Source organism: Xiphophorus couchianus, chromosome 4, assembly GCF_001444195.1.
Source record: "Xiphophorus couchianus chromosome 4, X_couchianus-1.0, whole genome shotgun sequence".
In the NCBI taxonomy this organism is placed as follows: domain Eukaryota; kingdom Metazoa; phylum Chordata; class Actinopteri; order Cyprinodontiformes; family Poeciliidae; genus Xiphophorus; species Xiphophorus couchianus.
Window position 1 is genome coordinate 15972440 of NC_040231.1, and position 118057 is coordinate 16090496.

Sequence of the window (118057 nt, forward strand, 5' to 3'; positions counted from 1 at the left end):
ATAACTTAATATGAATGATTAAGATTCATGTTGGAGATGAACAGTAAACATGAATTAAATCATTTTAAAAGATTTCTCATCCCATTGGTTACCTTCATTTTTGATTTTTTGTGTTATTTATTCTATTGAATCACAATAAATTTAAAAACCTTACAAATATAAAAGTATCTTCTGTTTCTTGTTTTGTTATATAATGGAGATTTGTATTAAGGATTTATCGTCCAGGTAGATTTTTATGAAACAAAGAAAAATCTAATTTAGCTTGATATTCATCCATCCATTTTCTAACACCCTTGTCCCTAATGAAGTCAGGAGGTGCTGGTGTCCATCTCCAGCTACGTTCCGGGCGAGAGGCGGGGTCAACCTGGCAGGTCGCCAGTCTGTCGCAGGGCAACACAGAGACAGACAGGACACACAACCATGTGCACACACACTCACACCTAGGGAGAATTTAGAGAAACCAATTAACCTAACAGTCATTAATGTTAGATTAATGACTGTTTTTGGACTGTGGGAGGAAGCTGCAGAACCCGGAGAGAACCCAGCATGCAAACATGCAAACTCCCTGCAGAAAGACTCTGGGCCGGGAATCGAACCCAGGACCTGTGCCAGCAACAGTGCTACCAACTGCGCCACTGTGCACCCCTAGCTTAATATCACTAAATTTATATCATTGAATCATTTACACACAAACACTGCATCTAGAGTTTTACTCTAAATTAACATTTTAATAGGCTTCAAATGTTAGGGGATAAAGTTCTGTTTGTTCATGTAATTTATTTCTGACGAATGAGGAACAAAATCACAATATTCCTGTATGTCAATGGTGACTTATTATAAGACTGTAGATCATTTCTCAATATGTCCAGAATAGATTAAAAATATCCTTATTCTCCCTCAGAGGGGAAATTCAAGTCTTACACAGAATTTTAAAAAGCTCTGAAAGTCCAGAAAAATGAAGTCTGACAGGTTTCACACATCCTGATTTTCAATAACAAGTATTTTTGTAAGGGAACGTAAACGAGGGTACTCAAATGACTTTGACTGAGAACCTGATGTACTGCTAATCATCTTCCACTGCTAATCATCTTCCACCCGAGGAGATGAAGAAAAATTTAAAGGTTTCAAGGTACGATCTGCTTCATCGTGCATCAGAGGAGAAAGACGAGATTAATCTGCTCATGAATCTGCGGTTATGAAACGGCTTAAGAGTATTAAGTTTAACCTCCTTGTTTCACCTACGCATATTGATACAAGTGAGGCTGAATTCACTCTTAAAAGAACTGCTTTATTTCTGTTCACACTGCTTTAAATCAGCAATTTGTTTGAAAATCAGTTTTACACAAACAGGCAAACTAACCATGACAAGAACGCAGACGTGGAAGGAGCTCCAGCAGTTTCATTTACAGGTATAAAAGGTTTTTTTTTTCTTTAAGAGGAACCTCTTTCTTTTAGTTTTCTTTTAAAATCAGAACCTTTTAATAAAATAGGTTCTGGGAAAAAAGTTCAACTGAATGATAACTCTTAAAGCAGAGGATGAAACGTCAGTACACATCCAAATTTAGAAACAAGAAGGGTTTAACTTTCTGATTATTAAAACTTGCTACACAGCAAAACATTTTGCACAAAGCTGCCGCTGTATAAACATGAAATGATTACATGTACATAAGGATTTAAAGCATTGTTTAAAAATCTAATTTTCTTCTTCAGAAGTGGAATAAAGAAAACAGTTTCTATCAAATATTCCTGCTGGATTTAGGTTTTATTTCAGAACTGTTGTCGTTGTTATTGTTTAAACAATTACTTAATAAAAAAATCAGTGAAAGGAGCGGGAAAGGTTGGCAGAAAGAAAGCTCTAGCACATAGTAATAAACTTTTAATATTCATCTAATAGCTAAATGGGTAGAGTGCTTTGCAAAAGAATCTCATACTTTCTTTAAATTTGCCTAAAATGATCCAATCTTGTAATGATCTTGATCAGAATAACTTCACTTTCAAGTTTTTTCCACTCTGGTTCCATTTTTACTTGCATTTATGTTATTTCAGGACAGATGATCAGAATAAGTTAGAAAACCCGACACAGTACTTGAGAAATGCATCATTATCCAGTTTGTAGTCAAATCTGTCAACAAGCCTCGTCTATAAACGCTTAATGCTCTTTTAGGTTGCCCTTTGACCCCACGCAGGTGGTGGGAGACAGAAGGATTTTAACTAAGACAAAATCATTAACCCCTTAACTGGCAGTATCCCATCCATGGGACAAATCTAGTTTGTTTGAATACTCTGCCTTTTTTGCCGCCCGTTAAGGGATAAACAGACGATGTCTTCCACTCTGTGCACGATGCTGGGAAGCTCCTTCAGTGACAGACTGCTGCAACCTAGATCAACAGACTCAATAAGTGTTTTCATCCCTGCTGTTGTTTGCACTGATTGTTTTCACTTCTGGTAAATGCTTGTTGTTGCTTTTTATTCACACATATACAATTTTTTTAAATCATCCTATTTGCACGTTTATGGTTTTTATTAACTCTACAGTCTTTTCTTATGTTGTAAATTAGCCTTTGCTGTACAGTATGTTATTGCTAGTTCTACTTTTATATTTTTATTTTTGTGTAATTCTGCATTATTCGACCTGCCTGTCACATTGCTGCTGGTACACCTGAATTTCCCCCCTGGAGGAACAATAAAGGACATTTATATTATTTTATTTTCTATTCTAAGGAGATGTTAAAATGTAATTCTCTGTGTCATGGGGTATTTTTTTCATAAGAGGCTTAAAACAAAACACAAAATACTTGGAAAACAATTCCCTAGGCATCTTTAAAAAGATTGCAAAAATGACTAAGTCAATTTCTGAGAAATATAAAGAAACTAAGAGACCCAAGACTTCTGCCCAGTATCAAAAATGCCCCCATCTTAAATGAACCAGAACAAATCCAGTAAATTAAATTAAACTTTTTCAGAATTGAATGTTCTGAAATCTTCTCCACTGTGAACTGCACAGTAGGTGGAGCAGCTACCATCAGTCAGATAAAAACTTTTATATCTATAAACATTTAACCAGAAGCTTTGCTGCAGGCTCTGTGTCACTCATTCACTCCGGACAACAATCACCCAGCCTCTCACGGTGGCATCTCCAGTTTAAAAGCCTGCAGCTTGCTGAGTCTTTGCTGTGTGAGTGTCTCTGTTTGGGGTGACTAACTCTTGAGGGACAGCAGCAGCAGCATGCTGCACACAGGCAGCAGCACTGAGATGCTGGCGGAGCCGTGTTTGTGTGCATGGCCCTTCAGAGTCTCCTTGTTCGTCTGGTCCGAGATGGCAGAGCTGTCGGGTGCAGGCAGAGTGCTGGGGGGGAGAGTGGTCCGGCTGGCACACATGTCATAGAGGTTTCCGGAAAACTGGGCCTTCCTGGACTCTTGTCTCAGAGACTCCCAGATAGCTGCTGCTTCTCCTGGACAGCCGGCCAGGGCGGAGCCGGCACAGACATGGAAAGTATTCCAGGACCTTCGAGAGGAGAGGATAGGGAGAGTAAATCTGAATGAAAAACGAAAGCGCTTGGATCTCGGTAGGAGAGTATGTCGTCACCACAGATGTGAACGGATTCCAGTAAAATGGACCAACATTTTACAAGTAAAATTCTTAAACGGGCAGTGTTATGTGTTTTCCATTTCATAGCACAATCAAGTAACTATAGGTGTGTTAAAAAAATGCTGTATTTATCAAATATGACTTTAAAAACTTTGGGCCTCTGTCGCTTTAAAAACTCCTGATCTTTCTGAAACTCCGCCTTCAAGAAGTCATCACAACATCGCTCATCAATTAACCCTCTAACAACATTTTCAGTAGGCTTGCACTGAAAGTAGCTCAAATACTGAGCTCAGCAGATTCACCAGGTGTTTGCTAATTGCTGCTGGCTAGTCTGAAGGACCTGAGTGGGGGAGCTGGTGCTCTGTGAGGCAGAAACTGGGAAACGTTTTGCCCAGCTGAATGGTTGCTACAGGAGATTAAAGGATTTCTCTAAGATGCGTGAGAGAATCAAGGCAACACTCCAGGTGTGTTATTGATGAAGGAATAACATCATAACATAATGTAAAATTCAAAATAGTTAATTTTATATAATATTGCCCGTTTACGTGTGTTGGACATTTGTATCATGTTTCCTGTCTTGCATCAGATTCTGAATTGGATTCATATCTGGACTCACGCTGGGTCTAACAAATGAATATGATTTGATATAAACCAGATATCCAAACTTTTGCTCAAAAGTAAAGCAGTATAAACAGGGCAAATAAATATCAAAATGTAGCTTTTTTTTTTTTTTTTATCTATTCAACAATAGACTAAGCATGAAATATTTTTAATTAAGCAAACAAATTAATCAGTTTTTTGTAGAACAAGAGATCCAACATTTGAAATATTCTTTAATGTTTCCTTGCTAAATTAAAGGCGTCCAGTTTGCTTTTATTTATTTAGTCAATTGAAGAAAAGTGGAAAAATATTTAATCTATTTACAGAAATAAAATCAGAATCTAGGTCAGTCTTCATTTGAAAAACCAAATGTACTTTAGACTTTAAGTCAACGAGTAGATGAGGTCCTAGTTGCCATGACAACAGAAGAAGAGAAGATGGTCGCTTTGTGTTGCTTCTAATATTTTATAAGTAGATGTTAATTTAAAAGCAACAGTTTTCTACTAATTTATCCCTGAATTGTGGCCAGGGGGCCGCACATAATCACTCCATGGACCACAAAAGGCCCCTGAGCCCCACTTTGAACACCCTTTGATCTAAATGCTTCTATTGTTGCTCTGGCTGCCTGGTTTGGTTTGTTGTCAAGCTGGAAGCTAAAATCTCTGCTTCTGTGCCAAGTCTTTTGCAGTTTTCAGAGTAATTATGAGACGATCTGAAAAATGCACGTTTTTAAACAATGGCTCTCTTCTTGCCACGTTAAAAAACCTTTGAATTGTTCCCCATCATCTTTTACAAACGTTGGTATCACAATTTTGAAGAGACATTTTTTGAATATTTCTTCAGACTTCCTGAAAGTCATTTGAAGCTTTATTTCTACTTATGCAGTGCATAAACTCGATTTTACAGTTAAACATAGCTGCTTTCTTAGGTAATGTTTTATTTTGTTTGTTTTTGTTTTGCTAAGCCTCTTAACTTGGACGTATGAATCAACTGGGCATAAAAAGGGGATGAACAAGTGTCGTGTCTACACAGCAGACAGCTGAGCAAAGATCCAATTCTACATCGGATATTTATATTTAGGTTCTTTCTTACCAGCAGCCTGTCATAAAAACAATTTAGTTTTGTTTCTGTGTAGTTTTATAAACTTTATTACACATATAAGTGGCAGAATAACAAAAATGAAACATCCAGAGACAATAGATGTTAATTGAAAAATTCATATTAAAGAAAATTTCAAAGAATATGACAAAGCTTAACCCAACTTAAGGCATAAAAAAGCACAAGATTTTCTAATATGTATGTATATTAAACACAAAATTTGCACAAGCGCACTTTAACAATACAAACTTGTACATATATATGTATGGGAGTACATTTTCTGTTTATTTTCAATTGAAAATGTTATTTTTTGCTATTATCTTAATTAGGCTGAATGTGTTTCTATGCAAATCATTGAATTTTCCCACTGGAAAACAATTTTTCTGGTAATTTATTCTCATTCACAACAACTCCAGTCGACACAAAAGGTGTAACTGAGTTAATAATAAAGAAAAGTGACATCACACACACACACACCTGCAGATTGAGTCGATGTCCTGTGTGTTCTGGTCTTTTTGTGTTTCCGCCAAACTGTCCCCGAGTGAGATGAGACACTGAGCGAAGCCCTTGTAGATGGTTCCACACGCAGCGGGGATGGCAGCGCCCAAACACACCGGAGCCAAACCTGGAGGAGGGAAAAGGCAGAGATATTTAATGATAAACATGAAGGAACATGGAAAATACAGCAAGAGATATCATTTGTTGGTAACAAAAAAAATCCATCTGATGCTTAGATGGATCAACCGAATACAGAGATGTTGCAGTCCATTCATCTGGACAGATTACACTCCATCAAAGCCAAACTGTTTACAAGCTGTCTGAGTACATTGATCAGCTCATAGATTACACATTTCCCTAAGTCAGCACTTTAACTCAACTATCTAAATACAGCAGTGGAATAAAATACTTTGGGTTTAAGATCTCTTCCTGGTTTTGCTGATTTCGCAGCAGGATTTTGTGAGCTCTTCCAGGGTCAGGAGTGCAGCACTCAGCTTGGGGACGTTTCATCACTTCCTGCATCCAGAACATCATTTCTTTTTTATTTATTTATATCATTTTAATGCATTGATTGCTCTCTGGGCGCTAATATCATCCATGTGTCAAACTCTGGATCTCCCCTGCGATTCTGATCATTTCTGTCTTCATTACAGTCAGAGTTATGAATAAATGTTTAAAATACCATAAAAACAACATAAAGGATAGCTGGATTTTAAACACAGACCTTTTTATTTATTATCTATTTATTTTTACCCCAAAATGTTTCACTCTCTTATAATTAATCATTGTAAATTTAATAATTTTTTTACCTTTTCTAGTTTTTCAATAATCAGTCTCAACAGACATTTTCTATTGTAGGAAAAAAATTATATATTTGAACAAATTAGCCGGTTTGACTTTGATAACATGTCTATAAGGGTTTCATGTAGATTTTGTGTCGCCGGGATAGATTTGAAGTAGGACTGGACTCACATTTCACTTCTGGAATGAGATTAAATATGATTTATTTCAGCAAAACCAGTCGGGCACCATAATTATATCTTAAACAAGATGAACAACTCTTCTAGAGCCCATATGGGTCACCTTGTTTAACGTACAGTTGTCTTGTATCAAACCAAAATAAACAATTAAAATAAAATGTACACCATGCTGTAATTGCTATTATTTTAAAAAGTAGGAACCGCTGCAAGCATGTTATAACTGTAACAGTTATAACCATGTTTTTTCCTTTAGCTATTGATGTACGACTAAATCAAAAACAAAGAATAAAGACCAGATAATATTAGCAGTAATTCAATAGTTTTCAAGTAGATATGCTTATAACTGGACTGGATATCATTTCTTTTTAATGTTTTGTCCCTTATGGTGTAAAAAAAAATAATAATAAAACAGACTGATCTCAGTTGGTTATATTTCCAACTGTAGCTTCAAATCATCATTACCTTAACCCAGCGGTTCCCAAAGAGTGGGGCGCGCCCCCTAGGGGTGGCGCAGTGTCATTGCAGGTGGGGCGCGGGGAAGCAGTATGGATGAATGAACAAAAAAAAAAAACAGTTACACAAAAGTGTTTCACTGTAAAGATGGCTTGTAGTGTGTTTTCTTGCAACCTGAAGTGTGAAATAAACTTCAGTGGAGTTTGAAAACAAAATATGTGTATAGGTTTATGTGTGGTTGAGCGATGTGTGTGCCCAGTTGATTTTTTCTTTTTTTTCTTTTTTGGGGATTATTTTATTATAATCCATAGAGGGGCCCAGAAAATCTTTGGGAACCTCTTAATAAATAACAAGTAGCTCTAAAGCACTGTGCAGCGACAGGTGGGGGAGGGGCAGAACTGCAGGACTCCTTCATAGAAAAATACAGCTTTCTTTCTTTGGCATTTCATTACAATCCCAGCAATTATTAAGATTCAAACAAAACATTGGCCACAAAATCCTTAAAACAGCTAAACCATTAAATCACTAAATCTGCTCGCTCTGCTTTTTATTCACTCTTCTTAAACTTTCAGCAGTATAGATAACAAAATACTTTATTACCAAAGACTCCTCTAATTATTGAAGTGCATAATTTTACCTGGAGATTTAATCTGTTGCCTACATTTGGGCCCAGAACTTTAATAAGAACTCAGATTGGCTTCACAATTACACATTTCTCTCAAACCACCTGTAACAAAAATAGCCTACAGCTGTAGTTGTAATGATGTCAGAAAATAAATCAAAATATTTTAGTTTCAGTCAGCTAGTAAACTTGAGGTGTGCAGTATTGCATGTTTTGATATCGATCAGATACCAAATAAATACAGAGCCAGCATCACCAATATCGATACTGATGTCAATACTTTTTATTTGAGTTTGATGTGTCATCTCTTTTAGGTGTTTTTTTTATTATTATTTCGTTCAAATTTGGCACAGAATTTGAACAAAGTTACAGGTATCTACAAAATACGTTAAAACCGTATTAAAACCGTATTGTGTGCATTTATTCCTAAATAAATAAAGTGCAAAAAAATATTTCAATTAAGGTATGTTTAGAGGTAGATTTGAACAACTACAATGCAAAAGTAAAATATCAAGAGGGAATCTAAAACTGAAGTATCGATCTTATTCTGGTACCTATTTTTTATCGATACTATTTTGGATCGATCCAAACTGATATCGATCTACACATAAATAACTTTCTTTAGTTGTAAGTTTACCTTTTTTTCTCTGCTTCTTGGCTGTAAATTTGGCAAACATGAATTGACGTTCAACTAGATTTACAGGCAGTTTTAGCTCTTCCTTTTATTTCTCCATGTGTAATTCTTCTCCATACCATTAAACTGTCAGCAAAATATTTATACAATTCTCAATTAAATGTAACTTACTGTGCAAACTTTTATCTTCAGATTATTTCAAGCTATCAAAAGGACTTTAACATGAACATCTCAGTAAGATAAAAGCATAAATTAGAAAAAAATAAAACTTTTCAAGCAATAAGAAAGGTAAACGAAACCAGCTTAAAGCAGCGTAATATCCTTACTGAGGCAGAGAGCGATGGGCAGCAGCACGGCCGCAGCTCCTGGACGGGACTTCATGGCTGAGTTCAGGGGCTGAGAACCACCTCTGACCCGGAGTGAAGCCCCCACTAGCTGGAGGTCCAAAAACAGAGGAAAGCGTTGGTGCTTTAAAATGTTCTGTGGTGGTCCATCCGTTGGGAAATTGGCAGATTGCAGAAAGAACGACAATGCTCAGAGGCACAACCGAGCTGGATTAACAGTGACAGAGACCAATGCATCATGCAGCGCAAAGAGGATGTTGTGGCAGTCAGTGTGTGCGTGTGTGCGTGTGTGGGGGTGGGCGTATGTGTGTGTGTGTGTGTGTGTGTGTGTGTGTGTGTGTGTGTGTGTGTGTGTGTGTGTGCGTGTGTGTGTGTGTGTGTACAGCGGGACCAATGACGGCATCCCAACACGGCTCAGTGGATTAAAGCATTCTCATTTCCGGTATTTCAGTATCTGGAGCATTTATTTGAAACACAAATGAATTATGTGGGGTTTAATGGTGATTGTGTTCTCAGCCACACATGGCTGCTGACATCCCTGCATGCTGCTTTTATTCTGAAACAAGGAGCTATTTTTGACAGTGCTGGACTGAAACATTTCACACAAAAGTGTGAAACGGATTTGTGGTGTTCAGAGACTTTATTTGAGCAGATGGATGACGTCCCAGCGAGGATAAGTTCATCCAGCTCACCTGGGAATGTGACGCAGATGCAGGCTGGCCTTGGAGAATAGCATCCGCTCGTGGGACAATCCCTCCGTACACCCATATGGGTCACCAAGGAGCAGTGGTAAACAGTCCCAACTAGAGACTAAACTGTTTCAAAACTAACTAAAACTGCTTTGAGATGTTTTCTGTAAATCATCTTCTTCTCTCTATGCCCTCCAGATGGCACAGATGTATTGTATTAAACAAAAGTTCAAATTTCAGATTTCTATCGACCGATTCAGAATACGAAGCTTTAGAAGCTCATCACCAAGTTGACACAGAAAGAGATGCTTTAATAACTAGAAGCCAGGGCTGCAACTAACAATTATTTTAGTAAATGATTGTTTTATCAATTATTCTGACGATTAATCGGATAAAAAAAATATCACATTCTACAAGATTTGTCATTTAACAGCTAAAAGCTGCACCATTTAACATCTATAAAAAATATTTTTTAAATATTTGATGAAACTGTCACTATATTGTGATAGTATGAAATAAGACAGATAATCTCTGGAAAAATTCTGTGTGTTCTCCCAGTACTCCCATTGTTAACTAGAAACAACCAATCAGAGCCAGAAGGAGGGTCTTAGCGCTGTCAATCACCCCTCCGTTGCTGCTCTCTCCTTTGGTCTCTCAGCTACCACAGCCTCTCATGAATGCTCAGTTGTTTCTCTGCCACATTTGGCACATTTAGCAGGGAGTACATGAGCTGATTGACAGCGCTAAGAACCTCCTCCTGGCTCTGATTGGTTGTTTTTGATCGGGAGCTCTGAGGCAGAGGCGGAGCTAGAGGGGGGGCCGGGGGGGCCAGTGCCCCCCCAGCCATCTGATTGGCCCCCCCAGCGGCCCCCCCAAATGATCGACATGTCACGACACCCAGTCATTCCTTCACAGTAGGTAGCACTATGTACCACAATGGGTTGTGACACTTGTGACTGTTGTGACTGCTCAAAAGCAGCAGGGGGCGATATGCACCATTTACGTTTATTGTGATACACCATTTGGACACAACAGAGTTGACCCAACAGAAGAAGAGAAGGAGAACCGCGAAGAGACGATAGAGAAATATTGTACAGCTAAGAGGAATACAGTCGATTTGACTCCAAGACGGATAATCTGACTTCAAAGGTAAGTTTTACAATGGTTTACTACTACCAATAAAAAAACCCCGTTAAAAACATTTTGTGCTCAGCCAGGAAATAGTTTCTGGTAGTTGAGTTACTACTATAAGTTGCGAGCATCAAGCTAACAATGCTACAGCTATAGACATACGTAGACGCCGACTTAGTGAGCGAGTCGGCCAGTTCCTATGATACGTCACGTCTGCCAGTCAGACTCGTAATGCACGCAGAAGCAAAAAGTATTGTAAAGACGCTGACGTGTTTCAGTGTGTTTACCACTCACGTCTGCCTGAACAATGTCGGGAGGATAAATACGGGAAGTAAAAAAAAAAGTATCCAACGTGGTGCATGTGTTATCAGACAGAATGGATCACGACATTCCTGATTATATGACCTGCCAAAATCCTCTGGTCTGTAATGCTCTTTCTTTCTAACAGCGATTTCTTATTAGCTCTCGCATTAAATAAAACTATACAGAATGAAAAATGTTAGCTATACTAAGAAAATAAAAATCAGAGTAGTTACTTCTGGCCAATATAATTACATGGGAAATATTTATTGGCTCAGAAGCTGTCGTTTGGCCACAAAGTCAAGAAATTCTGTTCATAAAATTGTGTTCTTTCTTTCTTACCTGTGAAAGGTAATGCTAATGGAGCCAGCTTGTACTATAAAATGAGTGAAAAAACTCCACACAAGTTCCCCACTGACATTTGCTATTTTTACTAATTCTTTTCTAAACATTTTCTATGAAACGGCAACACTTTGTTAGAGGTTCCGTTTCCCCTAGGAAAGGGCATGAACTTGTGACAATTTAATCTGTTACTCTTTTTGCTTTATTATGTTTTCCATGAAATGTTTAATTTATTTAAATTCTTATGTGTTTAGCTTTGTCATTTTCTTTTATGTTTTCTTTTATCTTATCGCTGATGTTTAGCACTTTATTTCAGCTCTGGCTGCTGTTAAAGTGCTTTATAAATAAAGTCGATAATGATCATGAACAAAAACAGGTTAGTCGGTCCAGTAGCTGAGAAGTTTGAATGCTGAACATACAGCCACAGTCTGTTTCCCCTGACCTACACACTGGAAGTGGGGATCTATTAACACTAAGTAATAGGAAGTGATACTTGGCATAACATGACTGGCTTGTTTTTTTTCCTAGGGTCAGTTGAGAATGAAAAGACAGGGAGGCAGGATAGACAGCTTCTTTATAAAAAGAAGCAAATCAGGCACAGATCAAACAGGGTTCAGCTCTGACATCAGCAGTCCTGGTAGCTTATGTCCTGAGAACAGTCACGAGAAAGAAAGTCTGGCAAACACCAATCCACCATCACCAGGTCAGAGTATCTACAGAAACAGTCAAATTCCTGCCCCGTTTTAGGTTATTTTTACTTGCTGGCTTCTGCTAATGTGTTTCTTTAATTGTTGGTTCAATTATGTTAATGTACTGTTTTTACAACGTAGTTCCATCAAAGGAGGAGTCTGAAAACACAGAAAGCTCTGCGCCTGACCAGGATGATGATGAGCCAGAAGGGGCAATTGCAGGAGATACCACTGATCTCTTCTCAGCACTGTCCAGCACTCCTTTTGCTTTTCCAAAAGGACCCAGTGGTAATTTTACTTACACTAAGACCTGCTTAGTAGCTGCACAATTTACATGACATAATGATCATGTAAATTATGTGTACATAACCATTGTGTTTGTATTCCAGATATTTCAAAGTCAAAAGAACAGGGCCCTGTTCAGCCAAGTTTGACAAACTTCCCCAGAACTCAGCATGGAACAAGAAAGAGAACTTTTCACAGCTCCTGGTACAAAGACTATTCTTGGTTAGAATATTCTGTTATTAAAGACTCCTCCTACTGCTTTGCCTGTAGGCATTTTTCTTTGCCTAATGCACCAGATAGTGTCTTTGCTTCGCATTCCGGCTTCAGTAATTGGAAAAAGGCATTGTCCAAGGAGTCTGGATTTAAGCTTCACTCAAAGTTAGAGCACCATGTAAATGCAATGTATGCATGGAGTCAATATAAAAGGGCTAATGAGGGAAATACAACCATGCTAAATTCTATAAACACAAACCGGAAAAAAGTGGTGGAAGAAAACCGTTATTATATTAAAACAATAGCCGATGTTCTTCTTTTGACTGCAACACAAAATATTGCTCAAAGGGGTCATCGAGAGTCTGGGGACTCTAGAAATAAGGGAAACTTTTTGGCTATATTGGATGAAATAGCAAAGCATGATCAGTTAATTGAAAAAAAGCTTAGAGGATGTGCCAATGCAAAATACACAAGTCATCAAATCCAAAATGAAATTCTTCAGGGCTTAGCAGAGATGGTACAGACTGAAATCATAAAAGAAGTGAAGGAATGTGAAGTGTTCAGTGTTATTGCAGATGAAACAAAAGACTTGCAAAAAAAGGAACAAATGTCTTTGGTTGTACGATATTATTACAATGGTGTCATCCACGAAAGCTTCCTATGTTTCCAGGCAGCTGAAAGCCTTAATGCAGCAGGTCTTAGTGCAATGATCATTAGCTGTCTTGAGAAACATGGTCTGGACTACAGGAATAACCTAGTGGGACAGGGTTATGACGGTGCATCCGTCATGAGTGGGAAGCATTCTGGTGTATCTGCCAGAATTCAGAGCAATGCCAGATTTGCATTTTATGTTCATTGTAACGCACATTGCTTGAATTTAGTCCTTGTTGATGCTACCAAAGCAGTCCCTGAGGTCGTTGACTTTTTTGCACTTCTACAGCAGCTTCATAACTTTGTGTCTGGCTCTTATGTTCATCTGAGGTGGCTTGACGTGCAGAAAGAGTTGTATCCAGCAGAACAACCCAGGGAGCTCCAGGCACTTTCAGATACGAGGTGGGCCTGCAGGTATACGGCATGCCGTACCATGAGAGACAGACTTCCAGCAGTTCTGAGATTGTTGCAGGATATTGCACTTGAAAGAAATGGCGAAAGAACAGTGGAGGCAAGGGGCCTGCTTCTTCAAATAGATATCCAATTTTTAGGTCTTTTGGTTACCTTTTGTAAAGTGCTTGGTGATGCCAAATGTCTTTCCGACATGCTTCAGTCCAGCACTCTTGACCTAGCAAGAGCTGTAGATCTAGTAGGTGCTCTTATAGACACTTTCCAGGACTACAGAAATGAAAAGTACTTTGATGAACTATGGAAAGAGGTTGAGGAACTTGCTGAGAAGAGCAAAATCAGTGTAAAAATTGACAGAAGAAATCCAAGATTAAGTTCAAAATTTCTTGACTCACTTGTAATGAGCACTATAGGACAGAGAAAATGTGATGACGAGGGCTTCCCCAGACCACTCTTTAATCAGGTGCTTGACTGTCTCATAGCGGAGTTAAAGAGGCGTTTTTCAAAGAAAAATTGTGAGATCATGCAAGGAGTGCAGTCCCTAAACCCCAAAAGTGCAACTTTCTTGAATGAGGAGCCTCTGATTGCTTTTGGACATATCTTTGAGTCAGATTTAGATGACCTGAAACATGAAGTGCACCAAATAAGGCGTTTGCTTGATCAGAGAATAAAGAGTGATTTAGGCACACCTTCTACTTTGCTTGATTTTATTCTGTTTCTTGAACCTTATAAAGAGGTTTTACATGAATTATTCAGACTTTGCAAGATTGCAGTAGTTAGTCCAGTTAGTACTGCTTCTTGTGAGAGAAGCTTTTCTGCTTTAAAATTAATTAAAAGTTACCTAAGGACAACAATGGCTGATGCCAGGCTAAGTCACATTGGAACACTTAGCATAGAGTCAAGGAGGGCACGGGGCCTCAACATGGATGACTTTGTAACATATTTTGCTTCATCTCACAACAACCGAAGGATTTTACTTTTATGAGTGCATGAAGAAGTCTTGTGTTTCTCGTCATGATTTGGGTCTTCACCGACTGGTACTTGTACCAATGATAGTTTAGGAGTCAGTACATTTGGTCATAGCTGCATTAAGTTCGAAAATAAAATGCACATGTAGCATCTATTAAATAACAGTTTCCATAACATACAACCTTCTTTTTTGAGATATTGTAATTGTGAACTGTGTGACACTGCATTCTCATTGTAAGTCTTGTCTTGTTACAATGGTGTCATTTAGAGGTTAATGTCCACTTATGCTTTGTGTGGCATGCATTGATAATAAACTGCAAATTACATGAGCAAATCTCATTTCATGAGTCTTTATTTATATATAGTATGTGAATGAAAGTACTTTTACTGTATTGTCATTGTCATAGTCAGTGGACCCCTTACAGATAGCCCTGGCCCCCCATTCGCCCCCCCAGAAATAAAAGTCTAGCTCCGCCACTGCTCTGAGGCAATAGTAGCTCAGGGATGAAGTGAAGAAGAGTGATCTTTTCACTGATTATATGTCTCTTATTGTAGTACCACGACAATGTGACAGTTTTAACAAATATAAAAACATATTTTATGTAAAAGTTACATACTGTGCCTTTAATTAACTCCTAGTCTTAATTCAATTCATATTCAAAAATACTTTATTGATCCCAGAAGGAAATTAAATCAATACATCTCAGTAGCTGATTCTGTACGACAGTGTCCCTCCATACATGTTGGTCCGGGTTTCTCCAAAATCTTTCCCCTGAGAGCCACTGGGATGAGCTCAGATGTCGCCTCCGTCAGCTGGACCTCAGCGGTCGGTAACAACAGCTGTGAGCTGATTTACCATCGGAGAGAAAACAGCTGCTTTATGACGCCAGTGGACACCAAATCGCTGTTCATCTCTGGGCCCAAGAGGCGGCACAGCGGACCGACGTGGGACCATCAGATTGTAATAATTGCAATGCGGTCACATGACCTTCTAATAGGTGCAGTATAGTTTCCATTAGTTTTTATCCTCCTCTAGTCTGGATGCTAAAAATAATGAAGAACTGAATTCCTTTAAATAAAGGCTAAAACCACATTTGTTTAGAGTTTACGTTCATTAATAATAACTGGATGGTTGATTCATTGTGTAATCTATTTTTAGACTTTTGTCACTTTCCTTTATTTTGCCACTGCAATGTGACGTTTCTTGCTTGCTCCTTGTTTTATTTTTTTCATTGTGGACAGCACTTTGAATTGTTGCTGAAATGTGGCACACAAATAAATATTCTTTGAGCTCTTTGCTCCATGTCTTACCTCCTTCGCTCTCTCCGCGTTTCCTGTCTGATTATTGAGAATAAAGGCCACACGTCCCACCAAAGCTTAAAATCGTCAATCATTTAACAAAACTGAGCTAAAGTATTTGTACAGGTTGCGATTGCAATTATCATTTTGATGAAAAATGCTCATACATAAAGACATTTTGCTTCTGCCTAAGCAATGTAGTCATGGCAACATTTATAGACTAATGATTGGTGACTGATCGATTGAAAAGTAGAGGGTAGATAAATTGTCTGAGTGATTATCAGTCTAATGGCTGAGGGAAAAACCTGTTTGGGAAGTTACATTAATAATTGAATAAAGGAATTAAAGTTATATGTAGCAAGAAATATCTTTGTAAAAAAAAACAAAACACACAATAGGATCAAAAAGCACCACAAAGTTTCACCAGACACTACGGGACACACAATCATCACCTGGTAGAGTCTTCATGAACAAATCCTTCAAACTCATTTCTCTACGTCACATGGACTTCTGATCCTGATCTCAGTTTATAATCTGTCCAAAACTACGAATGTTAGGAGACGGAACTGTTTTTCAAATCTTGACACCTTCTAATTACCACAAATTTTGAGTAAATGTTGTAATCATTTCTAACATTTGCTGTTTTATATTCTCCTCATGTGTCAAACCCTGTTTATTGTCACATTTGCATTCACTCTCACCACATCATCTCCCTGAATGACTGGATGAACCGGACAGGAAAAGCTGCTGTCGGTCCAAACAGGAAGACATCAGTTGTAAACGACACAAAATAAATATAGAGTTGTGTAAGTTTGATCGACAGCGCTGGATTAAGGAATTATGCAACACTGTTGGGGGTAAAAAAATAAATCCAGATGAGATTAGGGATCTGGATCCTGGCTCCGTCTATTCATTCATCATCTCTGCTGCTTTCTCTGTTTCATGCACACTGGCACGACAGGTTTCATGCGTTTAGGTTTGCATGGAGGAGCTGCACTAAGTATTTCAACATGCAAAGAAATAATTAGAGAGCTACTGTTAAACCTGAAATCAGAAACAGTCATGAATTGAATTAAGGTATAATTATTGGAGCTGAAGGGAGACTAAGCTTTTATTCATCTCATCACCATCTAGAGGTAAAAAATCATGCTGCAACAGTTAGCTGTTTGCTAGTAATTTCTGATCTTTAATTATTATCACATACAAAATTGGGACAAATCTTGAAGGAAAAAGTCCAGTAAATGTTATATTTTAGTACTTTAGTGAGTTATAAGCCATAAATATAAAATCAATTGTGTGTTAAAATGATTTTTCAGCGCTGGAACATTAGGTTTTCATACAATTTCTTTTTGGGAGCCATTAAATTCTCTTTCTGACGCCTAAATTGTTTCACTGTCAGGCAGCATTTTGGGTTAAACCTGCATTATTTTCAGACTTAGAGATAAAACGCTGTAAGTTTGCTTTAGTTTAGCAAAACTAAAGCAAAACATTCCCAGAAGTGTCAGATTCTTTGGTTTTCTTGCACACATCCCACATACTGGTTGATGTTTATTACATTTATGATTTGGTAAATGTATGTGATGCAGGATGTTTTAAAGAAGCCAAACACATCTAATCTTTGTATCATCGTTTCAGATAGAACATTGACTTCCAGAATCAACAGCTAACATTTTAATCTGATTCTTCTTACTTGATATTTATGATTTTTATTTGAGAAAAATATTTTTTTTAAGCCAGAAAATGTCATTTTTTTAAAATGATTGCTTAAATGATGATAATCAAGTTTTGTGTTCAATAAGAATTATATCAATTATAGAGTAAAAAAGTTTGAAACCTTTGTCAATATGACCAACAAAACCCATAACTTATAGAAATTCCTGTTTTTTATATTTGTTTCACAGCTGCTTTTTGTACATTTTTAATCAACAAGTGACATTACAAACTGTGAAGTGCTACCTGTGTCTCTGTTTGTTTGTCTTTGTTCCAAAATGATTAATTTCTTTAGAAAACCATGAGGTTTGTGCTCCAAATGTAAGAATACATGTTAAATATCAGAACTTTTAAATCCAGAGAGACTTATCACCATAGAAATAAAGTTAAAACTGTAATTAAGTTATTCCCTTTAGCATTTTGTCCACATCTACACTCATTCACAAACTTCTGTATGGTAAAAATGCATACCTTATTCTTCTGACTTGACATTTATATAATTGTTGCTGACGTGTAAAACAGTTAACTAGTGTGCCACTTGTCCACTTGTGCTTTTTGACAAACTATTTGTTTATTTTCCAAACATCTGTTGAAATGGTCATGTACCTGAGGGACTGAATAATTAAAATCAAATATCTTATTTTCTAAACAGCTTTGGTACTTAATTGGATCTACACTCAAATCTCTTGGAGTATTTAATATGTACAAAACTTGCCTTTTTATGTCTTTTCGAGTTTTTAAAAAGGTAAGTAGAGCATTTTTCTATTTACACCTGAAATGAATGTTTAAACACCATGGGAATACCCAGCCATCAGAAAGGAGATGAGGGAGTGGTGGTGGCAGCATCATGACTTCTAGGTGTTTTGCTGCAGGAGAAACTGGTGCACTTTCTAAAACAACTGCAATCATGAGAAAAGAACAATGTGTGGAAAATTTGAAGCAAAAACAGAAGTTAGAGAACTGGTACATGGACCAATTCATCACTTTAGGACTATGTTCAATCTCTAGCACAAATCTTTGTGACTGATCTTTTGTAATATATAGATATATATTGTTCAGCTTTTTCACAAATCAACCCCCCCAAAAAATTCTGCTTCTAAATAGTTTACAGGAACCACTGCAAATTTTTATTTTAATTTTTCTAAAGCAAACGTCACGCTGTCATTGTCTGGATCTGAAGAACTGCAGAAGCTCGTTACAGCCTCAGGTAGTGACAACAACCGGACAAAATATCTTTCTTTTCATCAGCTTATTCTGTTATCATTTTTGTACAGCACTTTGGTGCAGATTTAAACCTGTTTTTAAAGTGCTATATGAATAAATTTGACATTGACATTGAGAAGTCTTTTATGTGAGTCAGCATAAAACGTTCACAATGACATTGACTTCAAACGGAGATTGGAGCACATCTGTCAGCCTGAGTTCAAACTTATAAATTTGTAAAATGTATTGTGCATAAAGCCCTAAAGACAACACAATAAAAAAGCGCTCAGTCCAACATGATAAAATGAACTGGCATAACAAAATGAAAACAAAACTAGCTTGAGACAGATTACATGTAGAAGCTGCAAACCATATCTTCAGTAAATGTTTTCCTCCAAGAAAAGGCAAAAAAAAAAAAAGAAAACACATTTAAACATGTTAAAACGTCCTTTATTAACATTTCCGATGTTGTGGGACACTCGCTATTCTAAGGAGTTTCCTAAACCTATTCTTCCCTTGCACAAATATTTTCAAAAGCAACAAAGGTAAATTAACTTAAAGTACATTGAAAGGCATCTGTGATGAGGGCTGGGTTCATTTAAATGATGAAAATGCTTGTCAGTAGTGTTTTGTTCATCTTGGTGCCCTTCATGCTAAAGCACAAGCTGCTGATTGGGTCAGCCTCCTACTATAAGCTGAAAGGCCTGGACACAAAGTCAAAACAGTCAGTACAAAAACCCCTGTGCGACCAGAAAGTTCAGAGTTCAACTTCTGCTGCTTTCGCTTAGAAATATGCTTGACTTGGGAATCTTGGGGGCGTAAAATGTGTCCAGTTCCTATGTGATTAGCAGTAAGATGAATCAATCTGCTACCTAAACCAGGCAGTCTGTTTTAGTTTAATACAAAACTGGGCAGGATTACTCCTCACACTCCTCCTGATGAATCTGGGTCCATGTAAAGGGTCGGTTCGGGTAACTTCAGTCGCCTCCTCATCAGTTTTTCTTCCGGGCGTTCCCAGACATCGGGCTGCTGCTCAGCAGCCGGTCTCGCTCCCGCACCTCCTCCTGCAGCTTGGCCTCAGCCACCCGCAGCTGGCGGATGGTCGCCTTCATCTCCTTCATCTTCACCTCCATCAGCGCGATGATGTCCCGCTGCTCGTTCAGCTTCCGCAGCAGCTCCGCAGACGTGGTGCCGGTGGTCAGGGAGTACGAGTGGTCCAGCGGGCTGCTGGTCACACTCAGGTACTGGACAGACAGCTGCTGCTGGTTGGCCCCGGAGTCCGCGGTTAGGTCTTCAACTTTAAGCTCCACCAGACTCTGCGGGGTGTAGTTACAGGGTCCCTCTGCCTGCGCGGGAAGCCGCGCCGTGCCCAAGTACTCCCCGTTGTTGCCTATCTGAACCACGGTGATGCTGTCGTCGCCGACCTCTCCTCCGATGGTGCCCTCGACGACGCCCGCCGTGTTCCCCAGCACGCTGGTGGCGACGATCCCGGGGGCAGGGGCCGAGTTGGTCAACTTCCTCGCTCTGCCCCGCCGACTCCTGCGCTCATTGACGCCCCGCAGGGGGAAGAGAGACGGCACCCGGACGATGTAAGTCTTCCTTCCGCCGGCGAAGTGCACGCTGCAGACGCGGTGGCCGGTGGTGGGCTGGAAGGTGCTGAAGCAGCCGCTGACCCCGGCCCGGGAGATGTTCCGCAGCCACTGCTCCCTCAGAGCGGGGTCCTTGGGGAACGTATAAAAGCGCAGGTCCTTGTCCCGGTGCGAGTTGTTGTAGCAGCCGGGGACACAGCAGGTGAACCCGGGCATGTTCTCTCAAAAGGTTAGGAAGCACAACCTTTGTTTTTGGTTATTTTGTAGCTATTTCTTTTTTTTTTGTATGCGTTGTTATTAAGCTTGGCGGCCTACAAACGGAACTACACGTCCCACAAAGCTAACAACTTCCTGTTTATTTTGACCCAAAGTAAGCTGCTCTTCGGTACAAATCCACCAAAAGCTGTTCAAATGCAAAGCTTGTGGATCTTGTACTCACGCTAAATTTAACGCAGACGAACTATTCATGGGTCTTTTCTTTTGCTCTTCGGAGTGTTATCTGGCCAGCCGTTGCTCACTGAGAACTAAAAGTCCCAGAATCCTTTGCCCGTCCTTTTTGACAGTGCCACTTATGCAGCGCCCCTTGTGGTCAAAAATAAATTCAGTTGCATCCACCTTAAGATCTTTTTGTTACTATTATAAATATTATTATAAGTAATAGTTGTATTACTGTTTATGTCAATGGTGAAATTAGTTTTATTAAGAAAATACAATACGGAAAACCTGTCCAAATATTGTTTAACTGGATGAAGGTTAAAAATAAAAAATAAATAAAATGATCTATTTCAATATCAGTCTACACAGGGGAAGACGTTGCAATCTATGTCAAATCTTTTCTGTAAAATATTATTTTGCTTGGATAAATTTTGTTTCAAAACTTAAAGAAAACTTATTATTTTAGAGAAGTAATAATTTTTTTTAGGTATATGCCTAAAGTGAATGATTTATTTTTAATAGAAATAGGAAACATTGAAATGTTGGCATCTGAATATTCTTTGTGAATTTGTAAGCTATTTATCAACAAAATTACACTCAATAATGACAAAAGAGCTGGCTATTCATTGTGAGCTTTATATGAGCAGAAAATTTAATAAAAGGAAAAAGTAAGCTGCAGACAACCTCAGCTCTGAGGGTTTGTGTTTTAGGCACTCCTGAACCAGAAAACCATTCTAAATCAACTTACTTGATCAGTACAGCCATCAGTACATTTTAGAGCAATTTGTGCTGATTTCATTTTCTAGCAGAAAGTGATCCAACAAACTCTTGACATATGACATGACATATTTTCACTATAGGTAAAGGAACTATTACTGATAATAACTTCAAAGAATCTCCCTTCAAAAAAAAATGTAATTAACGTTTTTCACATCTTTGCAGTTCCACATCCTGATGGCTTCCAAATTACATTGAGGCAGTTACTCAATAATGAGAAGAAGTCCTGATCAAGTACTAGTGCATATACATACCATACATCTCCAAGTTGTATTTATATTAAATGTTGCTTTTTTTTTCTTTTTAATTGTGTGATCTGCTACATTTTCGTTGATATTTTTCACAAGTTCTCTAAATTGACACTGCCCAAATGATGTTTGTATTGTTAAAATGTTTAATGTTAAAAAAATAATCTTGGTCTCTCTTTTTAATTCGACTATATGTAGGATCTTGGTTTCTATTTGATGTAAAGATTGATAAACGAAAACCATATATGAACGTTCCCGTAAAAAAAGAACCGGTTGATTGAGCAGGTTCGGTCGCAAACGGCATTTAGTAATGGGACTCTTTGCCACTTTTTACGACATTTAGAACGACATTTGCGAAATTCTGTAAGATAAAGAGCTGTGTTCGTTTAATCACACAAAATATGCTTTCAAAACGCTTTCATTTGGTGTGAATCTCGCATTTAAATCCGTATTCAGTGTTTTTCCACAATAAAAGTTTCCGTTGACAGTATTTCCGGTTCCGCCCAACCGTTGCTACTGAAGTTACCGTCATTAGCAAATGGGCAGCGCCCGGGCTCAACCTATCGCCTGTTGTGAACGATGACCCACCGGTAGGTACTCTGTGACATCTGTTCGCGTTCTTGTTCCATATTAAGTGTGTGACTTTCAAGAACCATTGATACATTAAAATTATGCTGTTAGATGTGTAGAGTTATCTAGTTTATCGCGAGTTTTGGGAGTTCTCTCTGCATCTTTGTGCGGCTAGCTGGATGCGCTAGCGGACATGGTTATCAATTGCCTCTCTGTGGTTAGCTCTTCGCCTTTATGAAACACTCCCTATAAGGGTAATACTTGTATGCCGCATCTGTTTTAATATCATGTGTACGCGCCAGTAATTTCTGCTTCTGATAAATAAACTTTCCCCTGACCTGGTTTTATCATCAGTCCACCTGACTGGACGCAGCTTCAGTAGATTCTCATGGTGACAGTAAGTGAAAAAGCCTTGACCTGCTGATAAGCAGTGTGATAAGTGACGGTTTCCATTGTTCCTGGTTCATGAGTGGGGAGAGTTTACTTCTGGTTTCACTGGTTAATGCAGGTGCACAGGTGCTCACCCACACAGCCTTTGTTCGCCTGGGATCATGGTGTGAGCTCATCTGTTTGCACACATGCAGTAAATAGCCACTCATACTCTACTAGCATAAACCTGCAGCACACTGCATGAGAAAAGGTTCCTTCCTCAACTGAAGGCGCATTAAAATGACTTTTAAATGATTCCAATTATCTGTGTTTTGATACTTATGATTAGACTTGCCCAAAAACTAATAAATCAGTTAGTCGCATAATAAATTAAAACAAGCTCAATAATTTCCATTTGTATGATTTATTGTTTTTCTCTTTTCTGTCTTTCTACCAAAAACTGGATGAGAAAAGTCTTCAGTCTGGTACTTTACTCTCAACTAATCCCCCTTTTTTGAAGGACAGTTTTGTTTACACATTAGTTTCATTTGTTATTTTGCTTATTTATTTTAGGCATTTAAAATGTTTCAGTGTTAAATGTTCATTATAATTAAAAGTTTGATATTTGAGAATGTGTTCTTGCATTATTTTGCTATTAACATTATATTACTTGAAAATGGTCTCAAACCAACAGTAACATTTGGGACAATTTATTGTCCAGCAAAAGTTATCGTGACAGGCCTCCTTGTGATACTATATATACCTGATAGGTGTAGAGGATTTTGAAGAACGTGTCAGGATATTTTAAGGGCTTTCTGATAGGAGACCCTAAGCAAGGCTGCTGTTTAGTTACAGAAATGTTTATTGTTGATCCTTAAAGATCTATTTATTCATTTTCACAGGTAACTTTCTCTACCTTTACCAAAAGAAATCAGATCTACTGGTGAGAAACTGGAATGGATGGCTGTGGTCCACATGTAGAATAACGGCAAGCGGCAGGGCCATGTTGCCAGGAGTTGGTGTTTTTGGCACCGGGAGCACAGCCCGAGTGCTGGTCCCGCTGCTGCAAGCCGAGGGCTTTGAAGTCCATGCGCTTTGGGGACGAAGCGAAGAGGAAGCTTGCTGCTTGGCAAAGGAACTCGGCATCCCGTTTCACACCAGCCGATCCGACGACGTCCTCCTGCACCAAGACGTCGACCTGGTGTGCATCTATATTCCCCCCTCAATGACAAGACAAATTGCAGTCAAAGCACTGGGTAAGCTTTTTAAAATACTTTCACTACTATTTAGATTTTAATTACGATTAAATTAACTTTCTTTTCTGAAAGCATAATCTTGAGGTGTTTCCATTGACTGTGATCTCACTGGGTGTGGCAGAGGAGACTTCCCTCAGAAATATTTGCACCAACCGTAACGTTTCCCCTGAGGGTTGTTGGAGGAACTGATCTGATATTTTTTGTAACTCTTAGAAGTAATCCTAACATTACTGTACCGGAGGGGCGTCGGTGTAAAGCATCTGTTGGAATTCTTCAGGGTTGAGCTCAGTTTCCTGTTTTGGTTGCAACTTCCTGAATGTTTCCCTGCTGAAGGACTTGTCTACAGCAGGGAAGCCTTCAAGAGGAGATCTAACACGCTGCTTATCGAACATTTCTGCATGCAGAACACACCCGGTGTGTGACATGTGAAAGGACAGGCTGGACCAGCTGAAGCAGTCAGTCCCTCGGTCTGTTAAAATACCTCCACCTTGTTCAGTTTACAGTTACTGTAGACTTTGCTACTCCCAGCAGTTTTCACAATGGGTTGAAGATGTTTGCAAAACCTACAAGTGTTACATTTATTTTGTGTTTTCGGGCTGGCTGATAAATTGATTTTATCGTTTAATTGAATTTTTTTATTATTATTTATCATTGCACAACCAAAGCCACCATTTTGTTTGACAAACGTGCTTTAGAGCTTCTATTTATTTGGACTTTGAATTCAGGCCAACTCAATACATGGGTCAAGCTAAGTTTTGTTTTTTAAAACCACAAGAATAGAGTCATATTACAAGAATACAGTCGTATGACAATAAAGTGGAAATAATAGGAAAATATACCAATGTTACCAGAAAAACGTCGTAATATTAGGAGAATGAAGTAGTGATTTTGTGAGAATTCTGACTAAGTAAATAACAAAAAATTAAAATGAGAAATGTTGAGCATCTTTTGAAGTTATAATTTGATATTGGTTTTACAAATAACAAAACTCTAAATGTTCAAACACATCAGCATCAAATTATTACCTGTAGCAGGACTTTGAAATGATTGTGGACACAACTGAGTCTGTTTTGAGGAAAGAACCACACGGATTGAGCTGGTTTTGTTGGATCTCTAGAAACTTTTTTTTTTTCATTAAAACAACATGATTAGAAAATGTATTCAAGAATACGTTAAATTAAAATAAAAATTAAACGTTGAAATTAAACAAAAACATTTTTGCAGCCTTGCCCTAATACTTTCGTAACAACTCACAGAAGGGATGATGATAATCAGTTTTGGAAAATACTTTCTGTCATTTGTAATTTCGTTTTTAGAAAAGAAAGTGAGAAAAATAATAGATTAAAATCGGATCTGATGTGAAAATAATCAGTTTTTATCTCTAAGTCATGAGATAAAAACTCATGACTTAGAGATACATCTCTAAGTCATGAGTGCTGTTTGAGTTTAATAGTTGAGTTTTAGCTGAGTCTTTCCGTCTGTTCCGGCTGTCTTACAGGTATTGGTAAGAATGTCGTGTGTGAGAAAGCTGCAACCGCTGTTGACTCTTTCAAGATGGTGACTGCAGCCAGATACTACCCCCAGCTGCTGAGCATGATGGGTAACACTCTGCGCTTCCTGCCGGCCTTTGTGGCGATGCGACAGCTGCTGGTGGAGGGCTACGTCAGGGACATCCAGGTGTGTGACGTGCGGGTCTACGGTCCGAGCCTCCTGGACCAGTCGTACGGCTGGACCTGCGAGGAGCTGATGGGCGGCGGCGGGTTGCACATCGTGGGCTCCGCCATCATCGACCTGCTGAGTTACCTCACGGGAACCAGAGCTCACCGCGTGCACGGCTTACTGCGGACCTTTGTACAACAGAACAACCTGATCCGAGGCATCCGCCGCGTCACCAGCGACGACTTTTGTTTCTTCCAAATGTTGATGGGTGGAACCGGATCCTCGGGCGTGTGCTGCACCGTGACCTTGAACTTCAACATGCCGGGGTCGTTCGTGCACGAGGTTATGATTGTCGGATCTGCCGGCAGGTTGGTTGCCAGGGGAACCGAGCTGTACGGCCAACGCAACGGGAGCAAATGCGAAGAGCTGCTGCTGGCTGACGCCGGTGGCGTCGGACCGGAGGCGAAAGAGATGCCCCGCCCTCACCTGCAGGGGCTGAGCTCCATGGTGAAGGCGCTGAGACAGTCCTTCCAGGCTCACGAAGAGCGGCGGTCATGGTCACGAGGTCCGGTTGCCTCGGCGCCAACCTTCGAAGACGGCCTGTACGTGCAGACGGTGGTGGAGGCAGTGAAACAGTCCAGCAGCAGCGGGGAGTGGGTCTGCGTGGAGATCATGAGTCAGGAGCCGGACCCCAACCACAACCTGTGCGAGGCGCTGCAGAGAAACAAAAACTGAACCGAAACATTCACTGAGTGCAAAAACTACATGCGTGACAGAACAGGACTCTGAACGTCTCTTTGTGATGCAGCTGCTTTGGCCGTTTAGATCACACACACACAACTACTTTCTTCTATTTGTTCACTTCCTCTCAGGTTTTGCAGATTAATATTTAGCCGCCACAGACACAGCTGCATTGTGCGCCTGGAGGAAGGAGAGTACTCCATTAGTAAACCACAGCTTTATTATTTGGGTTCGGACCAGTAGAAATACAGACAGCCTTGTGACAAACGTGCCAATAATCCTGTAGATGTTGTCTTCATCTGGCTCATTTTGAAGTTAAGAAGTAGGGAATGTATTTTTCTCGGTTTGTAAATTGTTTTGTATCAATAAGGCACAACAACTACATTTAATACTTGGTTTTTGCACGTTACAGAATAATCTATGTGCTTAATTTGTGCAACAAAGTCTGTAGCGAAATATTTTCACTCATGTTTTGTATTTAAATTAAGACAAGTTGAACCGTTTTGTACTTAAAATCAAAATTATTGACTAAATATTGGTTACATCACTACTTTTAGGTCACTATTGTATTCATCAGAGTTTACTTTAGGTTTAAATATGAAGCAAGAGGATAATTTGACTAACAAGGTGCTTTTCATAATTTACCTCTGATAGTTAAATAAGATCAGAACAGAAATAATAATGCTGTGGGATGTTTACATTTAGTTTTGTTTAATTTTAGCTCTAGTAATTTTGGTTAAAGTGACTAATGTAGCAACAAATACTGATAAAATAGCAAATAACTTCACAATTTTGAACATTTTAAATGTAACAAAGCTATAAACATAATAATTTACAAACATTGTAAGGACGTATTTGAACAGGTAACCTTTAGCCAATATTGTGAAAATAAATATTCCTCCAAACATTAAATCAAAAATTCAAATATCTAAGAAAATGAAATGGAGATTATATAAGAAAGTTTTAAAATAATCTCTCATTACATAAAAAGTGCAAATATAAAAGTCTACTAATACTTGATGAGCAGAACACCAAAGTTTCAAATAATCTGATTTATAGTTGTGTTGTTAAATTACATCAGCTGCAAATATTATTATGTTTCAGTGTAATAATATATTATATTAAATGTTTGTTATTGACAAAAACGTTAGGATATTATTGACTTATTGCTGTTGGCTTTCTTACATTCAAAATGGTCAAAATAATTTACATTATTGATTGCTACAAGTAACCTAACCAGATTAAGAAATAATAGTAGGTTGTTTTTTTTTTTCCTGTTACAACACGCCATAGTAAATATACCAGGGACTGAGTAAAATAAGCTAAGTAGAGAACATAAATATGTCGTTTGTAGCATCGGCCCCCTGAAAGCGACCAGGTAAGTTTGAATGTTTGTTTTTGAGCGGCTCGCTGTAAATAAGCCAGAAGTTTGGTTTTATGTGCTGCATTTCCATTATTTTAAAAGAAATGTCCTACATTTAGATGAAAATTATGGTTATTGTTGTAACACCGATGAAATGCGTTTTAATAATTTGCATTTTCTTAAATAACTCTCGACAACATTGTGAAAACTCTGCCTACAATCTTTTTATCTATGAAAACTGAAGCCACAACATTTACCTGTTAGGTTTACCTGGAGATTTAAACATTTACAACTTATTTTAAAGATACAAACTTAAGTTTACACTTGTTTTTAACAAAAAAAACAAAGATTACGATTCTAAATTAAAACGTAGTCCAGTGCGAGTGGGTCCAATCTGCCACATAGCAGCTGCCTTTTTGTTACAGTCAAAGCTCCAGTAAAATGGGAATCAGGGGAAGTTAAAGAATATTTTATGTTATTTAATCTGTCCAATTTTATTGATCTGCTAGTGTAGATCTTAATATATTTGTTACATCTCATTTTTTCAGCAGGGCTGCAGTTTACATTGATTTCTTTAGAAAATGATTCTGCTGAATCCATCACTTCTAAAATGCATTCCAGCTCATTTGTTTTTTTTATTATCACTTTATCAGCAACTTTTTTTTGTCTTCACACTGATAAAATGCCACCTGTCTACTAAACGATCTAGTGCTTGCACCAGTCAGCTTGCTGCAAATGTGACTTCAACATTTATAAGAAACTTTTGTATTTATTTATTATTCCCTGTAGAAAGTTTGACATGTTTGTCCATTGTCTTTCAGCCTGTGAATTTCTGTTTTGATGCTGTAATATTTATATATCTTTTTTTTAGATTTAGTCTTGTTTTAACTAATATGACATTTTGGGCACTAATTTGCTGCTTCAGAGTTGATAAACTGTACTGTTAATCTGTGTGACAGATATTTTTCTTTTAATAAATATAATTGTTTTAATTTAAAGGCCATTTTCCGACCTGAGTGTATAATTTCTCTTGTTTATAACAAAACAAATTAAAACAAGTTGCAGTATCTTGAGTTTTCGCTTGGTGCTAATAAATCATCCATTTAATGTATTTTCTTGTTTGCATTTTTTCTGTTTTTGGTTTGTTCAATAGGAGTGTTGCTCATTCTGCCTTTTTCTATCAGGACTTCATAAGATGACATGTCGACTTGTAATAGTCTTTGTATAGAAGACAAAATGGTAAATGAGGCTTTCTGAAATGTAACATAAAAGAAAATGTAAAGTATAGTAATTTCTGTCATAAAGCTTTTTGGACAAAATGGACAACTGGCAAGTTTGAACCTTTTTTTTACTTTTTTAAAATGATTGTTTATGTTGCCTACTTCGATATTAAGACACTTCAGTACTCCTGATGGGGAATTCACGTGTAGCCTTCCATTACAAACATTCACCAGTACAATTTGTACATAAAATCATCAAAAATAACTTAAAAACTGAAACTGCATGTTTCCTAAAAAGACATTATCCATAGCACTGTGTAAAAGCTGCTCTTAAATCATCATATTTTTTGTTTTACCTTTCTCTTAAATCACTTAGACAATATATTCATTTTCAAGACTTTAGTCCTTTACATGTCAACTCAATTATTTGAAATAATAGTTGACCGTTTAGTACACAAAACGCTAAATATTTGTCCATAGAATACACGATACTGGGCTTTGGAGGTTAAATATATCAAAAAAATTCACCATTCTGCCCAGCTGGTGGCGCCAGCGCCACCCTGAATAGTAGTGGTAGAAGAAGAACTGGAAAAAAAGAACGCAGTCTGAGTCAGTTCGGCTAACTTAGCATGACAGCTAACGAAGATCAGCCAACGGTCAAATATTGGTTTTAGACCACACTGGGTCATCGGTACCGCGTGGTATGGGACCCCGAAAGGTAAAGCTGGACACATACCGTAAGAGAAGCGTGGTGTGGAGCTTTTTTACAGATATAGACGAAGGGTCGGTGCAGTGTGTGCTGTGTAATCGTTACCTTCATAAAAAGGAGCACGGCTCCACCACTCCGATGCTAAGACATCTGCGCCTCAAACACCCCACACAGGTCTACAGAGGGATGGAAAGAGACCACGGAGCTGCCGCCAGCCACGACCACCAGCATATGGAAATAGATGATGAACAGATCATCTCTGGTATGCCTTCCTGATTATTTCCTGTTATTTGTTTGTTTCACCCCTGACTGCTTGTAATCTGTTTTGTTGTTTGGAAACTGTGCAGCTACCTTTCAAATACAACATGCTGTTTGTGTGGCGCAGTTGGTAGCACTGTTGCCTTGCAGCAAGAAGGTCCTGGGTTCGATTCCCGGCCGGGGTCTTTCTGCATGGAGTTTGCATGTTCTCCCTGTGCATGCGTGGGTTCTCTCCGGGTACTCCGGCTTCCTCCCACAGTCCAAAAACATGACTGTCAGGTCAATTGGTTTCTCTAAATTCTCCCTAGGTGTGAGTGTGTGTGTGCATGGTTGTTTGTCCTGTATGTCTCTGTGTTGCCCTGCGACAGACTGGTGACCTGTCCAGGGTGAACCCCGCCTCTCGCCCGGAACGTAGCTGGAGATAGGCACCAGCAACCCTCCCGACCCCATTAGGGACAAGGGTGCACAGAAAATGGATGGATGGATGGATGTTTGTGTGGATGGATACACGCCCAGTTTTTAAATGGAGATTTTACATGGAGCCCCCCACGGCTCAGTTTTAGGCCACATTTGGCTTTTCGTTGTCATTCAGCTGAAGTTCACTTTTCTGCAAATGAAACTTGCTTTATTCGTAGCTGCTGCAGGTTAGCTAAAAGCTGCTTCTGAATGTAAACAATGCTAAACTTTAGTCTTATGTGGAGCATTTAAGTGAAGATGTATTTTAGGGCTGAAATAGTGTCTTTAATTATGGGGATAAAACTAGTTTACATTCTGTATTTGAAGATTTCTGGATGTATGGATATTATTTATATTCCTGGTGCTTCCTCCAGTCTTTGTTTATGTTTTTGGGATGGAACAAAATACATCCCGGTACTGGCAGCAGGAAAATTGACACTGCCACCTCTGCTTTTTGATTCTTTACCTATAAATAGACAGAAGTAGCCTTACAAATGATGCTTAAGAAATAACACAGTAAGGAAGCCAGACATGATGCCTTCTGCTTTTAAAGACAAAATTGAAGTTGTTTTTTTAAAGAAAACACCTGTTTGTTTTTCAGTTGTAGTGTCAGTGGATGACGACGAATCCAACACCAGGACCACCCCGAATGATTCTGACCCCAGCACTGCTGTCAGTGGCCTCTGTGAGACTTCACCACGAGGCTCGCTAGCTCATCTAATACATGAAGATGATCTTGGCCACATTCCCAACAAGCAGTCACGCAGGCGCAGCTTGATTTGGAGACTGTTTGAACATTTGGACAACTTGAACGCCGCTCGCTGCCGCATTTGCATGAAAAAGTTGCACAAAAGTGGCGGCATTAGCAACCTTCGTCGACACTTGGTAAAGAGGCACCCAAAGGTGCTTTCAGAGCTGCTGTCCACCAACCACCGCCCTGCTGTGCCCTCACAGGATGTAAATGTAGCCGGTGTCTCTCGTGAATCCTACTTAGGAACAGAGCCCCATCCAGGTACGTTTGGTCAATGGAACCAGTTCTCTTCATGTGTAGTTTTATCAGTGAGGGGACAGCATTTCCTCTTGTCATCATCAGAGCTTCTTTAGAATGTTTATTTTTCTCTTCTTGTGTAGTAAAATTGGTTTTGGATGATGGGGAATCTCACATTATGACCACACTGAATGAAACTGATATTCCAGCGATAAACAAGCTTCCAGGCATACCACAAGGAGAATCAGCTGAGAAAATAATAGAAGCAGAGGTAAGCTATTTGTCCACCTAAACAATGACAGTTAAAAGAAGATATTTTTTTCTCACGGTCTGACTTTAAATTAGCTGAAGCTTCTCCTGTTTGAGATCAGATTAAAAAAAAACATTTCTACTTAAATATATTTAACTTAGACGCTTACAAATCCATCATCATCTGGGCTTTCCTATATTGTTAAAAAAAAGGAATCTAAGTTTATGTAAGCCTCTGATTGTGGTGTAAAAGAACATTTCTCCCTTTATTATTCTGGCATTTAGCAAATATAAATATTATAACAGTGCGATAAGGCAGAAAAATCTTCATATACGTGTAAATATATGACTTTAACTTGCATAAAGAAGCATTCTAAACATAACTTAAACCACAGGAGATGAAATATTCTTAATTGCTGCAACTGCATGTAGAAATCTCAGAGTTTAAAAGGTTGTATCTCTTCCAGCTTGAACAAAAGACATGAAGTGTTACTTTAAAGTTTATGTCCACTAAGCTAAGCTTTCTTCTTCTGCAGGATTCAAATGGTGATGGAACGGGGGGAACCATGTGGGACAGTGGACAGAAATGGTTTCCGGGTGAGCATCTATTGCTCTAACTTGTCTTATTATTATTTTTGATAAAACTTTCTTCCAAAGACGAGTCTAAATTTCTCTCAGTAATCTGAATTTTTAGGCTTGACCACTTCCTGAAAGGGAAATTTATACCCTGAACATGGATTATCCCTCTCTAATCTAGACCTCAGAACCCTAAAGGGTTCATTTGTTTGCATAAAATGAAAATCTGATGTCTCTTTTGGAAATAAATCCTGCATATTTTTGATGTGTACCTGTTTGAGCATGGAGGATTTTTATTAAGAGGCAAAGACAAGCAGGATTCTGGTCCCAATGATCATTTTGACCTTTATGTAGAAAATCATAATAGCTGCAGTAATAAATGGTGCTTTTGCAATTCTTAGTTTGTTGGTTTAAACCAGCTGCACTCATATTCAGATAACTTACTGCTACTGACTGTAGGAAAGTTATTTTAGACACTGAGACTTTAGAACCGCATTGAAAGCCTCGATAATAATTGGTATTTTAAATTTCTTTTTCATCAGTGGAAGTTAGAGTGGAGGACGACAGCTCTGACGTCATGACCCCTTCTATCGAACCTGATGCCAGTCATATCATAAATGACAATCCCGACTCTTTGCAAGAAGGTTTGACACAAGAAGCGTTTCATTCAGAGGCAGGTGAAAACTCCTCTGAGAGACCGCAGACCAAAGACCGCAGAAGGAGCGTGATCTGGAGGCACTTTGAGAGATTAGAGAGTTCAGAAGCAGCTCAGTGTCGCATTTGTATGCGGAAGCTGCAGTGCTACGACAGCGGCTGCACCGGTAATCTGCATCGGCATCTGTCAAAAAGACACCCGAAGGTGTTTTCTGAGCTGGGATCCAACTCACTCAAACAGTTGTCACCAGACTCAAATGGCCTTTGTGGAGCAACCGAAAGTCCGTTAATGAAACATGAACTGTCAGGTAAGTCTCTGTTGCTGCTTTTTAAAGTGTTTATGGTTTTTAATAAAACCAGGTTCATTTATTCAGAATTAATATTTTGCACGTTTTGCACTTCCATTTGGCTCTCAACTGCTTCCAAACATTCCAAGCACTTAATAATTTTTGGCAGTAAGGTTTTTTTTTTTCTAGTGTCTGGAAAATGAGCTGTTTCATAAAGCTCTCAAATGTTAAGTCACAATCACAGGGCATCCCACCGTTAACCTAGCAACCCCAGCAAAGCCCAGCTCGTCATCTAGAGTTCCAGCACGTTTTGTTAGCTGGCTTCATACCACTGTATGCGCTGTACAATGGCTTCTGGAATGGACAGTTGTTTTGTTGTAACACCCAGAAACCACTTGCTGCTTTGTTGTTGGTTGTGTACTAAGTTCCACTTCTGCTTTTCAAAGATGTATGGTTGTATAATTGCGCAACTATTTGCAGTCTTTTTGACTAGCAACTGTATACATTGAGTTGTGGGCGTGGCCAGCAGCAGCTTATTTGGATTTACAGTGACAAGATGCCCTAAAACAGCTCAAAATAGACAGAACTGACCTGACTAAAATCTCATCATTTAAGAAAGATTTTGTGTAAAAAACACCATGAACATGTTTAGCATAGCTTATAGATATATTTAAGCTCTTAAAGGAAGCATAGTAGGTCACCTTTAAAGCTTTTGGTTTTATATTCCTTCACTATCGAGCCTAAATATTTGTTTGCATCTGCTTAAACCGTCTGTTACAGTGAGACCGTCTTTCCCTTCAGCTGGACTGAAGATCTCCAGGCACCCAGAGGTGGAGGTCAGGGTTTTTGAACGGGAGCTGGAGCTGATTGAAGCTCTGAGAAGAACGCAGAGGGAGGAGGCTCAGGCTCTGCAGCAGCAGCGGGAGCTGCTGGAAAGGCTGCAGACAGTCGGCGCCAGAGAAGCCGCTGCAGAGAGGGAGACAATCGAGTCGCTGAGGAAAGCCCAGCAGGAGGAAGCCGACGAGTTGATCCGACAGAGAGAGGAGATGGAGAAGGAAAAGGCAGAGCTGCGGAAGAAGTGGGAAGAGCTCTACCAGGAAAAGGAAGAATTCTCTTTTCTCTCCAAAAGCAAATTGACCCACTGATTCTTAGCCTTTCTGAAAGAGTTAGACTAATTCTAACACAGGGTGATGTAATAAATATATAGTTAACTTCCCTTCCAAGTAAAACATGTTTTTTCTAGAAAATTGAAGCACGGTGGCTCAGTTCCTGTTCCAGCTGATGTTTTCTTTAAATATGGAGGAATCTGACCCGGGGCAATGTTTCTACCTTCAAACTACTCTGTATTCAGATACACTCACAAGTGGCTTTGTAATGTGTAGCATGTGGATTATATAAGCTTTTTTTAAAATAGAGTTTGAAAAATGAACTTCTGTACTGTAAGATGTAAAACTGTCTATAGAGCATTTTAAACTTGTAAACATTTAAACTCATGGTTCAGACTGTTTTAAATGGAAAAAAGCGTTGGAGAAATGATTTCTGTTGGCTTAAGTTCTCATATAAATATGTTTCATTGACCTTGTTTGCTTTGTCTTTATTAATGTTTACCTTTTCTTTAAAGGTAAATTTGACTAGGTGTTAAACAAGTTTTGCACCAAACATTTTTATATTTTAAGGTTATGTTTACAGTAGGCTTGTGTTGGAAATTCTGGTGCTATGAATACTTAAACTCAGGTAAATGTACATGCAGGATAAATAAAATGTGGAGAAAAGATGTTTATACCAATTTTTAAAATTGAAATGGACCATATTTCAATTTTTTTTTATTACCGTATATGGACCATATAATTGGAATTGAAGTTTATAATTAAAATTTTGACCATATTATTTTTTTTACATTTCTGTATAATCACAGAAACAGTTTTTTTGTTGTTTTTTTTATCTTGAATCCTGTTTATACAGGTAACTATATTAGTGACATCCTTTCAAAGTGATTACAAATTGTATGGAAGACTTAATCTGCTTTTAGACGAGAGTAAAAACAGCATAAGATTTCTAGTCAGATTGAAATAAACAGTTGACGTTTAAGTCAAATACCTTCAGATATAGGAGAAATTGTTTCTAAAGCTAAAATTATTGTAAAATTTTTTAATTACTTCAAAGGCAGTACAAATAATTATCACAGTGAAAATATGGTCCAGAATCCATAAAAACTAAATTAAAAAAAACTCATGAAAGCCAGTATGGATTCATGCTTGGTGTGGCGCGCATGCGCAGATATGCGAGGTAATTCACCCCAAAAGTTGTCTACTCAGGTTGTGTGTTTAATTCCGACAGTAAGAAGTGGGAAACTTTGTTTCATGTAATAATGTGCATAACAAAACGCTTCTTGGTGAACACCAATATGTAACAGGAGGACAATGTTGTAGACGTAAAGCCGAAGTTGTTGCTGGAGCGCTACCTGCCAGACTAAACCGAGGGATTAATAGCACACTGATGACGTTGACGCCGCAGTAGCTTTCGTGTGTGGCGGAAGATGGCTGACAGCGTAGCTTTGGTAGCCAAAAGATGCGACTCTGGCTCTTTGTCGTCTGTGAGCATGGAGACCATCTCCGGGCTGACGGAGCTGGACGACCTGGAGCGGGTTTACCAGCAGCTCTGTACCGAGGAGGTTCGTATCGGAGGCAGAGCTCAGTCTGTTACCTACGTCACCATGTAAACTTCCGCGACGCCGCTGCCTTCAGGCACAGAGCTAACAAAATCCGCTGTTGGTTAATTAGCAGAGGATCTGGACCAAAGCTACCACTCTGTGGTTTAGAAACTACTGCATTGTTCTGTGTTAAAACCCGTATTAGAGTTAATTACAGCGGAGTTTAGCAAAACAATAAAACAGTCAAAACCTGTGTGTTAAAATCTGGATGGCAATCCAGACTTTTCAAGTCAAATCAACTTTAGACATTGTTTTTCACCTTTAATTGTTCTGTTTGTTGTGCTATTTTATTGGAAATTATAATTTAATCACTGTTACAACTCCTGAGTACCTACCTATGCGGTAGGTACTCAGGAGTTGTAAGTGATGTAAGTGATTGGCTGTTGTGCGTGGAATTGAGGAAAACAATAAAACACATTACAGACGACCAGGACAAACAACCTACTGCACATGTTTTCTTATTTATGTGTTATAGTTCGTAGCATAAAACATATAACGTGTGATAACTGGAGTCAGATAGTTAAATCTGCCAGAAAATCCCTGATGGATTCATCTCTATGTTTGAGTCTCACTAAAGATTTCTGCACCCAATGGTGAAATTCACTTTCTGCTTGTAGAGGCCTTATAGACGTTTATACAATAAAGCCGAGGAAAACGCTTAGTTAGAATATTGGGAAATACGTTTTCATTGTTTATTGAGAGGTAAATGATTGGCCCATAGTAGAAATCTTTCTCAGATTTTACTCCCCATATAAACATAGAGAGTTTGTGCTTTACAACCTGCTATAGATTTATTATTATTATTTTTTTGCAGGACATCTTAGCTCCTAATTTGTATAGTAAGAGTTTTAGAAAGATTTCAGTATAGCGTAGGTTGTGCACAAGCTGTTAGACAATTTAGAGTAGCTCCTAAATCAAATGAAAGCAACTAACAGTCGCTGTTTCTGGGGAGAATATAACATGGCCGCAACAGAACATTTATTTGTTTAGAAAATCTTTTTGTGTGTTTACATTCTCAAAACTAAAAAAACTCTATTTTTAGTTTTTGGTTGTTGTTTTTTTTTTGTTTTTTGTTTTTTGCTCCAAGACATCATCAAATGAGCAAAAGCAAACTCTTGAAATATACATTTGAGTATATGAATTTATCCTATGTGACTAAGTTGATGTTTTGTTGAGTTAGACCTTTATGCACACGTCTTGTGATTGTACTGCATGCATGCTGCTTAATTTAAAAATATTTGTGTTTGTTCTGTTTCTTACAGACAGAAGTGGATGCTGAGCTCGACAGGCTGGTGGGACAGGAGGGGAGCATTCACACAAAGATGCTGGCACTGCAGAGGATGGGGTAAAGACTTAATAAATCTGTTTGAGCTTCACTGAGCTCTTCTGAGATCTTTATTAATATATATTTAGTTGATGCGCTTAATTGTTTCCTTGCAGTCCGAATCTACAGCTGATTGGAGGAGATGCCAGCCAGCTGTCAGGCATGATCACTTTCACCTGCAGTCTGGCTGAAAATGTCAGCCGAAAAGTCAGACAGCTAGACCTGGCAAAAGTAAGTGCACCACTTTTATTTTTTTTGAAAGTGGAGACTTTGATAATTAATGCATATGTCTAAAGGTCTTATTTTCTTTTTTTGTTTTGTTTGTAGACCCGGCTTTATAACGTCATCCAGCGCGCTGACGACATCCTGGACCTGAAGTTCTGCACTGACGGCGTTCAGACGGCGCTGCGTAACGAAGACTATGAACAGGCGGCTGCTCACATCCACCGCTACCTTTCTCTGGACCAATCAGTAATCGAGTTGAGCCGTCAGGGAGAAGAAAGTACGAGGCTTCTTATTTATTGTTTTGTGTTGCCATGGAAACACGCTCAGTGTTAATTTTGTACTTTTTGGTTGTTTTCCTGTCTTCATGTTTAGCATCTAATTTTTGCTACCATGTCAGCCTGCCCCGGATTGTGCATCTCAGTTCTAACGCTTAAAATATGACCATTATATCTAACCGTTGCATTTTACCAGCTGGAAATATTTCTCTCAAATTTTTGTTTTCAGTAGATAAACTCTGACAGTCATAATGTATCATTTCTGAACAGGCAGCGCTGTGGACGCCAGTCTGGTGATGCTGCAGGAGGCGGAGCAGAAGCTGAAGGTGATCGTGGCAGAGAAGCTCGATGAGGCTGTAGCAGCCGTCGACCTGGCTCAAGTGGAGAGGTTCTTCAAGATCTTCCCTCTGCTGGGCCTCCACCAGCAGGGTCTGGCCCGGTTCGGCCAGTACCTGTGCAGTCAGGTGGGTTCCGGCAGAGCTGCTAAGGCGCTGGATGGGAAAGAGGTTATTTGTTGTAGTTTTGTACGGTCATTTAAATCAATCAGTCAGTCACATTTTATTTGTATAGTACATTTCAGCAACAAGGCATTTCGAGATGCTTTTTGTCAAGTCCCATCTTTACAGATCAGAATGTTGGTGAATGTTTCATTAATAATGTTTCAGAAGCAGCTCTAAACAGGTGGCTTTTTAGTCAAGATTTTAAGGAACTCAGTATTTTGGCTGTTTTGCAGTTTTCTGGAAGTTTGTTCCAGAGTTGTGGAGCATAGAAGCTGAATGCTGCTTCTCCGTGTTTGGTTCCGATCCTGGGATGCAAAGGAGACCAGAACCAGAAGACCTGAGAGGGCTGGAAGGTTGCTATGACAACAGCAGATCTTTAATGTGTTGTTGTGCTAAACCATTTAGTGATTTATAAACTATGAGCAGTATTTTAAAGTCTTTTCTCTGTGCTACAGGGAGCCAGTGTAGGGACTTTAGAACTGGAATAATGTGCTCCATCTTTCTGGTTTTAGTGAGAACGCGATCTTTCTAGATCAGCTGCAGCTGTCTGTCTGATTTTTTTTTAGGCAGACTTGTTGTTTCTGATTGCTCCGCCTCTTTTATTCTACAGTCTTCCCTGAAAAGTGTCTCCGTCTTGTTGCGAGATTCTCGTAGTTCCAGTTCATCGCGGGATGATTTGAGAAACTTTTTGTGTATTTTTTCCACACAGCTCGCCTCCAAAGCTGAGGAGAACCTGCTGTTGGCGACAGGAGGCGATCTGGGAGAGAAGAGAGCTCTGCTGATATTTGCAGACACTTTGACGCTGCTGCTGGAAGGTGAGAATCCACCCTCTGCATGCCCGCCTGGGTTCTCGCTCATTACGCGACGACTCCAATAACGTGATGGTTTCTGCTCACAGGCATCGCTCGTGTCGTTGAGACTCATCAGCCCATAGTGGAGACGTATTACGGTCCGGGCCATCTGTACACCCTCATCACTCACCTGCAGCAGGAATGCGACCGTCAGGCCCAGAAAATTGTTGATAAGTTCATCCAGCAGAGAGGATACCACAACAAGGTGTGTGTTGCACCTGAGCTGCATGGTTTCTGCTCTTGATGTCGGCTCCTTCTCACCCTTTTTCCTCCAGTTCCAGATTGTCCAGACCAGCATGATGAAGAGCGTTCCAGGGGAGAGGATCGAGCCGAGGTCTGCTTTATGTTCAGCCCGTGTGTCTCTGTAGTGGTTTAATTAAGAGAAATACTGCAGAAAATAACAAATTACAGTATTTTTCGGAATATAAGCCGCTACTTTTTTCCCACGCTTTGAACCATGCGGCTTATAGCCCGCTGCTGCTTTTCTGTGGATTTTTCTTCAACCACCAGGGGGCAGGAGGGTAGCAGGAAATGAATCATTGGAAGTCAAAATTGGAAATCAAAGAAGAAAGTGTGGAATCGAACCTACAACCTTCCGATCGCAAGACGACTACTCTACCAAAGAGCCACAGTTGAAGGCTGTCGATCTGGCAGTACAGATCGATAGTTGCTGCCTGTAAGCTCGGCGTGAACGAATCCATGGTTCGGCGTTGGAGACGCAGGGCTGCGTCCTTAATAGCAGATTTATTAAGAGCGGCGGAGATATCAGCGGCTTATAGTCCGGTGCGGCTTATATATGTACATTTCCAGTTTTTGTTTTGTTTTTTAAATTGTTGGTGCGGCTTATAATAAGGTGCCTCTATAGTTCGGAAAATACGGTAATTAGAAAATCACATCAAGTCAGGCAGCCCCGGATTGGTTTGATTTTCTTTTGTCACATATAAAATGTGCTGGGACACAGGGAGGCCTGTCATGATAACAATGAATTGTTTCAGAACTTATTGCGATAAACGATAATATTGTTGTTTTGAGACCGTGTTCAAGTAACATAGTGGCAAGTTCACCCTTTCGAATATCAGTAAATCTAATTTCAAACAAACATTTAACACTGAAGCTGAAGGACATTTTACATATCTAAGATAAATTAACAAAACAACAAATTAAAGGGATACTGAAGTCTGTAAACAAAATTTTCCTCCACAAAAGTGGCTAATTGAGACCAACACATCAAACTGAAGCCTTGTGTTGTCCAGTCTTTGGTAGAAAGAGAGAAAACAAAAAAACCAAACATCCAAATGAGAATTATAGAGCTTGTTTTAATTCATCATGAAATTGATTTATTGCTTATTGTGACAGGCTTACTCACATGCCGCTCCGACTGCAACCAAACACGTCGGCTCTTTAGACAAAAGTCATGGATAAAGTCAATCCACTGTCATCGCTGTATCATGATTTAGAAAAATAATCTAATGAGCTTTGACAGCTTCGTTAGTTTTTGCTCTCATAAATGCATCAATTATATTTGTTGAAACCGCAGTCGAGTCATCAGAATCACCATCAATCAGACAGCTTTTATTTTAAGCTGTAAACTCTGGAACTCATTACCATCTGATTTTAAGACCAAGACTGACATTAAAACATTCACTTCAAGGCTTAAGAATTGACAAAAGATGAACCGGAACTGTATTCATTTTTAAATATTACAATTGTTTTGATTCAGTACTTTAAATCCATTGTTTACTATTTATTTTGGATTGTTTTATTCTGTTTACTTTTCATTTAAACAGTGAAAGGTCCTTCTGGGGTCGGGTGTCGCAAATTAGCTATGGATATAAACTCTGTGATGTTTCTTGTAAAATAAATAAACGGTAAAATAAAAAAATCTCCTGTCGAACAGGGAGCTGGACCCCGTGCTGACAGAAGTGACGCTGATGAACGCCAGGGCGGAGCTGTACCTGCGCTTCCTGCGTCGCCGCATAATGGCCGACTTTGAAGTTGGAGATGGTCAGAGCATCACACCAGGTAGTTTTATCACGAGACAGGATTTTTGTTCCAAATATTCCTTTTTTTTTGGTTGTTGTTTTTAGCTGCTCCATTATTTTCTCCAAAAACTGTTAGAGCACCAGCAGAATGTGGAGAAGCTAATCAAGCACTGTTTGCTGAGCACCAGGATGCAGGAGCTGATTGGATATTACATCCCAATGGAGGAGTACTACATGAGAGAGTCGGTCAACAAGGTCAGGCTCACGAAGCATCACATCTGTTGTCAGAATAATCTCCAAAACCTTTCAACTCTCACAAAAACTCTGGAATTAGTCAAACTGGAGAATTTGCTTCATAAACTACAATTCAAATTCACACAAAATGACATGGAAATAGTTTTCAAATTCAAAGTTATGGCAGTAAGATATTTCTAAAAAGATTTTTAAAAAATCACATCTTTTGCTTTCAATGCTTATTTTGAAGTAGAATGAAATAGAATAATTCACTGATGTTCAGCAGAGTAGAAAACTGCCTTTGGCTGAGCAGCATGCAAGATAAATGTAGAAAAAGTTCAAAAACGACACCACTGTTTTCAGACAGAACTGAAGTTGATGGGATGGATTATCATCCATCTTAATCTTAATACTATCTTCTATTCTAAGATAATTTGCAAAATATATACGTATATGTACAACACTTTTAAAGAGTTGCAACTGTAATTTCAGCAAAAGGTGGTTCTATGTTTAGATCTAGGGGAGCTGAACACAAATGCATGCCACACTTTTCAGATAAAAAATTTTTTGAAACCCACTAACTCTTCCTTCCTCTTCCTCATTATATGTGACTTTTTGTTGGTTTGTCACATAACATCCCAGTAAAATGCATCAAAGTCTGTGATTGTGATTAGGCCTGTCGCGATAAACAATCAATTAGTCGCTCAGCAAAATTTGTTATTGTGACAGGCCTAATTGTGATGTGACAAAATGTAAAAAAAAAAAAAAAGTTTCCAGGGTGTGAATACTTTTTAAAGAACTGTGCGTCCTAAGTTACCGACCGGCTGCCAAGGAACCAAATTAGTTCCAGTTCATTGCAGTTTTTCCAGAACCTGTACTGTGATTTTTATTTTTGCTTCCTACAGAGCGCTCTTTGAAACTCGTAACCAAATATTTTGTTTTCATTTCTATTAATACATAGTTCAGTTGATGATTGGATTATTTGATTCAGGAGTCTTAACGCCGACACACTTACAGATACCGACCTTCGGGCTTTACGCTCGACTCTTCTGTTCCAAACATTTCCATGTTGATTCATTCTTCAAACCCATTTCTCTTTTTTGCTGAATATAAATGTTAAACTCCTATTTTTTTTGTTTTGAACGACTCGGTTTCTCAGGGATGCTCTGCTTTATGTCCCAAGTTACCGACCTGATTCCAGTTAAATGAATTACTTCCAGTTTGTTAGACTTGTTTCGACGCCTCATTATGAGATTCGCCCCCTGGGGCATTCGTAGAGGTTTCTAATCCTGCTGCGCCTTGCCTCTTGTTGTTAGTAGACAGGATGTCCAGGGAAGAGCCACACATTTAACAGCAATATGATTCTTCTATTACTGTTTTTTTTTCTAAATTATGCTGCTGACGTTAAACAAAAAATAACATAGATTGCATCGTGACGCTATAAAGCAGGAATTGTTTCTGTGACGCCATGGATCTTAAAGTTTTGTGGGCACAACATGACTGTGTTGTGAGTGATACATTTTTGTCTGAATTGTAAAAACAATCAGATGTGAATGAAAGTAAAACAGTGTTCAATTATTCAGCTCTTTACCAAAACGTTTCAGTCTGTGGAGTTCAGAAGAAGTCAAATATTTGATGTATTTTCTTTGTCTCTGCTTGAGTCCAAGAGCTGCAGGCTGCATCAAATTTTAATTCATGTATTTTATTCGAATCTTTCTTCTTTAAGGATTCGACTTTATTGTCATACCAGCTCACATTTGCATGTTTATGGTACAAAATCTGGACTCAGGTCCCAGTTTAACATAAATAAATAGATTTTAGAAAATGATGCTGAAATTAGCTTTGCTAAATGCTAAATACACGTGAAAGCAAGAGATGGTGCACAATAGTGCATGATATTGACTTATTAATGTGAAATTATGCTGCCTAATTTTTACATAACTTATTAATTACTCTGACCTTCTTCAGGCTGTTACCATGGATACTTACGAGAAGGGTCAGCTGACCAGCAGCATGGTGGACGACTGTTTCTACATCGTTAAAAAGTGCATCAGCAGAGCGTTGTCCAGCTCCAACATCGACTGCCTCTGCGCCATGATCAACCACGCCAACTCTCTGCTGGAGTCAGACTTCAGGTGACTCCTCAGCCTCTCCACCAGACACCATTAAAAGACTTTTTACAAACCGCTGCCACTTGTCTCACCTCTGTCCTCCTTCCCTGCTGCCAGAGAGGTGTTGTACAACAAGCTGCGGCAGGGCTTCCCGGCCACAACGCTTCAGGACATCCAGCGGGGCGTCAGCAGCGCCGTCAGCCTGATGCAGAGCAGCTTGCAGCAGGGCAAGTTTAACACGCTGGGCATTGAGAGCACCGAAAACGCCAAGGCTGCCTTCCTGGTAAGATGATCGGAGACACCGCCGTGTGCGGCTCTCACTTCCAATTGCTAGTAAAATCCCCTCCATATGGAGGTTTACAATTAAAAGCCGAGGCAAAAGGTGATTAAAATCTTTGGCTTCAGGATATAGACAAAAGTAAAAACAATTATTTCTACCGCTCTGGAAAAAAGAAAGAGACCATTTAAAATAATCAGTTTCTCTTATTTCACTCTCTATAGATACTGATATTGAGTAAAATCAACATTGTTCTTTTATTCTGTCAACTACTGAGAATGTGTCTCTGGAATTCCAAGCAAAAATGTTGTATTTATTTGCAGAAAGTAACAAAAAAATAACGAGAAAGATGCAGAACTTTCAGACCTCAAATAATGCAAAGAAAACAAGTTCATATTCATTCACTAACAACAATACTAATGTTTTAACTCAGGAAGAGTTCAGAAATCAATATCTGGTAGAATAACCAGGAGGTTTTCAATACGGTTCAGAGCAGTGGACTCTTTATTTTTTCCAGAGTTGTATATTAGCATAAAAATCTGGTCCAATAGAGTCAGATGAAGTCCAACTGATGCCGAATATTTTTTGTAGAGATTATAACGCATATCAGATAGTAAAAAAGAGAGGAAACTCAAAAAAAACTTGTTGTTGGTTGATAATTGACTGAAAGTAGCAGGAGTTTTTAGTTTTTTATTCCTTTAAGGGCACTTCAAGATTCACATTTTGCGTGTTTTTCTATTTACATTTGGGTTTCTACTGATCCTAAAAATATTCCAAGTGCTTAAAAAAATTTTTTTTTTAAAAACAGCCATCCGATTTTTAGCAACAAGTTAACTTTCTGGTGTCTGGAAAATGGGTCTTTTAAAAAACTTCCAGAATGCAACGTCACAAATCAGCACCAACCCAGTGAAGCCCAGTTCATTACCTAGCAACCCCGGACGAGTTCCGCCCGTTACCTAGCAACCCAAGCTGCGCTCCAGCACATTTTGGTCAACTGGTTTAATCCTTCTAGGCCAAACGGGAGACGGTGCGCTTTTCAGCCAGTATCGGGTTATTACGGTAATTTCACCCTGGCGGAAGCAGGGAGTGGAATTAATCTCATAAGACGCTCTTTTAATAGACGGTAAATTACAGAAATAACTTGCTAGATATTGAAGGTTCCAGTTGTTATGGATAATAAATGGGCAATTATTTTTACTCAAAGGACATTTAAAGAACTATGTACAATTAAAATAAGCAACAATATCCAGGCGGAGATTTGAAACTTATGACTCAAAGGCTTAACTGCAGACTGGTTTTGTATCGCCGATAGAGCTACCAACCCGGTTCAAGGAAGCAGAATGGGTCACCTGTAATGAATTGGTCAAAAATGTCTTCTTCAGCATTTCATCTGGCAATCAGAGCTTAGCTAGAGAATATTGTGCGGTTCTGATCTCTGTCTGGTGCAGTTCTGTTCAATCCTTAACTTGCTTTTCAAACGCAGGCCACTCTGAATAACGTGGAGGTTTGCAGTGAGAATATCACAACGCTAAAGAGAAACCTAGAGGTAAAAGGCTCATTTCTCCCGTTTCTTTAGGAAAATTTCTCCGCAGGTTGAAAAAGCAGATATTTTCTTTCTCCTTTTCCTGGCAGAACGACTGCTCCAAGCTGTTCAGCCAGGGAGTCGGATCTGGTGAAAAAGCAAAGATTGAAAGCTGCTTGTCCGACCTCATCGGCACTTCTGCAAAGTTCAAGGATCTATTACAGGTTTGACACGTGCACAAAACGATGAATAAATGTCAATAATTCTCCGCAGACTAAGCCAGATTTATTCTGACTTTGACTTTAATGCTCTTAGCTCAATATTTAACCCGACTTTTATTTATATTTAGGAGGGTCTAACAGAGTTGAACACGACAGCTGTAAAGCCTCAAGTCAAGCCCTGGATCAGCAGCTTTCTATCCATCTCCCACAACATAGAGGAGGTTCTGCTCACCTCACATTTCCGCACAGAAAACAACCGGAAGTCGGGTTTGTTTTTGTTTTTAATTGTGGCCGGTCTTCACAGGAAGAGTTTAATGACTATGAAGCTAACGACCCCTGGGTGCAGCAGCTCATCGTTAACCTGGAGCAGCTCATGGCAGAGTTCAAGGTAAGGAACATCAAAGTAGCTGATTTCTGACCGGATTAATTCTGTTTTTGTAATCGTTATGGTTCTTCTCCCCAGACCGCCCTCAGTCCTGTCATCTACGACACTCTGACCAGCCTGATGACCAGCCTGATCTCTGTAGAGCTGGAGAAAACCGTGCTCAAATGCTCCTTCAGCAGAGTAAGCAGCTGCTTTTGGCCACAGGGTGGCGCCAAACTTTCCCTGCACATTTGAAAAGTTGCAGTGATTTGCTAATGAATCCTGCTGGCTTGTGGTTATTGCATTTGCTGTTGCAGCTGGGAGGGCTGCAGTTTGATAAAGAGCTGCGGTCTCTGGTGGCGTACCTCACCACGGTCACCACCTGGACCATCAGAGACAAGTTCGCTCGCCTCACGCAGATGGCCACCATCCTCAACCTGGAGCGGGTAACTCAGATTCACACCAACACACTTAAAATCTGTTGTGGTGCTGCACTTCTTCTGGTTTCACTGGTTTTAAGTGTTAATTGTTACAATTACTTTTCGTGAACAGAAACTATATTTCTGAACTTTCTAGATAAGAAGAATCTTAACCTTAATTGCAACAATTGAGGTCAGACAAAATATTACTTTTACTAGTTGTAGCTGTGAAGAATATCAATAAATGAATTAACTTTGCCTAAATAAATAAAGCATATGATGGGTTACAAATACATACTTAAGATTTCTTATTAGAAATGCAAGCATGTTTTCTCTAGAGCCTCTGACCTTTAAAGTCTTTGCTAAGGAGATAAAAATAGTTAAAGGATGCAGTAAGCCCAAATACATAATGACTATAAAATGGCCTTTAAGCATGAGCCTGTATGAAATATTCACTGTGTGATAATCTTATTTAAAAACACTGCTGTCTCATGGTATTCACTCAAAAATGTAAAATGACTCAAATGATTTCATTTAAAACAGGTAACTATTAATATCGCACCTTTAGTTTTGTTATATTGCGATGTTGAATTTTATTTTGATACATGAGTTTAAACACCAGGTAAATTTAGCCGTTTTGAAGAACTTATTGCACAGTGTGTCTAATCTGTTTTGCATTTCTCGTCTTAATAAAGTAACAGTTGGAGGAAAAACACGCTAGCTGCTTCAGACTTCCAGTTAGTTACTCACCAAATGCAAATAAGAGGGGAGGGTGATGCTTCCTTAGCTTCCATGTTGTTTATAACTGGAAATCAGTACTCTCAGCAACAGGTGGGAGAGGGGCAACTGTGTAACTCAGTGACTCAGGCTGGAAATGCTCTGGCACTTTCTCTCCGCTGGCTCGTTCAAGGGGATAAAAAAATGTCTGTGCATCCTTAAAAAGTCTTAAATTTATGTATCTAAAATTAAAATGTCTTACTTTTTTTTGTGAATGAATTTAAGTTGGTCTTAAATATGTTGATCAGTTAGGAGTATTTAATCATGTTGTATGTCTTTTTCTCTCTTCTTATGGGACAATGAGTGTGACTGGATAGTTGAGCCTACCGCTAGCTAGCTGATAATTAGCTAGTTAGCAGCTAGTTAACTAGCTAATTAGCAGCTAGAGGCTATCAGCTAGTTTTTTTTGCATCCATCATCGATAAGTGCAAACCTAATGTCAGTTGACTGGATGAAGTTCGTACATTTCTGTGGAGATAAAGGTCTTAAATGTACCTCATGCTGGTCTTTAAAAGACTTAAATTTGAGTTGGTAAAACCTGCAGAAACACTGCTAACATAATCATTAAAATTGTGTCCAAATCAAAACTGTTTCCTCTCTGTGCATCGTTTTATTTTTCTTAAAGGTAAGTTCAAATTTAATCAGTTTTATGTTTTTTAGTTTTCATGTGTTTAAAAAAATTTTCAAACTAAGGAATTTAAAGGTGGAGTGAGATCAACATTGCTTAGCTTTTGGTCTCTTTGGTAGCATTTTGAGGTCTTTGCTTATCTGTCCTGCAGGTGACTGAGATCTTGGACTACTGGGGTCCTAACTCAGGCCCACTGACATGGCGGCTGACCCCCGCCGAGGTGCGTCAGGTTCTGGCTTTGCGGATCGACTTCAGAAGCGAAGATATCAAGAGGCTGCGACTCTAGATAACGAGCTAGTGGCCGTCTGCAATGGTGAAGCACATGGGAGGAAAAAGAAAAAAAAAGAAAAACTCTAAACAGATGTGTGCGCGACACAAAACAAACACCCTGTTTGTTCCTCAGTGGTGTTTTTTTTTTTTTTTTGTTGCAGTTTGCCCAGCTGATCCCAGTCTGCATCAGTTCCAGCTGAGCTTCCAGAGACGCGGTTTCACAGCAGCGGCGGCGAGCGGCCTGATCTTTAGTTAACTGTAAAATGTGTAATTAAAATCATAAATGTGTGACTGTATTACAGTGGAGTATTTTTAACTTGTAGCGGGCCGAGAGAGAAACGGGGACACACTGGGAGCGTGGAGTGGAGCTGTAGGGCCGCTGGTGCAGCAGAGCAGTAATGAACGTCCCGGCCATTAAACTGACAGAAGCAGGTCAGACAGCTGATCCAGCCCAGTCATTCAATATATGAATAGCTCCTTGCCGGTGATGATGGAACACTTTTAACCTAATAAATTGAGGGCTTGCTGCACTGCTCCTGATCCCTGCCATCCAGCACATTTCACTGCCATGCCAGAGCTGCTCCCAATCTTTTTTTATGCGTCTTTCTGACTCCAAACGGGCAGCTTTGTTCACGAGGCAGTGAAGCATCAAAAGTGGTTCACTCTCTCATAATATGCAGCCTAATTTCCTGGTCCAGCCTTAATTCTCTGTACAGATTAAAGCAGAGGGAACAGCTTGTTACGTCGCGGCGCAATCAAAACTCAAGACCGCCAAAGCAGAGATAGTTAGGAAAAGTGTGGCTTTAATGTAAACACAACATTCGATTGGCTCAGCACAAACATTCCACATGAGAGCAACCAATAAACTACTGAATAGGATGGGGATGCAGCACAGAAACATTCACAGTAAAAAAAAAAAAAAATCTGGTATAATCATAATATATATATACAGTATGGTGCTTTTTAGGGTGAAAATGGAGATAGGATGTGAGGACTGACTGATATGTGATGGGTTAAAGAGAGTACAGGGGATGGGAGGGGCAGTCTGGGTGAAAATGAGGGGCTGTACTTTAGATTTCCCTGCAAACAGAGAAACATGACGGACGGTGGAGAGAGAGAGAGAGAGGGTGGGGGGGTTAAATCAGAAAACCTCCCCAAACAAAGACTGCCTGAGGTGAGGGTGCATTTTTCTACGCAATTTCACATCCAGGGACCTTGCAGCAGCGCCAAAGCCTGGATGTTGATGCAGAGTTGCTCGGGACCCTCTGCACCTCGGTGTGTCATGAAAGGAAATGAATACAGTGCTGTGAAGAAGTTTTCACCCCCTTACAGATTATTTCTTCCGTTTAGTTTGTTTTGTTTTGTTTTGTTTTTTTAATTACGTCTGTCAACGAACCAAAGAGAAACAAAGTCATTCATATGCATGAGTCTGGACGGAGTTACAAAGCCTTTTTCAAGGCTTCTTAGCTACAAACCTTTAACCACAAACGGAGAAAACATGGAACAGTGCTGAGTCTTCCCAGCCTACCTAAAATATCCATTAAGAGTTCGTCGACGCCGCCTCATTCAGGAACATCTAAAGCACTGCAGGCCTCGTTTCCCTCCGTTAAGGTTCATGATTCAACAAACAGAAAGCGACCGGGCCGAAACCGGATCCCTAGAGTTCCAAGCCAAAACCCACATTCCTCCTTTAATGTCCAAATGATCCCCACAACTTCTAGGAAAATATTCAGAAATTATTTTAGATGATGTGTCCTGTTACATCTGGCATGAAGCTAACAGCATTTCAGGAGAACATAACAGTCAAACACGGTGGTGGCGGTGTGATGGTCAGGGTAATGAGCTGAAGCACAACAGTCTGAATAGTGCAGGGAAAAAAGCTAGATGGAGGTTTTGAAGTGGTCTAGTCAAAGTCCAGGCTTAAATTCAATCAATAATGACGTGGCATGATCTAAAACGGGCTCAAAAACTACACAGTCTGTAAGGGGGCGAGTTTTCACAGCACCGCATGCGGCACGGGACTTTTCTCCTAGTTAAGAGGGAGACGGGGGCATAAATAAGTCTTTCATTACAATAAAATCTGATATTTAAATAACATAAATCAACAGTATGAGCTCTAATTTCTGACCCTACTGCCCTATCTGTTACTCTCAGATGGTTGGCACCAATGTTTCTCTTTGCTTTTCTTGAAGAAATGACTGGCTGATGGGCGGCAGCCAGCAGCTGCTCTGGACAGAAGAATCCTCTCTTTCATGAGAGCCAAACCGAGTGGGACAGACCTGCAGGCCGGCAGTTTGAAGGAACGTTAACACAGCCTTCTTTTCTTTGCGTTCACGCCCCTCAGCCACAAGACACCGTCATCATCATCATCATCTCCACCTTCACACTCAGCAGCTCGTCGCGTGGAGCACCAGAGGCTGTATTCAGAGCGTAACGGGACGGCGTCCTCCTCTGCGTTTCTGGGCAAGGCTTCAGCTGAATAAACCTCTGGTGCTTCCCGCCTTGCAGAACATTCAACTTAAAAACAAATTTTTTTTAAAAGACAAAAGAACGAAGAAAAAAAAAAATGTGGGGGGTGGGAGGGTTTAGATTTAAAACAAAAATGACGGGGATACAAATCATGGCAATGATCCAGTGTGGTGTTTGACGGCAGCTCTTTGGGTCCCGTTTGGACGTGTAGAATTACATATTTATGTATTTTAAGAATCATCAAAATTATCATTATTAACACCTCACGCACTCCATGACGACCTCTGTGCTTCTGGCTCTGGGCCTCAGTACAAGCCGCAGCCTCTAAGGTTGTTTGCGATAATGATGTCGGTGACGGCATCAAACACTACCTGGATGTTCCCTGTGTCTGTGGCACAGGTCAGGTGACAGTAGATCTCCTTGTTGGGAGAGCGGTTCTTGCTCTCAAACTGAACCTGAATGTAAGCCGTAGCGTCTTCGTATGTATTAGCACCTGCAGAGACAAGAGGGCCAGACGTGACGCTCGGTGCGTCTGTGACGAAGACGAGCAGGAGAGGACGAAGGTCCACCGACTCACCTGTGTATTCCGGAAAACAAATCGTCAGCGGCGACTTCTTGATCTTTTCAGCAAACAGATCTTTCTTGTTGAGGAAGAGGATGATGGAGGTGTCGATGAAGAACTTGTTGTTGCAGATGGAGTCGAAGAGCATGAGGGATTCGTGCATGCGGTTCTGCAGGAGGAGGAACAGCACTGAGGGAAATCTGCAACGGATCCGCTCGAATCACAGAAATGTCACAGGGAACTGAACCCTGGAAGAGTTTGACCGTCTCTCCTGGTGCAACGCAGACACTTTATGATTTTATGAATGATCAATATAACGCTCTGCGAATAAAACTGGATGCAATGGAAACTGCTGCTCCATTACAGCTTCTACGGAGTTAAAATAGGGACAAAACCAGAAGCTGAGCTCATTCTACACACATTATTAAGTGTCTGCAGTGGCTACCTGTGCTGTTCTGACCACAGATCTTTACTGGTGTTTAAACTGGTTTGCCAGATTTCCTTTGGTCCTCCAGGCCAGAAGAAGAAAAGTTCTGCTGATACCTGGAGTGAGAACTAAAACTGCGGTGCCATTTTCCTACAGCAGTCCTCACTGGGAGCATTTTCTGTATTTTAAAAATGCCATCAAGTATTATATTAACTATTTGTTAACATTACATTTATTATTTATGCTTTTATTTTTAGTTCTGTTGCTGTCTTAGTTTAATTTTGAACAATTTTAGCAAGTTTTTGATTCATTAATTATATCTTATTATTATATTATTCATATTTTAGTTATTCAATTGTCAAGTATTCCATAGCTGTAAATAACTAAGCTTTTATGTTTTTAATCAAGTTGCTTTGCATAATGTATCATTTCGGTTGTAGTTACTAACAATTACAGCAATTATTTCTTTAATCACAGTTTAACCGTCTTTGTTTTAAATATTTTGTTTAAATTTTTTAAAACGTTATTAGAATTCTAAGCTATATTTACGCTTTATCTTTTTACACTTTAATTATTAACATTTATTTTTCTATGAGGTGTTATTTTAAAATTTTTATTGCTTCGTTTTTCTGTCAACCTTTTAATGTTTCCTTCGTTCTTCATCGTTTAAAATAGTTTAAATCTGTATCTGATCTTACTGCACTGACTTGGTCATTTCCCGCCTGTATAAATCACTTTTTGTTACATTTGTTTGCATGAAAAATAATTCATAAACTCCCTGTGACAGACTGAAGGACGGTGGCGTAAATGGTCGTTTCAAAAAGCGGCATGTTTTCCCAGTACTTACAGTTGTTTCGTCTTCATGGAGCACCTGGTCATACCCGCTCAGAGCTACGCAGAAAATTATCGCTGTCACATCCTCAAAACAGTGGATCCACTTCTTCCTCTCTGACCTCTGACCTCCAACGTCAAACAGCCTGGAAACACGGAGCATGTAGGTTCAGAGCAGGAGCTAAAACGGGTGACATTCAGTCCTCACAAGCTGCAGCAGGGCTTTTTTTCCCCCCACCTGAAATGGAGATTTTTAAAGGTGAAATGGGTTTCGACGATGCCAGTGGTCTTCACTCGGGTCCTCAGGATGTCCTGCTCTGTTGGCTGGTAATCTGCCGCCCCGATGCGGTCTAAACTGTCCAGGTAGCTGTTGACAGAAGAACAGATGGAGAAATTACAGGTCTGCTGTTTTTTTCTCTTTTTTTTTCAAAAACAGTGGCTTCTTGTTGTGCTCACTATTGAGCCGAGTCATTCAGCTGGTATTCCCGGGCGCGGTTGAAGCACTCCTGAGTCCCCGGATCGGCCCAAAGACGCTTCATCGCAGCGAGAAGCTCGGCAGAGTACGGCTCTGTGTCCTCCATGCGACTGACCACGTCACAGACCAGCTTTGCGTCAGCCTGTTTCATAAGTTCAGGGGAACAGACACAGAAATATGATCTTGTTAATTATTCATCACCAGCTGAAACAGTTTTGTGAGCTTTTTTTAAGCTAACTTTTTAAAACTGCGCATAAATAAATGAATTTATTACTCGTCCTACGGTCTACACCCAGCTCTCCTCTGACACTTTCACATTTCAAGATTGTATTAATGAAACTGAATTTCCTAGAGATCAACTGTTCAGATGGTTGGGTGTGAGTGAGACTAACTTTTCTGTCCTTGTCTCCAAACTCAATTGTCAGCGAGTCCATGGCTCGAAGGATGGCTGCCAAGCTCTGGATGGTGTTGCTGTAGACCACAGGCTTATACTGCTTCACATCATCCCCAGAAAAGCCATCTTCATGGATAATCCTGCAGGCGTACAGAGATATTATCAGACAGGCACAAGCCTGGACTAAACAGAGAAGAAGAAAAAAAGTCTCAATTGTCCATATGTTCCTACATTTCAAAACAAATGACTTATTACAGTAAAAGCTTCACTATCCCTGCTTTTTCTGGAGCTGCACATGCTCCTACGGTGAGCTCTGGTCGTGTTTTCTTATATCTTTCTTCCTTCTCTATCATGTTAAAGTGGAGCAGGAATTGATCCCATTCGCAGTCTGCGATGTGTAATTTGGCAGTAATGTGATATTTAAATAATTTATAATGCATGACGAGCGATGGAGTGAAATCAATCTGAGCACCAATCAATCACTGCCACACAGGACCAGGCACAATTAAACTCCTTATGATCTGGTCCATCAGGCACCTCCTCACCCCGACTGACTGGATCTATAAGGAAGCCGACCCGCAATCCAACATCATTCGCAAACACCGACCGACGTCCGACGAGGAAGACAGATAAGGGATCACGGTTTTCATGTTCCCATCTCATCAGAGCACATTATGGAAAGACGCTCCGCTGCAGAGATCAACCAAATGGCCTGAATCTGCAGCACCATCATCAAAATTAACAGTTTTATGGAATAAAAAAAAATTTACCTTTGCAGAGGGAATGAGAATGGCTGCATTGTGGGGTTGCAGATTATGATTACTTTTATTTTGCCTATTTTTTAAAAATCCACTGCTTATGTTTTACTGTGGAAAATACCGGTTTTGTTTAAATGGAAATGTTAAAAAAAAAATTTTAAAAGTTGCTTTTGATTAAAATGTGTGCTTTACTTCACAAAAATGCCTAAACTCTTTTGTTATATTTTGAGACATAAAAATATTTCATGGTATAAATAGTGTATAAAGTCTAAATAATTAAGTCTTTTTTGTTTGAAAAAAAGGCTCTAAGCATCAGATGAGCTAAACTGTGCTGGGTTTACACAATTAGTGTCTCTTTAAAAAGCATTATGAGTTATTAATGAAACTCCTTCTGACCAATACAGGGTGCTAAAGAGGAAAAGCACAAAAATAGACATCACTGACATTTCTGCAGCTAACAGGCAGCAGCAGCATGCCTGTTTTATTCATAAAATCCACCCCGCTGAATGCATCATTTCACCTCACTTTACGACCATTTCCAAGCCTTTGAACAGACTCCTCATGCCTGTTGATACTACACTTCAACGCCTTTCTCATGAATGCGACCAGGAAAAGAATTTCCGCCGTATGTGACAATGATGTCATCACGCTCACCTTCAATACCTGCACTTTATGACTCAAAGTGAGCAGTAAAACCCATCCATCCGCTGCCTGCCCAGGCCAGGGAAAGGCCCTGAGACTATTTGTAAACGGTGTTTTTGAGAAGCGTCTTGGTTTCAGGGCAGAGCCGTACGACACGCTGCAACCTGGGAGCACTGGGAGGGTAATGAGGTTGAATGGAAACCAGAGGAGGCTGGGCAAACTTCTCCCAAGATAAATGCTCAGTCCCATTTCACCTCTTGCTCCTCGTTCGTTCCTGAGGGGTAGGCCAAGCCAATTGTTTATGTAAAGTAGGGGGAGGGAGAAGCAAAATACGCTCACAAATGGAAAGATTTTCCCCGTTATCATCTTTTAAAAAGGCACAACAACCACTAAAATGTCCCGTTTGAAGAGTTCTCATATTGGCAAAATACTGTAAACCAACACAAAATGCTGCAAAATGACAAATATTCTTAACCTTTAAGATTTACCATTAAAACAACAACTAGAACGTTCTGATAGATATGGAGTAGCACCAGGAAGACTAGCCATGCAATTCTGCAGCACCTTTTTTGATGATTGTACCAAATGTACTATATTGGGAAAAAAAACCATAAACACACTTTAAACATATTAAGGTAGATTTATTTCTCAGTAGAGTACATTTGGTCATTTTTTTAAGAACGCCTGCTGCAGGATTGTAACTGTATGCTAAGAACATAATGTGCACATGAAGTCAAATGTGTTTATGTAGTAGAAATAAGTGAGAAGTGAGAATGCATCGGCTGGGTGAAGGAGTGCCCCACTTCTATCTGATTTAATATACAGGTACAGGGATGACCCAAGGAAGTGGGATCCAGTCGTAACATTGCAGGGAGGTTTGTGTCTTTTCGTGCTGAAACATCTTTAACTTGACTGAGAGGTTTAGGGAAGACAACAGCAGTCGTTTAAAACATCAAAGGGTGATTTAGATTAGACAGGGGAAGGTTTAGATGCGGTTTTAGAAGCAATATTTCTGAGTAAATCCGCTTTATAGGCAAAGTACTCCCGGCAATATCGGGCACTTAAAGCCATTAAGATTAAAAGCAGAGGTATTCACTAATGGAGCAGTAGTGACCTCACTGTAATTCACACACACACACACACACACACACACGCACACACACACACACACACACACACCCCGTGCATATCCCTAGCTGCACACTCCCTGTAGTCAAGAGAAACCCTCGTTAACTACATTTCAGCACCCCCGGCGGTGAACAGCACCCTGGGACAGCCTCGCTGGCGGTCTGCAGGAGGTGCTGGAGTCTCCGGTGATCCTCTGGGGCTTCGGCCTCTCGAAACATGGCGGCCCAGCCTACCTCCGTGCAGACAGGGGAGGCGCAATCACAGGCCTTTCACTCCGACTGAGTTTGTCAGCGGAGGAAATGGGCCCGGAATTTGAATAAAAATAAAATAAAAATAATAAGTAACGGGCACTTACTTCATCTGTTTGACGATGGTGCTTTTCCCGGACTCTCCGCCGCCTGCAAAGAACGGAGGCAGAGGCAGTGAGATCAGCACCACGGAGAGCACCTCCGCCCTTCCATAGGCGCAGCGAGGCGCCGCAGCCTCCCCTCTTACCCAGCAGCAGCAGCTTGACGTCCTTGGCGGCCACCAGCCCGTCCTCCTTCAGGTTCTTCTCGATGGCCTTGCTCCGGTCCAGAGCTGCGCGCTCCTCGGCGCTCAGTGTACATCCCATGTTTCCAGGCGAATGAGCGATCCCGTCGTCTCCCCAGTCCGCCCTGTCCCTCGCCGACTCTCGGTCGCTGCGCTACGTCTCACTTCGCTCTCTCCTCCGCGCTGGCCGCTACAGCATTAGGGCCCGGATCGAGGGGCGAAACAGAGCCGGGATCCCGGAACGGTCTTCTCTCCGCGAATGCGAGCCTGTCGCTCCGTGCCCTCGCTCAGAGGGGGTTGGGAGGTGGGGTCGTTGTGACAGAGCCTGCGGGGTTGGGGTTGTTAGGTGGGGAGGGGGTCTCCAGCTCTCTCGCTCTCTCCCTCTCTCTACAGGGCGGCGCTGAGGATGACGCGCCTGGCCGCTTTCGGCGTATCTTTTCAAGGAAAGCGCAGACGGGATGTATGGCAGGCCGTTGTAACATATAATCAAAGAGGCGGCTGTGATTTAGCTCAGTAGGACAAATGACAAACATTGTACTCAAGTAAGAGTGTGACTGCTTCGACTTATTTTTTACTCAAGTAGAAATGAAAAGCAACTGAACTATTACTCAAGTAAATAAATAACATAATGACAAATTTAGGCAAAAGAAACATTTTTCCTAATCAATTCCCTTCAATATAAAACTTCTAAAACTAACAAAAACTTCTGGTGTGTGTCTGTGCCAGGAGATTTTTTTGATTTTTTTAAATATAAAATAAGCTTGTACTTCATTCAGTGAAGTTACCCCACAGTGGGTCGAGTATCCAAACATTTTAAATAAAATTACTCAAGTAAAGTAAAAGTGAAATGTGTAGCGTTGTAAAAAAAAACAACTTTTTGTGCTGTTCTCACAATACGTGACAACGTGTAGCCTGACAGCCAGCGATCAACTAATAAAAAGTTTTTGCTTTTCTTAACTGAAGCTCTTTTAGAAAAAATGTTTTTCTGTAACTGAAATACAACAGAAGGGGAAAAAATATTACCGGTCAATGCAACCCTTTAAATGCTACACTTAAAACGTTTTTGTAACTGAAATGTAACAGAATGAGAAATTACTTAATAATATACACATCTTCATGCTAGGTTCAAAAATGATGTAGATGCTCCATATTTTATCAAAGGAAAAAAAGACAGCACCAGGTGTAAGTGGCTACCGAACATATAAATACTTACAAACACAAAAGTTTTCCAAAGTAGAAAGCGTATAAAGTACATTCAGAGAGTTTGTGAGCCGTTTGCTTTCTCCTAACGGCTTAGATTCTCGTTGACATGGTTACCGGAGAAATATACGTCACAGATAGTTTGTTGTTAAGAGCGCTCACTCGGCCGTGTTTCTGCGAATACAACATGACAAAAATCGTTGGTAACACAGAAACCACAGTCACATTAGGATCAAATATCAAACTGAGCAAAACCAATCAGACAATCGATATTTAAAAATTACATTATCAAATGGACCAATGTTGATATTTTAAAGACCAAAGTGAAAATAATTCAAATAAATTACAAAATAACAAAATCGAGCAAAAGAAACATTTATCCAAATCAATTTCTTTCAATGTAAAATTTAAGAAGCTTTAACAAAAAAACGCAAGTGTGCGTCTATATCTGGTCAGTTTATTAGGTAAAAAACAAGCTTGTTCTTCATTCAGTAACATTACTGACAGTGGGTTGAGCATCCAGAAATGTTACTCAAGAGTATTGATACTTCATAATAAAATTACTCAAGTAAAAGTAAAAAGTACAGCACTGTTAAAAAAAAATACTCTTAAAAGTAAAAATTTTTCCAAAATGTTACTCGAATAGATGTAACTGGATAAATGAGTCATTATCCAACGTATGATAAAACAACACTTCTGTTTGAAATAGTTCATACAACTTGTACTCGAGAATCAAAACTGAGATCCATTTTGGAAAAATAAAAATATCTGATCACCAAGGTAAATCAGAAATCTTACTAGAAAAGTCAGAAGTTACCAAACACTGGCGGTCCTTAGATGAATGGCACCATGGGCATGCCCCCCTCCCATCCCATTCAGACAAAATCCAAGAAATTATCTGGGATTCACAGCACAATCCTAGACCAGTTAACCAGTTAACTAGGGAAGTTAAATCCATCTGAATAACATTTCTACTTTTGAAGCTCATTGCAAACAGAAGGTAGAAAACAGTATTTTTTTTTTTTATTTTAAATGTTTTCAACTCATTAAAAAGTGGCCTTTTTGAAATTCCAATGGCGGGACGTCCAGATGTCCAGAGTGGCTTTTGTCTTACAAAGTAACAGTATTGTGACGTAAACTGGATTTTTGGAAAGTTTTTTTTTTTTTTTTTTTTACAAGAAAAACTAAATTATGGATATTTGCGCTGAATATTTATATGATAAATTGGCCTGCCATACCCAAAACTGTCCGCGCGAGACTCACCTAACAATCTGGCTCTAATCACGTCCGATGAAAGGTTGTTAAAAATTACAGAAATATTGAAGTGGCAAGTGTCGCCTCGTGGTCTGGTGTCACTGGTGGAAATCGTGTCGCTGTTATGGAACTGAAATGTCCCAACTCGACTGCCGTTACTTGTCCTCTTTTCTCCGGCACCTGGGTGACGTTTAATCGTGTCAACAACATAAGTAGGTCTGAAAAACACCCGGTGGGGGACACGGTGCACCAAATGAACCTTTAATTACGTCAATAATTTGGCAGGAAATCCACGTACTGGGGACGTAAAATTTAAGATACTGGTGGGTGTTAATTCGGCTGATGCTATGTGGAGTAATAGGGGCTGAGATACTACAATGTAACGTTAAAAAGTAAATATTATAATCAGAGACTGTTGATTCTCAATTATATCTGATTATACGTTAAAATCAAATATATATTACAAATTAAATAGCAGCAAATTACTATATTTAAAGTTGTAATTTTATAAGTGTTGTTCAGCTAAAGTATCTAAAAAATATAAAGTACATTGCAATGAATTAAAATATTGAAAAGCTAATATTTTAAAAAAAAGAAACTCATCTATATTACACAATGATACAATTTAGGCACTGCTATTCTAATGTTGTTCAAGATAAATAAAATAAAGTTTGCATTTATTTGAGCTGACTGAAAAAGTAGGTTTATTACAGTACATGATATGCATAGACTACTGCACCAATGTACTGTACAATTACTGACATGATAAACCTTTCAATTGCCTTTATATTCTTATTTAGGTGCACCTGTATGTGCTAAACAAGTCACAAGGCATTTAGCTATTTTCAAACAATTTAGCTTTTTGATATCTCTTATGGATTGTTTGGGGGAAAAAAATCACAATTTCAGTTTTATGTCAGTTTTTGGACGTTTTCCGTTTTACAGTGTAATGCAAACTGCCACCGTGTGTTACTGTAACTGAAGCTTTTTCAAATTTGATTTTTCACAAACAAAATGTGGCTGTTTGTACAAATTACACTCTATAGAAATAATTTACGCATCAAAATCAAGCGCCTGCTTTGAGGGAATGTAAACATCATTGCTGTAGGTTTTATGGTTTTCTTTGAAACAATTCTTGCACGCTCCCTTTCCTCCACGGGGCTCCAAATAAAACATTTTCAGCTCTGCATCTCTCTTCACCTGTCTTCAGTTTTTTCTCTTTAGTTGTCTTCAGCTCTGTCTCTCTTTTCCAGGTTTGTTGTCTCTCTTGAGCTGTTGTCTGCTCCGTTTCTCTCTTCATCTTTCTTCAGTTTTTTCTCTTTTCAGCTCTGTCTATCTCCTCAGTATCTTTTGGTGGATTCTATAAGAAGATCAGGATTCTCACTGCTATTTCTAAAACAATCTAGTTACTTCCAACGACTGCTTGTCCATGTTTGTGTCCATACCATAGAGCTGTAAAAAGTGTGCGTGATAAAAGCTTCTAATCCAGCCATCACATCTGGATGGACGGTCAAGCAGAGAAGGAAGCGAGGAAGAGTAAAGGGGGTTGAAGCCAATCCTTTCTGTCCATCTGAACTATGGTCGGCATGGTAAGATACACACACACACACACCTCGGCCACAGTGAGATTCAAACACCCACATACACACACATTCAGCAGCAACACCAGCAATCACTAATTCAGTCGTACGCAGAACGTGCACACGTGTGAGTGACCGAGTGATGGCGGCGAACAGGGGGAGGATTAACACCAAATTACACCTGAGGGAATTTAGACAAAATTGTGTTTTCAGTTTTAATTACACTAATGCATCAAACAGAAACATAAGCCTTCTTTCCACAACCATTTAATTTGCTAGAACCCATTTTATCGGGAAAAAAATAAAAAATCAACATCCTTCGGTTGCGTTGTTACTAGAAGCCGGACCCAACAGGTTCGATCTGTAACACATAATAAAAACGGTTCACACAGTGTATTAAACTCCAGATTGCATTTTCTTTTAACAGTGATGACAGATTACTTCAAATAAACAAAAGATTACAAATGTTGATCTGAATCTCTTCCTCTCTCTCACACACACACACACACACACACACACACACACACACACACACACACACACACACACACACATACATAAACTGTGAATTCACACACACTTGGTTCTGATTCAAACATGAGGAAAGTCGGGAACAGCTACTCTGAATGTAAAAAAGCGGCAGGAGAACGTTTCTACTCCCACAGAGGAGCCCGGCCCTCAGTTTGGCTCTTAAAACTCGCACACAGAGTTACTCTCAGGGCTGCATGCCCAGCATGTTTTCAGCCAGGCTGGTGAGTTTGCTGTCCTCCAGAGCTCTGACCAGTCGGCTCAGCTTGGCCGCCCTCCCCTCCGCCTGAATGAAGCGGCTCAGCAGCTGATAGGCTTGCTCATACAGCCCTTCTCTCTCGTACTCGTAGGCCAGGTTGTCAATGGCGGGGCCCTTCAGAGCACGACAGCTCTTCCCCAGGGCCCTCCCTACATGTTTCCACTGACGGCCCACTCCGTTCGAGAAGCTCTGAACATCTGCCGGTGTCAGCACTCGGTCCTCTGGTGAGCCAAAGGATGAAACGCCAAGAGAGAGAGAGAGAGAGAGGGGAAAAAAAAAAACATTAATGTAAATTCTACTTAGCATGATTATGTAAACATCAAACTTTTCCCAGAATACTTTACAAATTAAAATTTCTATTTCATAAGAGGGTAGCATTGCTGTGCATTTGTTACATTATGTTAAAATGCTTCAAGTAGGGCTGAAACAATTAGTCACCATGTCTCAATTTAGTAATCAATAGCTGGAGAATACAGACTAAAGAATGTCATTTGCTGAAAGAACAACTTATCACAGCAGTAACTAAGCCAAAATTATGCAAAAAATAAATGTTTTGCATTCAAGACAAAATAAAATTTTTTGTCTGTAAATAGTTTAAGCTTCATCTGGTTCAAATTCTGTCTAAAAAAAATCATATTTACCACTTTTTGCTGTTCAATTAAAATAAATCAACATGTCAGCCCTAATACACTGTATAGATGTCAAGTCGAGCAGAAATGGCTGAACTTTTCACATGTTTAGGTCCTTTGCTACAACTTTGAAACTATATTATTGCATTTTAGGTAATGATATCTTGAAAGAAGTGATCTAAAATGTTAGCTTTTCAATAGTAAAATAAAAAATGGTTCAGGACTGTGAGATATTTATCCAGATCCAAGCATAAAGTCCTCCAAGCAGTCAGCTACTCAGTCTGCTCACCTCCAGGTGTTTAGTAAAAGGTTTTGTCATTAACACATGCCTTGTTAGATGGTTAGCATTTCACATGTTTCTCTAATGTACAGGTAAACAATTTAAAAGCAGATCATAGGTTTAAAAGGTTTTTAGGACCAAATATAGCTGGCTTAAGTACTGACTCAATATTTCTTAATATACTATATAGTTAATAATATCTTTCAGTCACTCATTATCATGTTTTTCATGTGACGCGATGCTCTGTCATGCTAACGAATACACAGATGATCACCAAACAGAGCCTATGTTGATATAAAAGGTTGCTTTTCATGGAGGTTTTTATATCACTCTTGATTCACTCGACTCTTCTTGGGTTAAGTGTTAACAAGCCCACTTCCTTGAATGAGATGCAACCGCACATGGACTGCGGTAGATCTCATCTTTTGCTCTCCCATTAAATGATTTCCCAGATGTCCCAAACAATCAGGATGAGTCATCAGAGAAAATCCCTTTGCTCCAGCCTCTGTCCTCCTGCTGCTGAATTTCTCTCCGTTTCTTGGCTTCACTGGGTTTCTTACTGCCAAACTTGAGCATCATTCTGTAAAATCCTCCTCAGTTGGTGCATCCAGGTGCTTGTTGGACTCCCTGAAGCTCCTTCTTGCAAATGAATCTGCAGCCTTGAAGTTTCTGATGATCCAGAAAACTGTTATTTGAGCTGCAACATCCCGAATAGTGATTTTATGGCTAAAACAAGAAGACTTCTGCTCCACTTTACAGCTAAAGTCTGCTCAATGGATTGATACTGTAGTTTCAGCTGCACCCTTTTAACGCCTTTACTCATGACTTTATGTAATACCAGGGCAAAATAAAATACACAGAAAATCAATATGCACCTCTTCTATGAACAAAAACTAAAGTTGCAAAATGTGCAAAGCACAACATTGTGGTAGCCTGTGTTCACCAGCTAGAGGCTATGGGTCTGTTTGGAGCGAAGCAGTCGGTGCTCAGAGGAGAGCAGCTGCAATTAACTCTTATGAGAAAACAAATCAAACAAGTAGCTGCAGGCCTGCAAGCCAAAAGCAAAACAACCAGCTGAAAGAGCTGAGAGATGGTGGAGGTGAAGCTGACACTGTCTGTGAGTCACTGGCTGTCGGTAATAATGAAATGCATTTTAGATAGATTTTTTTTATCTTACAAAATAAGAGCATCCACGTCCATTAGGAAGTTGCAGAAGAAAACAAACTCAATGATTTTTTTTTCTAATGGGGAGTCATGTTTTATGTAACATCCCAAGGCTTAAATGTAAGCTACAAGTTCATGTGAAATTCGGGCGAGCCACTATGAAATCAACCCAAACATGAACAGCACATTTTGTCTGTTTCTACTAATCTCTCACCACAGACAGGTAGAAATCAGATGGATTAGAGTCAGCTGGAAATGGCACCAAGCTCAATATTTAATCAAAAATGGTGGCCGTCGTTCAGGAAACATAAACCTAACAGTTTGTTGCGTTCTAGGAAGTTAGTTTGGGAAATGGAGACACATAATGAAGCTCCCAGATGGAGATCAAAACCAACTCTGACACATTGGATAGTAGTGAAAAGTAAAAAAAAAAAAAAATTAACAGTTTTCATAGATTTTTCAGATTTTTTGAGTTTTCAATCAACTATAAGGTAATATTAAAGTAATTACTGAAAAACCTGACAATGAATTTGTTACAGATATGATCACAGTAATAAGACTTTCAATAAGAAAAGAGCAAAAACAGAGTGGATATACAGAAATGTGAATAAATCTGCAACTCTTTGGACCTTCCACAATGGCTCTTCATAATTTGCCTAAGAAATGTGCAGAATCAACCATTTCTTAAAAACATGGATCCAATAATAAAATGCAGATTTTATCAGCTTTTAATTTTTTTCATGCAATAATTCCTGCATTGAATTCCCACAATAAAATGACACTAAAAGCATCAGCGATAGCATTTTTTTCTGGCCATTACGTTGGATACTAAGTGCTTTTTTTTTTTTACATTATTTCCCACAAACATCAACATCCAATAGAAGAAAATGAATCCATCCTGGTTTTGAAATTGTTTTATGTTTGTTTTTATAAAATAAAATAAAATAAAAAAACATAAACAAAATGGTGGTTCTTCAAAAGTTTCATAGAGAATATATTAATCAAACCATTTTAAGTTATTTTTTCCTCAAAAGGAAAGTTTTATTTTACTAGATAAAATTGGTCCTGTGATAGACAAACTACTTATTCGATGGATGGATGGATGGATGGATGGATGGATGGATGGATGGATGGATGGATGGATGGATGGATGGATGGATGGAGAACTGCAACTATGATTATTTTGATGATTAATTGATTTGTTGTATAAAAACTGTCACATTCTGCAGATTTTTCATTTTACCAATTCAGCTTTTCTATACATTAGACATACATTAAAAAATATGAGTAAAGAAATAATTACATTTTTAAAAAAATAAGAAAATAAACATTTTATTGCCTAAAATCCAATTCTATAAGAATCCTTAAGTGTATGCAAATGATGCATCTGCAGCTAAAAATAATTTAAGCTCAAACACATGAAAAGTTTGACTTACAATCAATATAATTTTGAGCTGGTCTGGTAATTATTTATTGGATTAACCAATTAATAACTGGATAGTAAAAGGAGCCCAATAGGAGATTTTTCTTTTGTGTTTTTTAATGTAATTTGAACCAGGTGAGGCTAAAATTAAGCTAGGAGTTCTGGGTCGAACATATTTACACACAAAAAAGGTTTTTTTATCTTATATAAAAAATGTTTACATTGTTTGTATAGTTTAAACTTAATTACTACTCTGGATTGTGATGTACTTTCAGCAAATCACCTTTTTTCGAGTCTTCACACTCCAGTTAACAACTAATCAATCACAAAATTAGAATCAGTTGACAAGTTTTTCAACAATCAATTCATCACAATGAATCAGATTAACCATTTTAGCTCCAGATGGATGGATACAACATTAAAATATTTTCTCTTTCCACACCCACCCCTCCTTGTTTAATCAAGAATCCAGAAGCCTTCAGACAGGGCAGGAAAGCTGAAGGTGTTGCCTTTACTCACCAAACACTCTGTTCTGAAACTTGAAGCAGTTGCTGGGGACTGGAGACTCTTCCTGTGTGACCGTGAGGGTCTGCGGGGCCGGACCCAGCGCCTGGCTCTGCAGCTGCTGCTCCAGATGATCAATCTCTTCGTCACGCAGGCGCTCCGGCTGACACACATCAACACTTACACTTAGGGCTGGACAATGTATACATCTCTAAAGACATGTGGTCAACAACAACAGGTCAGAGAGGCGTTTTCTAAGACTAAGAAACAGTTTCTACCAAGAATTGTTGTTGACCAGAACACAGCTAATCAATCTAAAACCTGATCCATATTTATTTTCCCTTAACATCCCAGTTGCTCCTGTTTCTACCATGTTTATTGAAATATACTTATTATTATTATTATTTCTATTAAATTATTTTATTTGCCTTTAAAAGTTGCTATTTTCAAAATGTTGTGCTTCTTTCGTGCACAATGACAATAAAAGGAATTCAGATTCTGATTCTGATAATGTAGCTGATAGAATGTTCAATTATTTCACTGAACTAGGAGCCAGAGCAGCACAGCATTCTGGGAGATGTAGGCAAAGGAAAGGTTTTAGCAGCTCAACCTCTCACAGACAGCTAAACAACTGGCTCACTCACTCCTTTGTTACCTAGCAACTCATTCCTTCTATGGTTACCTAGCAACAACCTGCTGAGTAAGTAGCACAGCAGCAGTTTAAAGTTTCACCCCTGTGCTTCATAACTGCTTACAAATAAAAAGTAAAAAAACAACAGCCTGGAGTGAAAACTGTGGATAAAACAGGGAATGTTACCTCACCAGTTTGGCAGTACTTCAGGTATTTAAAACGAATTAATAGTTATTGACATGACATAAAACTGTTATTTAAGTATTTCAGCCATGTCGTCCAGCCCTACGGTACTTAGACTTGTTACACAGGATTAGTTTGAACTACTGACATGAAGAAAATAAAAGAAAGGTCCAACCTGTGAAAGGTGGATGTGCTGCAGACAGACAGCCAGCTGGTCCAGACACAGATCCAGGTTCTGAGGCCCGGCCTTTAGCTGGGTTCGTACGGTGAAGTCTTGGGGAAGGCCGAGCAGTCGGCACGCGTGCTGGTTGAGGGACTGGAGCACGGCTCCGGAGCTGTAGCTCTCCAGGAACTGCTGACATGCTGCCACATCCACAAATTTCACCTCCACCCCCAGGAAGGGCTCAGCATCATGGACCTTTAGGATGTCGTAACCCCCCAGACCACCCGCAGAATCTGGCCGAGGGAAACACTGATTAATTAATGCGACAGCCTGGAAAAGCTTCCCTGTGTTTGTGCATCGTCCCTGGTGGATCCCAGCTGATGGGTTTACCTCTCAGAGTCAGCTTGAGGACTTTGAAAATGATGAACTTCCCCTGCTCGCCTTTGTAGAGAGCGAGCAGGTCCACGCCAGGAAAGAGCGACTGCAGGAACATGACGGCGCATCCCGTCCACGCTCCCCCATCCGCTGTCTTGTCCGCCATTTTCTGAACACAGTACGGTTAGACATTCAGAGGAAGACAGCAGGAAACAAATCAACTGGTAAAAAATAGTCTAAAATGAGGATCTTGACCAACTATTTACTGTAGGTCTAACAAATTTAGTAATTGGTTATTCTATTGATTATTGTGACAATTAATCAGAGTTTTTAATTTATCCAATGAAGCCTTTTTATACAATATTATAAATACATAAAAAAATGCAAATAAATAATTTAATTCCCTTTTTAAGTGAAAAAAAAAACATTTTATTTCCTAAAAATGCAACAAAACATAATTTCCTTATTGTATGACAGATTATTTGCAGGAAAAGATGCAGCTGCAGCAGAAATATAATTACATGAACATGTAAAAAACTCAGCTGTTTCTGCTCAACGTAGCATCAAGACAATACGGACTGTTTTTTTTAACTAATTAATAATTAAATAGCAAAATAGAATAGAATAGAATTACTTTATTCATCCCAGCAGGGAAATTATTTCGCAGTTACAGCAGTATAGAGACAAGACACACAACAACCACCACTGAGTAGCAGTTGTAGACAAGATAAAAATAAAATATAACATGCTGTCAATATAAAAAGCAGCTTAGAGCAGTCCTTGCAAAGATTCAAAAAATGCAGATACAGTATGTATATGTAAATATATGTACAGCAAGTGTGCCACAGTGCAGTTGTGCAAAATTGGACTGATTAGTGCAGAACAATGATTTAGCTTTTATTGTACAGTGAGATGGCATGTGGCAGGAAGGATGCTTAATAAGAGATATTTTTACTGAATGTTAACCAGGTGAAGCTAAGCATGTGCCACTTTAGTAGTTTGGGGTAAAATATATTTACAGACAACAGATTTTTTTTATTTTAAAAGACAAACGTATATAATTTTTCTGCGTGCGGTTTACTGCCATGAATATGTTGTTTGTTCAGCAAATGGCCTTTTTTAAGTCTGTGTACTTTAATAATATCGACTACTAAATTCTTAACAATTATTTCAATAATCGATTCATCACAATTCATTAATTCCTTCGTGCGATTACCGTAATCGTTTCAGCCACAATTTACAGTCCTGATGTATTTCCAACTCTGAAATTAAAGCAAACATTTTGAGTGAGACTTTCATTTGTACTCAGCCCCCTTTACTCTGATGCTCCTAAATCAAGTTCTTAACATGGATGAAAAAATTAACCAACTATTATGTTTAAATATATACTGTATATATAACAAGAGCAGGAATTAGAAGATTTTTTCATGGAATAATTGCATCAAATTTTCACAGAAATCGAAGCCACTACATAATCTATCAGATGAAACACTAAACGAATCAATAAATTAATGTTAATTAGAGAAGTACCAATCAGCCTCTCACTGCCTGATCAATTCCTAATTTTTTTTTTTTCAGGTTTGACCTGCCATTTATAATTTTGGATTATTTTCTTTCCAAAAATGATGACAGTTACAAACTCAATGGCGAAACTTTTAATTCAGAAATGAAGTGAATGGTGATAAAAGATATGTTTATAAACTTTACCTTTGGCAGAGGCAATTTTAGATCCAACAGAAAATAAAGGAGTTAGAAAATTATTCTGGATTATATGTGAAAAAATAATAAAAATATGTCTAATTTGGATAGCGCTTTTCTAAACACTCAGACACTTTATAGGAATCAAACAAAATCATAAAAACATTGTAAAAAAGAAACAACAAAACAACAGGATAATAGTGATTCATTAAAAGCTGATCTGATGCATATTGTCTCAATCAAAAATATGTTGATGCATTTTCAGTCTGAAGAAAGTAGGACTTTCAGTTCTGCTGCATTTATTGAACTGGAAGAGGACATCTTACTGGTGCATTACCAGTGTAATGACCCAATTCTACTGGTATTTTATGTCATTAATTCACCATTTGGCTGTGTGAATATTATTAGATGAGATTCAGAGCTACACAGTGATCAACATTAAATTAATACCTCTTTAATTTCTTCCTCTAAAGATGGAGAATCACATCACATAACTCTACCTAAAATAAATGCCGATGCTCTCTTAGGACCCAACAGCTGTGAACCCAGCCCACCTGAACTTTTTTTTTTCCCCGCCTCCTTTGAAAACCCTCATTACATAAAAACACTCATAATCTCATCGCTCCCCTCCCCCCAGCCTCCGACGTCTAACTCCTGTACCCTGGCTGAACCACTGCAGACTGCAAACAAACTCTCTCTCTCCCTCAGCGCCGTCTGCATGTAGCAGCAACCTCTGAGCTGGATTATAATGCATTTCCTCATAATTCACTAATACACTGCATGCTTGGCAACCAGATCTGGGAGAATGTCTAACAACTTAGCCAGTGTGTAGTTTTATGTGATACTATCTACTCTGAAAGTAAACTGCGAGATTAGTTCAGCAGCTGCATGAGCTGCATGAGGATTACACGACCGCTGGGAGCTTAAAACGTATCGCTTATCTTTCGCTGCCAAAAGGTTACCTCGAGGATTCCCTGGACAGATCATCCGACAATCCGACGGCAAAAATGTTTGAGTCACCCGGGAAAACTTTCACAAATTAGCAATCAAGCTTTCTGATGGGGTTTAATAACCGTCTGCACTGGGATGGACTGAAAACTCACGTCACACTGAAGAAACATAAGATCTTACCAAGTATTTTTTTCCCCCATTTTCAAGTTCAAATATCTTATTACACTTGAAATAAGACAAAACTAACTTACAAGTAACTTTCAATAAGATATGGGAGCTTATTTTAAGTGAATAACTCCTTAATATTGATGAAAAAGTACAAGATATACGTGAACAGAGGTGGGCAGAGTACCCAAAAATTGTACTAAAGTACGAGTAGCACTACTACAAGTAGCCATCCAAGAAACTACTCAAGTAAGAGTAAAAAGTATTTGGTCTACTCAAGTACTGAGTAACTGATCAAATGATCAATTATTTACTATTTAAAAATGACATAAGTTGGATCAAAATATGAAGTTCAGTGGAAATTTTGGCATTTTAAGGACAGAAATGACAATAATTCATAGAAGTAACAGAAAATATTTTTTCCAAATCACTTTTTTTCAAGAAATAACTTAGAAAACTTTAACAAAAACTGCAGATGTGTCTCTGTATCTGGTAAATTTTTGGTTAAAACATTTTTCATTCAGTGGGTCAAAAATCCAGAAATTTGACACAAATAAGAGTAGAGATACTTCATAGTAAAATTACTCAAGTAAAAGTAAAAAGTACAACTTAGTAAAAACGCTCATAAAGGTACACCATTTTTAAAAACAGTTACTCAAGTAAATGCAACTGCGTATGTGTAACTAGTTACTACAAAACTCAAATAATCTGCAAGTGGAACAATATTATACATTACCACATATAATGCTAGGTAACCATTATATGTTATTATCTACACATACAGTGTTTTTGTACACTGTATGTGTAGACAGTGTACATATACACTGTATACAATGTACATGTATAATATACATTATATGTAGATTACCACCTATAATGGTTATCTAGCATTATATGTTTTATAACTCAGGTGATTGACTGAATATGTTATAATCAATCACCAATCTCCCAAAATTAAAGAAATCAGGACTGATTTCCAAAATTAAGGAAATTGGCCCCGATTTCCTTAATTTACAAAATTTGGAAACTTTGTAAAACCCGCATTTAAAATGTCTAGTTCCACTGGCAGGCTACTTCACTCATAGCTAGTACTTTTTTCATCAACTACTAAGAAACTACTGACTTAAAAACAAACTCCCATATAATGCTGAAAAGGTACTTGTAAGTTAATTTTTTTCTTATTTTAAGTGCACTAAGATATTTTCACTAAAATTTAGCCAAAAACTACTTGGTAAGATTTTGTTTTTGCAGTGTAGGAAAGAAAATAAAGGGAAATAAATATTTCCTACATTCAGAAGGGCAGAAAACTATAGTTGCTTGAATCTTGAAAAGGCTGATTTTTATCAGCCTACATGCTATACTGTGTTTAGCTTGTTTGGGATTGCAACACTGAAACAGGAGCTTTCCAGTGAGGTGAAGGACACGGCGGTGCCTCAGAGAGAAGCTGGGAGTCTTTAGGAGAAAACTGGCCTCCAGGCTGCATGTTTTGACAACAGCTGGGTGTGTGAGAGCTCAAATATTCTGCAGAGCTCTGGCCTTTCTAAAAGAAAACTGAACATTAAGCTGTATTAGTATTTCCCACGTTATCACAAAGAGAGAAATAGAAAAGCATGAACGGACGGGTGCTGAAGGCAGCAACTCAACCCCCCACTGCAAGTGTGCTGACCTCAGTTAGCACTGACGCGACCTGCCTGTCACCTGGCGTTGCTGCAGAGGAGAGCAACGATGACCTCGGGTTTCCTAGGGGTTAGGCGGCAGCATGTTTCCAACAAGAGCATCCCTCATGACAGAGCCAGGCATCGGAAATGAAGTCACATGTGTAGCAACAGCTGCATCTGGCAACATCCGCGCCTTTCCGCTACAAATATCTGAACTTCACTTAAAAAAAAAAAAAACACAGCAAGTGGGATTTTTAAAAATAGTACAGCTTCAAACTTAAACATTTTTTTTATTATTCCATATTCTTCTGTCACTTTACAAATTTTTGTAGAAAATAAAAAAACATGACTTGCCAAAATCCCCTAAAGAGGCTTAAAATGCTTATTATTCTTCCTCTTCCAAATGTTCATAACATTTTTTCCACAAAATCATTCTTAGGTAATGAGATTTTAGACTGGTTAATTCTGGCTATTTCAGAATGAGCTGCTTTAGGGCCTCTTGTCACTTTAAAACTCAAAACTCAACGTTTACACTCACAAGCAGAAATGGCTACAAACAGATGCACAATTATACAACAGTACATCTTTGAAAAGCAGAAATGGAGCCTCCTGCACAACAAACAAGAATGCAGCAAGTGGTTTCTAAATGTTAAGTCAACAACAAAACACTTGTCTTTTCCACCAGCCATTTTGTACAGAGACCAAAACCAGTTTGTTTGGTTAACGACACAGTGGCAGTGGGTTGTGACGCAACAATCGGGAGGATTTTGAAACGACTCATTTTCCAGACACCAAAAAACATTAACTTGTTGGCAAAAAATTTCTGGGTGTTTTCTTTTTTAAGGGATTGGGCTGTTTTTGGAAGAAGTAGCGACAGTAGCGAAGGACAAAAAGATGCAAAATGTTTATTTTGCAAAATAGATCTTTAAAAATGAGCCGGTCACAACTTAGCAAAAATGCAACAGTCTATAAACAGATAGTTCAATCCTGACCCAATAATGCTTTTGTTCACCCGACTTTACTCTGATACCCATAAATGAAATCCAGTGAAAGCAATTTACTACAGAAGTCACTGAAAAAGGTGACCTATGGTGATCCAGGCCAGACAAGTAATCAGAAAGAGTAACTATGAAGCTCGTTGTAACTGTGGAGCAGCTGAAGAGATCCACAACTCAGGTGGGAGAAACCATCAGAAGAACAGATACCAGCTAGAAAACACATTTTTGTGTATACTTATTATTAAATGTTCTAAAAAGGAAAGTCACAGTCAAAGACGTCAACCATACAGACTTACTGGAGCTAACTTTAGCAGTAACCTGCTCCTTTAAGCATGTGATATGTAATAAATCACTCTGAGCAGGCAAACACTGACACCACGGTGCAATAGTGGGGTGTGGTTTTTGCTCCACTGCAGGAGGAGGTGAGTGGACTAGCTCAGGGATTCGTGCCAGGTGAGGTTAATTAGAGCATCTGCAGGGCATTGCCTAATCAAGCGCTCTCTCTCTCTCCGTATGCAGAGGCGAACTGAGCCCCTGGAGACCGGTTGGACTCCTGCCAGTGTGCATGTTTCCATTAGTGTTGTTGTTATAGTTGTGTTGAGGTTTGGAGGTGCTGCATGGAGCACACTGTGTTTAGTGCTCTAACAGAGCAGGTGGCATTCAGACAGCTGTAATCACTCCTGAAGCTTCCTCAGACAGCAGAGGGAACCGGAGCAACAATCACTGCTTCTAATACACAACTTGCGTCTATTGTTCCAGGTAATTAATGAGGGAAAGTCATATTTGGCAGCTAAATGGGCAGCTGTGGAAAAAATTAAGAGACCTTATGAGATCAGTTTTACTTTTTTAGGTAAATGTTTGAGTAAAATGAACATTGTTCTTTTATTCTATGAACTACTGACAACATGTCTCTGAAATTCAAAGTAAAAGTTTTGTATTTATTTGCAGAAAAAGAGAAATAGTCAAAATAATGAAAAAGATGCAGTGCTTTCAGACCTCAAATAATCCAAAGAAAACAAGTTTATATTAATTTAGAAACAACACTAATGTTTTAACTAAGGAAGAGTTCAGAAATCAATATTTGGTGGAATAACCAAATATTCCACCAGTGGTCTCTTAACTTTTTCCAGAGCTGTAGGTGTTTACTATTAAATTTATAACTCCATTTAATTCTTCATTATAGGGCTGAATCGATTATTGAAATAATCAACTAATTTAGCAATCTATTAATCATTAACTGGAGAATAGAGAATAATAAAGGTAGCTTGCTGAAAGAACAAAGAGTAATTGAGCCAAAACATTTAAGATAAAAAACTTTCATATGTATAAATGCAGCCTTCGCTAAAAATGAACAAGCTTTCATTTTTATTCCATTTTAGGCAATAAAATGTTTATTTTCTTATTTTAAAATGAATTAAATGGTTTGTTTTCATTTGTATGTATTTCTAATATTCTATAAAGAGGTTTAAGTGGTTAAATGAAAAATCTGGAGGATGTGCCAATTAATCAACAGAATAAATCGATTACTAAAATTATTGTTGGCTGCATCCCTACTTTGTTAGTATAATAATATCAATCTTTTCCTATGTTTCAGGGTAAAAGCTCAGCTTTAAAATGGCTCCTTTTCATCACCTTAATCTTTATTTTTATTTATGGGCATTCATCTTACCATTTACCACTCATTGTGATACATTTCTAAGAATTTTGATTTATTGCTGTCAGAATAAACACCAATTAATGATGTTTTAAAAAATAAAAAAAAAACACCCTTACTGTCAGGTTTGATAGTTTAATACTTTTTCCACTGTTTGTGCAATGAAAGTGTCAATAAACAGCAATAAATTTGAAAATATAGTTACTGTGTGATATATATCACACTTCTTTATATGACTAAGGAAGCACATTACATATGGGAATGTTTTCAAGAACATTATTTGTGCTTGTGGGACTATAATTGCTGTGACACACATTTAAGATGTAATAAATAGTTCTTATCACGTTTATGATCACAAAGGTACTGAAAACGTTGTGATTCCACTGCCCTGGTACATTGTTTGTATCATAATAACAGTCCAGCTAAATATTGAGAAAAAGGTTTTCCACCCTCGTTAATACCTAGATGTAGAAATTATGTAAAATGGACCTTTGTCTTATCATATAACCAATAAAAACACACTTTACCTCTGTCATATTTTAATCACGGTATAGTCTGATGTTATAATTTCAGAGCCTTAAAGTTAACCGGTTCTAAAACTGAAAATCCTCAAAACTCATTGTGCCATCAGTCAACTGGCCCTTTAACTGAACCTCCCAGTCAAAGTAAATATCCCTGTGGCACAAACCAGGAAGTGAAGGGAGTAGACGAGTGAATTATCTAATTAATAATTAATGCGCTCTTCAGTTTTCACTTCAGGGTTTCTGGATACCAGTGTGCCCAGCATCTTATCTTCTCCCAGATGTTCTTACTAAACTTTATAAATCTGGGGGTTTTCCACCCAGTTATTCCAGATTTGACATTAACCGAGCCTTACTATCAGTGCAGAGGCAGCACTGAACTACAGCTCCCCTTAAAAAAACTACAAAAGGGCAAAGAAAATATCTGCAGGTACACACTTGAAAATAAAAAACTAATTTAGAAAATCAATGTATTAAAATCGATCTTCATATTGTTATGGAAGGAAAATACAAAGCTGGACTGAACAGATGATGATGAATTATCTTTACTTTTTATTTGTTTTAATTTGACTTCTATCAACTATCTTGTTGAACTTTGTTTGTTCCCTTCTAAATACATGTGTCATTGTGATATAAGACTGTAGAGATTATAATTTGGTTCATTTCTCCTGAAATGGTTTATTGTAATCTATATAGACGGGAGGCATTGTGTTGAAACAGGAAATAATACAGAAGGATTACAGGACTTCAGCTTACTGACTGCATGTAGCAGGCATCACTCTCTGTACAAAAAAATAATTATTTCCAGTGTGGATAGAGTATTTCTTCGTTATTATTCGTCTTTAGGAGGAAACTAACATTTTACAGCTTTACACTACAAATACTAAATAAGATCAAGTTGGGCTGTATACAACTAAGAAGATAGAGACGTTTGAGTTAATGCATGAGAGTTGATTTTTCCTCAAAATTAGAAAACTATTCCATACTCTTTAATATTTTTGCATTTTGTCATGCTAAAACCATGACAAAATGCTTGAAATGACAAAATTGAAATCTTAATTTATCAATTAAGATTTCAATTGATAAACACAAAGTTATTGCAAAGTGGTTGCAAAAGGTTAAAATATTTTCTGCAAATAAAAATCTGAAAAGGTTTTGGGAAGGCCTCAGAGGTTTGTTAGAGAACATTAGTGAGCAAACAGAATCATGGAGAAAGTTGCAAAAAAAAACCTTTAAGGTGTGGTTAGTTTATAAAGCAAGAAAACATGATATACAATAATATTGGTCAATTTTGCTTTGACAATATGCTTTTCTATAAATAAAAAACATTCAAATATACAGTGTCAATGCCTTTCTGCTTTGAATTAATTGCAAACCCCAGATAGTGAGTAATCCGTCCAGTTAATGAAAAACAATTTAATTCATTATTTTAATCTCAGCAACAGTATTTTATGGCAACCACTGCCTTTGGCTGCATCAATTTTTTAGCAAAAAAGAAAAAAAACTTTGTTTTATTGACATGACCTCCTTAAACAATTTTTGTTGCATTAACAGACTAACACAACCAAATGTAACATTGGAATAAGGAGCATGAATCTGTAGTATCTTTAGCTCATCTTTAGTGCAGTGCATGCACTTTATTATATGGATGCTGAGTATAAATGGTAAATTTGCAATAAATTGTGCAGCCATTATCCCAAGATTTTAACATCTCTATTCAATCAATCATCTAACCATGAAAACAACTACAACTACAAACTACCAATAACCCACTGAAACTGGCTGGCCTGTACAGGAGGCGATTGTTTAGAAAGGCAGCCAGCGCTCAGGTGAGAATATATATTATGCATTCACAACACAATTAGGCAAAGACGTGGAGAAAGATGCTCTGGTCCAAACCAAAACTAAACTTGATGGATGTAGCGATGGAAACTAAATCAACCTAAACACATCATGCCGGCGTGAAACGAGCTGGTGGCAGCATCATGCTGCAGGAATGCTTTTCCTCTTTAAAAATAATAAAGGGGGTCAGAAATACACAAACATGTTTTTATAACTTAATGTGTAAAACTTCTAAAAATGCAGAATTTTTGTCATGTCAGAGTTGGGCTGTACTTTAGGTTTTTCAGTCACATGAAGTCACAATTCAACGCATTAATGTTTGTGGATGTATTTCGATAAATGTGAAGGTATATTTGCTTTTTTTTTTAACTTGTAAGTAACACAATGTCTTTCATTAATAATATCTATAAATATGTTAACACTAATCATTGAATTATAGTTTTTACTGCTAACTTTATATTTTACTTGAACACATTGCTGTATTTTAGAACAGCAATATTACTTTTTCATATTGCTGTTACAAAACAACTTGTATCCAGAGTTAATGTATGAGATTAACCAACAGGCTTGTGTAGGAATGTAACACAGTGCTACACCAGCGGACCCAAAACTACATGTGATTTAAGTTACAATAAAAGTTAGTTACTTGTTAAAAATTGTAACTATCCATCAGTAAATGAACCTTGTCGTTAATTGTGTGCAGACTGAGATAGAAACTGAGTTTTATGTTTCTGTAACATTGTGTTGACGTCGTTGTAGTGGAGATGCTAGTAGTAGATCTTATGCACAGCAGAAGTAACAAAAAAAATCTCACCGTTTTAAATGACTGCTGCGCAGTTTAAACACACAAAAACAAACTCGCGGGACTTCTAAGTAACTCTTCTTCTGATAAGTGTAAGGTAAAACTTATTGTGGGGACAAACTTACCTAAAAAGAAAAAAACTTTTATGTTGTTCGGCTGTGCTTCCTCCTGACAAATTACTGTTTTGACATAGAAGTGACTTCCTGGCCTCTCATTGGCTGAGCGGAAGCGAGCTTGCCTGTGATTGGTTAAACCCGGCACGGTGTTGAAGAAAAAATCGGTGGCCAACAGGAAGAAGGCGGTCCGCCCTCCAGTCAATGTAGGACAAAACACCCAGTAACTAATCAGTCAGCATTTATTATGAAATAATTATAAAAAAATAAATAAATAAAAAAAGCAGAATCTTTTAAATAAGAGCTAAACACAACAGGAGAGAGTTAAAATTGTTAGCTTGATCGTGTTTTGTGTCAGCAACACTATGAGCTAAAAAGCTGCTCATTGTAACTTTCACTTACATCCTGTCCGTCCGATTTGCTTATCAAAGGAAAGAGTTGTACAGTCCAGGCATAACCTTTGGGTCTTTATTCATTTCCTGGAATCCATATTTTTTCTTCAAGATAATCAATTTTATATAGTTTTTAGTAGTTGCTTTTTGAAAAAAAACAACTTTCACTTTGCCCTGGTTTTGTTGGTGTGGATTATTTTACATCCTTATCTTGTCAACTTAAGTTAAGAAGCGGTTGTTTAATGGCTCTCATTTAGAAATCTTACAAAAATAATTGGCATATATGCAATGCTATACGTTTAACAAGCTCCTGAAGCAAAGGTAGACACATTAGCTCAATCAGATGAAGAGGATTATATTAATCTCCGACAGCGCCTTGCAAAAGTACTTGAACTCTTTCGTATTTTGTCAATTTACAATAACGTTAAATGTCAATGCCCCTGTTTCTTTGCCATCCCTTTCATTGTAGCTCTGACTGAATGTTTAGTGTTGTTCTGCTTGACAGGTGAACCTTTAGTCATTTACACCCTCCAATATTTTTGCTTCATCCAGCTTTCCGGTCTCACAGCATGATGGTGCCACTACCATGTTTCCTTGTAGACATTATGCATTCAAGGTGATCTGTAGTGTTTGTTTTCCACCATACACATGGTTCTGTAGTTGGGCCAAATATACAACTATCAATTATCTTGTTGAACTACGAGTCTGTGCAGCTTGTACTGGAGGCTTCATTGATTTTTGTGACCTATGACCTTCACCTCTGCATAACCCAATCCTGCTTTAAGCTTCTCCACACAACTCAAGCCAAATGTTGGCTTTTATTTAGGGGAAGTAGGCGAAAGGGGCTAAATATAAATTCATGACAAAATCTGTCACTCTGCTACATGAGAAGTTGGAAACCAATTTGAATTTAAAAAAAAGTTTTTTATATGTTTGGGTTTCTTTCTGGATCATTTACCAGCAGATTTGGACAAGCTCAGGATGTTAATACAATTATATCTGTTTTGACTGTCTAAATATATTTATAAAGTAGTTATTTACCAATACAATTTACATTCATACTATATTTTTAAAATATGAAGTTCAGCGTGAATATTAACGTCCATCTTTCAATGCCTAGCATAATATTTATGGGAAAAAACTCAAACATACACAGTGACAAAAATATGTTTATTCATAGTAGACAAAAGAGAAGTCATAAAACTCTCTGCAGGTGGAACTGTCCACCTGGGAGCTTTTGTGGTTGACGTGCTTGACAAATTTGAGGGTTTCTTTGTCCCTGTAGACGAGAGCGAGAGAGTTGTCCTCTGGATACACAGTGAGAAGCTGAAAAATAATAAATTAATGATCTTCACAGATGTGCAGTGCAAATATTTGCCTTTATACCGGTCAACACTCACCTCCTCATCTTCTTCGTTGGCAACATAACACGTGAAACCCCCAAACTCTGCCTCCCAGTCTGTGAGACATTCATTCTGTGAGTATTATAGTAAAAACTTAAGGGTCAGTTTACTGTGTGTGTGTGTTTGGGTTTCACCTGCACAGCCAAAGGGCAGGATGAGGTCCAGAGCGTACTCCGCCTGTGCAGCCTCAGCATCATGCAACAGAGTGTAACCACCATGAGACCAACGACGCACTTCTCCACAACACACAGGCGAGCTCAGCTCTGAAGATCAGACCACACAAACAAACCTGTGACTGAGCAAACGTCTCAACTACGGCTGAAACGATTAACCGGATTAATCGTGATTAGCTGAACGTGAAACAATCCTCAACTAATTTAGAAATCGCTTAATCTTCAAATGTAGAATACAGACACAAATCGGCAGTTTTGCTGAAAGAGGAACATATTTAGAGCAGTAATTAAGCCAAAACTCAACAATATACATAAAACAGGGTTTTATTTTAACAATATTATAAACGTGAAGTTTGTCAAAATTTATTTATTTGAATTTATTTTGTTTAGTCAACAAGTTGTTTCTCCAGACATTTATTGGTGTTTTAAGTTCTATTCTTGGCAGTTGGTGGTTACCATAGTAACCGGTAACTGACAGCTCCTCCCCCTTTTTTCTGTTGCCGTCGGTAACCGTGGTATGCATCAGAATGAGCTGTGTTTTCTTTACAAGTTTTATATTTTAAAATATATGTTGGACAAATTTGATATTGTACAAATTTCACAGATGAAATCTGAGTAAATTTGTTATGTTTTGTGTTTGTTTCTAAATGTTATCATTGTTAATGTTGCCCATTTTAGCTACAAATGTTAACTTCTGCTAACTTCTCATTGGGATATATTGTTTATGGTTTATTCTGGGTTATTAATTATATTTTACTTATTGTATAGAGGCAGAAGCTGCTGGATTGATGTTAACCACCAACTTGATTTTCTCTTTTCTTGGAATAAATACAGTGAACCTGAATGTGTCTGTTGTGAAGTCGACCTACTGCACCTGAGATGAATATAGAAGGGTTACATAATACATATAGTTTACATTTAAGATAATAATAAACCTTGATATGTTCTACCCAGATCTCCCCAAGTGGGATAGTTTTACCTTAAGCCGATTTAAAATCTGTAAAAACGAAAATCTCAGCCAAGAAGAAAGAGCTGAGCTTTTCACTATATATTTTTTAAATATATTTTTTAATATATATACAGATGGATCCTTTGCTAGAAATGATCAAGTAAAGGAAAGCTGCATTATAGGCAAAAAAATGTTTAATTTCTGATTTAAAATAAACCAGAAGTATATTAGAAATACATTAAAAGCTGGTCACAATGCAATGTATTTCTAATACTGTGTAATGTAGGCTTGCGTGGTTAAATAAAAAATCTGCAGAATGTGCCAGTTTGTTTTTTTTTCTGAATAATCGATTATTGATTTCTAAAATAATTGTTCATTGCAGTCCTAATTTCAACCCTCATTTTCACATACTTTTCCCTCCATTGTCAGCGCCTGCCTTTGATGATGATGACGATGATGGCGATTCTGCTGACGTTCCTGCAACCTCTCCCTCCTCTTTGTCGTCCTTCGTATCTCTGTCTTCGTCCTCCTCATCTGCCGGACACAGGTAGTGCAGCCGGAGGCCGGTGAAGTTGGAGAGGAGGAGGAAGAAGGCCTCTGAGCGGAGCAGCTCCCAGCACACACTCACACACTCTGGCAGGGAGTCGACAGAGGCTGATTCATAACACCTAAAACAACATTTAGCATGAGAATCCGCTAAATGTGAAACCGCAGAGCTGGCCGACGTCACCCACCTTTTATTGGGTGGACCTCTCTTCATCCACTGAATGCCGGTCTGTCGCAGAGCTTCACTCACTTCCCTGAACTTCTCCTCCTGAGGAAATAATCTGACAATAAACCTGGAGGAATACCTGGACACAGGAAGTGAAGACGAAGGCAGAGCTGCTACCTTTAGAAAATCTTTGAGCTGAATTTCAGAGTTGTCTTCAAACTCGTTTTGGATCTGCTCTTGGTAGGAAATATCCAGGTACAAAGGATTGACCCACTCAAGCAGCACAGTCTCCTGTCAGGAGCAAAAACAAACTGTACGTTACACAATTAATGGGCTGTATTACCCGCTTACTGAATTTTTAAACAACTTCAGTAAATATAACATACAGTTCTCAAATGAGTTTACTGAGTTTTCCAAACAGACAAATTTAAGCATTTTCAAGCATTTTTAAGGTAAGTTTTAGTTTTCCAGCTGCACACTTTGTAATAAAAGCAATACAAATGAACTAAAAAACAACAGTTTCAATTCACGGTTATATGATTTCATTTCATTTTTTACAGTTATTAATGTCCTGTGATAATATTCTGTATTTTACAGCAGAGACAAGGTAAATTAAAATATAACAAATGTTATGTTTTTAAATCTCTCTCTTACACACACCCTACAAACCTGAGAACAAAACACTAATTACCATGAAAATCACCCAATGCCAATAATGTTGTTTAACATATAGAATATAACACCTAATTGATTAAATTCAAGTATCTTAAAAGATTTCAAGTAAGGGAAAAAGCAAAAGTAATTCTATAGTATTACATTACATGATTACTGCATCTATAGTATGCAGTAATCATACCTAGACTTGATGATTTAAAAATATCATTAATCAATAATCAATAATACGTCTGATAAAATATTCAATAGTTTTACTGAATTCCAATCCAGAGCTGCACAGCATTCTGGGGGATGTAGGCAGAGGAAAGGCTTTAGCTGTTCAACCTCTCAAAGCTGACGAAAATAGGTTGGTGGAATCAACTCACTCTCTCACTCTTGGTTGCCTAGCAACTCGCTCTTTAGTTACCTAGCAACAACCTGTTAACTGGAGCAGGAGCAGTTTAAGTTTTCACTCTTGTGCCTCGTAACTGCTTAAAAATAGAAAAGATAAAGCGGAGTGAAAACTGGATAAAAGTGGGAAAGATCACATTTTCAGCTTGGCAACAAAACTTTATCAATAATTATTGATATCCACTGATAGAAAACACTTGATACGTTTTTTAGTCACAGTGTCTAGTCCTACTATGCTATCAAAATAGAACAATTCTTGCTTAATTGGCCCTTATCAATCAATCATTATACAACTCACAGAAGGAGCGAGTGAAATAAAACCCACTTTTTGAACATATTTTCTGTAATTTTGAATTTCTTTTTTTTTAAAGAAAAATAAGCAACAAAAAAAAGAAAGACTAATATCAAAAATCTGAGATTTTAATGTCTCTTTCCCAAAAGCACTCACATCTCTGGGTAAGTGTGGATGCTTGAGGATGGACGGCTCTTTAAAACGAGGAGGACGCTCCAGAGAGGGTCCATGAAACCAGCCGCTCAGAGACAGACGGCACTTGTCCTGTGATAAAACTTCAGAAACCTGCAGGACAAAAGCAACAACAAAATCAGCTCAAACCAACCCTGTACTGAGAGTTACAAACCCAAATACCGACCTGGTGAAAAGATACTGGAGACACTTCGAACAGGACGAGGGTGTTCCAACACGGTACGAGTGACTTCACGACATTCTCCGGCTGGAAATTACCTGATGACAGTGTTGACAGTTAGCAATACAGCTGCACACACACACACACACACACCCACACCCACACACAGAGAGGTACCTACTGTCTGTGGAGTAGAGATCAAGGCTGCCCCCGTCGCTGCTCTGCCATGGAGGTACAAGATACAAAATGAAAGCCGCGCGCCTTCCCTCCAACTCGTCATCATGGCACAAAAGAACATCTTGAAATGGCACAAAATGCGATTTACTGTCACCAAATGCAGCAACTTCCTCTAAGTCTCTGGGGTTGAGTTTAAATCTTACCTGTATGCTCATATTTAGCACAAGAAATATCCACGGTGGGCTCCAGCTCGACCCCCAACACGTCCCCGAGCCAGGAGCGGAAACGCCCAAACAGAGCCGCCCTGAAGAAGAAGAAGAAGAAGAAGAAGAAGAAGAAGAAGAAGAAGAAACACTCAACACAATAATAAAACTCAGAGACAACAAACACACGACAGTCTGCCATGACATTTGCTGCTACATGAATTATTGATGATCACAAACAGAGGGGGGCAACTCTTATTGTATATTTAATAGCAGCATTTAATCCCCAAGGCTGGATTGCATTAATAGGTGTGCCAGCTTATAAAGTCAGTGCCTTATGTTTGTGAACGGAGACAATTCGTTTAGTTTTTATATCTTTTATTTAATCAGAATTACAGCTCTCTGTTATAAGAATGTCAAATTTCTATGTTGGTAAAGCTTTTTAAATGTAGTTTACTCAAAAATGAAAGTTAATGCAATACATTTGATTAAGAATCATAATCAATAAATTAAACATATTTTAAACATGAGAAAAATTTGAAAATCAATAATGAAGGTGAATAGTGTTGTAGAAAAAAAATGATAATAAATAAGCTTTATGATTTATTTATGTATTTAATTTATTTAACCTGTCCATACACATGTCAAAAAAACAAGACAAACTAGTACAGAAAGAGATAAACAATATTTAAATTCCTGTCAACACACATCATCTCTCTTTGTCAGGAGTAGAAATGAATACCTGGGTGGAGAACTTGTTTCTCCTTTTTTAAATCATGAAGACAAAACATTAACTGCTTACCATATCTAGAAGCTACAAATAGGACATTCGGTTTTTCTTACTTTATGTCACTACAGTTATAAATTGAAAATGTATTAATTTTACACATTTGTAACCTTCCCCCCGGGTCTACTTTTTACATAGATACTATTTGGGTCAATTTGACCCAGCAGTCAAGTTGAAGTGCAAAAAAAGATTTTAAAAAATGTCCATTTCTATATGTTTCCTTGCAGCTATGAACCATATTTCACCACACACACACAAACACAACACACACACACATCCACACGCCGACACACACAAGCCCGCTTTCTCACTACTCTCTTTACTTCACTAGGAAACTACGAGAAAGCAGGTGTTCATACAACTTTTGACTGGAACATTTTCTGTTCCCGTGGACAAACTCCACCCACACTGAGTGACACTCAGCAGAAGTGGAGGAAAACATAAATACTCTCTGCTTGACTCATTTATCTTGATTTTAATCAGCGGGTCAATTTGACCCTGAACAGTATGTGTGTCTCAAGTTCAATTATAAAGATCAACCATTGAAAAAAAAAAAAAGTGTAATATAATTTTTTTTTACCAAAGATCAATTTCAAGAAAATTTTTGTTTTTTTGTGTCTAGGTTTTTTTTTTCAGTGGACATTAAAAATTTAAATTTCATTTTTTATGTCAAAGTGAGTAAATGAGTAGGCTGTCGTCATTGATCCTTAATTTCTGAGCAATAATAATACATCATTGCACAAATATTGATTGAAATGGTTAGTATTGGAGTTAATAATCACATACAAAAATGTTTTGGAATAATTATTGGGTTTCTGACACTACTGCAGGATTAAACACTCCCCGGGTCAAATTGACATTATTGCTGTACTCCAGAAACAAACATAAGAGGAGGGTTAAATCATCATGGTCTTACACTTCCTTCACTAAGCGCCGTCCTATGACGACATAAGAGGTGATAAATCACTGGCGCCCCCTGGTGGAGGCGACCATTAAATCAACAAATTCAAAGATTCATAAATTAATAAATAGGCAGTTTGTGAATAAATAATCATAATAATAATGAATCGTATTAGTTACGCAAAACTTTTTTAGTAAGCAATGCGTACATTAAGCTTAAAATAGGTCATGCTTTTGTCAAAAATAGATTAAATGTGAACAGAAATATGACAAACATTACAATTTACTGTTTTGAGACAATGTCAGACGGAATCTTATAGACCGAATATGACTTATACGAGGTCTTTATGACTGAATTTAAGTTTGTTTTTCTAATGGAGTGATTCCCACACTGTGGGTTATGAAAATCAGGTGAGCGATCGTAACATTTTTTTAAGAAATAAAACTATTTTTTAAATTTCTGTATGAAAGAACTGGCTCTATTAATCTGGTCTTTTTCACATACCTGGTGCCCCATTTGTTTTTTATTTATTTATTTTTTATGTAGATGGCTCCTTTAGTGTGGGTTGAGTTTTGTTTTTGTGCTTTTTTATTGTAAAAGAAATCCAATTGTAATATTTTTAAAGAGATTAAAACAATTGTCAAAACATTTATGTTGCCTCAAATTAATTATTTTATACTGACTAGAATTAATCTTTGCTCTTCAATTAATGACAAGATTTTCTGCCGTTAGACAATAACAGTATAAAAATGAAAGCATCTTTTAATTTAGTTACACTTTATGTATTTTTCTCACATTATCTGAAAAATGTAGAACAGCAAAAAAGGCAGAGGCATGTTTTCCTGTTAATCCTCTTGTCTGCTCTGAAGTTTGAGCTGAATTCAGCCGTCATTAATGCACCTGCTTCTGTAATGTGTTTAAAAAGAGGCCGCTCTGTCAGGTAGGAAATATCGATTACAGCAGAAGCAGGTTTGTGTGTCTGGTATCGGTGATAAGCTCTGGATCAGGTGCAGGAGCAGAAGAGATTAACCACCCATTAAATGTCACATCAGCACCTAAACTGTGAGACAATAACCCACACGTACAAATAGAAACAGGACGTCTTGGGTTTTTTTGGAAAAAACGTGCTTCTTTTTTTATTAACAGAAAGCATTTAAATGTTTCATCCCAATCTGGATTTATTGTTTTTGTTACCTTATTGCTGCAATGTGTGGCTCTTTTTTCTTCTTCAGATCATCTGACTTAAAGAGAATAAACAAAATAATTAAGAATTGACCACATTCCAGGAGAAATAAAGCAGGGTTTGATGGTCACCTGTTTAAACTTGTACAGGTCGTTTGATTTCTCGTTGAAGTTGAGCTCCAGCAGCTCTCTCTGCAGGTTTTCTACAAAGGTTTGGCTGCTCAGGAAGTTCTTGATTATGCAGTGAGGGAAAGGGTGGCAGTCCAACTCCAGATCTCCTGCAGCAACAATTATAAAAGAAGAAATAAACATGTTTTTATAATATATTAACCTCCATTTTGAAAGGCCAGCTATACAAAGACAGCTAACCTAATCTAATAACTGCAAATGTCAATAAGGAATGAAAGATTAATTAAACCTGCACAGGAAAAATAACTTTTTTGACTGTTTTCTTAAGAGAAAAAGGAATGTAGCATCATGGGTGTCCAAAAGCAAATATTTTCTATAAAATGACTTAAACTATTTTGTTGATTTCAATAAAATCATATTTTTTTTAGTTTATTATTAAGCAGACAAAATAATAAAGCCAGAAAAAGTTTGTTATAAAAATACATAACATTTTTGTGACCCCATATGTTTCAAGGTAAAGATTTTGGCCTTCATGGCAGAAAGTTTGGACAAAACTGAACTAATCTGAGCGAACAATTAATTATAAGGAAAGTCTTATTTATTATGAGGATTATTTATGTTAATCACAAACTACAGCAATCTCTGTAGATTGCAAATAGATCTCAAACATAAGTGTTCAAGAAAGGATAAGTGAGTTTTTTTGGGAACATTTCTACATCTGCAGAATTATGAAGCAAATAAATGGAAAATACACATTTTCCTCATCATTCTACTTTTATCTGCTAAAGTGAGAATTATGAACAACTCAAAACCTTCCAATAAACATTTCTAACATTTAAAGAAAAAGAAAAACATCAGTGACCAACTTAGCCACCCAAACTGACTACGAGTTGGATCGGGTCGAGGTCAGGTGAGGAAGGTTTTCCTCTTCACTGGCCGGGTTGCCAGATCTGACTGACAGTTTCCAGCCTAAACAACATAAAACCAACCCAACTCAAAAAAAACAGCACAAATCTTAACCTCTAATGAAACTTATGTTAATAGAACCAGATATAAGTTATGTGTCATCGACTGCATTTACAGACTTGTGACAATTCACAACATATTTTATTGTCCATTATTATATTCTGACTAGAACCAGATTTTGTGCCGCTATGGCAAAATCACAATAAGCAATAAATCAATTAATTCCATGCTCATTTAAAACAAGCTCAATAATTTCAATTCGTCTCTCTTTCTACCAGAAACTGGTTTTCAGTCTGGCACTTTGGTCTCAACTAGAACTCTTTTTGAAGGACAATTTAGTTCACAGAGACTTCAGAATTGATTTTAATTATGTTTTGGTTGTTGTTTTGTTTATTTATTTTGAATATTTAAAATGTTTTCCAGTTCCAGTAAAACGTTTATTGCATTACTGTTCCATTATTAATATATTAGCTGAAAATGATCTCAGAAATAACAATATTATGGTATATTGAAATTATTTCTAGGGCAATTTATCGTTCAGCAAAATTTGTTATTTTTGACAGCCCTACCAGTAAACCTGAATGAACTGAAGAAATGGTTTAAAGAGAGGACTAATTACAGTCAGAGTAGTTAAAGCAGGGGTGTCCAAAGTGAGGTCTGGGGGCCATTTGCGGCCCTTAGAACAATTTTGGGCGGCTCTTGATTACAGTTCTAGAATAGCCTAAAACTGGTTTGCCGGTTCATGTAGATTCACATTTAAAATCAATATTGGTGAAATTTCCATTGATGCCTGGCTGTTTAAAAAAGATACAGACAATTAAAATATTAATATGGAAAATGTAACGTGCAGCACAAAGTATTCATCCAGGGTTTTCTTTTTAATTTACATTATCAGTAACGAGAGTCGAAAACATCCAGTGGTTTTTACTAAAATGCAGGAACGACCGTTTAATAAACTGTTTGTATGGCAAAAGAGATACAAAAAGAATCTATCAAAAAAAAGTAGCATATGGTTTGCCTTTATTTAATCTGGCAAGACCCTCTTTTGTTTTAAAGCTACAAACAGCTTTGCTTATTTCGCTAAAATAATGCGTGCTTAGTTTGTTTATTTAGCAAGTAAAAATGAAAATTGTTGTAATTATTTTTTTTTTTTTTAAACTAAGCATTTTGTGGCCCTGGGAGTAGATGCAACCTGACATTTTGGCCCCCCGAGCCAAAAGGTTTGGACACCTCCGAGTTAAAGTTACTGCAGCGAGACGTGGTTCTCATATATTATATATGTACTCTCTTTCCCCCTAGGGTTTGTGTTTTTGGATTGCAACAAAACGAGCAGGTAGAAACGATTGCCACAAAAAAGAGCTCGCCATTTCAATCATTTAATCAGGCAAAAATGTCAAGTTTCGCCATAGCAACGTGAATACATAAATCGTACAAAATTGTAGTTTTAGAGTGGAACCATCGCGGTCTCCCACCAACACCTCTAGGGGCCTCTGGATTGACCTAATAATAGTACTACAAATATGACCAGTCCACGGGAAAGGCGTTGTGCTTCACTGGCCTTTGCTGTAGTGGGTCCTGTTGCTCCACGCCTCCTTCACCGCTCGCTTCACCTCCTCCTCCTCCACGGCTCCACAGAGATCCACGGTCTCCACGCTGCTCCTCTTCTTCTTCTTCTTGTCCGTGTCTCCGCTCTCATTCTGCGCTCGCTTGCAGCTCATAGCTGGGGAATCTCTCCAACGTAAACTTTACAGACACCGGATAGCGTGGAAGCGACGTCGCGGGTAAATGACGTCAGAAGGCAGAACTCAGTTGCCCAGCGTGATGACTGTCAGGCTGTATTGTTTACTTTAATTTTTCTTTTAGTTGTAACAGACCCGTTATTATGTACTTTTACACATTTGTTAGGAAAATAACAATATTGCTTGTATAGACTAAAAACTACTTATTAATATATTATACATATTTATTTATACATTTGTTTTATTTACTTTAAATTGCAAGATCTTTTAGTAACATCAGTATTTGTGATTTTTTTAAAATATATTTTTATACCATTATTCCTCTGTTAATAGGAATAATCCTTTTATTACATTAAATGACAGATTTAATGTAATCTGACATTATAGTATTAAGTTTCTTTCTTTATGTTATTTGTTCAAAAATAAAGTACATTTTAAAAAAATCCTGCAATAAGATTCAATAAGATTTTTAAATGTATTTTACCAAAGAGGATTTGAGCTTCTAAAAAATAATTCTGGCTTAATAGAACTCTGACATGAAGTCAGCATTTTAACAAAAGGTTAAACATTTTCCGAAGCCTGACCAAAAAAAAAGCCAGCATTGTGAAAGTAGTTTTTTCCTTTCCACTGACTGAGAAACATTGAAATAATTTTAAACAGCCCACTTATAATATAAATGACTTATTGATCAAAGGAAAATATTTTTGAATATAATCCAAACAAGCCTATCAATCCTTCTAGGACTCACTGTACATCAAAACATGTTGAATTTACGTAGTTTCAAAAAGTAATAAATCTTCACCGTTTAGTTCAGTTAGTGGCTTCAGTGAATCATCTTAAGTATTAATGTGAGACAAAGGTAATGTCCAACAGCGATTGCTCTACTTTGGACAAATGTCTAGAACAACTATTGTATAATAAGAGATAAAGACAAATGAATGACAGGACAGTACTTACAAAAAAGCACAAAAATGTTTAACTTACTAGTGAAATGAACTCTTTCTGACTTACAAACAGCAGGTATGTCCATTTGAATCACCTGCATTTATGAATAATTACATTTCTCATTATTCCAGCATTGCATTTACATGTAATCACTTGGTTAATACACATCAGTCTGACAGTACAATGCATCACTGCATATAACAGTGAAAATACCTTAAAAAACTATAATAATTTGATCATTATTTCTGAGGTACAGATTTTCAGAAGCACTATAACACCATTTTTATTTTTAAACAACTGATAAAATCTTACAGGCGCATCATTTAAATCTGCCTGTAAGACAAATCCCAGGGCAAAGTCCTCCATTATGTGCAGCTGGGTGCCTGAAACCCAGACTTCCACAAATTAATATTGTTTAGTGGTAAAAATAAACAAATGTCATGAACACATTACTGTGAGTGACGTCTATTTTAAAAGCATTTTTCATGTTGCCCATTGAGACTAAAGTAGCTTGATTTAAATAAATGCTGTGGATGGTGTTTTTATTCATTCTGAACTAATTTCATTATTTTTCTGTCCAGTATAAACTGCTAAAGAAGAGGGACCTTTAATAAACGCCTGCTTCTAAGATGGCAATAACATGGATTTATTTTATTACGCTGCAAAGTCCTTCCTCTGTGTTTAAAAGCATAAACTTGACAGATTTTTTTTTTTAAAAGTGCTTATCAACATTCAGTACCTCTAACTTTATAAAACATACTCAAAACAGCTTTATTTTTTTAAAAAGACAGCATTGTTACAGGTTAAAACAACAGAAAACACAATGTTGTAATTTTTTTAATCAAACATTGTCAACCTTTAGGCAAACATAAAACCAGATTCTGGAATAGAGACCTGCATACTACAAAAGGCTGCAGCTTCACAAGTTTAAAAAATAAAACAAAAACAACTCGGACCGTATCATTTTCTCCAACAACAACCCCGTAGACTTTCTATTTACCAGACTTAACAGGTGTTGGTTTCGTAAAAGATAAACAAGAGACGACGTCCTTTCAGCACAATGCTTCTGGCTGCACTCACAGAGACAGCCACACTGTTGGTCAGGTTAGTTGTAGATAAAGTTGAACCTGAGAAAAACAAACAAAACAGGTACAACCTGAAACCCTTCAACTCTGATCATTGGTGTCAGCTTAGATGGAGAGCCATGACTTTGTAGGTTTGCAAATTTGCAATCATGGTTTGATAAGAAGCATTTTTTTAATCATAAAGGGAATAAGAAAGGGTGATTTTAGTAGCTGTTCTGATGGTTTTACGTAGAGACGCTCCATTCAGGTTCTTTGCTGCCGATCATCCATGAGGCCGATCTCTGCCTATTGCCTGGAATGGCTGTTAATTTTTCGATTTAGGTATAAATTATACTGTTATCTGGCAAAATGGAAAAATTATCTGGCAATAAATTCACCTAATTTAGACATAATAGACGTATTTTAATACATATGTAAAATCTTTTTTTTTTCCAAGTTACATGCTGCAGCTTTAAGCAGCTGTTCGGTGAGAGAGTTCATTGTCTGGTAGAGGTAGACCGGCACTCCATCTGTGAAATATTACTACCAGTAGCGAGTAGCAGCGGTCCAACAACGAGAGCAGAACCAGCGTCTTTCACCGCCAGCTCGAAAACATGAATAACTTTTTGTGTTGTTTGTTTAGCTTTCTGATCGTGATGCTAATCCGGTGAGTGTTTATAATAGTGCGCTGCTTTACCTGCTATCTGTCCGCTCCGGCTGTCATTTTTTTCCCGCATTGAGCCTCGATGTAGCCAAACTCCGTCAAGTGTTTGTTTTTTAATGTCATATTAGATTCGTTGTGTTGATGCATTTTGAAGTGTTTCACCCCCGAGGTAATTTTCCGCCGCAACACGCAAACTTCCCCGTTCACTCAGAGCGTTATAGTTCCACACGACAGGATTTGTTGCTGCGCACTTGGGCCGTGTGAAGGAAAGAGGAAATAAGCTGCACACGCAGGCTGAGAAGTGAGGTACAGGTGATCGTTTTGGTGATCGGCAACAAGAGACAGTGATCGGCGATCACCGATCATACACTTTTTCACAGAAATTGGCCTATTATGATCTGTGGCCGATCAATCAGCACGCCTCTAGTTTTATATGATATCTGCATATAGTATCTAGTAGTAGTGGTAATATTCTACATCTAGAAGGCATTTAAAATAGTGATTTGAATAATTTTATGACTTTTGTAGATTCAAACTATGTGCTTTATATTGTAAGCAGGCTATCAATCTTTTTTTATTTTCCATATTTATAGAACCGGCTGATTCAGCCAGCTTTAATCTACAAAATAAAGTTTTTGTCCTTTGTAAAGCCAGACGACTCTAAAAGTTGAAAATGTAACAGAATTTTAGCTTCATCGCATTTCCTTTCAAAATTAAAAACGCTCATAAAACCTTTTGTTTTCAACTTCAGAGAAATTGTGTTTTGTACCATCAGAGGTAGAAGTGGCTCTTTGAACTGAAGTCATGATAAAAATCGAAGCCTTCTTTACTTTTGACCCTCTTCTCATCTTCATCGTCAGTAAAAATTAACCAAGGAAGAAAATTAGAATGTTTCTGGTAGCCAAATAGCCAGAATAAAGGTTTGTGCATCCTTCATAACAGAGCTGCACAATATTAATGAAACATGCTTTACCTGCTCAGTAGCTGCGGTAGACTGGAAATGATTGGTCCATATCCAGGAGCGTTGTCGTACAGTTCAAACAACGGAGCAGCCACCAGCTTATAATTTTTGGGAACGGCAAATAATGCTGTGGGAATATTATAGATTTTAAATGCAGAGACGATCAATTGTCCTCATTTCATAATTGCAGACTTTAAGTTTTCAGCACTTTTGAGGTAATAAAAAGAAATGCTGACCTTTCTCCTGCAGCTGAACCAAGAAGAGCTTTTTATGCTCCTTAGGTTTAGTGATGTGAGCTGGAATGTACGGGTACTGGAAGATGAAAAGCACCGCATTAGTTCACTCATGAAAACATGGATTTAAAGGGGACCTCTTGGGCAAGATTCCCCTTTTTTTACGTTTTGTGCTTCCATTTTGGGTCTCTACTGCTTCTAAAAAACACAGCCCATGTCCTTAAAAGTAAACCACCCAGAAAATAAATTTATGTTATTTGATGTCTGGAAATTGTGCAGATTTAAAAACCTTTACAAATCAGAAGGCACTGCCCTGTCACCTAGCAACCCCAGCAAAGCCCAGCCCATTACCTAGCAACACAAGCTAAGCTCAAATAGGTTTTACTGCTGTATGTTCTGCACAGTGGCTGCTGGAAAAGACTATTGTTTTGTTGTTGACTTACCAACCAAAAAACAACTGGCTGCTTTGATGTTGATTGTGCAGGAGGCTCTACTTCTGCCTTTCAAATATGTTTGGTTGTATAGTTGCACATCTGTTTGCAGCCATTTTCATGTGCAAGTGTAAATGTTGAATTACGAGGCGTGGTGAGCAGCAGCTTATTTGGATTTAAAGTGAGAAGAAGCCCCAAACTAGACTAAAACCAGACTAAAATCTCTTTATCAAAGAATGATGATTTTGTGAAAAAATTTAATTAACATGTTCTGTATACCCCATAGACCCATCCTAGCCTTCAGGGAAATACAATAGGTCATCTTTAAATGTTCATTTTATCAACATGAAACCTAAACAAACTCCAACATGACTCAGGATCTGTGGCAGGAAACAGGAAACGTCTTCCCTGTGTTGAATTCTGCAACAAATCTGCGCATTACATAAATATGTAAACACATTCCTTGGCATACCAACCTGCGGAGGCTCAAAGTTGGGGCGCCACCAGTTACCGATGCAGTCATCTATCACCCAGTCCTGCTTCACCCCGTCTTGCCGCCCGAGGATCTAATAACCAGTTACACGGTTAATGCAGGTCAGTTTCACACCAATCACAGAGGCAGAATCAAACAGCGGCTACCTCAGTCATCAGGCGTTTCAGACCCTCCACCTCGTCTTCTCCGGGATTCAGCTCTCCACCAGGCCTGCAGGACAGACACAACCTGTAAACGAGCAACTCTGCAGCCCAGACTTGCTTCCTGCAGCAGCACCAGCCACTCACAGCTTGAAAAACGTTGTGCCCAGCTGCAGCAGGAGAACGTGAGGCAGCCTGTGCTCGTGAACGATGAGGACTCCCTCTACTGTCCGGCGCATGCCCATCTTATCAAACTCTTCACGCATTCTCAGGAACCTGGCGGCCACAGAGCTGTCTTTCTCGTAAAGAGGCTCCTTGGTGCCAAACGTGTAGTTCGTGAGAGGATATCTGGGACCAGAAAGACAAAACATGCTTCACTTGGCCGCCAACTTTGTTTGTAGCTTCTCAAGGCAAAACAGAAACAAAACTAAGAAAGTTTACAAATTTACATTTTGGTAAAAAAAAAAAAAAAAAAAAATTTAGATCAGTGTTTTGAGTGTGTAGGGAGTTCACTCTATTTTTAATCCACTGCACAACTTTACTGAATGAATGAAACACAAAATAAACAGATTTTATGTGTGACCACCGTTCTTTTCTAGGTAAAATGTTCATCCCAGAAAGCCCATTACTTTGTATCAGAAATCTAGAATATAGCTTTTTGAGCATCGTTTTCAAATTTTTCATAACATTTTCCAAATTCAAACAGAATGTGTTTTAATGTAAAGTTTCGTTGATAAAATTATCATTTTCTACATTGAGGAGATTATCTTTTAGCTACAAAAAAAAAAAGGATTATTCAATTATAGTCTATTTTAAACTCCAAAAATGTGGAACATTAATATAAAACATTTGCTGAAGGTTTAATCAGAACACATAAAACTAATTAGAAATTATACCAGACATTATGTGAATATTATCTTTTGGGTGAATATTTTTTTATATGTTTTAATGTACATTTACATAAATTAAAAGAAATGCTTAGCTTTTAAACTCCTGCAGTGTAGTTGTACTCCATAGAAAAATTCTGATTTTCTGCGTTGAGTTGCTTAACTTTTAGCTAAAAAAGGAAAAATCAATTAATTCAATTAGACTGTATTATATAATACTATATTATACAATAATATGTAGAGAATTAATCAAAACACATTTACTGAAGGTTTAATCACAGTAACATAACACAAATGATAAATTATTACGCAATTAACACTGATTATTTAATACACAAATCTGCTGGAGATCAGAAATGTGGTGTAAAGTTTTGAAATAGGATTCAAACAGCATGTTTTAATAGTAGAAATTATTATTTTCTGCATTGAGATGCTTAATTTATAGCTGAAAAATGGCTATTCAGTTAATTCAATTCCAATCTATTTCAAACTTATATAAGCAAAGCGTCAATAAATGCGTTTAATCAATACGGATAAAAAAAATGTAATTAAGCACCAATTACTTAGTACATAAATCTGCCGTGGATCAGAAAGATTGTGTAAAGTTTTGTCATTTAAACTTGGCGTTTTATATATTAAAAGCCAACAAATGAGTTAAGCATAACTATTTAGAGTAATTTAGATCAAAATCACACATTTTATGCAGAACCTTCCACTTCACTGATAAATAATATTCCCTTATGATTGCCAAAGCAAACTACAGCCCAGATGCGACCATAAATACCGCCTTCACAAGTCAAATATTTGTGATTTTTAAAAAGATTTTGGTCACTATGTTGCACAAATCTGCATCAAAATAAATAATTTGTCACAGCCAGAACTGCCTCAGTCGTTCCGGACACTTTTCCACATTAGTACCCAGACTGAGGGCTGCAGGCGGTACTGGACTCACAGGTTGATGGTCCGCTCCAGGGTGAGCGGTTTAGCGGGCCCGCTGATGTATTTGCCCCCGAACTGCTCTCCGCCGCGGCGCGGCCACCCGGTGGACGAGCGACTGGGCTGCACGACCGACATCCTTTCCTACTAGTATGAAAACTCCTGCAGATAAAAGGCAGGAAACCTGGTTAATCTACTGACGGACAAAAGAGAAAAAACAGCCCGAGCGCTCCACTGCACAGACCCCCGTCTCCTTTGTTCTTCCTCTTCCGGGTGAAATCTGCGCGGTTTGCTTGATGTCCTCGGCAGCGACCCCTGCTGGTCCCGGTGTGTTTAGAACCAGAGAGTCACAAAAAGTAAACAGTTTGTGGAGTTCATTACTCAATATAAACAGTCACAAAGGTGAGGAGAGTACCCGAAAATTATACTCAAGTAAGATTAGCACTACTTCAGTTTATATTTACTCAAGTAAAAGTTAAAAGTAGCCGTCCAAGAAATTAAAGTAAAAAAGTATTTCATTTATATTTGAAAATTACATAATCAGACAGGCCAAAAATATATAAAAATGGTTGTATTTTAAAGATAATTCTTTAAATAAAATAATTTAAAAATAATAAAATCATGTAAAAAAAACAACTATTTCCAAATATTTTTTTTCATTTAAAAACTTATAAAATTGACACACAAGTGTTTGTGTCTGGTTAATTTTTGTTTTAAACGAGCTTGTTTTTTATTCACTGACTCGCAGTGAATAGAGCATCCAGAAATTTTACTCAAGGAAAAGTAGCAATACTTCAAGCTAAAATTACTCAAGTAAAAGTAAAAATACTCCTAAAAGTATTTTTTTTTCTACAAAGTTACTCAAGTAATTGTAACTGAGTAAATGTAATGAGTTACTACTCAACTCTGATCAAGTTATAAAACACTTATATTATGTAGGACATTTCAGTGTGTTTATTAAATTGTTGAAAGGTATTTTCTTTATAATAGAAAAATAGTGAATAATTATGATTGAACAAAAAGATAAAGAAAGTCTCTGAGTAACCCTCAGCCTGTTAGTAACAGAGTTAGTAATGAGATATAATCACTGATTATTTGGACCTTTTGCTTTCTGACACATTTGGAAAACTAAACAAGACTCTTAATTCACCTGGAAATAAAGCAATCATAACAGAAAATGATTGGTACACTGGAAAAACACAAAGACTTACCAAATATGTTTGGTTTAGTTTCTAGGGCAAATATCTTAATACACTTGAAATAAGACAAATTAAATTACAAGCAACTTTATAGCAACATATATGAGTTTGCTTTAAGTCAATAATTCATTAATGTTTATGAAAAATTACCATTGCACTGGCAGATTATTTCACTAGTCATGTGGGGAAAATGTCCTGTTGTAGGTGAAAAACATCTGCCTGTGGTACTATTACTTTTCCATCAATACTAAGGAACTACACCAAAAATACATGGCAAGATTTTGTGTTTTAGCAGTGTAGCTAATTTTTTATCCCAAAATCTTCTCCTGAGAACGTTTACATACTTTCTCCCTGCTGAAATGAACAATCTGACAAGATAAATTAAATCAATTAAATAATTTAAATAAAATAAACTAATTTATTGAGTGGTCCTGGGTTTCAATTCTGGCCTGGGAGGGTTTGACTGCTGTAGCTAACTGGTTCATCTAAATTGCGATTAAGTGACCTGTCCAAGGTACAATAATGGATGGATGATGTTTCAGGGAAATATTACTAACTTCATGTACAAAAACAATTTTAAGAAAGCTTAAGGAATGACTCAGTGAACTGAATAATCCATTTAATAGTCATATGTTTCTTTTTCATCTTTTGTAAACATCATGTATTTTACCACAATAGTTTTCTTATAGTACATAATCATACGTGCAATGCAAAATCTCAACAGAACTTAAAAAAAGGACAAAGACACTGCTGGATTTGTTGATTACATCACACCAAGAGGATCTCAGTTCTTTGGTCCAGTGGCCCACTCTTAGTGGTGTGCTGCAGTAATGTGGTGGTCCCTGTCAGAAGTGCCATTGATAATCTCTCCCCAGCCTTCCTTACCCTCGTAGCCTTTACTGTGGACTCTCCTGTCTGTCACAGTTGTTGGTCCCGTGTTCAGCGGCTTTGTTATTTTTCACTTATCACCTGCTGACATTGTTTCCTCTCGCTCTTGAGCCTCATTGACTGTGTCGTCTCTGCTCCTCTCACCCTCTGCACCCGGGTCGGGTTCAGAGAGGGCATTCTCCTCAGCTCTCACACTTTCTTCCTGCACTTCTTTTCTTGTTACATCACCATTGTCAACCAGTGGGTTGTCACTGTCACTTTCGCTCTTCTTCTCTCCGTGAACATCTTCCTCCTTCTCATCAAGATCGCCTGATTTGGTCTGTTTGACCTCCTCAGAAGGCTCAACCACTACTAAAAGACAAAAACATTCAATTAGACAAACAACTATATACATTACGTGGAACCATATGAACGGTTCTGACAAAAGTATTTATGCCCCTTGAAGTTGTCCACATGTTTGCATATTGCTGGTCTCTGGTCTTCATAATGATTTATAAACCTCTGAGGCCTTCATAGAACTACATCTGTACTTAGAGTTAATTCAAGGTGGGTGGTCTCCATTTACTAAAAAGATGACTGTATAACTGGAAAGAAATAGATTTTATAAAAATGTATAAATGACATATTATGCTTACAAAACATGTTCATCACATTTCTTGTACAAAAATCATTCTTATATTTCTGTCTGGTCAGTTCTGCCTATTCCAAGCTTCTTTCAGAATGAGCTATTTTAGGGCCTCCTGTCACTTTAAATCCTAATAAACTGCTGCTGGCCACGCCCTCAAACTCAATGTTTACATTCACAAGTAAAAATGGATGCAAACAGATACACAATTATACAAGATACATCGTTGAAAAGCATAAGTAGAGCCTTCTAAACAACCAACAAGAATGAAGCAAGTGATTTTTGAATGGTAAGTCAACAACAAAACACTTGTATTTTCCAGCAGCCATTAAAGCAGCGCATACTGCAGTAAAACCAGCTGACCAAACGTGCTGGAGCTCAGCTTGGGATGCTAGGTAATTGATTGCGACTTAACAATCAGGTGGTGTTTGAACTAAACATTTACTTATTGCCAAAAATGTCTGGGTGTTTTGTTTTTTAAGCGCTTGGGCTATTTTTAGAGTAAGACTCAAATGTAAACAAAAACGTGCAAAATGTGAATTTTGCATCATAGAGCTCTTTTAAGATCCCTTTTGTTTTGAATTGACACTATTTAAATCTGGTGAATTCAAATGAACTGAAGTGATTTTGAAAGTTAATTAAGAGATTTGGATTGTGTTTATTCAATGGAGGTTGAATACAAATGCAGATCAAACTTTTCAGATTTCTTTTGGAAAAAATAAAAGTAAAATCCATGTGATCCTTTCCTTCAGCATTTAAATTAGCCACTACGTTTCACATAATCTCTCAGTAAAATAAACTGAAGTTATTAAAGGTAATCTGAAAACAACCGAGTGGGAATACATCTGCAAGGCACTGAATTACACATTTACTAAAATAAAATCTTACCGGTGTCTGTTGTGGGTTTTCCTGGTTCTTCTCCTTCCCCCCTTTCCTCATGCAGTGTCTGTAAATCTTTATCCTGGTGTGGCTCACCATCAGGGGGTGCTGGACTGCTGAAGCGGCAAGGAGTGGCACTTAACTCTACGTCAGGGGGAATCGTGAAGACTGGATCTGACCCAGTTATGTGTGGGGAGCTAATTGCAGCAGCGCCCGCCGAGCTGCTGGTGGAAGTGGTTTCTGCGCGGTTTAAACTGGTAGCAGTGGAGGCGGTGTCTGTAGGGTTTGTGTCACTGGAAGAAGTGGAGGGAGCAGAAATGAGAGCGTCTGACTGGACGGTGGCAGGAGAGGAGGCAGAGTCCATGTGGTCGGTGGATGGTGGGCTGAAGGTTTCATCAGCTGTGGGAGGGAGGGGAGCAGGGGTCACAGGGGTCACAGGGGAGGTTGAAGTAACGGGGACACCGTGTGTATCTGCGGTTGTAACTGCACCAGAATTAGGAGGATGACAGGTAGCTACAGAGGTACTGGATGGAGTATGTAGGCCTGAATCTGACACACTGGTGGAGGAAGAAGCTGCGGTGCTGACAGAAACATCCCCTCCAGCAGCTGAGAGAGCACCATTTGGCTCCAGGGAAGTTGCCTCAGTTGGTAGATTTGTTGCTGCTTTAGAAACTGGGCTCTGCTGGCAGGGAGCTGAACCAGTTTCTAGGGTGGGGATGGAAGAAGTAGTTTCTGTTTTTGAGGTGGAAGTGACTGAAGGACTTGGGGTTGTGGACTCTGAGGTGGTGGGTGTAACTGCGGCTGTGCCAGGGGGCTCAAATGGGGTAGAGATGCTAGTAATTGTGGAGGTGGGTGCTTCAGTGACAGGAGAACTAGATTTAGGGACTGAGGCTTTTCTGTCACTGGCTATAATGCTTGTAGGTGTTGTAGTTACTGCAGCAGAGTCCACTAAGTCAGTGCATATCTCTCTGTCAGTACTTGAGGAGGAAACTGTGACACTGGCTGAGTCAGGGACTGAATTAGAGATTGTCGGTACTGAAGAAGAGGTGGTAGCAGGAGCAGACGGAGCAGTGGCCAGACTGGGCTTAGTGGGCGTGTTTGTCTCTGCTTCCTGAATCTGTGCTAGCTCGTTCTCTGGCGTATTGCGGCCTGATGTTGCAGGAGGCGGAGCTGGTTTGATTACTGGCTTTGGAAGCAGAGCAGGCTTCCCAGCTGCCTCGTGTGCCGACAGACTTGCCCGAATTTGATGCCGGGTGTCTGGAGAGAAAAAGGAAGGAGAAAATCACCTAGCTGATCGTAGTAGGTTGGGAAAGGGGCTGAAAATGACTAATTATGGTTTACCTGAAGATGCAGACATAGTCCGAGGTTTTGAGAAAGTAGAGGGTGGCTCAGGTTTATTATCAATGATGGTACCTGAAGTGCAAAGACTTTTATGTCATTTTAAAGGACAAATTAAGCACCACATTTCAGACTGAAGTAGGTAGAGTTTGATTCCTTAACTCTTAAAGTGTTATACTAGAAAAGATAGTCATGACATACGCTATTTCAGATTTATGTTTTATTTCTGTATCATAACAAGTGCATTAGCCATTTCATGATCATGTGCGTGACACATTTTTCCCAACCAGGACACAGAAATCCACAATAAAAAATAACCCATGTAATTACCCACAAAATATACCTGAAAACCTAAAGTAGTCATTTTCCCCCACAATTTCACTCTCAGCATTTTAGATAAACTATATAAAGAGAAGCTGTTTGCCTACATGTGGCAGGGAAATGTTGCTCTATGAAAAGATATCGGAGGACGGATTCTAATTGCATCATTAATTTTACTGAAGCAAAAATTGCATAGCATCAAAATAAGCAGGGCACATTGATGAAATAGGAACCCTTGTTTGTATGACCTTCGACCATTTGTGTGTGAGTGTGTGCAGGTAGAGTAGGTGTGTGTGTTCATTTCTGACCTGGAGGATGTGATTTACCATCTAGAATAGTAAAAATCCAAACGAAAAAAAACACTTTGAGCCATGGAGAACCAAGGGTAAGGTGGCTTTGGCTGCTGAAGACCCCACAATAGCCATACAATCGACAGAGATCACCCAACACTTCAACCCAGTTGTACACTCCCCTGTGATAACGCCAGAGCCCATAAGGCCAATCCTGCACCACCATTCTCTGCTGAACTGGCAAAGGCACAAAGGCAAGATGGACAGGGGCCCATGCAATCCTCCTCCCTAGTGTTTGCATCTATGTCTGAGCTACTGTGAAATGTCTCAAGTGGATTAAAATGGGGGTTGCAATTAGGATGTTGGAAATAATGGTTGGGCTTGCAAGGTCCATCATCCCACTCCCCAAGAGCATGGTGTTGAGTGGGTATCCCATATAGCAGTGGTCTCAAACTACATTCCTCGAGGGCCAGAGTCCTGCAACTTTTGGATGTGTCTCTTGTCCTACACACTTGAACTAAAAGCTTAGCCTGCCTCTCTACCATACAGTCAAGCTCTACAGAGCTCTGCTAATGGGCTAATATTTGAGCCAGATATGTTGAAGCAGAGAGGCATCTAAAGGTTGCAGGACACTGGCCCTTAAGGACTGGAGTTTGAGACCACGGCCATTTAGATAAGATGGCTGCTGACGTGCCAGGACAGATTTGCTCTACAAAAAGTATATCTGAAGATGGTATCCTAATTGCATGATTGACTTTATGAAAGCCAGAATGCATCCAGCATCAAAGTAGGCAGGCTATGTTGATGTAATAATAACTCGTGTTTGTATGACCTTCAACCATTTGGATTATATGTGTGTCGATGCAGAGTGGTGGAGTTGATAGCGCTGTTGCCTTGCAGTAAGATGTGTGGATTCTCTCTAGCTTCCTCCCACAGTCCACAAACATGACTGTTAGGCTAATTAGTCTGTCTAAATTCTCCTTAGGTGTGGGTCTGTGCATGCATGGTTGCTTGTCCTGTCTGTCTCTGTGTTGCCCTGGTGACATGTCCAGAGTGTACCCTGTCTCTCACCCATTGACTGCTGGAGATGGGCACCACACGAGATAGCAGATTGATGGATGAGTGTTGGTGTGTGTAAATAGTAGCATTTGTGTTGCATAGGTGTATGAACTAGTTTGTCACCTTGAGGTGAACAGTGGTGTGTGGTAAGAATGGTTGAAGGCCTGCCACCCATCACCCAGCCCTCTAGAAGAGCTGGGACTCAGAAGGACCAGGTGGAGAGGGCATATTACTCCTCCACCTGGTGGGTTATTCTCTGGGAGGTTTAGAGGGATGGACACCCACCAGAACCCCACGCAGTCCCACCACCCATTGGCAGCCAGACACATCCCCAGAAACCATAGGTCACCCAGTGGCAGTCCACTTTCTGGGTTTGATCAAGTTTCAATTCAAGCATCACCCCACCTAAAGCATGTAAGAGGGTCTTGATCCAAATATGTCCCTGTAATATGAAGTGTAGTGTTTATGTCTAAAGTGCATTAAAATTGGGATATGGGAGCAAAGTGCTGCATAGTGCCCCACCCATGCCTGCAACGCCCATTGTCCCACATCCTAATACCCTGCTAATATCAGGAGTTGCATATGTTAGGGAGGAGGGGGCGGCGCAAAGGGCCAGTACAAATCCCCTTGGGAGCCAGCTCACCAACTGGAGCAGTCCAGTTAATACAAGTCTTTTCACTACCTTTTTTCTATCATTCATTTATGATTAAGCAATTTTTTGTCATAAAGGCTTATTTTTTTAAATGTTCAGTTCAGTTTTTAAGATTATTTTTGCTAAAACCGTTTCAAATCAAGGACTTATCTTCTTCTAAGGTGCATGTAGCCATCTTGAATTAGGCCTTCCATGAGAGGCCAGAAGATACGGATACAATTCAGTAACAGCTTTTTGAGGAAAGTACAAACTTAATTACAAACATCTCAGAATTCTGTAAGACAACAATTGCTGCCTTGCAGATTTCCTCTGTTATTTTCCTCTGTATTGTTACACTTGAATGTTTCAGATCACTAACCAACATGCCCCAATGTAAAAAAAAAGAGAGAAAATACTCTCAACCCTAATGGCTGTGCCATTCCTGGCAGCTACAAGTGTGATCAAGTGTTTGCTACAACTGTTAGAGTCTTTGACAGTCTTTTTGTCCCACTTTTCCTCTTGGAGTTGTTTAAATTCAACCAAACTGCAGGGATCCAAGTGTGCTTAAGTTTAATGTCAGAAACTGATGGTTGGAGATTCACCTTCAAGATATTCTTTTGGGAGAATATCCATCATATTGATTTCACTATGTTCATTTATTTAAATTGCAGTGCTAGTTTCCAAAATGTTTCCCTTTTGTCTCATCAGTTCATGTTTCCAACATGTCTTTATGTCTTGAAGATGTTTTTTATACGGCATTGCATCTCTCCCATGGATACGATTGTTCCCAGTCTCTTTCTGATTGTTGAATCAGGAACACTGACTTTACGTGAAGTAGGTAAGGCCTGCAGTGCTCTGATGTTGTGATGTATTCTTTTCTGGATGAGTCCTCGATGTGCTCACCAGCCTCATGATTTGGTTTTCATCTGTTCTTGAATTTCTGTGAATTATTGGGGAATAGTGTGTTGTGTTTTGAGCTCTCTTAGCCTACTTCGTGTTGTCAGGCAGGTTCTTTTGAAGTGATTTCTCGACTCTGTGGGTCGTGCAGTAATCAGGCCTGGGTGTGGTTATCTTTGGTTGATATTAAAATGTGTTTGATGATCTGAAACATTTAAGTTTGACAAAAAAAAAAAGCAAAACTGAAAAAATCTGTGAAATATGAATGCTTTTACAATACTGTCCGTGTATTAAAAATATACTTTTGGCATAATTGACTTAAAGGTCATTTCAGCTTTATTAACAATCAGGAGGAAAGAATTTAAAAAATGCCATAGATGATGATACATACCTTCAGATTCAGCCTTTTTCATTTCTCCTTCTTGATTCTAAAATAATAACAAAAAATGTAACTCGAATACTCATAATTCCTCCCTATATGCCAGATAATTGAGGCATGCGCATTTACACACCTGTGCGTCTCCCGGTGGAGGCTTGGAAACCCCAATGCGCTGAAGCATAAGATGGAGTTTCTGCTCAAAGCTGTGCTGGCCTTCAAACTGTTTCTGAAATCAGCAGAACATGAGTGACATTCAGATGGTTTTACTACGATAGTAGAAGAGTTGAACTGCAGTGATGTTCACCTTTGCGGTGTTTCTGGCATTGGTAGCTCCTGCTGCTGCTGATCCAGACAGCAGGATGAGAGACTGGGATTTCCCCTCTCTGAGAGCTCGGCGGGGAGGCGCTGCCTCGCCCCTCAGCGGCGCGTCACCAGTAACCTCCGTCTCCTGTACAGCTGCCTCTCCAGTAACAGCACTGGGATGAGCTTTCGCTTTCTCCTTTTCATTCTCCTCGTGCTCCTTCACCCGCTCCTTCTCCTTGTCTTTCTCTGACCTGGCGACCTCCCTAAGAGGCCGGATGAAATCAGCGATGGAGGCTTTTTTGGGGCGACCCTCCTGGCTCGGCTCTGACTTCAGACCTCGTTTCCTCTTGAGGGTGAAGAAATCTCCCAGTTTCCTCCTGAGAGTTTTTGTCGGTGGAGGACAGGGAGCAACAGCGCTGGCAGGAACCACTTCTTGCTGTGTGATAGTTTCCTCATCCTGCTTGGTCCTACACAAAGAACCTTACATGTCAACTCTCGCTGCTTTTATTCACACTGGATCATTTAGCTACTGAGCGATACTCACAGCGTATCAGTGGGAAGTACTTTCTTTGTAAAGAACTCCTCCACGCCTTCATCCACTCGCCCCATGTGCTCAAGAACTTCATTTTCAGTCTCAATTATCGTCTCCTAATTACCACACATAGAAATAAGCAGATCCCAGCAATCACAAACTGTATCACATATAACTTTACATTACATAACAATCACCTCTGAAAACCCACACACTCTGGCAGAGCTGTTCCTCCTGCCTCAATGCATGTTTTTTTTTTTTTTTTTGGTTTGATTTTCTCATCCATTTCAGATGGAACCAGGCCTCCTGGGAGCCAGTTGCTCAGTAACGTACAGAGATCGAGCATCGCCGGGTTTTGCATCCAGAACGAGCGCAGCATAATTCATTTTGCCAATAAAGGTAACGTGATATCAAAATTGCAGCTATGCAGAGTTGCATTACGCTGATCATGTCAACATCTGCGCCCACAAGTGGAGATGAAAGTCAAGAGGTTGGCTGCAGAACACGAATTTAGCAGAAGTCACCGTTACGCGATCTTCTGCCAGGGGGATTGGGTGAATTTTGTCTCCATGGGAGTGACTGCATGTCTACAAGCTGCTGAGGCTCTGTGACAACATGACCAGCTCAATGGGGAATAGATGCACTCACTCAGCATTTAGAAAAATTTACAGGTTAAAAATGCCTAAAGCCTTTTTTTGTATGGTTTCCTTTTTTGCAGGAAGAGCCGGGGAAGACGCTGAGACCAAATTCCCACTCGCCCTCATCACCATCTCATATGCACACAGAGAAAAGAGAGTGGGCTTTTCAAAGAGCAAGTGACCGGTACAAAGGGACTGCCTAATTCAAGCAGGGACCAGGCATCTTCTCCACCCTTCCCTTCCCCCTGCCTCTCCCCTCTATACCTTCTTCCATCCTCTCCCTCCCTTCCATTTTTCTCCCCTCTCTCTCTCACACACACCAACCATTTTATCCCAAACCCATCTGATTCTCACACACATTACCTGCGGTCTGCTGGGACGGTAGTTCAGTTTTTGCCGGTGGGGTCTCGGTCTGCTCTGGGTGTAGTGCCTGAGAGCTGGTCCGCCCAATGGCAGCTCCATTGGGGAGACACGGCACGCTACTGCCGCGGCTCTGTTGCTGAGGCACGGTTGCTAAGAGCACCAGCAGTATGTAATGCCTCCACAGTGGTGGGAGGGACCAGGCTGGCTCGACTGACAGATCTGACAACAGAACCTCGTCTTTCTCTGCCACCGCCCCCCCTCCTTCCCTCTGCGAGAGGAAAAACCAGGAGGAAAAGATGGTGATAAGACAAGGAGAGGCTCTGACACACACAGAAAAGTCGCCACTCTGACACCTGCTTAATCAATGCATCCCTTGCACTGTGCATCTGCATCCTAACCATCACTTTAAGCAGGAAACCTCTGAATGGACTGCATGTTCTGCTATTGCTTATGTAACGAATTAATAATTTATTTTATATGCGCAAAAGATGCTTTGAAGCAGTAATTGACAGGCTGACCTGGCATTTCTTGGGTCCTTTATCACTGAAGGAACCTGCGTTAAATGGGTTGTGAGGTGTAAAACAGCGAGTTGCACAACTTGTTCAGGAGCCATAAAACACGACACACGCCCACAAGCACCAGTTTCTACATATTTTAATCCCAGTGCCTATTTCTCTGGCGGCTTGCATTCTGGGCTTCAGGGGAATTTTGTTGCTTGCATGACTGCTGAACATTTGATATTCAAACTAGGAGAGATATTTAGACATTCCGGATATTCATCTGGATTGTTTCTATATGTGGATCGCATTTCTTTGCCATTTGCTTCTGCGACTATTTACACAAATGAGGAGAACGTCACGGGGACTGTTTCTTTTCAGCTTAAATTCCCTTTTCAGCCCATAAATAACTTGTTTTCATTTAAGGAATCCCACATGAGACATTTTCCACATGCAGTAATATGCCGTCACCTATTTCAGCACCAAGCTGCAGGTACAATAAACCTGCACCATTGGTTATTGTAACCTGGAGGCAAGTTTGGGTCATTGTTTTCTGAAGCTTAAATGCGTTTAATGTTAATTAGAGCCTGTCTGTACTTGTAATCCCCAAAGATTGAATCTAATAAAAAGACCAGATGAGACTGTACTTTCAACTAATGAGCAGGAAGAACTCCTGCTGACTAAATATTCTCAGGAGTAGAAAGAGGAATGAACATTTTTAAATGTAACCTTGTACATTTACTTAAAGAAATGTGTTTTAGGGAAATTTGTTTTCAAGGAAACAAAGCACTGCCTGTACGTCTGTTTGACTTTGAGAATTTAATTTAAATAATAACTCAAACAGTAAATAAATTAGTAAATCAAAATGTATCAAAAACACAACCCCATAAAAATAAATGAATAAAATCTAAAAAATGATATGTCCAAATCATAGAGATACTAAATCAATTTATCATTAGAATCTCTATCTATGAGCTTCAACTTGATGACTACAGTGAGAATTTATTAAATGCAATTTATTTCACAACTTTGTATTAAAAGGCGACCAGGGACTGATTTATTTGTTAATCTGATTTTTTCTTGTAGCAACATGTTTACAGTCACCACACCACACATTTTTAGTAAACTGCTTACTAGGGCTGCCCAATAGTCGGAAAATATAGTTGTGAGCCTATGCCTGAAAACTGTGATGGAGTAAAACTGTTCTTCAGGATGTGCACAGTTAAAAAGACCATCCTGCATAAATTAGTTTCATTTTTTACTTATTTTCCTTCTGATATTTCTGACGGCTTACAAAAAGTAGAACGAATCTTAAAACCTTGAACAAAGGATGTTTCATGAGTATCATTTTATTTTTAGGTCACTTTGGTACAGACTGCAGACAAGCCTGTGTTTCTCTTTCTGTTCTAAATGTGACTGATATTACAGAGCACAGACCTTCACCTTTCCCTTGCAAATAGTTTTAGAGAGAACTGCAAGTCCCTTGTGGCAATATGCGTATAAACATGCATGAAATCCACGATATCAGTTTGGTAAATGGAAGTCTAAGATTTGCTGATGGACATAATTTGCTTAAACAAAAAGTGATATATTGTTACTTGAGTTCAGTGAAGTAGAGTGAATTCAAATAAAACTCTCCTGTTTAAAGTGCACACATGTCCCGAAGCTGTTTATAAAATATGAAAAAATAATTATATTTTCTATATTCTCATTTGTTAATATTTATCTGCAGCTTTCTGACCAATCGCCGATTACCAATCTTTTAAAAAGCCTGACCTGCTGATTCCAAGTTTAGCCTGTACCAATTTTTTTCTGTCTGAAATGTTGTTAAGTATAGTAAGAAAGTTGCTGAGTAAGCAACAGTGGGGTAGCCATCATTGACTGCAAACATGCAGACATGATGTGGTGAGAAGGTCTATCAGTCAAACCTTTCTCACAGGAGAACTGAGGACAGTGATTGATATTTTAGACCTTTACTGAGATATAAAGATTGGTGGATCAAATCAGCTTCACATATAAAAATAGGTTGACCACCAATTGAGTACAAGTAACCACTGGAATTTTGCTACCTCGTTGAGTTTTATTATTTTTACAATTTTTAAAAATAAATAATTAAGAAACGTACCCAGAAAACCTCCTAACCAAACATCCAGATAAACAACAAACAAGTGTGATTAGAACTGAAGTTAAGGAATGAATCCTGTTTTTTTCCTACATAATGCACCGTATAGCCTTAATTCACACCCCATGTCGTGTTAATCCCATCTATCTATGCTTGCACTAAAAACACAGAGCAACATGTGCTGGAAATTAAAGGAAACGTAACATCAAACTGACATTAAAAACCTCTTTCCCAAGGAAAACATAGTCAAGATGGGCAACCCCTGCATAAACCTGTTTACATACTGTAGTGCACAGAAAACAGTTTCCTAAAACACTTTTGTTTTACCTTTTGTCACTTGTGTGGTTCCATATGTTTCAAATGAATCCCATTTCTAACAAACCTCACACCGCCCTCTTGTGGTTAACTTTATGCACTACTCTAATCCGAATCACTATTTTTGACTAAGCTTTGAGTACTTGTCTGGGGCAAGTTTATTTACACCAGAACTGATCTGCACATGTTAGAGCGCTTTTCGTTTCCCCCCCTCCAGCTTGTATTGATTATAATAGTCGTGTCGCCACGCCCACGCCTCATTTCAAATCTGGCGCCCATAACACACAGCTGCGGCGGGGCCACGCCCCTCTACTCCCTCGGGCCGCTGTGAGCGCGCATGCGCGCTGCTGCTAATGGGCCGCCATTTTGTGTTAGGCCTACTCCTCCAAAGCGGGAGAAAATTAAGAGCTCGGCGCAGAGCACACACCACCGTCTGCTGCAGGATTGAGAGGAGCAATCATCGGCACTGAGCTTCGAAGTGACTACAACGGGGAAAAGAACCAGCCAGTAGTAAGTAAAAGTATCATTTTGCCTCCAAACAAGGAGAGGTTTTTGTAGGAGCCGTCGACGGCCTCTAGGTGTCACGGTAGGGCTTACCGTCCAGGCGGCTGGCGGGGGGTGTTTGTCTCCCTCTATCGTTATCCAAAATACACTAAATGCCTCTATAAACCCCCACTAGGTGAGTCCGTCAAGTATGTTTGAGGCTTCCAGACGAGATAATTGTGTATTTACGTGGGGATGGATGCATTTCTCGGTATTTCTGATTTAAGTCTTTTCGGGCCTGACGTCCATCTTATCGTGCCCTTTGTTTCCTGTTTTCAGACGTTGTCGCGCTTCCCCACTTCAACACAGCGAAGCTTAGCCAAGTTCTTGTCTCAAAACCCAACTTGTAAATTATTTCTGCTCAAATGAAGGCAAACGGAAGATGGACAACTTGTGTTTTTTTTTTCAAAAAACAAAAACGGATAGATGAACGTTTGGGGGGGATTGGCTGATCGACTGATTGTGATTGGCAAACAGTCAAACCCCATCAGTGTCTCATTATCAGCGCAGGAAGACGTGAACTGACTCTGTCGATGGCCGTTTTTTTTTTTTTTTTTTTTTTTTTTCCAGTTAAACCGTCGGGTTCGCGGTTTCTTTGTGAACACATTTTAATCTGAATTACTGTAATTTTATTCACTATAACTCAGTTTAATTAACCTGCACTCCCAACATAACCTCCATTATTGTTGGTTTTGCGCGCTCCAAGTTAGACTACTTCGATTATTTTATTTATTTTATATTTTTAAGACGTGTTAATAACACCCAACCAATTGTGCTGCTGAAACTACTACAGCGGGAAAGAGCGCACCACGTAAAAGTAAAATACTTTTTAAATTATAAATTTATGAATAGTTGATTTGCACTAATAAGTATTATTTTGTTTCTTCTGAGCTGGTAAAGCAACAAAACAGCGACTGTGAAGATGTTTTTATTTGTTTTCTTTTCTGGTTTGGGGGAGTTTATTATGTTTCAACATTGATTTGTTGAAAGTCCTTTTGAGTGTTTCAGCCTGAGCAAAGGGCAGAAAGCCTTGTGGTAATTTATCTAGGGTTGTGTCATGTAGATGTAGGGCAATATAGAATTAAAATTTAAATTCACATCTTGTGGTAACTTTTGCAAGGCTAGTGAAACTTGTTCCAAATCGCCTACTTCTGTACCTGCTGCTTTTTCCTTGTAGAATAAACACTTGGAAAAGTTGATGAATGTTATAGTTTTCAGTATAAATGCATATGCTTCATGTCCAATCCTAGGTTATATTCTTTGTTTTTAATTGTTTAACCTTCTTGTTTCTAAATATTAAGAATATAGAATCAGCTCATCGCATTTAAATGTTTTTTTGTTAGAAATGGTTCACTGTAACACAGAAACATATTCTTGATTTACCTTGAAAAATTCTCACTCTGTCAATTGAGATGATTTAAAATCTTTATTAGATTACAGATGAGCTGGTTGAGGTCTGGCAGGTGCAGCTGTAGCCCACAAACTTTGCTGTGCCTGAATTTTAAAAATTTTTTTGAAGCTGGAGATGATGACTCCTTTGAGTTCAGCACATTTTTGTTTCAAGCAGATGCACTTGCTATTTTTATCCGTTATTAATAAATGTGCAAACATATTTTTCTCCACCTTATTTTTAAGCACTCAAGTGACAAGCTCACAAATCAATTTTAAATATTTGTGGTACTTGGAAGTGTTAACTGGTTTATGCCTATAATAACTCTTAGTTTCAGCCGAATTGGACGCTAAACTCAGGTCTGCTCTGCAACTGCTGACGTTCCCACCTCATGCACAAATATTAAGCATGTAAATATGTCTTTGCATGGCTGGCATCCTATATGCACCAATTTTTAATTATGTTATTCAAAGCAACATTGCTGCTATTATTGGATACCCTGATGTCTGATTAACTTAATTACTGCCCTACATCGTACGGCGTGCAATTAATTTCAGACACCTGAATGAGGCCTGTCTAGATTATGATTAATGAAAACACAGATACAGTAAGTACACCTTAGGTTAAGATGAAGTCAAAAGTGGGAGGGAGAGAAATTAGGGATGCAAGATATATCGACACCAACATCGGTATCGGCCCTCGAAATAAAACTGTGCCAACATTAACAACCAATAGTTTTCATCTTATTGCTGTCTTTTTCTGCTCGCCCCCCCACCCCCAAAGGTCTCAAAAAGGTAGAGAAATATTTATAATATTGGTAAATATAGGTTATTGGCCATAACAGCAATATTAATATCAAATATCTGTATCTGCCAAATTTTTCATATCGGTGCATCCCTCAGAGAAATTATATATTTATGACATTTGGATTTGAATCGGCAAAGGGGAGACTTGAACAGCACCTCTACTGGATAGTGGTTGGTTTCCTCATTCCTAACCATTCCAACTCTTTCTTTCCAGAGCGTTGGTTAGCCCATTGCCATGGAGGGCGAGGTTGTTTCCATGGAGTCGGCTCAGGCCGCTGCCCTGGGCGCTGACGGAAAGGTCCTACCGGAGGGCGGAGAAGCTCTGATACAAGCAGCGCAGGGAGAAGTGGCTGGTGACATGAACATGATGGTGATGGACGCGCTGGATCCCACTCTGCTGCAGATGAAAACAGAAGTGTTGGAGGGAGGCGGCACGGTGACGGTTACCGGGGGAGACGAGGGTCAGATCATCACACTTCAGGTGTGTACAGGTCACTAAATTGGGTTGCAAGTAACTGGATGATGTGAGTTGTTTAATTGTAGCTCTGAGCTGTTTTCTGCAGGTGGTGAATATGGAGGAGCAGGCCGGTGCCGCGTTAGGTCTCGGTCAGCTTCAGCTGGTGCAAGTCCCGGTCACAACAACAACTGTAGAGGGGCTCCAGGCCACTTTTGTTGAGGCATCAGGAGCTAACAAGGATGCAGAACCTGTTATCTGCCACACCCTTCCTTTGCCTGAGGGCTTCCAGGTGAGAAATGATTCCCTTCTTCTTTTAAATCCATGGTGTTGAGATTATCATTCAACAGCTTTGATGCTATACACTGAATCTTTAATGGCTTGTTTAGGTTGTAAAAGTGGGAGCGAATGGTGAGGTGGAGACTGTAGAGCAGGAAGAGCTCCAAGCAGCCCACGATGAGCTCCAAGCAACACAGGAGGAGGAAGAGGAAGATGACGAAGTGGTTGAACCTGAAGCTGCTGTCCCTCAGCAAGAAGACCCAGAATGGTCAAAGGATCCAGATTACCAGCCCATCGCTGCTATCCGCAAAGGGAAAAAGGGCAAAAAGAGCCGACTTCGGTATGCAGAAGGAGATCGGGACATGGATGTTTCTGTGTACGACTTTGAGGAAGAACAGCAGGAGGGGCTCCTGTCAGAGGTCAATGCTGAGAAGGTTGTGGGCAATATGAAGCCTCCAAAGCCCACCAAGATCAAGAAAAAAGGTCAATTTTCACTTTAAGCACTTACACAGTGTGTTGGTTTCCTACTTAAATTTTGTCAATATTGTAGCTTTACTTTTCGTTTTTTTTCGTCTGTCCTTAGGTGTGAAGAAAACTTTCCAGTGTGAGCTCTGTAGCTACACCTGTCCAAGACGTTCTAATCTGGATAGACACATGAAGAGCCACACTGACGAGCGGCCGCACAAATGTCACCTGTGTGGCAGAGCCTTCAGAACAGTCACGCTGCTGAGGAACCACCTGAACACACACACAGGTAAAATGAGGCAAAGATATTAAAAATAATTGTACTTTAACATCAGGTACCACATCTAGTATTCATAATTACTGAAGCGGTAATTCAAGTGCTTTTGTTAAAGCTAGATTAAACAGCAAATGGACTGTTGACTACATGCATAAATATACGAGTGTTTGAAACTAATGCAGAGAAGTTTATTCCCATTTTCTTACATTTTAGGCACCCGGCCACACAAATGCACAGATTGTGACATGGCGTTTGTGACCAGTGGAGAGTTGGTGCGTCATCGTCGCTACAAACACACACATGAGAAACCCTTCAAGTGTTCAATGTGCGACTATTCCAGTGTGGAGGTACTTTGATTTATTCAAGGGTGCTGCATTTAGTTTTTATATGCATTTACTTGTACTGTGAAGCAATTATTTTAATTTTGTTTTCTTAGGTGAGCAAGTTGAAACGGCACATCCGCTCTCATACTGGGGAGCGGCCGTTCCAGTGCAGTCTTTGCAGCTACGCCAGCAGAGACACCTACAAGCTGAAAAGACACATGAGGACACATTCAGGTAAAACACACCTGGCCTGTTGTTTTTAACCAGTTTGCATGTTTTTGCACAGAATATCATAATATTTTTCCTTCCTTTTTGTGTTTCAGGGGAGAAGCCGTACGAGTGTTACATCTGCCACGCCCGTTTCACACAGAGCGGCACCATGAAGATGCACATTCTGCAGAAACACACAGAAAACGTGGCCAAGTTCCACTGCCCCCACTGCGATACGGTGATCGCTCGCAAGAGTGATCTAGGTAAGTCCTGTCAGGGTGTGGGAACAAAATCGGACACATTGTTGGAACTGATTCTCTTCAGAGTGAGCGACTTTAGGTTATTATCCCTAATAATAATAATAACCTGGTCGCCTTTTCTGTAGGTGTTCACTTGCGGAAGCAGCACTCGTTTATCGAGACAGGGAAGAAATGTCGTTACTGCGACGCTGTGTTTCACGAGCGCTACGCTCTGATCCAACACCAGAAGACTCACAAGAACGAGAAACGTTTCAAGTGCGACCAGTGTGATTACTGCTGCAGACAGGTGGGATGCAAACATCTGCTGCATGAAAGTTATGACTTTACATGAAAACTGTCAATTGTAAGATGCGGGTGTGTTGTCTTGCAGGAGCGCCACATGATTATGCACAAGCGTACACACACAGGGGAGAAGCCATTTGCCTGTAGCCAGTGTGAGAAGACTTTCCGTCAGAAGCAACTTCTGGACATGCACTTCAAGCGTTACCATGATCCAAACTTTGTTCCCACCGCCTTCGTCTGCAGCAAGTGTAGCAAGACCTTCACTCGCAGGGTAAACCGCACTGAGGTTTCAGTGTAGCCACTGTAGTTTGTCCATTGGCTGTCAGAGATTTACAGTTTAGTCTGTTCAACAGAACACAATGCTGCGTCACGCAGAGAACTGCATGGGTGAAGCTGGTGGAGACGAAAACGGAGACCCGTCTCCCAAGAAGGGACGGCGTGGCAGAAAGAGGAAGATGCAGAGCAGAAGGGACGATGATGACGACGATGAGGATAACACTGGTACTTAAAACTTTATTTTAATCTTAAGATTAAGCTTATATATGTGTTTTGTGTTCTGCACATTTCACAGCTCAACCATAAACGCAACAACATACACTGTCCTCCATGTCGGTTCTCATGTCCACCATGAGAACCGACATGCTTCTCTTTCTGCTCACTTCTTTTTACTCCGTATCTTAATACTTTCTGAAGCACTGCCTGGTTTTCAAAGCAAAACTGCTTGATAGTATCTGCAAAACTATTACACATGACTGATTAGTAGTCCAGGACCTGGTGGTTGGAGAACTCATTTATTTAAACGTTTATTAAATTATCAAAATATTCTAAATAACTGTCACAAGCCTCCTTTTGTTGTATACGAAACAGAAGGTTAAGTACACATTTTCTCTTAAAGATTTTTTTTTTTTTTAGAAATGTAGGAACTTTTGTTTGTAAGCAGTGGACATTTTTTAAGAATTTTTTTTTATTATTATAAAAAAAAATTTGTCTTTTAAAGCTCAATAAAACGGTCTTTTAACTCTTCAGCTAACTAATTAAAATGTACCCATCTGGGGTAACTGTGGGAGGTTTTAACAGGCCTGTTTTTATGTAGAAGGAGAACTGGATGAAGTAGAAGACGAGGAAGATGAAATGCTAGATGAGATCGAAGTGGAACAAGCCGAACCAGTTGTCCCAATTCCTGCACCAGTTGAACCCCCGGTGAAGAGGAAACGTGGACGCCCCCCGAAGAACAAGCCTGACCGTAAGTTTCTGTCTCATTTTTAAGATGTTCGCACTCGGACATTTTACTCTGTAGCACCAGATTCTGACCCAAGTTTGGTTTTGTTTTTTTTGCAGCCGCTGCCATCATCCGTGTGGAGGATGAGGTCACAGGGGAGGTGGATGACATCATCGTGAAGAAGGAGGTCGGTGCGGAGCAGGAAGAGGGCACCATGGAGGAGGTGGTGGTTGGCGGCGTCAAGTCGACCATTCAGTTGGAGGAGCTGTCTCAGGTAGAAGGAGCGGAGGTGCAGATGAGCGAGGCCCCGCCCAACGGAGACCTGACCCCCGAGATGATCCTCAGCATGATGGACCGATGATTTATGTGAAGGTGGAATCTGTAAAAAAACGCCCAGACCTTTGGTTAAATCTTTATTTTAATTCTTGGCATTTAGGATAACAAAACCTTGCACCATGCACAGAAAATATCACTGTTGTAATTTAAAAATTTACTTTTTAATAATGTGTCGATAAAGACTTGGGACAAGTGGGGGAGAAAATGTTAATAAGGATTTATCAAACCAAAAACAAATTTTAGTACATTTTAGTTTGAGGTGGCTGTAGTTTGTTGCAGTTTATCTATGGGTGATTTGGTTTACAAAAATAGAGTGTGTATTAATCCATACTAATTGTCTTCAAAAATATCTGGATGAGCTTTTTAACCTTTTGTAGGACATTTCTTGCCATTTTAGGCGGATACGGAGTGTAAATAGAACCTGAATATTTAAAGCCCAAATTGAAAAATGTAATTGTACGAACAAACGACTGTCTCTGATTACGGCCACTTCAAATTACAAACCATGAAATATCTTGAATATTTTTTTTCTTTCTATGTGGTTAGTACAATTTCTTTTTTTTCTTAAATCATATTCTAGTTTTTAAAAGCTTAATAGACTGCTTATCTCATGCTCCTTTCCTGCTACTGTAATACCTGTAGAAGATGTGTATGTACTAAAATTGTCACAGATGAGTGCAAAGATAAAAACAAACAAAAAAAACTGAATAGTTTTGCTCTCATGTGTAGTCATTCCACATTAGGTTAATGTTTTCCTTTTTGTACTATTGGCGAAGCTAAGTAGCAGCTTGAATGACCTTTTAATAACTGGCAGTTGAGAACAGATGTATGACTGTACAACCAATAAAAGTAGTCATGGGACTGATAAGTTTCTGCAGTTGTAATGATCTATATTTTTAAAGGAACTGGTTTGGCTCTGCTGATATGTTAGTACAGTTGCAGCAAGAATTCACTTGACACATTTTGTTAAAATTGGCTGGTTGGGGGCAACAAAATGAAAAATGTCATATTTTGCTTGCAAATATATTTTATTAAATTGGAAAGCCTGATTTTTGTTTTCTTTATTTATTTATATGACAGATGAGTGGAGAAATGTGCCTGAGTTTTAGCTGGACTTGAGTTGCATCCTGTTTTGAAGACATTTGGAAATATACAAACTCAACATAACTCAATACTTTACAGGTCTGGATAAAGGAGAACAAATGAGGAAAAAAAATAATTGTATTTCCACATGTTAATCCCTATTCTGTTTAAGTCTTGTTTGTCCTTTTCTTTCTTTTCTCCATCAAATCCTTTTTTCTGTCCTTTCAATTCTTGTCCCTGTTTTTCTTCTTTCCTCTCTGCCCTTCATTTGACTTCAGTTCCTCTATTTGTCTCTTCCTCCCTCCTCTTGTGTCCTGCTTTCCCTTTCCTCCTTATGTCCTTCATCATTCTTTTCTCTTAACTTCTGTTCTTCATTGTTGTCCTACTTGTCTTTGCTCCTCCTTTCCTTGTGCCCTCATCTTGTTTCCTTGTCATTTATTTTCCTCCTCTGACTCTCGTCACCCTTCCTTTCTGGGGTTTTTTTTTGTTTTTGTTTTTTACCCATTTCCATATTTGAAGTCTGCAAGTTGTAGAAATATCTCAAATAATTTCATTGATATTTTACTAAAGTGGTAATTCTGGAAAGGTTAGTTTTTACATAAATTATATATATATATAAACTTGAACTTGCTTTTAATTATAACTGGCTTGATTTTCACTTGTCATGTGCAATTTTCTTCCATGTGACGAGTCTCATGGGCAAAGCATGTTGAAGCAAATTACAAATACTTCCACTATCAGATATACACATGTTTATTCTCTTTTTTTTTTAAATGTACAGAGACATTTCAAAATAGATTTAAATGGAAGTTGCCTTTCAGTTATTTCTATTCATTTGCAAAAATGGAGAAAGGTTTATCAGTTTTTATAAACTGATTGTGCTACTGGGATAGTAAATCCATCTGAGTATTTTTACTGTAAACTGATTATTGCAGCATTTTGCAACTTTTGTGAAAGAAACATTTTGCTCTGTCCAGCTAAATAAAACTTTAGGGCTGCAAATGTTACATAATCTTCTGGGGAAAAAACCCAAGACTGTTTATAATTTTTAGTAAATACCGACTGTAGAAAATGTTATTGTCCTAGATGAAAACGGAGCAAAACTCTAGTTTTCCAGAGAAATGCCTGAAGGATTCTACTGAAGTTGACATCAAACCTCAAGTGTAGAAAAATACCACAAATTTCACAATGATTTAAAAATAAAATCCATTTGTAAGAAACATACAAATCCATCCAAGTCAGTTTTATATTACTGAAAGTAGCAGCCAGGCGCTGCTGATGGAAAAACTTTTGATAAAGTGATCAGTAACCTGTGTGACCATCTTCATAAAAGCACCTGTTTGGTGGTTTGCTGGTCTGAAGCATACATACTAACACAATGCCAATGTGGAAAGATATCAGCAATGACTGAGAAGGAAGATGGACTCTGTTTATGGTGGAGGTTCTCTACCACTGAGCAGCTGTCATAGCATTTAATATTTAAAACGGTGTAAAATTACAAATAGTACACCTTAATTAAAAGTGTGTACACTCAGGTCATATTAAAGGTTTGCTTTTTTTATGTAAGTTCTGTTAATTGAGTGAAGCTGTTTTTTATTTTATTTTATTCTATTACTTACAAAAACCTTGTCAAACTATGATGGTTTAAAGTTGCGGGAAGTGGCAGCAAAAAGCACCACCGCCATTCCCTCCTGCTGTCAGCTGACTGAGAGAAGGCTACACTACAATATGTGTTCCCGTTGTACTCGGAACTGGGAAATTCCGACTTTCCAGTCGAGAAAAATCAACTGGAAAGGCATCCTAAGTCAGATTTCCCTCTGATGAACTGGCAGTAACTCCCACTAGCCCCTGTTACACCTGGTGAGGCGGCGGACTTCGCGTTTCAAAATGGCCGCCGCTCTCATCAACGGTAGAAAGATGTGGTGGAAGCATGTTTATTTTACGAGACGTACAACTAACACTACGCCTTAAATACTGTAGCGCCCATAACTCTAAACTGATCAAATTAAAAGTGGTGTTTGTTTATGTAAGACGTATTACAACGTTTATGAGCATCACCATGTTGATTTTTTTACTTCTTAACTAG

At 38.8% G+C, this 118057-nt stretch overlaps 12 protein-coding genes across 20 annotated transcripts; 5 read left to right on the forward strand and 7 right to left on the reverse strand.

The window, feature by feature from the left end:
- Window positions 1-626: 626 nt before the first annotated feature.
- On the reverse strand, window positions 627-9015 carry nrn1lb (neuritin 1-like b). Its single transcript, XM_028013999.1, has 3 exons — window positions 8800-9015; window positions 5764-5911; window positions 627-3504 (listed from the first exon to the last, which is right to left on the reverse strand). Exons 1-3 carry the CDS (start codon window positions 8852-8854, stop codon window positions 3198-3200), a joined length of 510 nt encoding a protein of 169 aa, XP_027869800.1. The 5' UTR covers window positions 8855-9015; the 3' UTR covers window positions 627-3197.
- Window positions 9016-10308: 1293 nt separating this feature from the next.
- On the forward strand, window positions 10309-14833 carry LOC114143748 (zinc finger MYM-type protein 1-like). Of its 3 annotated transcripts, none has more exons than XM_028016052.1 (3): window positions 10309-12256; window positions 12358-13404; window positions 13748-14833. In XM_028016052.1, exons 1-3 carry the CDS (start codon window positions 12082-12084, stop codon window positions 13759-13761), a joined length of 1236 nt encoding a protein of 411 aa, XP_027871853.1. In that variant the 5' UTR covers window positions 10309-12081; the 3' UTR covers window positions 13762-14833. The 3 variants fall into 3 exon arrangements, with proteins under 3 accessions (XP_027871853.1, XP_027871852.1, XP_027871851.1); XM_028016051.1 differs by having other exon boundaries at window positions 10315-10655; window positions 12110-12256; window positions 12358-14833; XM_028016050.1 differs by having other exon boundaries at window positions 10315-12256; window positions 12358-14833.
- A 3999-nt stretch (window positions 14834-18832) lies between these two features.
- Window positions 18833-20917, reverse strand: thap11 (THAP domain containing 11). Its single transcript, XM_028014288.1, has one exon. The coding sequence runs from the start codon at window positions 20509-20511 to the stop codon at window positions 19699-19701; it is 813 nt and encodes a 270-aa protein (XP_027870089.1). The 5' UTR covers window positions 20512-20917; the 3' UTR covers window positions 18833-19698.
- Window positions 20198-29036, forward strand: gfod2 (glucose-fructose oxidoreductase domain containing 2). 2 transcript variants are annotated; one of them, XM_028014287.1, is made up of 3 exons: window positions 20198-20295; window positions 23597-23950; window positions 25449-29036. In XM_028014287.1, the coding sequence occupies exons 2-3, from the start codon at window positions 23698-23700 to the stop codon at window positions 26342-26344; spliced, it is 1149 nt and encodes a 382-aa protein (XP_027870088.1). In that variant the 5' UTR covers window positions 20198-20295; window positions 23597-23697; the 3' UTR covers window positions 26345-29036. The 2 variants fall into 2 exon arrangements, with proteins under 2 accessions (XP_027870088.1, XP_027870087.1); XM_028014286.1 differs by lacking the exon at window positions 20198-20295 and adding an exon at window positions 22020-22345.
- A 456-nt stretch (window positions 29037-29492) lies between these two features.
- Window positions 29493-34688, forward strand: LOC114142810 (uncharacterized). 3 transcript variants are annotated; one of them, XM_028014285.1, is made up of 7 exons: window positions 29493-29651; window positions 29817-29904; window positions 30958-31368; window positions 31488-31615; window positions 32130-32190; window positions 32712-33131; window positions 33891-34688. In XM_028014285.1, the coding sequence occupies exons 1-7, from the start codon at window positions 29637-29639 to the stop codon at window positions 34253-34255; spliced, it is 1488 nt and encodes a 495-aa protein (XP_027870086.1). In that variant the 5' UTR covers window positions 29493-29636; the 3' UTR covers window positions 34256-34688. The 3 variants fall into 3 exon arrangements, with proteins under 3 accessions (XP_027870086.1, XP_027870085.1, XP_027870083.1); XM_028014284.1 differs by having other exon boundaries at window positions 29498-29904; window positions 33912-34688; XM_028014282.1 differs by having other exon boundaries at window positions 29500-29904.
- A 923-nt stretch (window positions 34689-35611) lies between these two features.
- cog4 (component of oligomeric golgi complex 4) lies at window positions 35612-48096 on the forward strand. Of its 2 annotated transcripts, none has more exons than XM_028015012.1 (20): window positions 35612-35825; window positions 37083-37165; window positions 37261-37375; window positions 37472-37646; window positions 37915-38108; window positions 38854-38959; window positions 39043-39200; window positions 39271-39329; window positions 40893-41017; window positions 41114-41232; window positions 43180-43346; window positions 43440-43605; window positions 45083-45145; window positions 45232-45345; window positions 45471-45563; window positions 45647-45730; window positions 45806-45907; window positions 46024-46152; window positions 47682-47843; window positions 47962-48096. In XM_028015012.1, the coding sequence occupies exons 1-19, from the start codon at window positions 35679-35681 to the stop codon at window positions 47814-47816; spliced, it is 2334 nt and encodes a 777-aa protein (XP_027870813.1). In that variant the 5' UTR covers window positions 35612-35678; the 3' UTR covers window positions 47817-47843; window positions 47962-48096. The 2 variants fall into 2 exon arrangements, with proteins under 2 accessions (XP_027870813.1, XP_027870814.1); XM_028015013.1 differs by having other exon boundaries at window positions 35612-35781.
- Window positions 48097-48581: 485 nt separating this feature from the next.
- Window positions 48582-57338, reverse strand: gnao1b (guanine nucleotide binding protein (G protein), alpha activating activity polypeptide O, b). Its single transcript, XM_028015014.1, has 9 exons — window positions 57231-57338; window positions 55982-56451; window positions 55842-55884; window positions 52957-53098; window positions 52546-52706; window positions 52328-52456; window positions 52106-52235; window positions 50847-51000; window positions 48582-50762 (listed from the first exon to the last, which is right to left on the reverse strand). Exons 2-9 carry the CDS (start codon window positions 56097-56099, stop codon window positions 50575-50577), a joined length of 1065 nt encoding a protein of 354 aa, XP_027870815.1. The 5' UTR covers window positions 56100-56451; window positions 57231-57338; the 3' UTR covers window positions 48582-50574.
- A 2914-nt stretch (window positions 57339-60252) lies between these two features.
- On the reverse strand, window positions 60253-76708 carry tradd (tnfrsf1a-associated via death domain). Of its 2 annotated transcripts, none has more exons than XM_028016084.1 (5): window positions 76605-76708; window positions 66206-66359; window positions 65828-66108; window positions 64854-65001; window positions 60253-61059 (listed from the first exon to the last, which is right to left on the reverse strand). In XM_028016084.1, the coding sequence occupies exons 2-5, from the start codon at window positions 66354-66356 to the stop codon at window positions 60767-60769; spliced, it is 873 nt and encodes a 290-aa protein (XP_027871885.1). In that variant the 5' UTR covers window positions 66357-66359; window positions 76605-76708; the 3' UTR covers window positions 60253-60766. The 2 variants fall into 2 exon arrangements, with proteins under 2 accessions (XP_027871885.1, XP_027871886.1); XM_028016085.1 differs by lacking the exon at window positions 76605-76708 and adding an exon at window positions 76492-76509.
- Window positions 76709-78135: 1427 nt separating this feature from the next.
- On the reverse strand, window positions 78136-88080 carry ogfod1 (2-oxoglutarate and iron-dependent oxygenase domain containing 1). Its single transcript, XM_028016056.1, has 13 exons — window positions 87834-88080; window positions 85313-85458; window positions 85193-85239; window positions 82311-82411; window positions 82112-82228; window positions 81937-82028; window positions 81735-81863; window positions 80399-80512; window positions 80244-80323; window positions 79921-80177; window positions 78522-78650; window positions 78385-78443; window positions 78136-78310 (listed from the first exon to the last, which is right to left on the reverse strand). The coding sequence occupies exons 1-13, from the start codon at window positions 87991-87993 to the stop codon at window positions 78155-78157; spliced, it is 1587 nt and encodes a 528-aa protein (XP_027871857.1). The 5' UTR covers window positions 87994-88080; the 3' UTR covers window positions 78136-78154.
- Window positions 88081-89589: 1509 nt separating this feature from the next.
- nudt21 (nudix hydrolase 21) lies at window positions 89590-95041 on the reverse strand. The gene is made up of 7 exons (XM_028015999.1): window positions 94785-95041; window positions 93093-93293; window positions 92952-93015; window positions 92789-92878; window positions 91885-91960; window positions 91661-91775; window positions 89590-90086 (listed from the first exon to the last, which is right to left on the reverse strand). Exons 1-7 carry the CDS (start codon window positions 94904-94906, stop codon window positions 90065-90067), a joined length of 690 nt encoding a protein of 229 aa, XP_027871800.1. The 5' UTR covers window positions 94907-95041; the 3' UTR covers window positions 89590-90064.
- A 1528-nt stretch (window positions 95042-96569) lies between these two features.
- On the reverse strand, window positions 96570-105371 carry LOC114142826 (flocculation protein FLO11-like). Of its 2 annotated transcripts, none has more exons than XM_028014308.1 (8): window positions 105111-105371; window positions 104122-104225; window positions 103579-104044; window positions 103408-103500; window positions 103287-103323; window positions 99701-99772; window positions 98369-99616; window positions 96570-97203 (listed from the first exon to the last, which is right to left on the reverse strand). In XM_028014308.1, exons 1-8 carry the CDS (start codon window positions 105207-105209, stop codon window positions 96926-96928), a joined length of 2397 nt encoding a protein of 798 aa, XP_027870109.1. In that variant the 5' UTR covers window positions 105210-105371; the 3' UTR covers window positions 96570-96925. The 2 variants fall into 2 exon arrangements, with proteins under 2 accessions (XP_027870109.1, XP_027870108.1); XM_028014307.1 differs by having other exon boundaries at window positions 96570-97206; window positions 105111-105365.
- Window positions 105372-108392: 3021 nt separating this feature from the next.
- Window positions 108393-115931, forward strand: LOC114142827 (transcriptional repressor CTCF-like). The gene is made up of 13 exons (XM_028014309.1): window positions 108393-108554; window positions 110998-111264; window positions 111347-111529; window positions 111627-111999; window positions 112100-112270; window positions 112472-112605; window positions 112695-112815; window positions 112905-113054; window positions 113177-113337; window positions 113422-113604; window positions 113687-113834; window positions 114427-114576; window positions 114672-115931. The coding sequence occupies exons 2-13, from the start codon at window positions 111019-111021 to the stop codon at window positions 114911-114913; spliced, it is 2262 nt and encodes a 753-aa protein (XP_027870110.1). The 5' UTR covers window positions 108393-108554; window positions 110998-111018; the 3' UTR covers window positions 114914-115931.
- Window positions 115932-118057: the final 2126 nt, after the last annotated feature.

Excerpts from the sequence above, each read along its gene's own strand:
- nrn1lb (XM_028013999.1), bottom strand. The coding sequence starts at position 8,854 with ATGAAGTCCCGTCCAGGAGCTGCGGCCGTGCTGCTGCCCATCGCTCTC. Across the intron at positions 5,912-8,799 it reads GCCCATCGCTCTCTGCCTCA|GTTTGGCTCCGGTGTGTTTG; the intron begins GTAAGGATATTA and ends TCCCTCCTCCAG. Across the intron at positions 3,505-5,763 it reads GACATCGACTCAATCTGCAG|GTCCTGGAATACTTTCCATG; the intron begins GTGTGTGTGTGT and ends CTCCTCTCGAAG.
- LOC114143748 (XM_028016050.1), top strand. The coding sequence starts at position 12,082 with ATGTTAATGTACTGTTTTTACAACGTAGTTCCATCAAAGGAGGAGTCT. Across the intron at positions 12,257-12,357 it reads TTTTCCAAAAGGACCCAGTG|ATATTTCAAAGTCAAAAGAA; the intron begins GTAATTTTACTT and ends TTTGTATTCCAG.
- thap11 (XM_028014288.1), bottom strand. The coding sequence starts at position 20,511 with ATGCCCGGGTTCACCTGCTGTGTCCCCGGCTGCTACAACAACTCGCAC.
- gfod2 (XM_028014287.1), top strand. The coding sequence starts at position 23,698 with ATGTTGCCAGGAGTTGGTGTTTTTGGCACCGGGAGCACAGCCCGAGTG. Across the intron at positions 23,951-25,448 it reads AATTGCAGTCAAAGCACTGG|GTATTGGTAAGAATGTCGTG; the intron begins GTAAGCTTTTTA and ends GCTGTCTTACAG.
- LOC114142810 (XM_028014282.1), top strand. The coding sequence starts at position 29,637 with ATGGGACCCCGAAAGGTAAAGCTGGACACATACCGTAAGAGAAGCGTG. Across the intron at positions 31,369-31,487 it reads AGGAACAGAGCCCCATCCAG|TAAAATTGGTTTTGGATGAT; the intron begins GTACGTTTGGTC and ends CTTCTTGTGTAG. Across the intron at positions 32,191-32,711 it reads TGGACAGAAATGGTTTCCGG|TGGAAGTTAGAGTGGAGGAC; the intron begins GTGAGCATCTAT and ends CTTTTTCATCAG.
- cog4 (XM_028015012.1), top strand. The coding sequence starts at position 35,679 with ATGCGACTCTGGCTCTTTGTCGTCTGTGAGCATGGAGACCATCTCCGG. Across the intron at positions 41,233-43,179 it reads TGAGAGAGTCGGTCAACAAG|GCTGTTACCATGGATACTTA; the intron begins GTCAGGCTCACG and ends GACCTTCTTCAG. Across the intron at positions 45,346-45,470 it reads AGTTCAAGGATCTATTACAG|GAGGGTCTAACAGAGTTGAA; the intron begins GTTTGACACGTG and ends ATTTATATTTAG.
- gnao1b (XM_028015014.1), bottom strand. The coding sequence starts at position 56,099 with ATGGGATGTACACTGAGCGCCGAGGAGCGCGCAGCTCTGGACCGGAGC. Across the intron at positions 55,885-55,981 it reads CGTCAAGCTGCTGCTGCTGG|GCGGCGGAGAGTCCGGGAAA; the intron begins GTAAGAGGGGAG and ends CGTTCTTTGCAG. Across the intron at positions 51,001-52,105 it reads TCCATGAAGACGAAACAACT|AACCGCATGCACGAATCCCT; the intron begins GTAAGTACTGGG and ends CTCCTCCTGCAG.
- tradd (XM_028016084.1), bottom strand. The coding sequence starts at position 66,356 with ATGGCGGACAAGACAGCGGATGGGGGAGCGTGGACGGGATGCGCCGTC. Across the intron at positions 66,109-66,205 it reads CCTCAAGCTGACTCTGAGAG|ATTCTGCGGGTGGTCTGGGG; the intron begins GTAAACCCATCA and ends TCCCTCGGCCAG. Across the intron at positions 61,060-64,853 it reads GTTTCAGAACAGAGTGTTTG|AGGACCGAGTGCTGACACCG; the intron begins GTGAGTAAAGGC and ends TTGGCTCACCAG.
- ogfod1 (XM_028016056.1), bottom strand. The coding sequence starts at position 87,993 with ATGAGCTGCAAGCGAGCGCAGAATGAGAGCGGAGACACGGACAAGAAG. Across the intron at positions 82,029-82,111 it reads TGATCTCTACTCCACAGACA|GTAATTTCCAGCCGGAGAAT; the intron begins GTAGGTACCTCT and ends CACTGTCATCAG. Across the intron at positions 80,178-80,243 it reads AGAGGTCCACCCAATAAAAG|GTGTTATGAATCAGCCTCTG; the intron begins GTGGGTGACGTC and ends ATGTTGTTTTAG.
- nudt21 (XM_028015999.1), bottom strand. The coding sequence starts at position 94,906 with ATGTCGGTCGTGCAGCCCAGTCGCTCGTCCACCGGGTGGCCGCGCCGC. Across the intron at positions 92,879-92,951 it reads TGAAACGCCTGATGACTGAG|ATCCTCGGGCGGCAAGACGG; the intron begins GTAGCCGCTGTT and ends ACTGGTTATTAG. Across the intron at positions 91,776-91,884 it reads GGTTCAGCTGCAGGAGAAAG|CATTATTTGCCGTTCCCAAA; the intron begins GTCAGCATTTCT and ends ATATTCCCACAG.
- LOC114142826 (XM_028014307.1), bottom strand. The coding sequence starts at position 105,209 with ATGGAGCTGCCATTGGGCGGACCAGCTCTCAGGCACTACACCCAGAGC. Across the intron at positions 103,324-103,407 it reads CTCCACCGGGAGACGCACAG|AATCAAGAAGGAGAAATGAA; the intron begins GTGTGTAAATGC and ends TTATTATTTTAG. Across the intron at positions 99,617-99,700 it reads GACTATGTCTGCATCTTCAG|ACACCCGGCATCAAATTCGG; the intron begins GTAAACCATAAT and ends TTTTCTCTCCAG.
- LOC114142827 (XM_028014309.1), top strand. The coding sequence starts at position 111,019 with ATGGAGGGCGAGGTTGTTTCCATGGAGTCGGCTCAGGCCGCTGCCCTG. Across the intron at positions 112,816-112,904 it reads ACACATGAGGACACATTCAG|GGGAGAAGCCGTACGAGTGT; the intron begins GTAAAACACACC and ends TTTGTGTTTCAG. Across the intron at positions 113,605-113,686 it reads GCAAGACCTTCACTCGCAGG|AACACAATGCTGCGTCACGC; the intron begins GTAAACCGCACT and ends TCTGTTCAACAG.